The sequence below is a fragment of the Phyllobates terribilis genome, unplaced genomic scaffold (assembly GCF_046119375.1).
Source record: "Phyllobates terribilis strain yellow unplaced genomic scaffold, ASM4611937v1 Scaffold_2__4_contigs__length_985480577, whole genome shotgun sequence".
Taxonomy (NCBI): Eukaryota; Metazoa; Chordata; class Amphibia; order Anura; family Dendrobatidae; genus Phyllobates; species Phyllobates terribilis.
In genome coordinates, this window is record NW_027362762.1 from 407,797,006 (window position 1) to 407,941,184 (window position 144,179).

Genomic DNA, 144,179 nt, shown 5'->3' on the forward strand with positions numbered 1-144,179 from the left:
GCAACTTATGCTTCATGTCCATGTGCCGGTTCATGCATGAAGTACTCAAACTATGTATTTTTTGGCCTCTACTTAGCTTTTGCTGACAAATGTTACAGATAACACGAGTTGGGTCATCTTTATCGATCTGAAAAAATGCCCAGGCTATGCAAGGCTTAGCACCCATGCGACCTGAAGAGCCACCACGACTTGTGGTGAGAGGCAGAGTTGTGTTTGAGGATGCAGTTGTTGACGTGCTTCCAGTACTACGTCTCTGTCCAGGAAGGCGCAACCTGACCTCGTCGTCACTAGCATCTTCCTCCACCTCCTCTGCTGACCTCATCTCTTGGCTGACTGTGGGTTGACAGTAAGTGGGATCTCCGACCTCATCATCATCACCCTGTGCGTTATCACACCCGTCGTCCTCAGAGCCAACCTGTTCCTGCCCTGACAAAAAACTAAAGTTGTCGCTCCAATCAGGTATTTGAGTCTTATCATCGTCTTCCTCATTGTCTCCACCAACAGGAGTTACAGTTTGGGAATGAGGGTCTACATTATGGTCAGAACCTTCTGCGTCTGGTCCTGGATCCGACTCATAAGGATTCTGGGCATCAGTGCAGATCATTTCCTCGTCTGGATTCACAGAAGCGCTGGAGTCGACCTCTGATTCTCAGGCTATAGTATGAGTAAACAGCTCTGCAGACTCAACCATCTGTTCTACCTCATACTCAAACGGGCAGCTGGAGATTTGGGAGCTGTGAGGAAGCAAGTGGATTTGGGTGACACCTTTGAGGACTGGAGTATTTGTGATGTTGAAGTTGATGTGGAGGAGAGCCCACTTAAAGGAGCACTTGATATCCGTTGAAGCACCTGCTGTTTTTGTGCCTCATCTGGAATTTGTAGCGATTGGCGTGGCCGTAAGAAAGGGATCTTATCACATTGTCCGCTAAAAGAAGTAGACATTTTAGTTTGGCTGGAAGATGGTCTTTCTTCTGCAGATGTTACTGTTGCTTTAACACCTACCCCACGGACACAACCTTTTTTCCCCTTCCCAACACGCCTATTCCCCTTTCCACCAGCAGCAGGCCTTTTTCCACTCATTTTGGTGGTTAACTAATTCACAACTCTGGAGTTGTTTGCACAAAAAAACAATGGATGGTAACCGAGCAGAGCTGAGTGGCCAAACTGTGGTATTAGGCCAAAACTATTGGCTGGGATAGATGCAGAAAAAAATTATTTTGAATTTGCAACCTGATGGAGGTCAGTATAGATGGACTAATACAAATAGTCCCACACACAGCTAGAAGCCCAAATATTTTTTCAGAGGTACTGTAGATGCAGATAAAAATTAGTTTTAATTTGCAACCTGATGGAGGTCAGTATAGATGGACTAATAGAGAAAGTCCGACACACTACTAGAAGGCCAAATATTTTTTCAGAGGTAGATGCAGAAAAAAATTATTTTGAATTTGCAACCTGATGGAGGTCAGTATAGATGGACTAATACAAATAGTCCCACACACAGCTAGAAGCCCAAATATTTTTTCAGAGGTACTGTAGATGCAGATAAAAATTAGTTTTAATTTGCAACCTGATGGAGGTCAGTATAGAAGGACTAATAGAACAAGTCCCACACACTGCTAGAAGCCCAAATATTTTTTCAGAGCTAAATGAAGAAAAAAATTATTTTTAATTTGCAACCTGATGGAGGTCAGTATAGATGGACTAATAGACCAAGTCACACACACTGCTAGAAGCCCAAATATTTTTTCAGAGCTAGATGCAGAAAAAAAATATTTTTAATTTGCAACCTGATGGAGGTCAGTATAGATGGACTAATAGACCAAGTCCCACACACCGCTAGAAGCCCAAATATTTTTTCAGAGCTAGATGCAGAAAAAAATTATTTTTAATTTGCAACCTGATGGAGGTCAGTATAGATGGACTAATAGACCAAGTCCCACACACTGCTAGAAGCCCAAATATTTTTTCAGAGCTAGATGCAGAAAAAAATTATTTTTAATTTGCAACCTGATGGAGGTCAGTATAGATGGACTAATAGACCAAGTCCCACACACCGCTAGAAGCCCAACTATTTTTTCAGAGCTAGATGCAGAAAAAAATTATATTCAATTTGCAACCTGCTGGAGGTCAGTATAGAAGGACTAATAGAACAAGTCCCACACACTGCTAGAAGCCCAAATATTTTTTCAGAGCTAGATGCAGAAAAAAATTATTTTTAATTTGCAACCTGATGGAGGTCAGTATAGATGGACTAATAGACCAAGTCCCACACACCGCTAGAAGCCCAAATATTTTTTCAGAGCTAGATGCAGAAAAAAATTATTTTTAATTTGCAACCTGATGGAGGTCAGTATAGATGGACTAATAGACCAAGTCCCACACACTGCTAGAAGCCCAAATATTTTTTCAGAGCTAGATGCAGAAAAAAATTATTTTTAATTTGCAACCTGATGGAGGTCAGTATAGATGGACTAATAGACCAAGTCCCACACACCGCTAGAAGCCCAACTATTTTTTCAGAGCTAGATGCAGAAAAAAATTATATTCAATTTGCAACCTGCTGGAGGTCAGTATAGAAGGACTAATAGAACAAGTCCCACACACTGCTAGAAGCCCAAATATTTTTTCAGAGCTAAATGAAGAAAAAAATTATTTTTAATTTGCAACCTGATGGAGGTCAGTATAGATGGACTAATAGACCAAGTCCCACACACTGCTAGAAGCCCAAATATTTTTTCAGAGCTAGATGCAGAAAAAAATTATATTCATTTTGCAACCTGATGGAGGTCAGTATAGATGGACTAATAGAATGATGCTATGCCCAAAAGATTTTACTTCACTAGGTGCAGTAAAAAAATTGGTATTCTATACACAGGTGTTATATCTTGCAACACAGATAGGCTACTCCACTGACTAACACACTCTGCAATAGGCCAAAAAGGATTAGCTTTGCTAGATTCAGCCAAATGCTGTGAAAAAAACTTGCACAGCACTGGCACAGACCTGCCTGGCAAAAACTGATAGGAACTCATGCAACCTAGTCCTGAAAAGGACTCCAATTACAATTAGTCTTTACTCCCACAACCTATCTATTTAAGAGCACAGACCTCCCTGATAAAAGTCGTAGGAAATGCTGTAACCTAGTCCTTAAAAGGACTGCAATCACAACTATTCCCTACTCCCAAGCTATCTGTATATTTGTGCGAAAATTGGCTTGAAATTAACAAGGTATAGCGCACACAGCAACAGCGGTGCCGTCTAACACGCAGCTGCAGCAGTGAGAAAATGGTGGCGATGGGGAAAATGGCTTGGTCTTATAGGGCAAGGACATGTGACATACACTGCCAATGACACATGCCCTTGCTTGTGTGAAAAAAAGCACTTCGCTCCGTGTGTGAGCTGCTGATAGGCTGACAGATTGCACCTCCCCACTCCAAATGCGGGAAAGAGAAAAAAAAATGGAGATCTTCATTGTTCCTGCAGAGATCCATCCCCTGCCCCTCCCCCCACCCCGCTGTACACTCAAACTGCGTATTAACATTAATTTTCATCATTACTGAGAAAAAATCCAGTTATGATTTTGGTGCACGAACAGTTATCGAACATAACCTCGAACAGCCGAATTTTTCTCAAATTGTTCGTGTTCGCTGAATGGCTCGAACACCGCCCAAAACAGCTCGAATTTGAGATTGGCGAACAGTTCGAGTAGAACAACGCTCATCTCTACTGCTCTCATCAATTCGCCATAACCCCAATATTAGGTGGATTGAGGTGGGAGGCACCGAGTACAAGTGCTCTCTATTTGCTGATGATGTCCTAGTATATATCACTCAATCACATATATCCATCCATGCTGTTATGGCTGAAATAGATCACTTTGTTACATGGTCAAATTTTAAAATCAATGCAGCGAAGTCTGAGGCCCTCGATGTCTCCCTCCCCAAATCCATATAGGATTCCATCCAGTCCAACTTTCCCTTTGCCTGGCCCTCACAGGGTTTCAAATACTTAGGAATTCCTATTCATAGAGACCTCTCCCATCTATGTTATCTTAATTTTGGGCCCTTTATTGAACAACTCCATACAGACCACGGTTGGCAAGTTAGAACTGTAAGATTCACTACGTGAACCACTGGTGTTTTGTGGAAAAGCACATGTACACTGTGTTCCAAATTATTATGCAAAAAGTGTTTAGGAGTGATAAGGGAAGAATTTGTTTGTTTGTCAGTTAAACTCATTGATGGTGATGTGTGTCAGGGCTCTTTATATCACTGTAAGCAATTGCAGACACCTGTGCTAATTAGTTTGGCAGGTGTGTCCAATGAAAGGCAAGACTACTTAAGAAGGCTGTCTCACATTATTAAGCAGCCTACATTTTCTGCCAAAATGGGAAAGAAAAAGGATGTGTCGGCTGCTGAGAAGCAACAAATTGTGGAGTGTTTAGGTCAAGGCATGACTACAATCAACATTGTGCGATGATCAGGATGAAGTGTCTTGGCAATCAAGAAGTATGTAGCTGATTCACAGTACACACATGTGTGTGCTGATAAGGGCAAATTGAGGACTCTTTCCTACAAGCAATTACGTCAGGTTAAAAGAGCAGCGTCAAAAAAGCCTTGTCATAGCAGCAGACAAGTTTTTGAAGCTGATGGTGCCTCCAACGTCCCCTGAACAACAAGATGCAGGGTCCTTCAGAGGTTTGCAGCTGTGCATACGCCATCCTGTCGACCTCCTCTATCCACTTCACACAAGCAGAAACGGCTCCAGTGGGCCAAACATCACATGAAGAATGATTTCAAAACTGTTTTGTTCACGGATGAGTGCCGTGCAGCGCTCGATGGTCCAGATGAATGGAGTGGAGGATGGCTGGTTGATGGACACCCCACGCAAACACGGCTACAGCGCCAACAAGGAGGAGGTGGAGTAATGTTTTGGGCTGGAATCATGGGGAGAGAGATTGTCGGCCCCTTTAGGATCCCTGAAGGCGCTAAAGATGAACTCCATAATGTATGTGGATTTTCTCAAACAGCCCTTCCTGCCATGGTTCAAGAAGAAGAACCGTGTATTTCACAGCAAGATCATTTTTTTGCATGATAATGCACCATCTCATGCTGCACATAAAACATCTGCATCTCTGGCTGATATGGGCATAAAAGGGGACAAACTTATGGTGTGACCCCCATGCTCCCCTGACCTCTACCCCATTCAGAACCTCTGGAGCATCATCAAAAGGAGTGTCTATGATGGCGGGAGGCAGTTCACATCTAAGCAACAGCTCTGGGAGGGTATTCTGTCCTCATGCAAAACAATTGAAGCAGAAACCATCCAAAACCTGACAAATTCAATGGACGAGAGAGTTCAGAAGCTCCTTTCGAACAAGGGGTCCTATGTGAAAATGTAACATCACCTAGAATAAAGTTTTGAGTTGAAAACTGTTTGATTTCAGTTTCTAATAACCTGCTAATGCTTATAATTTCAAAAATGACCATTTTTTTGGTCTTTATTAAAATGAAAAGGTTGATCGAAAAGTTTGGCGGATCTAAGAGTGTGGCAACCCAGTAGTCATAATTACTTCGAATTCTGACAATATGAGGGTCATGTTGCAGGAAGTGCAGCAAGAAGGCACTTATGTGTCTTGCGCATCTCGGAGCCCCAAAATTATTTTCCGGGCTAGATGCAGCTAAAAATTATTATTAATTTTAAATCTGGTGGAGCTTAGTATAGATGGCCTAATAGGATCAGTGCTGCACACTGCTACAAAGCCCAAATTATTTTCCAGCCAAGATACAGATAAACATGATTAGTAATTTGAAAGCTTAAAACGGTTGGTAGGGTGATTTTAACCAATCATCCATCTTTTACTCTCCCCAGGATGACACAGGGGTAGAAAAGTCGTTTCGGATCCATGATTTGTTCATCTTTATGAACGTGAGTCTGTCTACATTATCAGTGGAGAGCCGCGTGCGTTTATCTGTCAGCACACCACCAGCAGCGCTGAACACACGTTCAGACAGAAGGCTGGCTGCGGGACATGACAAGATCTCCAAGGCGTAAGTGGCTAGCTCCGGCCATTTATCCAGATTGGAAGCCCAAAAAGAGCAAGGGTCCAGTGACACAGTCATGGCTTCAATGTTTACTTGGAGATACTCCTGTACAGTCGTCTCTAGGCGTTGACTATGTGTCAGACTTCTTGTCTCCTGTGGCCTTACAAAGGATGGGCTAAAAAAAGTGGTGAAATGATTGCGCAAAATTGATGTTACCAGCAGATACTGTGGTTCTGTTATGGTTTAAGTGCTGAACACTTGACGGTCCCACGGTTGGCAAGTTGGAACTGTGAGATTCACTACGTGCACCACTGGTGTTTTGTGGAAAAGCACATGTAAGATTCTGCAACAGTCTCTGCTGATACTCCTGCATGCGTGCATCCCTTTCTATGGCAGGAATAATTTCTGCAAATTTACTTTTGTACCGGGGATCTAACAGTGTGGCAACCCAGTAGTCAGGGTTATTTCTAATTCTCCCAATTCGAGGGTCATATTGCAGGTAGTGCAGCAAGAAGGCACTCATGTGTGTTGCGCATCCAGGAGCACCAAGTCCCTGTTGTGTTGGTGGCGAGGTAACAATCATGCTTCCTTCCTCTGTCCTCTCCCCCCAACCTCGCACAACAGAAATGTGATCAAGGTCTCCCTCATCTGATGAGTCTTCCATCAGTTCGTCCTCCACTTCTTCCTGGGCTCCTGCACCTTCCTCATTAGTTTGGCTGCTACCATGCGCCCTGGTAAAACCATCTCCCCCACCCTCACATGCCTGCCGCCTTGGTGCTACCGACCGTCTGGACCTTGCAGATGTTAGCCCTTCCGCATACAACTCCTCCTCCTCTACTTCCTCCAGCTCCTGTTGTGCCACCACCTGACTCCAAATTCTGTTTAACATGTGCTCCAGCATGTAAATCACCGGAACAGTCATGCTGATAATGGCATCGTCAGCACTAAACATCTTCGTCGCCATTTCAAAACTGTGCAGAAGGGTGCATAGGTCCCTGATCTGAGACCACTCCTCCAGCGTGATTTGCCCCACGTCTGGATCTCGTTGGCCCAGGCTATACGTCAGAACGTATTGCACCAGGGCTTGTCGGTGCTGCCACAGTCGCTGCAACATGTGCAGAGTTGAATTCCACCGGGTAGGCACATCGCATTTTAGTCGGTGAAGTGGCAGGCCCAACGACTTCTGTAGAGATGTAAGTCGCTGAGCTGCGGGATGCGAACGGCGGAAGTGAGCACACAGCGACCGTGCCCTCTGCAGAAGACCATCTAGTCTGGGATAGTGGGCTAAAAATTGCTGGACAACCAGGTTCAACACGTGAGCCATACAAGGCACGTGTGTGACATTGCCCCGGCGAAGGGCCGCACCCAGGTTTGCAGCATTGTCGCACACGGCCTTCCCTGGTTTCAGGTCCAGTGGAGACAACCATTCATGAAATTGGTTCTCCAGAGCTGACCACAACTCCTCAGCTGTGTGACTCACATTTCCCAGACATTTCAAAGTAAAAACCGCCTGATGACGTTGAGCCCTACTGCCAGCATAGTAAGGAGGTGTGCAGGATCCCTTCTGCGCAGTTAGAAAGCTTGTGGCATGACCAGACAGGCTTTGGGTGCAGGTGGAAGACCGAGAGGAGGTTGAGGAGGCAGAAGCAGTGGAGGAACTTTGACATAAAGAGGATTGACGCACGACTCGTGGGGACGGCAAGACTTGGACAGCAGCCCCTTGTGCTGCTGACACCATAGTTACCCAGTGCCCAGTCAGCGACATGTAACGCCCCTGTCCATGCCTACTCGTCCAAGTGTCTGTGGTGAAATGCACCCTGTCACACACAGAGTTTCTCAAAGAAGCGGTGATGTTGTGTGCGACATGCTGGTGGAGCGCAGGCACACCTTTCTTTGAGAAGTAGTGCCGACTGGGCATCTGGTACTGGGGCACTGCGACGGACATAAGGTCTCGAAAATCCTCTGTGTCCACCAGGCGGAAAGGCAGCATTTCTGTAGCCAAGAGCTTGCAGATGGTGAAATTCAACCTCTTAGCTTTCTCATAGCTAGGAGGAAATGGTCTTTTACTTGTCCACATCTGAGGGACCGAGGGCTGGCTATTGTGCTTAGACGGGGTTGATAAGGGTGTCCCCGGCAAACTGCCGGTCTGTGAGGAAGATGCAGGCGGACATGTTAGGTTGCCTTGATCCAAAGGTGGTGCTATCGATGTCGGACAGCGCTCAACACCAGCTGGTGTTACCACCTCCAAAGAAAATGATGACCTGCCAATCACGCTGGCTGTTGCGGGTAAAGAGGTGGCAGGTCTGCGCCCCAAAACAGGTGTGACTGCTGTCCCCCCAGTCACAGAGGATGAAGAGGCCGCGGATGCACAAGATATGGCAGACGGTGGTTGGCCCGGCCGGCTAGGCCGCATTGTAGCACACTGAGCTTCCCACTGCAACTTATGCTTCATGTCCATGTGCCGGTTCATGCATGAAGTACTCAAACTATGTATTTTTTGGCCTCTACTTAGCTTTTGCTGACAAATGTTACAGATAACACGAGTTGGGTCATCTTTATCGATCTGAAAAAATGCCCAGGCTATGCAAGGCTTAGCACCCATGCGACCTGAAGAGCCACCACGACTTGTGGTGAGAGGCAGAGTTGTGTTTGAGGATGCACTTGTTGATGTGCTTCCAGTACTACGTCTCTGTCCAGGAAGGCGCAACCTGACCTCGTCGTCACTAGCATCTTCCTCCACCTCCTCTGCTGACCTCATCTCTTGGCTGACTGTGGGTTGACAGTAAGTGGGATCTCCAACCTCATCATCATCACCCTGTGCGTTATCACACCCGTCGTCCTCAGAGCCAACCTGTTCCTGCCCTGACAAAAAACTAAAGTTGTCGCTCCAATCAGGTATTTGAGTCTCATCATCGTCTTCCTCATTGTCTCCACCAACAGGAGTTACAGTTTGGGAATGAGGGTCTACATTATGGTCAGAACCTTCTGCGTCTGGTCCTGGATCCGACTCTTAAAGATTCTGGGCATCAGTGCAGATCATTTCCTCGTCTGGATTCACAGAAGCGCTGGAGTCGACCTCTGATTCCCAGGCTATGGTATGAGTAAACAGCTCTGCAGATTCAACCATCTGTTCTACCTCATACTCAGACGGGCAGCTGGAGATTTGGGAGCTGTGAGGAAGCAAGTGCGATTGGGGTGACACCTTTGAGGACTGGAGTATTTGTGATGTTGAAGTTGATGTGGAGGAGAGCCCACTTAAAGGAGCACTTGATATCCATTGAAGCACCTGCTGTTTTTGTGCCTCATCTGAAAATTGTAGCGATTGGCGTGGCCGTAAGAAAGGGATCTTATCACATTGTCCGCTAAAAGAAGTAGACATTTTAGTTTGGCTGGAAGATGGTCTTTCTTCTGCAGATGTTACTGTTGCTTTAACACCTACCCCACGGACACAACCTTTTTTCCCCTTCCCAACATGCCTATTCCCCTTTCCACCAGCAGCAGGCCTTTTTCCACTCATTTTGGTGGTTAACTAATTCAAAACTCTGGAGTTGTTTGCACTAAAAAACAATGGATGGGAACCGAGCAGAGCTGAGTGGACAAACTGTGGTATTAGGCCAAAATTATTGGCTGGGTTAGATGCAGAAAAAAATTATATTCAATTTGCAACCTGATGGAGGTCAGTATAGATGGACTAATAGAACAAGTCCCACACACTGCTAGAAGGCCAAATATTTTTTCAGAGCTAGATGCAGAAAAAAATTATATTCAGTTTGCAACCTGATGGAGGTCAGTATAGATGGACTAATAGAGAAAGTCCCACACACTGCTAGAAGGCCAAATATTTTTTCAGAGCTAGATGCAGAAAAAAATTATATTCAGTTTGCAACCTGATGGAGGTCAGTATAGATGGACTAATAGAGAAAGTCCCACACACTGCTAGAAGGCCAAATATTTTTTCAGAGCTAGATGCAGAAAAAAATTATATTCAGTTTGCAACCTGATGGAGGTCTGTATAGATGGATTAATAGGACAAGTCCCACACACAGCTAGAAGCCCAATATTTTTTCAGAGGTAGATGCAGAAAAAAATATATTCAGTTTGCAACCTGATGGAGGTCAGTATAGATGGACTAATACAACAAGTCCCACACACAGCTAGAAGCCCAATATTTTTTCAGAGCTAGATGCAGAAAAAAATTATATTCAATTTGCAACCTGATGGAGGTCAGTATAGATGGAGTAATAGAACAAGTCCCACACACAGCTAGAAGCCCAAATATTTTTTCAGGGCTAGATGCAGATAAAAATTATTTTTATTTTGCAACCTGATGGAGGTCAGTATAGATGGACTAATAGAGAAAGTCCCACACACTGCTAGAAGGCCAAATATTTTTTCAGAGCTAGATGCAGAAAAAAATTATATTCAGTTTGCAACCTGATGGAGGTCAGTATAGATGGACTAATAGAGAAAGTCCCACACACTGCTAGAAGGCCAAATATTTTTTCAGAGCTATATGCAGAAAAAAATTATATTCAGTTTGCAACCTGATGGAGGTCAGTATAGATGGACTAATAGAGAAAGTCCCACACACTGCTAGAAGGCCAAATATTTTTTCAGAGCTAGATGCAGAAAAAAATTATATTCAGTTTGCAACCTGATGGAGGTCTGTATAGATGGATTAATAGAACAAGTCCCACACACAGCTAGAAGCCCAATATTTTTTCAGAGGTAGATGCAGAAAAAAATATATTCAGTTTGCAACCTGATGGAGGTCAGTATAAATGGACTAATACAACAAGTCACACACACAGCTAGAAGCCCAATATTTTTTCAGAGCTAGATGCAGAAAAAAATTATATTCAATTTGCAACCTGATGGAGGTCAGTATAGATCGAGTAATAGAACAAGTCCCACACACAGCTAGAAGCCCAAATATTTTTTCAGAGCTAGATGCAGATAAAAATTATTTTTAATTTGCAACCTGATGGAGGTCAGTATAGATGGACTAATAGAGAAAGTCCCACACACTACTAGAAGGCCAAATATTTTTTCAGAGCTAGATGCAGAAAAAAATTATATTCAGTTTGCAACCTGATGGAGGTCAGTATAGATGAACTAATAGAGAAAGTCCCACACACTGCTAGAAGGCCAAATATTTTTTCAGAGCTAGATGCAGAAAAAAATTATATTCAGTTTGCAACCTGATGGAGGTCAGTATAGATGGACTAATAGAGAAAGTCCCACACACTGCTAGAAGGCCAAATATTTTTTCAGAGCTAGATGCAGAAAAAAATTATATTCAGTTTGCAACCTGATGGAGGTCTGTATAGATGGATTAATAGAACAAGTCCCACACACAGCTAGAAGCTCAATATTTTTTCAGAGGTAGATGCAGAAAAAAATATATTCAGTTTGCAACCTGATGGAGGTCAGTATAGATGGACTAATACAACAAGTCCCACACACAGCTAGAAGCCCAATATTTTTTCAGAGCTAGATGCAGAAAAAAATTATATTCAATTTGCAACCTGATGGAGGTCAGTATAGATGGAGTAATAGAACAAGTCCCACACACAGCTAGAAGCCCAAATATTTTTTCAGAGCTAGATGCAGAAAAAAATTATATTCAGTTTGCAACCTGATGGAGGTCAGTATAGATGGACTAATAGAGAAAGTCCCACACACTGCTAGAAGGCCAAATATTTTTTCAGAGCTAGATGCAGAAAAAAATTATATTCAGTTTGCAACCTGATGGAGGTCTGTATAGATGGATTAATAGAACAAGTCCCACACACAGCTGGAAGCCCAATATTTTTTCAGAGGTAGATGCAGAAAAAAATATATTCAGTTTGCAACCTGATGGAGGTCAGTATAGATGGACTAATACAACAAGTCCCACACACAGCTAGAAGTTCAATATTTTTTCAGAGCTAGATGCAGAAAAAAATTATATTCAATTTGCAACCTGATGGAGGTCAGTATAGATGGAGTAATAGAACAAGTCCCACACACAACTAGAAGCCCAAATATTTTTTCAGAGCTAGATGCAGATAAAAATTATTTTTAATTTGCAACCTGATGGAGGTCAGTATAGATGGACTAATAGAGAAAGTCCCACACACTGCTAGAAGGCCAAATATTTTTTCAGAGCTAGATGCAGAAAAAAATTATATTCAGTTTGCAACCTGATGGAGGTCTGCATAGATGGATTAATAGAACAAGTCCCACACACAGCTAGAAGCCCAATATTTTTTCAGAGGTAGATGCAGAAAAAAATATATTCAGTTTGCAACCTGATGGAGGTCAGTATAGATGGACTAATAGAGAAAGTCCCACACACTGCTAGAAGGCCAAATATTTTTTCAGAGCTAGATGCAGAAAAAAATTATATTCAATTTGCAACCTGATGGAGGTCTGTATAGATGGAGTAATAGAACAAGTCCCACACACAGCTAGAAGCCCAAATATTTTTTCAGAGGTAGATGCAGAAAAAAAATATTTTCAGTTTGCAACCTGATGGAGGTCTGTATAGATGGATTAATAGAACAAGTCCCACACACAGCTACAAGCCCAATATTTTTCCGAGGTAGATGCAGAAAAAAATATATTCAGTTTGCAACCTGATGGAGGTCAGTATAGATGGACTAATAGAGAAAGTCCCACACACTGCTAGAAGGCCAAATATTTTTTCAGAGCTAGATGCAGAAAAAAATTATATTCAATTTGCAACCTGATGGAGGTCAGTATAGATGGACTAATAGAATGATGCTATGCCCAAAAGATTTTACTTCACTAGGTGCAATAAAAAAATTGGTATTCTATACACAGGTGGTATATCTTGAAACACAGATAGGCTACTCCACTGACTAACACACTCTGCAATAGGCCAAAAAGGATTAGCTTTGCTAGATTCAGCCAAATGCTGTGAAAAAAACTTGCACAGCACTGGCACAGACCTGCCTGGCAAAAACTGATAGGAGCTGATGTAACCTAGTCCTAAAAAGGACTCCAATTACAATTAGTCTTTACTCCCACAACCTATCTATTTAAGAGCACAGACCTGCCTGATAAAAGTCATAGGAAATGCTGTAACCTAGTCCTTAAAAGGACTGCAATCACAACTATTCCCTACTCCCAAGCTATCTGTAGATTTGTGAGAAAATTGGCTTGAAATTAACAAGGTAACACAGCAACAGCGGTGCCGTCTAACACGCAGCTGCAGCAGTGAGAAAATGGTGGCGACGGGGAAAATGGCTTGGTCTTATAGGGCAAGGACATGTGACATACACTGCCAATGACACATGCCCTTGCTTGTGTGAAAAAAAGCACTTCGCTCCGTGTGTGCGCTGCTGTTAGGCTGACAGATTGCACCTCCCCACTGTAAATGCGGGAAAGAAAAAAAAAATGGAGATCTTCATTATTCCTGCAGAGATCCATCCCCTGCCGCTCCCCCCACCCCGCTGTACACTCAAACTGCGTATTAACATTAATTTTCATCATTACTGAGAAAAAATCCAGTTATGATTTTGGTGCACGAACAGTTATCGAACATTACCTCGAACAGCCGAATTTTTCTCAAATCGTTCGTGTTCGCCGAACGGCTCGAACACCGCCCAAAACAGCTCGAATTTGAGATTGGCGAACAGTTCGAGTAGAACAACGCTCATCTCTAACTGCAACCACCACGTCTCTTCCAAGGGGCATTAAAACCGTCTTGTTATGCTACTGCAACCTCCACGTCTCTTCCAATGGGCATTAAAACCATCTTGTTAAGCTACTGCGACCTCCACCACTCTTCCAAGGGGCATTGATATTGTCTTTTTTTTCCACTGCGACCTCCACCACTCTTTCAAGGGGCATTGATATTGTCTTTTTATTCCACTGTGACCTCCACGTCTCTTCCAAGGGGCATGTAAACCATCTTTTTAAGCTACTGTGACCTCAACCACTCTTCTAAGTGGCATTAAACCGTCTTGTTAAGCTACTGCGACCTCCACCGCTCTTCCAAGGGGCATTAAAACCATCTTGTTAAGCTACTGCGACCTCCACCATTCTTCCAAGGGGCATTAAAACTGTCTTGTTATGCTACTGCAACCTCCACGTCTCTTCCAAGGGGCATTAAAACCATCTTGTTAATCTACTGCAACCTCCACCACTCTTCCAAGGGGCATTGATATTGTCTTTTTATTCCACTGCGACCTCCACCACTCTTCCAAGGGGCTTTGATATTGTCTTTTTATTCCACTGCGACCTCCACGTCTTTTCCAAGGGGCATTAAAAAAGTCTTGTTAAGCTACTGCGAACTCCACGTCTCTTCCAAGGGGCATTAAAATCGTCTTGCTAAGCTACAGCGACTTCCACGTCTCTTCCAAGGGGCATTAAAACCGTCTTGTTAAGCTACTGCGACCTCCACCACTTTTCCCAGGGGCATTGATATTGTCTTTTTATTCCACTGTAACCTCCACCATTCTTCCAAGGGGCATTAAAACCATCTTGTTAATCTACTGCAACCTCCACCACTCTTACAAGGGGCATTGATATTGTCTTTTTATTCCACTGCGACCTCCACCACTCTTTCAAGGGGCTTTGATATTGTCTTTTTATTCCACTGTGACCTCCACGTCTTTTCCAAGGTGCATTAAAAAAGTCTTGTTAAGCTACTGCAAACTCCACGTCTCTTCCAAGGGGCATTAAAACCATCTTGTTAAGCTACTGCAACCTCCACGTCTCTTCCAAGGGGCATTAAAACCATCTTGTTAAGCTACTGCAACCTCCGCCACTTTTCCCAGGGGCATTGATATTGTCTTTTTATTCCACTGCGACCTCCACCATTCTTCCAAGGGGCATTAAAATTGTCTTGTTAAGCTACTGCGACCTCCACCACTTTTCCCAGGGGGATTGATATTGTCTTTTTATTCCACTGCGACCTCCACCATTCTTCCAAGGGGTATTAAAACCATCTTGTTAAGCTACTGCGCCCTCCAACACTTTTCCAAGGGGCATTGATATTGTCTTTTTATTCCACTGCCACCTCTACGTCTTTTCAAAGGGGCAGTTAAAACCGTCTTGTTAAGCTACTGCAAACTCCACTTCTCTTCTAAGGGGCATTGAAACCATCTTGTTAAGCTACTGCAACCGCCACGTCTCTTCCAAGGGGCATTAAAACCGTCTTGTTAAGCTACTGCAACCTCCACATCTCTTCCAAGGGGCATTAAAACCGTCTTCTTAAGCTACTGCAACCTCCACGTCTCTTCCAAGGGGCATTAAAACCATCTTATTAAGCTACTGAGACCTCGACCACTTTCCCCTGTGGCATTAAAACTGTCTTGTTAAGCTACTGCGACCTCCACCATTCTTCCAAGGGGCATTAAAACCGTCTTGTTAAGCTACTGCAACCTCCACCACTTTTCCAAGGGAGATTGATATTGTCTTTTTATTCACTGTGACCTCCACCATTCTTCCAACGGGCATTGCATTTCCTCTTAATTTTAGTCAGCTTTTGCATTTCAATGCATAGGCAAACACTAAGAGAGACCCACTCCCCAATAATGGGTAGAAGGTTTTTAGTATGCTGTAATCCACGTCTGTTTCAAGGGGCATTGCTGTTCCTCATAATTTTTGGAAAGCCTTCCATTCACTGCTTAGGCCAACAGTGCACAGGAGACCCAGTTGCTATAAATGGAAAAAACGGTTTAGTTAAGACCCTCTGACCTCCATGTCACTTCCAAGGGGCATTGAAGTGCCTTGAAATTTTTATTAGGCATTGCACTCACTGCATGCCATTTAACTGTGTAGCCGAACCGCTCCTTTAGGTACAGAAACATATCTCACAAGACGTGTGTGGTTGACTGGCCTAATATTGATGTGAATGGTCCCTGTTCCTCCTGCTCTTTCTTCTTTGCTACCACCTCATCCATCATTCATCACGTGAAGCTATGTTTTAACGGGAGTCATAGAACTGGGATAGTAGCAGGAAAACATCCAGCAATCCTCGGAGGAGGTAGGATATGCGCCAAAACGCTGACCACCTCAGGCCTAGCCACTACTACATACATGCGCTTGTATTCCAAGAAAACAAAGAAGACTCTATCTTCTATCATCATCATCATGCTCCTCATCTTGGCACTCTCAACTCCCCTGATGGAGAAGCCAGGGCTCACTGGAGGAGTCTGGTTCTCTGCTGGGCTCGTAGAATGCTGCCCTAAAGCAGGCCAGGCTAAGTAAAGTGTGGGGGGAAGGTGACAGGAGAAATAGGGGCGGCTGGGGACCGTTTATGGACACTCGGCCGCGGGGCGGCTGGGGACCGAGTATGGATACCCAGTCGCCCCCTGGCGGCTGGGGACTAAGCGTGGACACCCGGCCGCCGGGCGGCTGGGGACTGAGTATGGATACCTCGCTGCCGAAGCAGCCATGAGGTAGTGGCCAGCTTCAGCCTCCTCCAAACTAAAAGGCCCCATTTCAAGTGCAAGCTAGCAGTATGGTATTGCAGCCTGGGGCTGGGTGGGTGTTTGGTTGCACACTTACGCTTGCATTCCAAGAAAACAAAGCAGATGCTAACTTCTATCATCATCATCATGCTCCTCACCTTGGCATTCTCAACTCCCCTGATGGAGAAACCAGGGCCCACCGGAGGAGTCTGGTTCTCTGGTGGGCTCGTCCAATGCTGCCCTAAAGTAGGCCAGGCTAAGAAAAGTGTGGGGGAAGTTGACAGGAGAAATAGGGGCGGCTGGGGACTGTTTATGGACACCCGGCCGCCCCCAAGCGGCTGGGGACCGTGTGTGGACACCCGGCCGCGGGGCGACTGGGGACCGAGTATGGACACCCGGCCGACCCCTAGCGGCTGGGGACCAAGTCTGGACACCCGGCCGCCAGGCGGCAGGGGACTGAGTATGGATACCTCGCTGCCGAAGCAGCCATGAGGTAGTGGCCAACTTCGGCCTTCTCCAAACTAAAAGGCCCCTTTTCAAGTGCAAGCAAGCTAGCAGTATGGTATTGCAGCCTGGGGGTGGGTGGGTGGCAGGCTGTATACTTGCGCTTGCATTGCAAGGAATGGGGGAGGTACAATTGAACACTGCCCTGGGACAAGAACTTGCACGGAGATAGTTGCAAGTCTGCATCTTCTGATGCAGAAAGGATCACTTCTGATGGGCACACTTTTAGGCAGTGACCTGGGTGTCAGAGATGCTTCCAGGGGTCTTCCCCATGCTGTTCCCATGTCTTTTCAGCACTGTATGCATGTGTCACACAGCACATGGCCAGATAAGATTGTAAAATGTCATTTCCCAGTGAATGCATTTGTCACGGTTGAAAGCAATACCAAAGTGCAAAAACGCATAAAAAATGCTACTTGTGAACATAGCCCAAGATGTGGAGGAGTATTTTTGTTTTTGGTTATTTATTTTACCTTAAACACAAGTCTTTATCCTGGAAAGGAAGTTCCTTAACATATTTCACAGGAAAACCGTTTCAGTTTCGTTTTTGAACGGTTTATTGTGAGTCAGTAAAATTGGCATAATACCTCTTACCACGTTGTTGACAGCAGTGACCTGGGGGTCAGAAATGCTTCCTGGGGCGATGCACATGCTGTCCCCATGTCTTTTGAGCACTGTCACTATCGTTTTGGGCACTTTTTAGGCTTTCTACAGACTGCCGGGGGTGCCGCCGCAAAAATGCTCGGATTTCCCATAGACGAACATTGGGCTCGTTGCTCGGGTCGAGCACCCAAGTATCATGGTGAGCTCGGCCCGAGCTTCGAGCACCCGAGCATTTTAGTGCTCGCTTGACACTATTAATTATGTTTTCTGAGTTACTAATATGATAATTAGATTTGATTTAAGTGCTAACCTTCGAGTTGGGATGGATTTTCCCTGAAATGTAACCTCTCTGTTAGTGTGTTTTTTATTAACTTTACATGTTTAACCCCTTTAAAGCCCATGATGTACTAATACGCGTCTGTGCCCTGGGACTTAAGAGCCTGACCCGTATTAGTACGTCATCGTGATCGCGCGCGCACACAGGCTGTGCAGGCGCGATCGCCGCCGGGTGTCATCTGATTGTCACAGCTGACACCCGGTGCTATGTGCAAGGAGCGGTCCCGCACCACTCACGGCACATTAACCCCCGCAATGCTGCGATCAAAGTCGATCGAAGCATTGCGGTGGCTAAGGGAAGGTGATCTCAATACTCACCTACTCTACCGGCCTCCAGTGCTGTCTGTCACGGCTTCCCCGGTGTTGACATGACGACCTGATGTCGTCATGACAACATCCGGGTCACCAGACAGCAGGAAGATTGTTTGGTCATGCGCAGTGCATGACCAAACAATCTTCTCACTGTGCAGCGCTGACTGCCTGCATGGCACAGGGATGGTGCTCCATCCCTATGCTGTGCAGGCGATCAGAATATAAAAAGTGAAAGTCCCAGAGTGGGACAAAGTAAAAAAGTAAACAAACTCTCAGAAAGTGAAAAAAAAAATTAAAAAGAAATTGTAAAAATATAAAAAAAAAATAATAATAATAATCCACCAAAAATAAAAATAAAATGTGCCCATCAATAAATATTATTATTAAAAAACAAACAAACAATAAAAGTACACATATTTGGTATTTCCGCGTCTGTAACGACCTGACTTATAAAACTGCCCCACTAGTTAACCCCTTCAGTGAACACGGTAAAAAAAAAAACGAAGCAAAAAGCAATGCATTATCATACCGCCAAACAAAAAATGGAATAACATGCGATAAAAAAGACGAATATAAATTAAAATGATACCGCTGAAAACGTCATCTTATCCCGCAAAAAACAAGCCACCATACAGCTCCATGATCCGAAAAATCAAAAAGTTATAGCTCTCATAATAAAGTGATGATAATTTTTTCTATGAAATAACTTTTATTATGTAAAAGCGCCAAAACAGAGAAAAACTATATAAATGTGGTACCGCTGTAAACGTACTGATCCGAAGAATAAAGCTACCTTATCAATTTTACCACACGCGGAGTAGAATAAAAAAATTAAAAAAAAAAACAATTCCTGAATTGTTTGTTTTTGTTTATTCTGCCTCCCAAAAGCTGTAATAGAAAGCGATCAAAAAATGTCACGTGCCTGAAAATGGCAACAATAAAAACGTCAACTCATCCTGCAAAAAACAAGCTGTCACATGACTCTGTCGGCCAAAATATGGAAATATTATAGCTCTCAAAATATGGCGATGCAAAGACTAGATTTTACAAAATATGTGTCTTTTAGTGTGTGACAGCTGTCAATCATAAAAACCTGATATCATTCTGGTATCTCTGTAGTTGCACTGACCCGAAGAATAAGGTCGTCTAATCATTTATACCTAACTAGGAACGGCGTAAAAAATAAACGCCAGGGCTGGTGTCGCGTCCAGCTGCGCTTGGTACCACAGATCCTAGAAGAGTGCATTAATGGAATCCTCCACAAGAGGCCCCCATAAACATTCACACATCTCCACCTTCCACCTCAGAACAGCAGAGGGAGCCCGTTAGGGATATAAATAGGGAAGGTGGAGCTAGGCAGTTCAGTCTAGCCAGAACAGAGTTCCTGTTCACAGCCAGAGAGGGACAGAGTTCTCAGTTCGATTCCTGCAGAAGTCTGTCTGCAGAGGTAGGCCAAGCTAGACTCAAGCAGCTCAAGTAAGTGAGCCCAAGGTGTGCCGACGCCTGAAAGAGCGGTGAAGAGCGACAAGCTGCCGTTAGTGTGAGTAGCCTAGTGAGGGCCCGAGCATGGCCGAAGGCGAGTGGAAAGTGAGTAGCAGTGGGGGCAGAGGAGCTTACCCAGCTCACCCCGAGACATATACCGGACACCGGGTCCGAGCTTACCGGGATCTCTATGACCCCGTAAGGCATAACCGGAATCCCTGGAGAACTACAGGTCCCAAGTTCACCAGAGAGCTGATAAGTAACAGAGCCAGGAGACACATAGGCCCCGTAAGCTGGGAGCGTGCACTCCAAGAGAAGGCCTTACCACAACGTCAGCCGGTGCAGGACAGAGATAAAGTTCGGCCTAGCTTCAGGCAGGTCAGAAACTTACTACGCAGAGGCAAGAAACAGGAGGCCCTACACCCGCTCATTGGGGAGGATCCTGATATGCACCCTTCACCCTACAGTGCTCCGGGATGTGCCTGAACTACCACCAGTAAAAGGTACTGAAGTGACTACCGTGTCCGTCCCCGTTCTTGCTCTGACCCGGCTGGGTCTCGCCTGTCCTGCATCCCCCTCTGTGTATGCTGCCTTGAGGCCTAGCTCCACCTGTGGGGAGCTACACCATCGAGCTGCCTTATCACCGGCCTCAGTGGACTGCCACTGCGCTGGTGATTCTGACAAGAAATCACAGGTGGCATCACGAATTTTCATAAAATTAACAAACAATCCCCTTTTAAAAAGCTGACCCCAGCTCAGGAGCCCACCACAGCGACATTCCCAAAGGCCAGGCAAAGGCCCGGGTACCAAGTCGTCCCCATCCCCCTGGGCGTGTCACTGGGGTTGGGGTTAGGGTTGTGCTAATGTTAGGGTTGGGGTTAGGGTTGTTTTTTTTTTCAAAACTAAAGAAAAAAAAAAAAAATGACGATATGGCAACTAGTGTTGAACGCAAGTGCTCACTACTTGAGTTTGCATCGGGTGCTCGGGTATGCATTGAGTATCGTGGGTGCTCGTGACTCCGCCCCAAATGCTTTGCGGCCAAAAAAAACCTCACGGGGATTGCCTGCCATGCACGAGCGATCATCGCATGTTTTTGGGGGGTGTCTAATAACCGTGAAACATGCGGGCGGGGACTCGAGCATTTTACTTGAGCACCCATGATACATGGTACATACCTGAGTACCCGATGCAAACTCAAGTAGTGAGCACTTGCGCTAAAGACTAATGACAACTTATTCAATATGATGACCTAATGTCATCAAATTCTGTGTCTTACCTCTGGGTTCAAAATGTTCACTATACCACTTGATAAAATCCTTGAGGGGTGTAGTTTCCAAAATGGGGTCGCTTGTGGGGGGTTTCAACTATTTAGGCACATCAGGGGCTCTCCAAACGTGACATGGCGTCCGCTCTCGATTCCAGACGATTTTGCGTTCAAAAAGTCACACAGTTCTCCTTCCATTCTGAACTCTGCCGTGCGCCCAAACACTGTATTTTCCCCACATATGGGGTATTGGCGTACTCAGGAGAAATTGCACAAAAGTTTTTGGGGTCCATTTTCTCCACTTACTCTTGTGAAAATAAAAAAATTGGGGCTAAAACATCATTTTTGTTAAAAAAAAGTTTGATTTTTTTATTTTCACGGCTCCATGTTATAAACTTCTGTAAAGGACTTGGGGGTTCAAGGTGCTCACCACACATCTGGATAAGTTCCCTGAGTGGTCTAGTTTCCAAAATGGTGTCACTTGTGGGGGGTTTCCACTGTTTAGGCACATCAGGGGCACATCCGCTAATTATTCAAGCAAATTTTACAATCAAAAAGTCAAATGGCCCTCCTTCCCTTCCGAACCCTGCCACGCGCCCAAACAGTGGTTTTACCCAACATATGGGGTATCTGCTTACTCAGGAGAAATTGCACAACAAACTGCATGGTGCAATTTCTCCTGTTACCCTTATGAAAATGCAAAAGTGGGGGCTGAAAAACATTTTTGTGGGAAAAATGTGAAAAATTTTTATTTACAGCTCAATGTTATAAACTTCTGTAAAGCACCTGGGGGTTCAAGGTGATCACCACACATCTAAATAAGTTCCCTGAGGGGTCTAGTTTCCAAAATGGTGTTACTTGTGGGGGGTTTCCACTGTTTAGGCACATCAGGGGCTCCCCAAATGCAACATGGCGTCCGCTAATTATTCAAGCAAATTTTACATTCAAAAAGTCAAATGGCGCTCCTTCCCTTCCGAACCCTGCCACACGCCCAAACAGTGGTTTTCCCCAACATATGGGGTATCTGCTTACTCAGGAGAAATTGCACAACAAACTGCATGGTGCAATTTCTACTGTTACCCTTATGAAAATGCAAAAGTGGGGGCTGAAAAACATTTTTGTGGGAAAAATGTGAAATTTTTTTTTTTACAGCTCAATGTTATAAACTTCTGTGAAGCACCTGGGGGTTCAAGGTGCTCACCACACATCTAAATAAGTTCCCTGAGGGGTCTAGTTTCCAAAATGGTGTTACTTGTGGGGGGTTTCCACTGTTTAGGCACATCAGGGGCTCCCCAAATGCAACATGGCGTCCGCTAATTATTCAAGCAAATTTTACATTCAAAAAGTCAAATGGCGCTCCTTCCCTTCCAAACCCTGCCGTGCGCCCAAACAGTGGTTTTCCCCAACATATGGGGTATCTGCTTACTCAGAAGAAATTGCACAACAAACTGAATGGTGAAATTTCTCATGTTTCCCTTATGAAAATGCAAAAGTGGGGGCTGAAAAACATTTTTGTGGGAAAAATGTGAACATTTTATTTTTACGGTTCAATGTTATAAACTTCTGTGAAGCACCTGGGTGTTCAAGGTGCTCACCACACATCTAAATAAGTTCCCTGAGGGGTCTAGTTTCCAAAATGGTGTCACTTGTGGGGGGTTTCCACTGTTTAGGCACATCAGGGGCTCCCCAAATGCAACATGGCGTCCGCTAATTATTCAAGCAAATTTTAGATTCAAAAAGTCAAATGGCGCTCCTTCCCTTCCGAACCCTGCCGTGCACCCAAACAGTGGTTTTCCCCCACATATGGGGTATCTGATTACTCAGGAGAAATTGCACAACAAATTTTGGGGTCCATTTTTTCCTGTTACCCCTGTGAAAATAAAAAAAATTGGGTCTAAAGTAACATTTTTGTGAAAAAAGTTAAATGTTCATTTTTTTCTTCCACATTCCAAAAATTCCTGTGAAGCACCTGAAAGGTTAATAAAATTCTTGAATGTGGTTTTGAGCACCTTGAGGGGTGCAGTTTTTAGAATGGTGTCACTTTGGGGTATTTTCTGTCATAAAGACCCCTCAAAGTGACTTTAAATATGATGTGGTTCCTAAAAAATGGTTTTGTAAATTTTGTTGGAAAAATGAGAAATCGCTGGTCAACTTTTAAACCTTATAGCTCCCCAATAAAAAAAAAAAATGGTTCCAAAATTGTGCTGATGTAAAGTAGACATGTGGGAAATGTTATTTATTGACTATTTTGTGTGACATATCTCTCTGATTTAAGGGCATAAAAATTCAAATTTTGAAAATTGCAAAATTTTCTACATTTTCGTTTTTTTCACAAATAAACGCAAGTGATATCGAAGAAATTTTACCACTATCATGAAGTACAATATGTCATGAAAAAACAGAATTAGGGGCTCCGTTGAAGCATTCCAGAGTAATTACCTCATAAAGTGACAGTGGTCAGAATTGTAAAAATTGGCCTGGTCATTAACGTGCAAACCACCTTGGGTTGTAAAGGGGTTAAAATAAAACACAAATTAGATTAAAAACGAATTGGAGCTCACAGTATAAATTCCCTATGTTCAAAATACACTAAGGCCAATTTCATAGAAAGACATATTGTATAACAATACATTTTCCGAGTCTAAGAGATAACCAGAATAAACTCCATGTATACTGTATGTCGTCATAGTGGATTATAGAGCATCATGACAGCAGTGCTAACAAGTAAGCTGTCATGACTAGTGTTGAGCATTCCGATACTGAAATATCGGGTATCGGCCGATATTCACTGTATCGGAATTCCGATACTTAATTCCGATACTTTTATAATATCGAATACCGGAATCGGAAGTTCCCATAATGCCTGCGCTCTGCAGTGTCTCTGAAGGATGACAAGCTGGATGGCAGCGCTCAGCTGCGATCCAGCTTGTCATCAGAATGCCATCCCAGCATGGGAGAATTCTCCTGATTGTTTAAAAGCCGGCGCGCGGTAAAAAGCCGCCGGCTTTTAAACAATCACGCAGCCCCATACTGCTTCCCCGCAGCCTCCCACCCCGATCCTCCGCTCCCCTCGCCACCTCCCATTCCGATCGTAAATTAGGACCGGGCGGGGAGCGCAGCACCAAGGAGCGAAGGACCCGGGCGGGGAAGCCGGCAGTGAAAAGACTTCACCGCCGGCTTTCCCGTTCTGTGCTGCGCTTTCCCGCCGGTTATTTCAAATGAACAGCTGAGGTATCAGGTGATGCCGATCAGCTGTTCATTTGAAGTAGCCGCGGTGCCCTTAGAGGGTTCATGTGAGTTCATGCTTGACTGCATGAACTCACATCAACTTTCCCACGGCCGCACAGGTCAGCCTCACCTCCCAGACCCGTCATGATTAGTGTGTGCGGGGTGTGTGTGTGTGCGGAGTGTGTGTGTGTGTGTGTGCGGGGTGTGTGTGTGTGCGGGGTGTGTGTGTGTGCGGGGTGTGTGTGTGTGCGGGGTGTGTGTGCGGGTGTGTGTGCGGGTGTGTGTGCGGGTGTGTGTGCGGGCAGACATAGGCCGATGTGACACTACTACTCCCATCGGCCTATGTCTGTCCCCCGTCCACTCCTGCCAGCAGGATCAGCTCAATGGGAGCAGTAGTTCCCATCAGACTGATCCTGCTATTTAAATTGCCCTACTGTGTCCCCAATAAATGTTAAATACACGTCATTGGTGGCCAGTGGTTACCTAAAAGAAATTAGTTCATACATTACCTGTCCCCGCCGATCGCCACCTAAAATAAAGTAAAAAATAAAAAACTACACCTATACTCACCTAGACACCTAATTCCCCGAAGCCATCGATCTCCTGTAATAAAATATAAAATAATAAACCACAACCTTATCCTTACCCCTCCGTAGTAGTCCACGAGTGTCCCACGAAGATCTCCAGTTCAGAGCAGCCACATAGAATGTGACCGCTCTGAACCGCTGCCGCCGCTAGAATGACGGGGCCGTAAGGGTTCACCGGAGTTCAGGCAGCGCTGCTCCGGTTAGCTCCTTTACGGCACTGCTGTATCGTGAGAAATTCCCACGGTACAGCACTGCCGTAAAGGAGGTCTCCGGAGCTGCGCTGCCTGAATGCACTCCGGTGACCTCAGTCAGTGGCTCCCGCTGCCGGGAGCGGACGTGTTCCCGGCAGCCTGAGCTTACAGCAGCCATGCACAGCTGTCACCATCTCCAGATGTGACAGCTGTGCATGGGAGATCAGCGCAGGAACGTGGACAGGTAACTATTTTTTTTTTAGTAAACTAAGAATTAAATAAAATGGTGTTTTATTTCAAATAAATTATTTTTTTCTGGGTGTAGTGTGTTTTTTCTTTTTAACACTTTGTAGGTTAGTAATGGGGGTGTCATATAGACGGCCATCATTACTAACCTGGGCTTCATGGCAGCTGGCGCTGACATGAACCCCACCACTATTACCCCCTGCCACCGCACCAGGGCAGCGTGGAAGAGCGAGGCTAAGTGCCAGAATTGGCGCATCCTATGGATGCGCCATTTCTGGGGCGGCTGACGGCTGGTGTTTCTAGCCTGGGAGGGGGCCAATATTCATGGCACCCTTCCTGAGCTATTAATATCAGCCCCCAGCTGTCTGCCTAGCCTTTGCTAGCTATTAAAATAGAGGGGACCCCACGTCATTTTTTTTTGGGGGGTCCCCCATTTTAATAGCTAGTAAAGGCTAGGTATTCAGCTGGGGGCTGATATTAGTAGCCTGGGAAGCTCCGTGGGTTTTACCCCCTTCCCAGGCTTCAAACATCTGCCCCAGCCGTCTGCTTAACCTCCGCTAGAGACTAAAATTATGGGGGATCCCACGCCATTTTTTTTTTAAATAAATCCTTTATTTTAACACTAAATGACATTTGAGGACTTAATAAAGATGCAGTCCCTAAATTATTATTTATTTTTTAATAAATTTTTCCCAAAACTTTTGACGTGGGCTTCGCCATATTTTTGTATGCCAGCCAGGTACAGCATCCAGCTTCTATGAACGCGCCATTTTCCGGGGCGGCCGCGGAATGCAATTTTCAGCGGGGGGGGGGAGGGCAAAAAGCTTGGGCCTCCCTGCGCTGCAGATTCCATCCCCCAGCTGCCTAGTTGTACCTGGCTGGACACAAAAATAGGGAGAAGCTCCACGTTTTTGTTTTTTTAATTATTTCATGAAATTCATGGAATAATTAAGAAAAAAAGGGCTTCCCTATATTGTTGTGTCCGGCTAGGTACAAATAGGCAGCTGGTGGTTGGGGGCAGCCCGTTCCTGCCTGCTGTACCTGGCTGGACACAAATATAGTGTGAAGCCCCACGTCAATTTTTTTTTAATTATTTCAGGAAATTCATGAAATAATTAAAAAAAAATTATGTGGGGCTTCGCCCTATAATTGTGTCCAGCCAGGTACAGCAGGCAGGAACGGGCTGCCCCCAACCACCAGCTGCCTATTTGTACCTAGCCGGACACAACAATATAGGGAAGCCCTTTTTTTCTTAATTATTCCATGAATTTCATGAAATAATTAAAAAAAAAAATGTGTGGCACTTCGCCCTATTTTTGTGTCCAGCCAGGTACAACTAGGCAGCTGGGGGCTGGAATCTGCAGCGCAGGGAGACCCAAGCTTTCTGGGTCCCACCCGCTGCAAATTGCAGTCCGCAGCCGCCCCGGAAAATGGCGCGTTCATAGAAGCGCCATCTTCTGGCGCTGTACCCAACTCATCCAGGGCCCTGGTGCGGTGGCTCACTGGGTAATAAAGGGGTTAAGGCCAGCTTGGCATTATCAGCTGGCCCTAAGCCCGAAATTCATGGGGTCACGCCAATATTAGACATGACCGCCATGAATTTCTAGTAAAGTATTTAAAAAAAACACAAACACCCAGAAAAAAGTCCTTTAATTGAAATAAAGACACAATTCTTTATTGTTCTAAATTAAACCATACTTACCGCCACACCCATTCCAGCTGAAGCCAACGATCTCCTGCAATAAAAGTAAAATAATAAAGCAACCTCATCCTTACCTTTCCATGGTTCCCAGGACAGCTTCAGCTCTGCTACATCGAGATGACAGGCTGGACCGCAGCAGAACGCTGCCATCCAGCCTGTCATCCCGCGGACACTGAGAAGCGCAGGCATGCTTGCGCTCCTCAGTGTCTTTCTGTGACGTCATCCAGATGAGCCGAGGTCATGTCCAATGAACTCAGCTCACCTCATGCACGTCACTGACAGCGTGGGAAAATTCTCCTGCACTCAGCGCTTCAGCGTGAGAATTCTCCCACGCTGTCAGTGACGTGCATGAGGTGCGCCGAGTTCATGGGACATGACCTCACCTCATGCACGTCACTGACAGCGTGGGAAAATTCTCACGCTGAAGCGCTGAGTGCAGGAGAATTCTCCCACGCTGTCAGTGACGTACATGAGGTGAGCCGAGTTCATTGTCGGCTCATCTGGATGCCGTCACAGCCAGACACTGAGGAGTGGAAGTATGCCTGCGCTTCTCAGTGTCTGCGGGATGACAGGCTGGATGGCAGCGTTCTGCTGCGGTCCAGCCTGTCATCTCGATGTAGCAGAGCTGGAGCCGTCGTGGGAGCCATGGAAAGGTAAGGATGAGGTTGCTTTATTATTTTTCTTTTATTGCAGGAGATCGTTGGCTTCAGCTGGAATGGGCGTGATGGTAAGTATGGTTTAATTTAGAACAATAAAGAATTGTGTGTTTATTTCAATTAAAGGACTTTTTTCTGGGTGTTTGTGTTTTTTTTAAATACTTTACTAGAAATTCATGGTGGTCATGTCTAATATTGGCGTGATCCCATGAATTTCGGGCTTAGGGCCAGCTGATAATGCCAAGCTGGCCTTAACCCCTTTATTACCCAGTGAGCCACCGCATCAGGGCCCTGGATGAGTTGGGTACAGCGCCAGAAGATGGCGCTTCTATGAACGCGCCATTTTCCGGGGCGGCTGCGGACTGCAATTTGCAGCGGGTGGGGCCCAGAAAGCTTGGGCCTCCCTGCGCTGCAGATTCCAGCCCCCAGCTGCCTAGTTGTACCTGGCTGGACACAAAAATAGGGCGAAGCTCCACGTTTTTTTTTTTTTAAATTCATGAAATTCATGGAATAATTCAGAAAAAAAGGGCTTCCCTATATTGTTGTGTCCGGCTAGGTACAAATAGGCTGCTGGTGGTTGGGGGCAGCCCGTTCCTGCCTGCTGTACCTGACTGGACACAAATATAGGGCGAAGCCCCACATCAATTTTTTTAAATTATTTCATGAATTTCCTGAAATGATTTAAAAAAAATTGACGTGGGGCTTCGCACTATATTTGTGTCCAGCCAGGTACAGCAGGCAGGAACGGGCTGCCCCCAACCACCAGCTGCCTATTTGTACCTGGTTGGACACAACAATATAGGGAAGCCCTTTTTTTCTTAATTATTTCATGAATTTCATGAAATAATTAAAAAAAAAAAATACGTGAAGCTTCTCCCTATTTTTGTGTCCAGCCAGGTACAACTAGGCAGCTGGGGGATGGAATCTGCAGCGCAGGGAGGCCCAAGCTTTCTGCCCCCCCCCCTCCCCCCGCTGAAAATTGCAGTGCGCAGCCACCCCGGAAAATGGCGCGTTCATAGAAGCTGGATGCTGTACCTGGCTGGCATACAAAAATATGGCGAAGCCCACGTCAAAAGTTTTGGGAAAAATTAATTAAAAAATAAATAATAATTTAGGGACTGCATCTTTATTAACTCCTCAAATGTCATTTAGTGTTAAAATAAAGGACTTATTTTAAAAAAAATTGACGTGGGGCTTCGCCCTATATTTGTGTCCAGCCAGGTACAGCAGGCAGGAACAGGCTGCCCCCAACCACCAGCTGCCTATTTGTACCTGGCCGGACACAACAATATAGGGAAGCCCTTTTTTTCTTAATTATTCCATGAATTTCATGAAATAATTTTAAAAAAAAATGCGTGGGGCTTCGCCCTATTTTTGTGCCCAGCCAGATACAACTAGGCAGCTGGGGGCTGGAATCCGCAGCGCAGGGAGACCCAAGCTTTCTGGGCCACCCCCGCTGCAAATTGCAGTCCGCAGCCGCCCCAGAAAATGGCGCGTTCATAGAAGCGCCATCTTCTGGCGCTGTACCCAACTCATCCAGGGCCCTGGTGCGGTGGCTCACTGGGTAATAAAGGGGTTAAGGCCAGCTTGGCATTATCAGCTGGCCCTAAGCCCAAAATTCATGGGGTCACGCCAATATTAGACATGACCACCATGAATTTCTAGTAAAGTATTTAAAAAAACACAACACCCAGAAAAAAGTCCTTTAATTGAAATAAAGACACAATTCTTTATTGTTCTAAATTAAACCATACTTACCACCACGCCCATTCCAGCTGAAGCCAACGATCTCCTGCAATAAAAGTAAAATAATAAAGCAACCTCATCCTTACCTTTCCATGGTTCCCATGACAGCTTCAGCTCTGCTACATCGAGATGACAGGCTGGACCGCAGCAGAACGCTGCCATCCATCCTGTCATCCCGCAGACACTGAGAAGCGCAGGCATACTTCCACTCCTCAGTGTCTGGCTGTGACGGCATCCAGATGAGCCGAGGTCATGTCCAATGAACTCCGCTCACTTCATGTACGTCACTGACAGCGTGGGAAAATTCTCCTGCACTCAGCACTTCAGCGTGAGAATTTTCCCACGCTGTCAGTGACGTGCATGAGGTGAGCTGAGTTCATTGGACATGACCTCACCTCATGTATGTCACTGACAGCGTGGGAGAATTCTCACGCTGAAGCGCTGAGTGCAGGAGAATTTTCCCACGCTGTCAGTGACGTGCATGAGGTGAGCTGAGTTCATTGGACATGAACTCGGCTCATCTGGATGACGTCACAGAGAGACACTGAGGAGCGCAAGCATGCCTGCGCTTCTCAGTGTCTGCGGGATGACAGGCTGGATGGCAGCTTTCTGCTGCGGTCCAGCCTGTCATCTCGATGTAGCAGAGCTGGAGCTGTCCTGGGAACCATCGAAAGGTAAGGATGAGGTTGCTTTATTATTTTTCTTTTATTGCAGGAGATCGTTGGCTTCAGCTGGAATGGGCGTGATGGTAAGTATGGTTTAATTTAGAACAATAAAGAATTGTGTCTTTATTTCAATTAAAGGACTTTACTCTGGGTGTTTGTGTTTTCTTTTAACTTTGACTATGGGGTTAGTAATGGGGGTGTCTTATAGACGCCTCTCCATTACTAACCTGGGCTTGATGTCAGCTGGCATTATAAGCTGACATCAACCCCAACCCTATTACCCCCTGCCACCGCACCAGGGCAGCGTGGAAGAGCGAGGCTAAGTGCCAGAATTGGCGCATCCTACGGATGCGCCATTTCTGGGGCGGCTGACGGCTGGTGTTTCTAGCCTGGGAGGGGGCCAATATTCATGGCACCCTTCCTGGGCTATTAATATCAGCCCCCAGCTGTCTGCCTAGCCTGTGCTAGCTATTAAATTAGGGGGGACCCCACGTCATTTTTTTGGGGGGGTCCCCCATTTTAATAGCTAGTAAAGGCTAGGTATTCAGCTGGGGGCTGATATTAGTAGCCTGGGAAGCTCCGTGGGTATTACCCCCTTCCCAGGCTTCAAACATTTGCCCCAGCTGTCTGCTTAACCTCCGCTAGAGCCTAAAATTAAGGGGAACCCCACGCCAATTTTTTTTTAAATAAATCCTTTATTTTAACACTAAATGACAAGTACAGTAATCAACACTGTCACTGTACTTCATATATATGTGACTGACATGTTTCTATCTATCTAATCTATGTGTGATTCTCTATTCCTTCTATTCTAAATTGTCGGGTACAGATGCTGAATTGCCGGCCGGCTTTCTTAAAGAGACGGTGCATGAAAACACTATTATTTTTTTAAATAAATCCTTTACACTAAATGACAAGTTCTGTAAGCAACACTGTCACTGTACTTCTTATATATGTGACTGACATGTTTCTATCTATCTAATCTATGTGTGAAGCTCTATTCTGTCTGTTATAAATTGTCGGGTACAGATGCTGAATTGCCGGCCGGCTTTTTTAAAGAGACGGTGCACGAAAACACTAATATTTTTTTTAATAAATCCTTTACACTAAATGACAAGTACAGTAAGCAACACTGTCACTGTACTTCATATATATGTGACTGACATGTTTCTATCTATCTAATCTATGTGTGAAGCTCTATTCTTTCTGTTGTAAATTGTCGGGTACCGGTGAATGCCGCTGATGAATTGCCGGCTTTTCATGTCATTCTACATTATTCTTAGTTGTTTTACTTCATGTAGAATTAACCTACAAGGAAAGAAAGGGTTTATTTTCATTCCGATATTTGTGTCCCATTGACTTGCATTGTTTTCCGGTATCGGAATCGGCGATATCCGATACTTTTTGGGTATCGGCCCGATCCAATCCGATACGATATTTCCTGATATCGGAAGGTATCGCTCAACACTAGTCATGACTTGCTCATATATCGAGAGAATATAGTTATCTATTCTAGTATTCTTACTTTTGTCAGTCAACATCCTATCTTTATTGTGTCATTCTGAAACATGTGATGTAATCTCTCCAGTAGTGGCAGGCAGGTATTTTCTATTATTTTTCCCACTAACACCATTTATGTAATAAAGAAAAATCAATTAAATAGAGTTATCTACAAATTATAGTTACGGTAATAGAGTTATACTTGCCAGAGTATGCCTGTGATTTACATATGTATGTTAATTGGATCACCGTGCACAAAGTAGTATTTACAGTTGTGAACTAATTGCATTAATATCCCATATTTTATCCTTCATAGAACTATGTGTGGAAAATCTTGGCAACATACTGTAATACAAAAAGAAAATAATTACTGTAACCATACCCTGTGCACAGCTTCAATTCACATCATTTACGCTCCATCTTTCCCCTGCTGTTTTGGGCCTTGGTATGCTGACAGTAGCAGCTACAGTGAATTTGTCCACAGGGTAAACCCGAATTCTTAAAACTGAAGCACTCCCTGCAAGCTTCCATCTCTTTCACATCCCATGCACATCACTTTTACACTCAGGAGATAAACTGCAGATGGCAAGGAACTCTTAGCTACATGACAGCTTATATAACACTGTGAGTCAAGTGGCAGAGCGCCAGCAGGGGTAGGGTGATTTCAAGACAAACACCACCATACTAGCCTATTTTATTTACCGTCTTCTCTAGTTCTGCGTCCAATCTCTAGGTACTTCTGGTGTCTCCCGTGATTCTCAATGGGGCATATCAGGCAATTCTAGATATATTCTACATAACCTTTCTCTGTTCATCCAAGTTTCTTAGAAGTCTCTGGGGACAAAGCATCTACACATCAATCTCTGAATGTGAACAGGCAGCAAGCACTTGCCCTTAGGTTTTCTTTTTTTGTCAGAGTTTCTAAACACATATGGATGAATATTGTATGTAAAAATGTGATTTGTGACTTGTTACATTAGTCCAAATAGAGTGGTCAGAAAGGTTTATTTGCAGGAGAAATTATTGCACCAACTGTAGGAAGCAGATTTTTCACAAAATTCAAAGTGCATGAAAAGCAGACCACCAGCCAGCAGCTCTATATCACAGACATGCATATCAGCTTTGTGTATAAAAGCAAGAAGCCTACAACTGAAATTACATATTTTAACACAAAATGACTAGTGGAAAATAAAGAGCATAATGCTGATGTAAATGTCAGAATGATGGCATTGCATGTTAATGCACACACTAAAGCTCACTTGGCTCTCATTTTTTCCTTATTATTGTCATGTTTTTGCCAATCAATGCAGTTTTTTGGGTACACATAATAGCTTATTAAATGCATTCACTTGCATATCAATGTGCAATATCCTGCCTGAGTACATTTCTCCCTTCTAGTTAAGTGTGGGCAGTGGTTGAATTTTAAAAGTCTCTGCATCTCCCTGTCAATAACCGAAAGGAATTCTGGGAGCACCAACTGCCCTAAAACTCCAAAAGAAAGCATGTGGACTGAAAAAAGTATGTTTATTAAAGGGGAATTTGTCAACAGGTTTTTTTGCATAATTGGAGGTCAACATGAGGTAGGGGCTGAGATGTAGATTTCAGCGGTGTCATTTGTTAGCCTGTGTACTGTTGTTTTCAGACAATGAAGGTTTTAACACCAGGACATTATCACTACTAGGACTGATGCCCACATAAGTAGTTGTCTGGCCACATCCCTTCTTTTGATAAGCAGCTCACTGTCAATAGACAATGTACACTGAAAGATGTGGTTTGGTGGGGTTAGCTTTCTGAGCTAATCTAAGAATTCTGATTGTGTCACAGCTGCTGTAGTCAGTAAATTAAGTGATACGTCATTGGAATCAGGGTCTCTTTTCCTATATTATGCTGCTCTTAGATGAAGTAGCAAAATCCTGGTGACTGATTCCCTTTAACCCACATTGAATGATACCTGGGTCTTTCTTCAACTGAAGAAAAAATTGAGTTTCCCGCTCTAACCCTGCAGCTTACACATAGGAGTGGGAGACCCCATATAAAAGGTCAAACGTTATGTAGATTTTTTCCAAACAGGGCAAAATAGCCTTGTTTTAACACTTGAGCCAATGCACAACTAACAAAGATGGTGGAGAGGGTAGTATAGATATAAATTGCCACCTTACAGCATGGGTTGCTTCTATGTACATTTGCTCTAAACATTGACAAATGCTTTCTGGCTTGTGAGCTCCCCCACTGGCCACTTTGACATTCTGTATTGTAAAAAAATGGAAATCTATTCCAACTTTAACTGCTGTTAACTGGACGATTGAGGGGTTACATTTACTTATCCCCTTTACTATGTCCAAAGGTCGTATCCCTGCACTCCATGCGGGCTGCGGCGCTGAGCAAGCTTGTTTTTTTCGGCAAATGATAGCTGATCTGTACAGCTGACATGTGCCCCTAACAGCTGCAGGTGGAATCGCAAACCACCCGTGGCATGTTAAACGCCGCTGTCAAACTCTAACTGTGGCATTTAACATGCACTCGCCGGAAGCGAGTCACTAATCCCATCCATTGGCCCCTGTGTCACATGACCCCAGGTCGCTGATGGGTGGGCATGACAACCCTGGGTCTGCCGGAGACCCTTGCAGTTGTCATTGCCGGAATGCTATGAGCGCCGCCCAGCGGTCTGCGCCCATAGCAAGTGAGAAATTTTACTGCACACAGCAGGGAGTAGTGCAGGTGATCAGTCTCCCATGCAGACTATTGAAGCCAAGAATTTTTTTTTTTTTAAAAAATATAAAAAAAATAAAATAAATAAAAGCTCAACTCACCCCCCCTTTGCCCCATTCAAAATAAAACAATAAAAAAAGCCAAATATATACATATTTGATATCGCAGCATTTAGAATCGCCTTATGTATCAATATAAAAAAAACAATCTGATCGGCAAACAGCGTAACTATAAAAGCAATCAAAATGCCAGAATTACTTTTTTGTTTTTGCCGCAACATTGAAATAAAATGCAATAACAGGCGATCAAAATATCATATCTTCCCCAAAATGGTATCAATAAAAATGTCAGCTAAAATATAAGCCCTCACCCAGCCCCAGATCCCGAAAAACTGAGAATTTTCTTTGCAAACTTTGGAAATTTTTCATCACTTAAATTAAAAAGAAGCTACGGTATACATGTTTGGCATGTACAAACATAATGGCGGGTCAGTTTTAGCATTTAGTGAACATGGTAAAAAAACAACAACAATTTTTGAATTGCATTTTTTTTGCAATTTCACCGCACTTTGAATTTTTTTCCATTTTTCAATACACAATACAGTAAAACCAATGGCGTCATTCAAAAGTACAACTCGTCCTGCAAAAAACAAGCCCTCACATGGCCATATCAACCAAAAAATAATAAAGTTATAGCTCTGGGAAGAAGGGGAGCAAAAAACAAAAAAATGCAAAAATGGAAAAACCCAAGGTGGTAAAGGGGTAAACATTCACTAGTATCATATGAGTTCAGAAAAATATAATTCAGCTAAAGTTAGAATATGTTAATGCCCTTCAAGGTAAGCCAAAATGTAAGCAGCCATTAATCTCCTGTTTTTATTTACTCCATTATTGTAGACATGCGCAAAAATGGTCTATACTATGTTGGTATGTGTATTGTGCACATGTAATTTTTTATATATCTTTATTAGCGTTGAGCGAGCATGCTCGACACTGCTCGGTACTCGCCCGAGCATCTCACTACTCGGGATGTTCGGCGAGCACCAAGCATTTCCGGGTTACTTGGGCGGGAGCTGGGGTCTCCGCCCTGCATGTTTGGCGCTCTTTACAGAGCCAATGAACATGCAGGGATTGCCAGCCAGTCACTGTAATGCCGCAGCCATGTTGATTGTGGGCATTACAGTGATTGGCTGGCCGCACAGCATCACCTCGAGTATTTAAAACCGGGCGCCACCATTTTGGACACAGTCGCTCCGGATCACACACTGTAGGGAGAGTGCTGCTGAGCTAGGGAGAGATTTATACTGAGAAATAGGTAGTGTAGGGTCTCTAAAGCCTGCAAAATCAAACAAACAGTCCTTCTTAGGACTAATATCCATCCCAGATATCAGGCAGGCAGGCTGTATAGGAGACGCAGTGGTTATACCAAAAAACACTGCATTACAGTCCTGTGTGCTACCGCTGCTCAAATTGCTAGACTTAGCCCCTGGTCTCAGGGGCCAGGAAAAATCCTTTTTTTTCATCTAAATCCTCTTTTTTTTTTTATCTTCCCCTCAGTCAGACTGTACAAATACCCGTCTTATTAACCTTTTGGTATTCCCCCCCCCCCCACCAAAAAAAAACAGAGTGTGTCTGTTACTGTTCAGACACAAATATATCTGTTTAAAAGAGTATGGTTTCGGCCAGATAATTAGAACTGTGGTTTTGCAGTTCCATGGTTCAAATCTCTGTAATATCCACTTTTTTGCCTTTTTTTCCATAAAAAAAAACCAGTTTGAGTCTCTCGCTGATTGCTCAGACACAAATATATCTATTTAAAAAAGTCTGGTATACGCCAGGAAATTAGAACTGTGGTTTTCCTCTTCCACGGTTCAAATCTGGGTGTTATCCACCTTTTTGCCTTTTTTACATTAAAAAAAACAGCTTGAGTGTCTCGCTGACTGTTCAGACACAAATATATCTGTTTAAAAGATTCTGGTGTAGGCCAGAGAACTAAAACTGTGGTTTTCCTCTTCCATGGTTCTAATCTCCTATTTATTACCCTTTTGCCATTGATAATGCGAGTGTAAGTTATTTTACTTCATTTACAATGGGTAAGGTGCGTGGCAAGGGATATGGAACTGGACGTTCTGGTGATGGTGCATGCTGAGGATGGGGCCGTGGCCAAGGTGAAAATGTGCCACAACCAACAGCCACATCTTCTCGCTCCCATTTCTTGACCGAATTACTAGGGATGCACACAACAACACCACTATTGCGAACTGATCAGTGTGAACAGGTTATTAATTGGATAGCAGATAATACTTCCAGTCACCTGGGCACCACCACCTCTGGTATGTCTTCCACACGGTCAAGTGTTAGTAGCCGTGAGTCTCGACCGCATACTCCTCCACACCCTGATGCTCCTTCCTCCCACAATGCCGAGTGTCGTCAGACAGCAACTGATCCCACAGTTGGACACTCTGAAGAGCTGTTCACTGGTCCATTTCCATATTTGTGCCCCTCGCCTGCTCCGCTTGAAGTGGTGGAAGAGGAGATCCCATGTAGCGATGGCCAAATATTTGAACAGCCACGGCCACAGGAAGTCGACGCTGGCAATTTGTCACAAGAGGTGGATGATGACGAGACACAATTGCCACGAAGTGAGGAGGAGGACCGTGGTGCAGAAGTGGAAGAGGAGGAGGTGGTGAATGATCTAGTAACTGACCCAATGTGGCAGGAGGACACACAGAGCGAGGCCAGCAGCACACAGGGGGAGGGAGGCAGAGTACCCCAACAGGCAGGAAGAAGCAGTGTGGTGGCCGCAGACAGAAGGCGGGCAACCGTTCCCCATAACACCAACCCGAGGGACGTTGACAGTACAACCGGTAGGTCTTCCAGAGTCTGGAATTTTTTTAAAGACTCTGCTGATAACCCCAAAAAGGTCATTTGTACCACCTGCCAGGCCAGCATCATCAGGGGTGACAAAACTACCAGCCTGACTACCACCAGCATGATCAGGCACATGTCAGTAAAGCACCCTACTTAGTGGGGAGAACCCCAGGGTCCACGACCAGAGTCAGCGGGTGTCACCACTTCTCCTTCCGCTGTTGTGCATGTAAGGGAACCCCCTGTTGTGCGTGTAAGGCAATCCCCTGTCCATACTGCATGCAATGATGCCCCCTCCTCTCAGTCTTCACTTGTTATGGCAGTTTCTCAAGAAACAGCACCAACGTCCACATCTATGTCCCACCGCAGTGTTCAATTGTCCATATGCCAGACCTTTGAACGAAAGTACAAATTCGCAGCCAACGCCCCACAGGCCACAGTCCTAAATTCACACATTTCATGACTGGTTGGTTTGGAAATGCTGCCTTTTAGGCTGGTGGAGATGGAATCATTCCGCAACCTTATGGCGGTGGCCGTCCCTCGGTACTCGGTTCCCAGCCGACACTATTTTGCCCGGTGTACCATCCCCGCACTACACAAGCACGTGTCCCTAAACATCTGCCATGCCCTCAACAACGCAGTTACTGGAGAGTCCACCTGAGAACGGACACGTGGACAAGTGCTTGTGGCCAGGGATGGTACATCTCCCTGACGGCACACTGGGTAAACATAGTGGAAGCCGGGACCCAGTCGGACCTTGGGACGGAACACATCCTCCCCACACCGAGGATTGCGGGCCCTATGTCTTTCAGAGTTGCCCCCACAGTGTACAGCTCCTGCGCATCATCCTCCTCCTTCTCCTCATGTTCAGCCTCCTGCTCAGATATCACATCAGTTACAAGCTGGAAGCACTGCAGTACTGCCTCAGCCAAGTGGCAGCAGGCTGTGCTGAAACTCATAAGCTTAGGTGATAAACCTCACACTGCTTGTGAATTATGGACAGCTGTGAAAGAGCAGGCAGATCTGTGGCTGAGACCGCTGAACCTACACCAAGGCATGGTCATGTGTGACAATGGCCGTAACCTGGTGGCGGCTCTGAGGCGAGGCGAGATCATACACGTACCATGCCTGGCTCATGTGCTTAACCTCGTGGTTCAGTGGTTTCTTAAATCGTACCCCAAGTTGTCAGATCTGCTCGTCAAAGTAAGCCGCCTGTCAGCTCATTTTCGGAAGTCGGCTACAGCTTCCGCCGCCCTTGCTGTGTTGCAGCAGCGTTTGCAGCTTCCAGCACACCGACTGGTGTGTGATGTCCTCACACGTTGGAACTCTACCCTCCACATGTTGCAAAGGATTTGTGAGCCGAAGAGAGCAGTTGTGGAGTACCAGCTGCAACAAGGCCGTCGATATTCAGGTCAGACTCCACACATAAGACCTCAGGAGTGGACCTGGATGTCTGACATATGTACCATCCTGACAAACTTTGAGGAGTCCACCAAGATGGTGAGTGGCGATGATGCCATCATTAGTGTCAGCATCCCACTTGTCTGTCTTTTGCAACGCTCTCTGCAGAGAATTAAAGAGGAGGCATTGCAGCCCGAGTATGATGAGATGGATCACGAAGCCGTAGCGGGCGATTACACACAGCCCAGCCTCATCTCATCCCAACGTGCATTGGGGGACAATGAGGGAGAGGAGGAGGAGGAAGAGGAGGAAGAACAGGAGCTGGTATCATGCGCTGTAGACGGTAGTACCTGTACAACTGTCATACCGTCGGGTAAGCATGGGTGGCCTGAGGACAGGGGGGGAGGAGGAGGAGAGCATGGTCAGTCATTATCTTGGTGAGGACACGGAAGTCTTGCCCGTTACCAGTCTGGCACGCATGGCTGACTTTATGTTACGCTGCCTTAACAGTGACCCTTGCGTTGTGAAAATTTTGGGTGAGAGTCATTACTGGTTGGTGACACTTTAGACCCCCCGCTACAAGGAAAACTTTCACTCTCTTATTCCTGAGGTGGAGAGGTCTACAAAAATGGGCCAGTACCAGAAGGCCCTTGCTGCAGAACTGTTAAAAAAATTCCCATCTGAAAATGCTAGCGGCAGAGGTCACAGTTCGTTGCCCAACCAAGGCGTACAGGCGAGAGAGACGCAACTCCAATCCAGCAGAGGCAGGGGAACACTGTCAATGTTCTGGGACAGTTTTCTCAGACTCGCCCAGCTTACAGGCGCGGGGTACTCTCACAAGGAGTGGAAAGTTTCAAAAGATGGTGAGGGAGTACCTTGCCGACCGTACCAGCGTCCTCCGTGATTCCTCTGTGCCTTTTAATTATTGGGTATCCAAGCTGTACACTTGGAATGAACTCGCTCTGTATGCCTTGGAGGTCCTGGCCTGCCCTGCCGCTAGTGTGTTAGCGGAGCGTGTTTTTAGTGCTGCTCGGGGAATTATAACTGATAAGCGCACTCGCCTGTCAACTGACAATGCTGACAAGCTGACCCTTATCAAAATGAACAAGGGCTGGATTGGGACAGACTTCTCATCACCACCAAATGACAGCAGAGTAACAAAGTCAAATTCACTGTGTTATTTCGGGAGGTGTGTTCCCATGCACCGCTTCACACCCACACATGGGTATACGCTTCCTCATTTCGGCTCTTTTTTGTTCTTCTCCTTATCCTCAGCCTCCACCACCACTATACCACTAGGGTGACCGTGGTCAGTGTTGTCAGCATTGTAAGTTCCTCCGTCCTAATTTTTGGCAGCTTTTGCTTGGAAGGCATAGGCAAAGACTATGGGAGACTCACTCTCCAATAATGGGAATAATGTTTTTAATATGCTGTACTGCATGGCTCTTGTAAGGGGCATTGCAAGTTCCTCCATCCTAATTTTTGGCAGCTTTTGCTTGGAAGGCATAGGCAAAGACTATGGGAGACCCACTCCCCAATAATGGGAATAATGATTTTAATATGCTGTACGGCATAGCTCTTGTAAGGGGTATTGCAAGTTCCTCCGTCCTAATTTTTGGCAGCTTTTGCTTGGAAGGCATAGGCAAAGACTATGGGAGACCCACTCCCCAATAAAGGGAATAATGTTTTTAATATGCTGTACTGCATGGCTCTTGTAAGTTGCATTAAAATCGCCTCCACGTCTCTTCCATGGGTCATTGATATTGTCTTTTTATTCAACTGGGACCTCCACCACTCTTCCAAGGGGCATTGATATTGTCTTTTTATTCCACTGTGACCTCCACCACTCTTCCAAGGGGCATTGATATTGTCTTTTTATTCCACTGTGACCTCCACCACTCTTCCAAGGGGCATTGATATTGTATTTTTATTCCTCTGGGAGCTCCACCACTCTTCCAAGTGGCATTGATATTGTCTTTTTATTCAACTGGGACCTCCACGTCTCTTCCAAAGGACATTAAAACCGTCTTGTTAAACCAGTCCGAACTCCACCTCTCTTCCAAGGGGCATTAAAACCGTCTTGGTAAGCTACTGTGACCTCCATGTCTCTTCCAAGGGGCATTAAAACCGTCTTCTTAAGCCACTCTGAACTCCACAGCTCTTCCAAGGGGCATTGAAATGTTGTTTTTAATTACCTCTAACCTCCACCACTCTTCCAACGGGCATTGCATTTCCTCCAAATTTTAGTCAGCTTTTGCTTTTCAATGCATAGGCAAACACTAAGAGAGACCCACTCCCCAATAATGGGTAGAAGGATTTTAGTACGCTGTAATCCACGTCTGTTTCAAGGGGCATTGCAGTTCCTCATAATTTTTGGAAAGCTTTCCATTCACTGCTTAGGCCAACAGTGTACAGGAGACCCAGTTGCTATAAATGGAAAAAACGGTTTAGTTAAGGCCCTCTGACCTCCATGTCACTTCCAAGGGGCATTGGAGTGCCTCGAAATTTTTGGTAGGCATTGCACTCACTGTATGCCCTATAACTGTGTAGCCGAACCGCTCCTTTTGGTACAGAAACATATCCTACAAGACATGTGTGGTTGACTGGTCTGATATTGATGTGAATGGTCCCTGTTCCTCCTGCTCTCTTTCTCCTTTGCCACCACCTCATCCATCATTCATCACCTGAAGCTTTGTTTTAACGGCAGTCATAGAACTGGTATAGTAGCAGGAAAACATCCAGCAATCCTCGGAGGAGGTGGGATATGCGCCAAAACGCTGACCACCTCAGGCCTAGCCGCTACTACATACATGTGCTTGCATTCCAAGGAACAGAATGCTAAGGAGATGGATGGCCCCATGATCATGAATAATTTACTCATTGTGTAGAAGGCCAACCACTGCTGCTGTCTACCTTCTGAACTTTGTGTTAAAGCCTGATTGACCCAGAACCCGCAATCCTCTATGTCTGGAGGAAGTGTTGCATCCCAGTGTCCAGCTGTGTCCCGGCTTCCACAATATTAACCCAGTGTGAAGGCGTCAGTGAAATGGACCATCCCTGGCCACATTCACTAGACCACTAAATGCGCTGGGGAGGGCACAGGTAATGTTTTGGTATGTGCGCTTGTGTATAAGGCGCACTGGGACAAACAGGGGCGGCTGGGAACCGTTTATGGACACCCGGCCGCCCCCAGGCAACTGAGGACCGTGTGTGGGCACCGGGTCGCGGGGCGGCTGGGGACCGAGCATGGACACCCGGCGGCCCCCTGGCGGCTGGGGACCAAGCGTGAACACCCGGCCGTCGGGCGGCTGGTGACCAAGCGTGAACACCCGGCGGCCGGGCGGCTGGGGACTGAGTATGGATACCAGGCCGCCGACGCAGCCATGTCGTGGTGGCCAGATTCTGCCTCCACATGCCTAAAAGGCCCAATTTAAAGTGCAAGCAAGCAATATGGTATTGCAACCTGGGGGTGGGTGGGTGGCAGACTGCATACTTGCGCTTGCATTGCAAGGAATGGGGGAGGTACAATTGAACACTGCCCTGGGACAAGGACTTGTACGGGGATAGTTGCAAGTCTGCATCTTCTGATGCGGCAAGGATCACTTCTGATGGGCACACTTTTAGGCAGTGACCTGGGTGTCAGAGATGCCTCCAGTGGTCTTCCCCTTGCTGTTCCCATGTCTTTTCAGCACTGTATGCTTCTGTCACACAGCACATGGCCAGATAAAGTTGTAAAATGTTAAAATGACATTTCCCGGTGAATGCATTTGTCACGGTTGAAAGCAATACAAAAGTGCAAAAACGCATAAAAAATGCTACTTGTGAACATAGCCCAAGGTGTGGAGGAGTATTTTTGGTTTTGGTTATTTCTTTTACCTTATACACATGTCTTTACCCTGGAAAGGATGTTCCTTAACATATTTCACAGGAAAACCGTTTCAGTTTTGTTTTTGAACGTTTTATTGTGAGCCCATAAAAGTGGCTTAATGCCTCTGACCACGTTGTTGACAGCAGTGACCTGGGGGTCATAAATGCTTCCAGGGGCGATCCCCATGCTGTCCCCATGTTATTTGAGGACTGTCACTATCGTTTTGGCCACTTTTTAGGCTTTCTACAGACTGTCGGGGGTGCCGCCACAAAAATGCTCGGGTCTCCCATAGACTAACATTGGGCTCGTTGCTCGGGTCGAGCACCCAAGTATCACGGTGAGCTCGGCCCGATATTCGAGCACTCGAGCATTTTAGTGCTCGCTCAACCCTAATCTTTATACATAATCTACATACATGATGATCTACATACACTGATCTGAGACAAAGAGCAGGCTCCCTGCTGGGAACGATGGGAGTCGGCACCCCAGTGAAAGTCACTAAATTCTATGAATGGCTCTCACTGGGAGTAAAATGATGATGTTCGATTGCTGAAAGAGCGCCCACCTGAACCAAACCTCCACCCATCTATTGATTTAATTGGCTGGTTTCAAGTAGGTGGGGTTTCAGCCCTGGTGGGCAGGGTTTTGGCCTTGTTAACGTAATATAAAATATGTGTTCACTAAGGGTGAAAACATATTTAATAGGAATCGATTTAGAAACCAAAAGAGATGGCTCTTTTTAGTGAGTGGAGCCAAGAGAGCCAGAACACCAAGAAGAGCTAGACTGCCCATCATTAGAGGAGAAGATAGAAGAGCTGCCAATACTACTGTATGGCCTGGGGAACACATGGTCGCAAGCACTCTCCACAGCATAACAGATCTTCTGAGTTCTAGCAGATGAAGATTAGCTCTGCCTGTGGCATTTATCACAATGGAAAGCTATTTTTCTCTGCAGTATCATAGTGACATAGTCTTCCTTCAAACTTAAAATCTAAGTCCATCTAGTTCAACCCATAGCCTAACATGTTGATCCAGAGGAAGGCAAAAAAAACCCATGTGGCAAACACTAAGCTTCACATTGGGGAAAAAAATTCCTTCCTGACTCCATACGACAATCAAACTAGTTCGCTGGATCAATGCCCTATCAAGGAATCTAATATATATAACCTGTAATATTATACTTTTCAAGAAAGGCATCCATACCCTTCTTAAATTTTAGTAGTGAATCACTCATTACAACATTACATTACCCTGTGGTAGTGCATTGAGCTGTAGGGTGGATTGTTGCTCAAAGGGAAAAAAAAACCTCTTTAAATCTTCTTCCTTAGTGAGTGTGAACGAGCTGAGTGTGACCGAAGTGTAAGTGCAAACAGAAGTAAGTGTGTGACTTGTTTTTCAGTGACTTGGATTCAGGAAGTTTGGAAGGGAGGAATTTGGACTGAATTGCTTTCTGTATTTTATTAATTCTTTACATTTCTTTTTACTTAACATTTCTGTCTAGTGCAATCCCCATTAGGAAATGAGCTCCATTATTGACAATGCTATCCAGTGTACTTCTTGCCACATGTATGCAATCCTTGAACAGCCGGTCATGGATACATACTGCTGTGCGAGATGTGTGCACATTGTGCGTTTGGAAGCCCAGGTACTGGTTCTAAATGAGCAGCTGGCAACGCTGAGATCCATTGACAATATGGAAAGGAGTCTGCTGCTCACTGAGCAGCAGCTCACTGGGGTAGATGTGGGGGAGGGTGGTAGTAGGGAGCATCAGGACAGTGAGGCAGCTAGCTGGGTGACAGAAGGGGGGGTAGAGGGAAGAGTGCCAGGGAGGCTAGTCCTGATCTGACACACCCCAATAAGTTTGCAAAGTTGGCAGATGAGGGGGGGTGTCGGTACAGAGGCAGCACTGCTGCAGCAAGGCATGTCCTCTGAAAGCCGGAGGAGTGTCAGCTCCAGTAAGGGGGGAAATAGAAGAGCAGCGCAGGCCAGGCAGGTGCTGGTAGTGGGGGACTCAATTACTAGGGGAACAGATAGGGCAATCTGTCACAAAGACAGGGATCGTCGAACAGTGTGCTGCCTACCTGGTGCTCGAGTCCGGCACATAGCTGATCGGGTTAACAGATTACTGGGAGGGGCTGGTGAGGACCCAGCGGTCATGGTGAACATTGTAACAAATGACAAAGTTAGAGGTAGGTGGAAGGTACTTAAAGATGATTTCAGGAAATTAGGCTGCAAGCTTAAAGTAAGGACCTCCAAGGTGGTATTCTCTGAAACACTACCTGTACCACGTGCCATGCCAGAGAGGCAACGGGAGATTAGGGAGATAAATAAGTGGCTTAGGAACTGGTGTAGGAAGGAGGGGTTTGGGTTCCTGGAGAACTGGGCCGACTTCTCAGTTGGCTACAGATTCTAGGCTAGGGATGGGCTGTACCTCAATAGGGAGGATGCAGCTGTGCTGGGGGAGAAAATGTATACAAGGTTATTAGAGGACTGGGGGTTCTGCAATACCAAGACAGGTTACTATACTTGGGGTTATTTACTTTGGAAAAACAAAGGCTTAGGGGTGATCTTATTACTATGTACAAGTATATGAGGGGACAGTACAAAGACCTTTCTACTGATCTTTTTTCTCTGAGGACTGAGAGGGGGACAAGGGGGCATCTTCTACGTCTGGAGGAAAGAAGGTTTAATCATAATCACAGACGCTGATTCTGTACTGTAAGAGCAGTGAGACTATGGAACTCTCTTCCGCATGATGTTGTAATGAGTGATTCACTACTAAAATTTAAGAAGGGCCTGGATGCCTTTCTTGTAAAGTATAATATTATTGGTTATATATACTAGACTCCTTGATAGGCCGTTGATCCAGGGAACTAGTCTGATTGTCGTATGGAGTCAGGAAGGAATTTTTTCCCCAATGTGGAGCTTGGTGTTTGCCACATGTTTTTTTTTGCCTTCCTGTGGATCAACATGTTAGGCTATGGGTTGAACTAGATGCAATTAGTCTTCCTTCAACCTTAAAAACTATGTTACTATGTAACATCATGCGGCAAAGAGTTCCATAGTCTGACTGCTCTTACAGTAAAGAATCCGCGTCTGTGATTATGATTAAACCTTCTTTCCTCCAAACATAGAAGATGCCCCCTAGTCCTCTAATAACCTTGGTCACTCTTCTCTGCACCCGCTCTATTTTAGCTATGTCTTTCTTATACACCTGAGACCAGAACTGTACACAGTATTCTAAGTGTGGTCACACTACTGACTTGTATATAGGTAAAATTATGTTCTCCTCGTGAGCATCTTTGCCTCTTTTAATTACATCCCATTATTTTATTTGCCTTTGCAGCAGCTGCCTGACACTGGCCACCAAACTTGAGCTTGTCGTTAACCAATACACCCAGGTCTTTTTCAGTTACAGTTTTGCCCAGTGTTTTACAATTAAGCATATTATTATACATTTTATTTCCTCTGCCCAAGTGCATTACCTTACATTTATCCCCATTAAAGCTCATTTGCCATTTATCAGCCCAAGCTTCTAGTTTACAGTGGTGGCCAAAAGTATTGGCACCCCTGCAATTCTGTCAGATAATACTCAGTTTCTTCCTGAAAATGATTGCAATCACAAATTCTTTGGTATTATTATCTTCATTTAATTTGCTTGCAAGGAAAAAACAAAAAAGAGAATGAAGCAAAAATCAAATCATTGATCATTTCACACAAAACTCCAAAAATGGGCCAGACAAAAGTATTGGCACCCTCATCCTAATACTTGGTTGCACAACCTTTAGCCAAAATAACTGCGAACAACCGCTTCCGGTAACCGTCAATGAGTTTCTTACAATGCTCTGCTGGAATTGTAGACCATTCTTCTTTGGCAAACTGCTCCAGGTCCCTGATATTTGAAGGTTGCCTTCTCCAAACTGCCATTTTGAGATCTCTCCACAGGTGTTCTATGGGATTCAGGTCTGAACTCATTGCTGGCCACTTTAGAAGTCTCCAGTGCTTTCTCTCAAACCATTTTATAGTGCTTTTGGAAGTGTGTTTTGGGTCATTGTCCTGCTGGAAGACCCATGACCTCTGAGGGAGACCCAGCTTTCTCACACTGGGCCCTACATTATGCTGCAAAATTTGTTGGTAATCTTCAGACTTCATAATGCCATGCACACGGTAAAGCAGTCCAGTGCCAGAGGCAGCAAAGCAACTCCAAAACATCAGGGAACCTCCGCCATGTTTGACTGTAGGGACCGTGTTCTGTTCTTTGTATGCCTCTATTTTTTTCCTGTACACTCTATGTTGATGCTTTTTCCCAAAAAGCTCTACTTTTGTCTCATCTGACCAGAGAACATTCTTCCAAAACGTTTTAGGCTTTCTCAGGTAAGTTTGGGGAAACTCCAGCCTGGCTTTTTTATGTCTCGGGGTAAGAAGTGGGGTCTTCCTGGGTATCCTACCATACAGTCCCTTTTCATTCAGACGCCGACGGATAGTACGGGTTGACACTGTTGTACCCTCGGACTGCAGGGCAGCTTGAACTTGTTTGGATGTTAGTCAAGGTTCTTTATCCACCATCCGCACAATCTTGCGTTGAAATCTCTCGTCAATTTTTCTTTTCCATCCACATCTAGGGAGGTTAGCCACAGTGCCATCGACTTTAAACTTCTTGATGACACTGCGCACGGAAGACACAGGAACATTCAGGTCTTTGGAGATGGACTTGTAGCCTTGAGATTGCTCATGCTTCCTCACAATTTGGTTTCTCAAGTCCTCAGACAGTTCTTTGGTCTTCTTTCTTTTCTCCATGCTCAATGTGGTACACACAAGGACACATGACAGAGGTTGAGTCAACTTTAATCCATGTTAACTGGCTGCAAGTGTGATTTAGTTATTGCCAACACCTGTTAGGTGCCACAGGTAAGTTACAGGTGCTGTTAATTACACGAATTAGGGAATCATCACATGATTTTTCAAACAGTGCCAATTCTTTTGTCCACCCACTTTTTTAGGTTTGGTGTGGAATTATATCCAATTTGGCTTTAGGACAATTCTTTTTGTGTTTTTCATTGAAGACAAATTAAATGAAGATAATAATACCAAAGAATTTGTGATTGCAGTCATTATCAGGAAGAAACTGAGTATTATCTGACAGAATTGCAGAGGTGCCAATACTTTTGGCCACCACTGTACATAGATCCTCCTGTAATATAAAATTGTCCTCCTCTGTATTGATTACCCTGCAGAGTTTAGTGTCATCTACAAATATTGAATGAAATACTACTTTGTATGCCCTTTACAAGGTCATTAATAAATATGTTATAAAGAAGCTGGCCCAATTCTGACCCCTGTGGTACCCCACTGTTAACTGAGACCCAGTCTGAGTGTGTTCCATTAATAATCACCCTTTGTTTCCTAATTTATATGTTCCCCAAAACAGAGCTGAAAAATAAAAATTTTCCTGCATAAAAGAAAGCCTAATGAAGTCACGTCAGTGAAAAAATAAAAATAAAATATGGTTGCTAAAAAAGAGGAGAGATGCAAAAAAAAATGATCAGTCGTTAAGACTCTTTCAAGCCTTGTTACTAGGAGGCTAAATAAAAGAAAAGTTCATTCACATGCTGCTGATCCCCCCTGATAAGCTAAAGATATGTACTTTCTTACACAATCACAGCCTACAGTGTATTTCCACTAAACTCTATGATGAGAAGAGCCACATTCAGCATTCCATGATGTGCAACGTAAATGAAACTTCATTATGTAATTTTTGTTAACCCAGCTATGATGTTACATAATAAATCTACCGAGTACACCACTTAATGTTGGAATACTAATGCATTGTGCATTGCTTTTAAAGACTGCAAAATGTAATTCACGAAAGCTCTGCTCATATTACATTATGTGAACACACTCGGAACAGGCACCAGAATAGCAATTAGTGCATATGCTAAATGTAGTCATTGGCTCCCATTTACCCAATAGAAGCCAAAAGAGTGTCATTTTGGCAACCATTGGTAATGGTATAAATTGAAATACATTTCTTTAGACCTCAGTCTAAATATCAGGGATTTTTCTAGAACGCAAAAAAAGGGTCTGATTTTCATCAGTGTTTTGAATCCGATTTTTATCAGTTTTTGGTCAGTGTGAGTTTTTACCAGTGTAACTTTCAACAATGATTTCCTCCTATAAAAATGAAAAAATAAATTGCAAAGCTTCTACTAGCCATTACAATGTTAAATACGGTGTGATTATCTGCCCACTTACTAAAGACTATAATACTATGAGACTTTTCCAGCACAGAGCTTAGTTTCCGTCTATATTATTATTGTGTTTTATTAGAGATTTGCTTGCTGTATTTTATTAATGTTCTGCTTGTTCGTCAGTTTGTGTACACTAATTTTACTTTTAAAGTGTCCAGCATTCCAGTAATCTCATCAATATCTCAGGAGCCTTAAGGCTATGTGCACACGATTCGTTTTTAATGTGTTTCCGCAGCAATTTTTCCGCCGCAGAAATGCTTCAAAGATGCTTGTTAATAGGTCTGCCATGTGTAGCAATGGTAATCCGGATGTGCTGTGCAGATAAAGCGGAAATTTCCGCTCCGGATTTGCATTGCGTCAAAAACCGCAGCAATACCATTGTTTGGGCATTTCCACCGCGAATTCGCGCCCATTGACTTGCATTGAATTGCAGCAATCCTGCAGGTATAATATCTATACCTGCAGATTTACTGCGTTTCCATGAAAGTCAATAGGCGCGAATTTGCTCCAGAAACGCGCTGCGGGTGGTACCTGGGTCGGGAGAGTAGGCTACTACTCCTCTCATCTATCGCCACTCCTGCTGATAACAGCGAGAGCGGGGTGGATGGGAGGAGCGGCAGTCTGCTCTGCCTATCCGGCATACCTGCGGTAAAAAAAGTAAAAATAAAAAAGTAAACCTCTATACTCACCTGTCCGGCGGCCCCCGTGTCCTCCTGGTCCCCGGCGGCGATGTCTTCAGCCCGGCGGCCAGCAGTATACTGCGGGGATCATGAGACCATCAGCTGATCGAGACATCAGCGATTAGCTGATGGTCACGTGACCATGAGCTGATCGCTGACGCCGGCAATCAGCTGATGCTCACCTGACCCTGGGAACATTCGCTCACCGGGGCTGATCAGCTGCTCTTTAGCTCATCAATCCCAGTGATTTCCTGAAGCTTGTATACTGACAGGACTGATTTTACACTCCTGTCAGTATACTGTGCTGTATTCTACAGCTGTGACATCAGTGATTGCTGAAGTCACAGCTGTAGAAGTGACCCAGATCACTGTGGGACACTCATTGGCGTTGCGTGGATTGCGTCGTTGACAGCGGACAGGTGAGGAATATGGTTGTTTGTTATTTTACATTTTTTTCAGAAGATCGATGGCTTCGCGGAGGCGTACAATAATTTTATTTTTAAAACCGTATGATTTTATTTCATTAAAATACTTTATTCTGGCCATGTTTTTATTGAAAAGGTGGTGACTATTTTACTACGCGGTTAGTAATGGGGGCGTCTTATAGATGCCCTCCATTACTAACCTGGGCTTCGCGTCAGCTGCCAATACAAGGCTGACGTGAGCCCCAACCCCATTACCCCACTCGCCACCTCTACAGGGCAGTGGGAATAGCGGAGGCTAAGCGCCAGATTTGGCTCATCTTATGGATGCGCCATTTCTGGGACTGCTGATGGGTGATATTAAAAGCTGTGGAGGGGGCTAGTATTCATGGCACCTTCCCTGGCTATTAATATCAGCCCGCAGCTCTCTAGTTTAGCCTTTGCTGGTTAGATTTTATAGGGGACCCCACGTCAATTTTTTTCTGGGGTCCCCCTGTAATCTAGCTACTAAAGGCTAAACGAACCGCTGTGGGCTGATATCAATAGCCAAGGAACATTGTTGGCTAATGGCCCCTTCCCCGGCTACTAATATCAGCCCCCAGCAGTCGGCTTTCCCTCTGCTGGTTATAAAAATGATTCGGGAACCCACGCCATTTTTGTTTTACATTTTAGGCTCTGTGCCCCTGATCCGGACATAGCAGCGCTTTGGACGCATATTTTTTGCTGCGTCCAAAATGTTGCATTCTATTGAATGCAGGTAAATCAACATGTGTTAACTGAACCATGCAGATTTATCGCATTCTATACTTTCTAGTGGTCAAATTTCTGTTGCGGAGACTAGCGACTCCGCAAGAGAATTTGACATGCTGCGGCGCATGTCAGTGTTCACAGATGATTCGCTGCCTCTGATGCACGCATAGTGAACATGGGAATTCTAGAGATCCCATCCATTATGCTGTAATATCTGGACATGTGGGATCATGGCCATGTGCCAAAACTCACCCGCAGCATGTCAATTTCTGTAGTGGACACGCTAGTCTCCGCTGCAGATTTTGACTGATTGAGGTGTCATTATATTTGATGGATTCACATGTACTGACAACAAATGTTCCGCATTAGAACACCACGTTTTGGACCCAACAAAAATATTCTGCTTCCAAAGCGCTGCTGAGTGCTGATCAGGGGGATGTAGCGGCTAACGAACCAGCTGTGAGATGTTATTACTGGCCAGGGAAAATGTTTGCAAATGGCATCTTCCCTGGCTAAGAATAGCAGCTCTCAGCAGCTGCATAAATTATATGAATAGAAATGCTAATGGAGATTGGGTGAACGGGACTTGCTGACACCCAGCTCTTTTGTTTGGTGATGACAAGGTGTCAATCAGACCTTTTCATGACCAAATCCAATTAAAGTAAAGAGTTAAATAAACACACAGAAACAGAGTAAACGCTTTATTTGAAATACAACAGGCACATTCTTTAATCATTCAAATTAACCAATATACTCACCCTAGTTCTGATGGTAATCCAAGGTTTAAGCAATGCCCCACCAAATAACTTTATTTAGCTCCAAAAAGCATTTATTGATGTACAAAAACGCTTCAAAAAAGCTTGAAAAAAACGTATAAAAAACCGCATCAAAAACACCCAGCATTTTTCCTACCATGGAGATGCAGAAACGCTCAGTAAATTTCTGCATCAAACCCTGATTGTGCGCACATACCCTAAGCCATTGTTCAAACAGTGACTAGGCCCATTGTTTGAGTGTTGAAAGTAGATCCGGCAGACCCATCACCACAAGGAGACCCAGGCGATGGGTTCAACCTGAGAAAAATACCTCCATTAATGTACACTTAGCTTTGGAGGGGAGAGTGAGAGCAGTTCTGCTAGTTAGGGGGCTGATCCCAGTGAAGGAGAAAAGAAGCCATATATTTTAGTGAGGAGATGGTGGAATGATGCCAAAGGGATAGGATCTAGCCTGAGGACCTGGACCATGAATGGCTCTATAGCATATGGAGTAGAGATCATCTGCCTAATGGGCTGGATAAATGTGCTACAGTTGTGAAATATGGCGTTTGGATTTAAGCTTGCTTAAAAGGACTGTTGCTACTGGATACATGTGCTACCATCATTTTATCTGTCGTTTTGATTAAAGTTTGCTTAAAGGACTGTTGCTACTGGATGCCTGTGCTTCCATCATTTTATCTGGAGGATCATGGACTGTGGCTAGAGACTAAACTGGCTGGAAATACGAAATCACTGGGCCAACCAAAAGTTGGGAGACAGTGAGTATCGCCTGATACAAAGTCAGTGGAAATATTGATCCCAGGTTGGGAAGATGGGGACTGAGAGAACTGTATTTTGGCCATTTACCTGGAGATGTTGTAAAACCTTGATGTAAGGAATAAAATTGCATCGTTAACCTGCCTAGGTGATTATTAAAACCCACAATCTCAGAGCTTCACATACGGACAGGACATGGACTATACAAGGAAGACAACCTTCAGTCAGTGATATTTGATATATGATAACAGCAGTCAGTGATATTTCACAGATCCTTAGACTTATAGCTATAATTTTAATCGAGTGTGGCTCAGATCAAAAACAGTCATGCTTACATTTTTTTTTCAGACAACTTGGTGTTAGTAAAAACAATGTGAACAGCTCCATAGACTATAATTGGTATGTGTTCTACAGTATCTGCGAAAAACACAGGTAGAACACATACATATTACACAGACATTTGACTGAAGTCTTACTGTATGGTAAAGCCCAACACACCGCAATTTCTTATGCAAAAAAGTATACCTTAGTACTTAGTAATTATTTGGCCACTGATGATGCACTGTTACCACCATTTAGTTACATAGTAGCATATGTCAGAACTTTCCATAGGAGGTAACTATCGTGGGATACTCCCTACCAAATCTTCCAATATAAAGCTTTGGCGAGATGTAAAGAGAAATTTAATTTACAATACACTTTAAGAAACGCAAATAGCATTATTGAATAAAAACTGATATAGCTCTTAAGTAGCTCCTCTAATAACTATACGGAAGCTATATCATCCATGCACAACTTTAATTCTAGCCTAGAGTGTTTAAATTAGAGGAACAGCACAGTATGCTTTATGCCTAAGTGGATTTCACCATTAGTTCTCCACATTCCCATGGTGACTTAACTGAGCAAATGTATGTTCCTAAAATATAAAATTATGTAGCAGATGTTATATACATCCGAATATAGAGAAATGAATTCAGCATAAGCACAGATTTTCAGTAATTTACAAGTATATTCATGTACTGGGAGTGCATAAGACAAAAAAATTTAATGGCAAACCTAACAGAAGAACTTTATAAAAAGTCATTAATTGTACATTAAAATATGTAACCATTATTTAATATCATCCTTCCAAACATCTAATATCTATAATTACTTGTATGTAAAGGTCCAATGTGACTGCATGAATTCAAATCACCATCCATATAAAATATACAAACTTCTACCCTCTTCTACTTTTTTCACTGTCTAGAAAACTTTATTCTACATGTCATGAGGATCTCTTGGTAGCCACAGGATTTGGGTCTATAATGCAATGCAGTCATATTTAATTTTTAATGTTAAAAACAATTTGAACATTTGCAATAAACACTAAATTTTCATTCTGGACTTCATTCTGTGTTTTGAAAGATCCTTTCAAAACACATACACACAAGTCATACAGAATTTTTCCCTTCAAACTTTTGCAGGCATGTACTCAGCTCTTACTGCTCAACACCATGATGATGGCAGATCAGTTAGCATGGTCAGTATGACAGGTTCCCTTGAAATTGCCCAATAAGTTAGACTTGAATTATGAGTCTCAGAGCATCTCTCACTTTGAATAGTGAACATATAATAGAATTTTTAAAGATTCACTTATGTCTTATTGTATTAATAAAGAAACATTGAACGTTACAGTGATAATAGAAATAGACTATCCTCATGGGAACACCTCAGATTCATAATTCATATTCTTCCTTATGACCTGTGAGTTAAGTGGAAGCAAGCATTAAGCCATGAATTGATTAGAGGAAATGAAAAACATAATAGTTAAGCAAACCTACAGGGCCCTGTGTGAAAAAAGTGATTGCCCCCCCACTTAAAACATAAATTACTGTGGTTTATCACATGTTTGGGAAACTGAGTTCAATATCCCTAGCCACACACAGGTCTCATTAGTGCTACACCTGTTCTCAATCAAGAAATCATTAAAATAGTATACCTACCTGACAAAGAGAAATAGACCAAAATATCCACTAAAGCTAGACATCATGCTGCCATCCAAAGAAATTCAGGATCCAATGAGAAACAAAGTAGTTGAGATCTATCAGTCTGGAAAAGGTTATAAAGCCATTACTAAACCGTTTAGACTCCAGCGAACCACAGTGAGAGCCATTGTTCACAAATGGCAAAAACATGAAACAGTGGTGAACCTTCCTTGTAGTGTCTGGCAGACCAAAATTATCCCAAGAGCACAGTGACCACTCATACAAGGGGGTCACAAAAGACCCCACAACAACATCCAAAAAACTTCAGGCCTCATTTGCCTCAGTTAAGGTCAGTGTTCATGACTCCACTGGGAAAAAATGGCATGCATGACAGAGTTCTAAGATGAAAACCACTGTTGAGCAAAAATAATATAAAGGCTTGTCTCAGTTTCTCCAAAAACATCTTGATGATCACCAAGACTTTTGGGAGAATACTCTGTGGACTGACGAGACAAAAGTTGAACTTTTTGGAAGGTGTATGTACCTCTACATATGGAGTAGAAGTAACACAGCATTTCAGAAAAGGAACATCATGGCAATAGTAAAATATTGTGGTGGTAGTGTGATGGTCTGGGGCTGTTTTGCTGCTACTAGGCCTGAAAGACTGCTGTGGTAAATGGAACCATGAATTCTGCTGTCTACCAAAAATTCCTGAAGGAGAATGTTCGGCCATTTGTTTGTGACCTCAAGCTGAAGCGCACTTGGGTTATACAGCAGGACAATGATTCAAAACTCACCAGCAAGTCCACCTCTTAATGTCTTAAGAAAAACAAAATTAAGACTTTGGAGTGGCCTAGTCAAAGTTCTGACTTAATCCAATTGAAATGCTGTGCTATGATTTTAAAAAGGCGGATTATGCTCTTAAACCTTCCAATGTGTCTGAATTGCAACAATTTTGCAAATATGAGTGGGCCAAAATTCCTTCAGAGCATTGTAAAAGACTCATTGGCAGTTACTGCAAACACTTGATTGCAGTTGTTGCTGCTAAGGATGTGTTACGATATTGGCATAGCGCTGGTGGAATCCAGTGGCCGAAGAAGCACAAGCAAGTACAGCAATTGAAAGTAGATGTAGAGGAGTTATAGGAAACAATTTGAAGACAGGTAAGAACTGTCTGGATAAGACAGTCCACGAGCTGGAGACTGGAACTAGACTAAAACAGCTAGACACAATACTCAAGCAATGAGTGAGAGATCCATGCAGCTTTAAGTAGGCCCAAACAGGATACCAGATGGATTCCACAGGCTCAGAATCTGCCATCTTAGTTCATGGCAATTGCAGAACACAGCAGCAGCCTCCAGTGGTTAGGAGTGGAACTGCAGCATAATTATTAAGGTGAACAATATCAGCCACTAGTAGTCAAACTGTAGAAGGACAACAGGAATACTGACATGGTGGCCCAACCCGTTATTAAGTTAAGGGGCAATCACTTTTTCACACTGGGTCCTGTAGGTTTGGATTTTTCTTTCCCTTAATAACAAAGACCTTCATTTAAAAACTGTATTTTTTGTTTACTTGTGTTATCTTTGTCTAATATTTAAATTTGTTTGTGATCTGAAACATTTAAATGTGACAAACATGCAATAGAATAAGAAATCAGGAAGGGGCAAACACTTTTTCACACCTCTCTACATGTCGACATGTACTTGCATATTTTGCATATTCACATTCACATAGTCATTCATTCATTCTAACAGCCATAACTTTTTTATTTTTGCATAAGGTTCAAATAATGAGATCTTAGTTTTTGCGGAATAAACTGTAGTGACATCTCGCCAAAATGTATTTAAGCATTACATTTGTGTTAAATTTCTTATGGGTTTAATAGAGAAAGCAAGAATTATGTCATTTATTTACCGGTATGTTATTTTTTTGATTACTATAAATAATGAGTTCACTGTATTTTACAGGTTTTTATGTTTACTTGGATGCTAAATATGTCCATGTTATTTGTTGATTTCTTACATATATTTAAAAAAAAAATGTATTAAAAATGTTATTATTCTACAGTATTTGTTTTTCATATTTTTTTAGTTATTTTAAAGGAGAAAAATCTTGATTTATATTTTATCCCTAATATTCAGGTATATAAAGATATACTTGTATATAGAAATATCTCACTTTTTACCAGAAAAATATTCCTGTAAAAAAGAAGAATATTAAGATCTTTAGGCAGAAAATCCTCCTATATCTAACAATGCAGTCTTTGGTGCACTGCTAGGCTTTCTGCCCACCTTCCTAGGTGTTCTGACTTTGAATCCCAGTAAGGACTATAACAAAATTAAATAGTTAATTAAATAAAAATCTGACTTTTAAGGACGCCTGTTTTAATATATTTACATTTACATTACATTTTAAACCAAACTTACAGTACTAGACTTGAGCTAAAAAATTCACATGACCCTGATCCATAGGCTAACTTGGCAGTCCATGGCCGCCAGACCATTGCACTATGAACCCTCTACTACGTGCAACATCCCTGGCTTCTTTTCTGATTACTAGGCTGCCACAACCTAATTGAATTGCACATCTTGCACGCATGAAATCAATGTGGCTTTCTAATCAGAAGAGGACTATGGGAAGTTGCAGGTAATAGGAGGTTGGCAATGCTCTAGTACAGCAGCCATGGACTTCTGAACCATTGGACAATGGACCTGCAAATCTTTTAACTCAACTCCAGTGCTTACACATTCACAATTATCTTAACATTCCATAAATGAATTTGTAAAGTGGCAGTTTTTCTAATTGTCTCCAATAACATGAACTTTTATGCATCCATAAGAAACATTTTTGTAGTCTGCAATCATTACTCCAGTAAATGAGCAACAAGCCCCACTTGATGAATGGGAAATCGGACCTGGCACTGTTTTCTGAAACGTTTCTAGCAATAATTTGAGTCACACACTGGGTAACATAAAAGACTTGCCCAGTTCTTTAAAAAGTGGTGCAGGGACTTTGGGACTTCATAAATATGTTTTTCAAACCATTTTTTGCTTGACATAAGCTTTTTAGTTTGCATTCATTTGCTTGTTTCCACTTTTACACTATCTGAACATTTTCTGCAAAAGAAAGCTGGCTGCCAATTTAAATGTTTTATTCTGCACATTTTAGATGAAAAGGAAAGTTCTAAAAATAATAAGTCACAAGTCTTTTATTCCTCTGGTCAAATCTATTCCCAGTAGGAGAAAATAGAAATGCTGCTCATCTCTATAAAGTATGTGCACCCATTCCATTCCCTGCTGTGAACATTATTTTTAGAGGCTCAGTTTTATTATGAAAAGGACCAATTTGAGACAAAACAATGACAGCTTGGTGCTTTCCAGCGGTCCTTGGTGGTATGGAGCTCAAAGAGGTAAAGTGCAAAGTTGTTTTTCTATGCAGCCCTAAAAGATTATGCAAACCTCCTATTAAAAGGTGATAGGAAAAAAAAAATCTAACAACTTACTGTACTTTTTATAATATAAACCGAAATAAAGTATATTTTAGATCTCCTCCTGTGTTTCGTCTCCGAAAATCAGGAGGATTGGGCATCCTACTTACCGCTGGCAGAATTTGACATCAATAATCATCGTCAAGAATCCACTGGCAGGTCACCGTTTTTCGGTGCATACGGTTATCATTCACAATTTGGTACTTTCAGTGGGGGAGGAGCTTCAGGAGTTCCTGAAGAGTAATGTTTGCTTCGTCGTTCTCCTCGGTGTGGCAGGGTGTTCTGTGTAATTTGAAGACCATGGGTCACAGGTATAAACGTATGGCTGACAGAAACCACATGCCAGGTCCGGACCTGAATGTGAATGACTTTGTGTGGTTGTCTACCAAGAATATAAGATTGAAAGTTCTTTCTTGGAAGCTGGGACCTAGGTTTATTGGTACCTACAAAATTACCACCGTCATTAACCCAGCAGCGTTTCGTCTTGAACTTCCTTGGGCCCTTAATGTTCACAATGTGTTCCACAGGTCCTTACTCAAAAGGTATGTAGAACCTCTTGAGCCCTCACCTCTACCACCACCCCCAGTAATGGTTGATGGTAATTTGGAGTTCGAGATTTCGAGGATAGTAGATTCTCGTCTCCAACGTTGTTCTCTGCAATACTTGGTGCACTGGTGCACTGGAAAGGCTATGGTCTGGAGGAGAGGACGTGGGTTTCAGCATCAGAGGTGAACGCTCCCAGATTGGTTTGCTCTTTTCACACCTCTTTTCCTGAGAAACCTGGTCCTGGGTGTCCGAAGGCCACACATAGAGGGGGGTGCACTGTCACGGGTGTGTCAGAGGTGACAGACAGTCGCCCTGCATTGGTTTGAAGGAGATCTCCACGTTTGGCAATGCAGACAGCTGCCTAGATAGGAGGCTGTGTTTAGGCCCCAGCGACTACCTCCCATTAGTCTGGGTGTATATATACCTGGTGTGTCTAGGTGGGCGTCGCCAGTTATACTCATTTCTACTTGGAAGTTGGCTGAAGCAGCATCACGTTCTCTCTGGAGTCTTGAGGCCGTGTGCCCTGTTGGAGTTCTTCTAAAGCTAAGTTTTTGTTCCCCTGTGTTGTCTTCCCCTATTGTCTTTAGAGTGCTAGAGGAGGTATTGGCACTACCAAGCCCTAACTAGCAGCGGAGGTTGGCAGCCTATATCCTGTGCAATGGCGCCCCCACTCCTCGACAACTCACTTTTCCTTTCCCTATATCCCCCTATAGTGACAATAAAAAATATTGCAAAAAATTGAGGTAGAGACGTATTCATTTTTTCATTAGCATATGGTAGACAAATTATTTTATCAGCAGCCCTGATCAGTGCAATTAGCTGCAAATATGCCAGTAAAAAAGAAAAAGAAAAATCTCTATCTTGAAGGTCTGAGTGTAATCTTACATATAGTTCAATAGTATAGAACATCAAAGTCCAGTGGCATAGATTTATATCATAATTATAGATATTCTTGATTACAATCAGAGTATTTCATATAGAATAACAAAGTACAATGGCATAGAATGTCAGATACTGTGTATACCATGATTCTAGATTTTCTGATTACAATCAGAGTATTTCATATACAATACCATACCCCAAGCATAGATAAATATATGGCCTAACCAACCCAAATGACAACTCGACACGTTTCTCCTTTAAAAGGTTCATTAGGAGTAGTTAATCAGGCAGAGTTTATGTACCGTATATATATACAAAAGCTACTTATCTGGATCCTATGCATGTTCTGACCCAGATTTAGAAGGACCCAGCCTATAATAGGGCATTTAAGGAGTCTGAGGAGAGTCCCCCGCAGTATCCCAATATCCTGATAAATGGGGTTTATCAACATATACTCAACATGTGCACATACCCATAGGTATGAAAAAGCAACTAATCTTGCCTCAGTGCTGCTACTTCTATTACTTCTATCACAGGCTGTAGCTTAGAGCTGAGGATGAACGAGGCACATGTAGCGTTTTAAAGAGACCTGGATTCAACATCGATTGGAGTAAAATGTCAGCTTCTTTTTGTACTTTGCTTGTGAGCATTTATTGCGCTTGTGCAATGCAAGCAGCGTGAAAGTAAAATAAAATCACAGCACATTTGTTTTTTTGCAGACTGTCCATATATTTATGGTCAGTGGAAAACCAAGTGTGTGAGTTATTTATTTTTAAGATTTTTTGTGAATTCAGGCATCTGGGAAACATTACAATTAGCATAGACAACCCTTTAAAACTAACCCCTACAAGTTCATATCCATGACAAGATGGGCTGATATTACCTTCTGCATAAGCAAGTGACTTCAGAAGGGTCTATTGTGACGTTTGTAGGCCACATGATGTATGTAGGTGCTGATATTTCAGTAGGCATTATTAAACATCCCGTACAGAAATCAAATCTTCCCTGGTCATATTAGCCCCTACTAGTGAAATCATATCAGCCTTACAGAAGCCTGGTGTAGGTAAAATATTGCAATAATCATCTGTCACCTCCAACCCCAGTAGTATAATCGTGAATTACTATCCCAGTTTGCAATCAGATATGTGTTCACCCCTTCCAATTATTTCATAAATAAATTATTAATATAATAAATGAATAAAACAATGATTTGTTTAGTAATAGAATAATTAATCGCACACTCCCATAACATTGGCATAGAAGAAATCAACACCATCTCTCTCACCACAAGATCCCAATGATGCTCATTGGTAGCAGCACTCAAATTTTTGTAATGTCAATCACATCAGTTCTTTTACCTATTCAGTCTCAGTAGCTGCACCACGGTCACATATATAAAATATTCACATGTTAATACTTTACATGTATTAACACATTATACATATACATAGTACACACATGCACAAAAGCCAATAGAAAATACACACATACTATACAAAAATAACAGAAATAAACAATGACATCTTTGTGATGCACTTGTTCAAACAACCAAACATTTTGTTTATTCATTCATAGTTGTTACAGCCATAACTTTTTTTTATTTTTTTGCAAAGTTTGCTATGTGAAATTTAGCTTTCTTGCATGAGCTATAGTATTTTAAGTGGAGTTTTGCCAAACATGCATGTGTTTCTGTAAAAAAATTTTTTTAGGCTTAATAAAGAAAAAAACAGAAAGGAATTTTTTTTTACAACAGTTACCAATAACCATTAGTGTTGAGCGAGCATTAAAATGCTCGGGTGCTCGAAGCTCGGGCCAAGCTCACCGTGATACTCGGGTGCTCAACCCAAGCAACGAGCCCAATGTTAGTCTATGGGAGACCCGAGCATTTTTGCGGCGGCACCCCCGGCAGTCTGTAGAAAGTCTAAAAAGTGCCCAAAACGATAGTGACAGTGCTCAAATGACATGGGGACAGCATGGGGATCGCCCCAGGAAGCATTTCTGACCCCTAGATCACTGCTGTCAACAACGTGGTCAGAGGTATTAAGTAGTGTTGAGCCACCCCCGTAGTGTTCGAGTTCGGTTCGGTTCGTCGAACACCCGTGTGTTCGCCGAACTGTTCGTCGAACTGTTCGTCGAACACCTTCGAACACCGTTAAAACCAATGGCAGGCAAACAAAAACACATAGAAAACACCTTCATAGGTGTCCAAAAGCTGACAAACTGCTCAGAAGACACAACTAACACATGGAAAAGTGACAAGTACATATAGTCATGCGAAAAGAAAAGAGGTGGAGGAGTAAAAGGAGGGGGAGACACAGATATAGGCATGTCATGCCCTTCTAAAATCCAAAAAGTGAGAAGCCGAGACGGCCAGTCCGCTCCTGCCCGTGCCACCTCCGTGTCGCCGGGTTTGTGCCAGAGCCGCGGTGAACCCTGACGGCCAGCCCCCCTCTCCCAATACTGGTGCCTGTCCGCTGGTGGGTCGAGAGAGCCCCCCTGTGGTGGAGGCAGCTCTAAGCTTTTTAATTTAAATTGTCCCTCTAATTTGAATGAATACACTTTAAATCCATTTACAAGGATCTATTGGAGGGCAAGTCTCATGCCAGCAGCCGCGTAATTCCAGCTCCAGTAGCGTCCACTAAAGCTGCTGCAGTTAAAAAGCTTTTATAAGGATCGAGCTCGGCTGTCCACCGCAAGGCATCCTAGTGCCAGTCCCAGCCCCTATGCCTTGGGGTGCCTCCTGATGCTCTTCACTAAGTATCCCGTGGTCCCGAAGCATTTCCTTTGAAAAAATTAAGTGTCCAAACTACAGGTGGTGTAGCTTGCTTAACAGCCGGGATAATCCGCTGACTAGCAGACACTGCTACTAGGCACAAAGTATTTCCTGGGCTAGATGCAGTTAAAAATTTGTAAGTAGATACTCTCGTTGGATGCTGAGAAAGCATTCCATAGAGTCTCCTGGCACGCCATATATGATTCTCTTAAAAAGCTTGGGGTAGGGGTCTAGGGGACCCTTTTATAGCCAAAATCACGGCCCTGTATCACAATACGTCACCTAGGCTGAAGATAAATGGAACTGTAGCACCGAGGGCTCGGTTGCTACAGACGTATTGCACCTCACCCAGAGGTGTGATATCTCACTCTCAGATAAGGATGGAGTGTGGATCAGGACCCGACACCTGCATGCATTACACCACATTGCCGTGGGGCAGGGCGACCAATATGCCCCTGAGATGGGCACGACAGTCCCTGTCCCTGGCTGGAGTGGGGGGAGGGAACACTGAGGAAGGGGAACCCTGCAGTGCAGGAGCAGGGAGGAAGCAGTTCCTGGGTGCATTGAGAAGGGAGTATAAAAGGTGGGCACCATCTTAGTTCAGTGCAGAGAAGTCTGAGCAGAAGTGGCAGGGAGCAGGGGCTCTGCATGAGCTCTGCTCCGGAGGCGGGCCTAGTAACAGAGGCCCAGGCCTGCAAGAGGGAGAAGGAAGGAAGAGGAGCGGAGAAGGCTCCAGGAACGAGGAATGAAGGGATCCCAGGGGTGCGGACGGGCGAGTCGCCACCGCACGCCCGAATCCACCTGCGTGGAGGGGTCAGGCCAAAGGGGGAGACCGGTCCCCGAACTAGTGGAGGCAGGAAACGACCCTCAGCTAGAAACCGGAGGCTCTGACATTTTATGTGGCGCAGCCCCTTGCTCCACCCGCTAGGAAGGCACCACATAGGGTCAGGGAAACTGGCGCCAAGTTTACCAAGAGGAGGCCCGAGGCAGCCGGACAGAAGTGTTGGTAAGAAAGGCCAGACAAAGGACACACAAAGGGGGTCCTGTGAAGCGCTCCAAAGTTATCTGGGAGTTGTCTGAGCCCCTCACCTGGTGAGCACAGTACGATGTGGGCAGCCGTTACCTGCAGACGTGGTCTGGATAATAAGAACTGTGAGTAAAGGCCCTGAACTGCATCACTGACTCCGTGTCATTACTGCTGCTGCCCTGCACCATCACCCCCATCCTCCGCATACACTGCCCTGAGGCTATACTCCTCCCGTGGGGAGTTATGCTACGCTCTGCTGCACCCACAACACCAGCCTTAGCGGTCTGCCCTGTAGCGGCGGTTCACTCTGACCGCAATCCACGGGTGGCGTAGTCGGACATTTAAACATCAAAACCACATAAATAGTTCCGCCACTGGTTTGACCGCCCTGAGCCACGGAACCGGATCGCCGCCACGAAGACTACAACCACCAGCATCCACCAAAAAGGGTCCGGCTCCGGGTGTCCCAAGGCCCAGGGGGTGCGTCAGAACATTTTCATCACCTTTCACAATCACCAATGGGACAAGGCAGGGATGTCCTCTGTCCCCTCTCTTATACATCCTAGTGACGGAGCACCTGCTCTCATCAATTCGCCATAACCCCAATATTAGGTGGATTGAGGTGGGAGGCACCGAGTACAAGTGCTCTCTATTTGCTGATGATGTCCTAGTATATATCACTCAATCACATATATCCATCCCTGCTGTTATGGCTGAAATAGATCACTTTGTTACATGGTAAAATTTTAAAATCAATGTAGCGAAGTCTGAGGCCCTCGATGTCTCCCTCCCTAAATCCATATAGGATTCCATCCAGTCCAACTTTCCCTTTGCCTGGCCCTCACAGGGTATCAAATACTTAGGAATTCCTATTCATAGAGACCTCTCCCATCTATGTTATCTTAATTTTGGGCCCTTTATTGAACAATTCCATACAGACCACGGTTGGCAAGTTAGAACTGTAAGATTCACTACGTGAACCACTGGTGTTTTGTGGAAAAGCACATGTACACCCCGTTCCAAATTATTATGCAAAAAGTGTTTAGGAGTGATAAGGGAAGAATTTGTTTGTTTGTCAGTTAAACTCATTGATGGTGATGTGTGTCAGGGCTCTTCATATCACTGTAAGCAATTGCAGACACCTGTGCTAATTAGTTTGGCAGGTGTGTCCAATGAAAGGCAAGACTACTTAAGAAGGCTCTCTCACATTATTAAGCAGCCTACATTTTCTGCCAAAATGGGAAAGAAAAAGGATGTGTCGGCTGCTGAGAAGCAACAAATTGTGGAGTGTTTAGGTCAAGGCATGACTACAATCAACATTGTGCGATGATCAGGATGAAGTGTCTTGGCAATCAAGAAGTATGTAGCTGATTCACAGTACACACGTGTGCGTGCTGATAAGGGCAAATTGAGGACTCTTTCCTACAGGCAATTACGTCAGGTTGAAAGAGCAGCGGCAAAAAAGCCTTGTCATAGCAGCAGACAAGTTTTTGAAGCTGCTTGTGCCTCCAACGTCCCCCGAACAACAAGATGCAGGGTCCTTCAGAGGTTTGCAGCTGTGCATATGCCATCCTGTCGACTTCCTCTATCCACTTCACACAAGCAGAAACGGCTCCAGTGGGCCAAACATTACATGAAGACTGATTTCAAAACTGTTTTGTTCACGGATGAGTGCCATGCAGCACTCGATGGTCCAGATGAATGGAGTGGAGGATGGCTGGTTGATGGACACCCCACGCAAACACGGCTACAGCGCCAACAAGGAGGAGGTGGAGTAATGTTTTGGGCTGGAATCATGGGGAGAGAGATTGTCGGCCCCTTTAGGATCCCTGAAGGCGCTAAAGATGAACTCCATAATGTATGTGGATTTTCTCAAACAGCACTTCCTGCCATGGTTCAAGAAGAAGAACCGTGTATTTCACAGCAAGATCATTTTTCTGCATGATAATGCACCATCTCATGCTGCACATAAAACATCTGCATCTCTGGCTGATATGGCCATAAAAGGGGACAAACTTATGGTGTGACCCCCATGCTCCCCTGACCTCTACCCCATTCAGAACCTTTGGAGCATCATTAAAAGGAGTGTCTATGATGGCGGGAGGCAGTTCACATCTAAGCAACAGCTCTGGGAGGGTATTCTGTCCTCATGCAAAACAATTGAAGCAGAAACCATCCAAAACCTGACAAATTCAATGGACGAGAGAGTTCAGAAGCTCCTTTCGAACAAGGGGTCCTATGTGAAAATGTAACATCACCTAGAATAAAGTTTTGAGTTGAAAACTGTTTGATTTCAGTTTCTAACAACCTGCTAATGCTTATAATTTCAAAAATGACCATTTTTTTGGTCTTTATTAAAATGAAAAGGTTGATCGAAAAGTTTGGGGGATCTAAGAGTGTGGCAACCCAGTAGTCATGATTACTTCGAATTCTGACAATATGAGGGTCATGCTGCAGGTAGTGCAGCAAGAAGGCACTTATGTGTCTTCCGCATCTCGGAGCCCCAAAATTATTTTCCGGGCTAGATGCAGCTAAAAATTATTTTTAATTTTAAATCTGGTGAAGCTTATTATAGATGGCCTAATAGGATCAGTGCTGCACACTGCTACAAAGCCCAAATTATTTTCCAGTCAAGATACAGATAAACATGATTAGTAATTTGAAAGCTTAAAACGGTTGGTAGGGTGATTTTAACCAATCATCAAGCTTTTACTCTCCCCAGGATGACACAGGGGTAGAAAAGTCGTTTCGGATCCATGATTTGTTCATCTTTATGAACGTGAGTCTGTCTACATTATCAGTGGAGAGCCGCGTGCGCTTATCTGTCAGCACACCACCAGCAGCGCTGAACACACGTTCAGACAGAACGCTGGCTGCGGGGCATGACAAGATCTCCAAGGCGTAAGTGGCTAGCTCCGGCCATTTATCCAGATTGGAAGCCCAAAAAGAGCAAGGGTCCAGTGACACAGTCGTGGCTTCAATGTTTACTTGGAGATACTCCTGTACCATCATCTCTAGGCGTTGACTATGTGTCAGACTTCTTGTCTCCTGTGGCCTTGCAAAGGATGGGCTAAAAAAGTGGTGAAATGATTCCGCAAAATTGATGTTACCAGCAGATACTGTGGTTCTGTTACGGTTTGAGTGCTGAACACTTGACGGTCCCACGGTTGGCAAGTTGGAACTGTGAGATTCACTACGTGCACCACTGGTATTTTGTGGAAAAGCACATGTAAGATTCTGCAACAGTCTCTGCTGATACTCCTGCATGCGTGCATCCCTTTCTATGGCAGGAATAATTTCTGCAAATTTACTTTTGTACCGGGGATCTAACAGTGTGGCAACCCAGTAGTCAGGATTATTTCTAATTCTCACAATTCGAGGGTCATGTTGCAGGTAGTGCAGCAAGAAGGCACTCATGTGTGTTGCGCATCCAGGAGCACCAAGTCCCTGTTGTGTTGGTGGCGAGGTAACAATCATGCTTCCTTCCTCTGTCCTCTCCCCCCAACCTCGCACAACAGAAATGTGATCAAGGTCTCCCTCATCTGATGAGTCTTCCATCAGTTCGTCCTCCACTTCTTCCTGGGCTCCTGCACCTTCCTCACTAGTTTGGCTGCTACCATGCGCCCTGGTAAAATCATCTCCCCCACCCTCACATGCCTGCCGCCCTGGTGCTGCCGACCGTCTGGACCTTGCAGATGTTAGCCCTTCCGCATACAACTCCTCCTCCTCTACTTCCTCCACCTCCTCTTGTGCCACCACCTGACTCCGAATTCTGTTTAACATGTGCTCCAGCATGTAAATCACCGGAATAGTCATGCTGATAATGGCATCGTCAGCACTAAACATCTTCGTCGCCATTTCAAAACTGTGCAGAAGGGTGCATAGGTCCCTGATCTGAGACCACTCCTCCAGCGTGATTTGCCCCACCTCTGAATCTCGTTGGCCCAAGCTATACGTCAGAACGTATTGCACCAGGGCTTGTCGGTGCTGCCACAGTCGCTGCAACATGTGCAGAGTTGAATTCCACCGGGTAGGCACATCGCATTTTAGCCGGTGAAGTGGCAGGCCCAACGATTTCTGTAGAGATGTAAGTCGCTGAGCTGCGGGATGCGAACGGCGGAAGTGAGCACACAGTGACCGTGCCCTCTGCAGAAGGCCATCTAGTCTGGGATAGTGGGCTAAAAATTGCTGGACAACCAGGTTCAACACGTGAGCCATACAAGGCACGTGTGTGACATTGCCCCGGCGAAGGGCCGCACCCAGGTTTGCAGCATTGTCGCACACGGCCTTCCCTGGTTTCAGGTCCAGTGGAGACAACCATTCATGAAATTGGTTCTCCAGAGCTGACCACAACTCCTCAGCTGTGTGACTCACATTTCCCAGACATTTCAATGTAAAAACCGCCTGATGACGTTGAGCCCTACTGCCAGCATAGTAAGGAGGTGTGCAGGATCCCTTCTGCGCAGTTAGAAAGCTTGTGGCATGACCAGACAGGCTTTGGGTGCAGGTGGAAGACCGAGAGGAGGTTGAGGAGGCAGAAGCAGTGGAGGAAAAATGACATAAAGAGGATTGACGCACAACTCGTGGGGACGGCAAGACTTGGACAGCAGCCCCTTGTCCTGCTGTCACCATAGTTACCCAGTGCCCAGTCAGCGACATGTAACGCCCCTGTCCATGCCTACTCGTCCAAGTGTCTGTGGTGAAATGCACCCTGTCACACACAGAGTTTCTCAAAGAAGCGGTGATGTTGTGTGCGACATGCTGGTGGAGCGCAGGCACACCTTTCTTTGAGAAGTAGTGCCGACTGGGCATCTGGTACTGGGGCACTGCGACGGACATAAGGTCTCGAAAATCCTCTGTGTCCACCAGGCGGAAAGGCAGCATTTCTGTAGCCAAGAGCTTGCAGATGGTGAAATTCAACCTCTTAGCTTTCTCATGGCTAGGAGGAAATGGTCTTTTACTTGTCCACATCTGAGGGACCGAGGGCTGGCTATTGTGCTTAGACGGGGTTGATAAGGGTGTCCCCGGCAAACTGCCAGTCTGTGAGGAAGATGCAGGCAGACATGTTAGGTTGCCTTGATCCAAAGGTGGTGCTATCGATGTCGGACAGCGCTCAAGACCAGCTGGTGTTACCACCTCCAAAGAAAATGATGACCTGCCAATCACGCTGGCTGTTGCGGGTAAAGAGGTGGCAGGTCTGCGCCCCAAAACAGGTGTGACTGCTGTCCCCCCAGTCACAGAGGATGAAGAGGCCGCGGATGCACAAGATATGGCAGACGGTGGTTGGCCCGGCCGGCTAGACCGCATTGTAGCACACTGAGCTTCCCACTGCAACTTATGCTTCATGTCCATGTGCCGGTTCATGCATGAAGTACTCAAACTATGTATTTTTTGGCCTCTACTTAGCTTTTGCTGACAAATGTTACAGATAACACGAGTTGGGTCATCTTTATCGATCTGAAAAAATGCCCAGGCTATGCAAGGCTTAGCACCCATGCGACCTGAAGAGCCACCACGACTTGTGGTGAGAGGCAGAGTTGTGTTTGAGGATGCAGTTGTTGACGTGCTTCCAGTACTACGTCTCTGTCCAGGAAGGCGCAACCTGACCTCGTCGTCACTAGCATCTTCCTCCACCTCCTCTGCTGACCTCATCTCTTGGCTGACTGTGGGTTGACAGTAAGTGGGATCTCCGACCTCATCATCATCACCCTGTGCGTTATCACACCCGTCGTCCTCAGAGCCAACCTGTTCCTGCCCTGACAAAAAACTAAAGTTGTCGCTCCAATCAGGTATTTGAGTCTTATCATCGTCTTCCTCATTGTCTCCACCAACAGGAGTTACAGTTTGGGAATGAGGGTCTACATTATGGTCAGAACCTTCTGCGTCTGGTCCTGGATCCGACTCATAAAGATTCTGGGCATCAGTGCAGATCATTTCCTCGTCTGGATTCACAGAAGCGCTGGAGTCGACCTCTGATTCCCAGGCTATAGTATGAGTAAACAGCTCTGCAGACTCAACCATCTGTTCTACCTCATACTCAGACGGGCAGCTGGAGATTTGGGAGCTGTGAGGAAGCAAGTGCGATTTGGGTGACACCTTTGAGGACTGGATTATTTGTGATGTTGAAGTTGATGTGGAGGAGAGCCCACTTAAAGGAGCACTTGATATCCGTTGAAGCACCTGCTGTTTTTGTGCCTCATCTGGAATTTGTAGCGATTGGCGTGGCCGTAAGAAAGGGATCTTATCACATTGTCCGCTAAAAGAAGTAGACATTTTATTTTGGCTGGAAGATGGTCTTTCTTCTGCACCTACCCCACGGACACAACCTTTTTTCCCCTTCCCAACACGCCTATTCCCCTTTCCACCAGCAGCAGGCCTTTTTCCACTCATTTTGGTGGTTAACTAATTCACAACTCTGGAGTTGTTTGCACAAAAAAACAATGGATGGTAACCGAGCAGAGCTGAGTGGCCAAACTGTGGTATTAGGCCAAAACTATTGGCTGGGTTAGATGCAGAAAAAAATTATTTTTAATTTGCAACCTGATGGAGGTCAGTATAGATGGACTAATAGATCAAGTCCCACACACCGCTAGAAGCCCAAATATTTTTTCAGAGCTAGATGCAGAAAATTTTTTTATTCAATTTGCAACCTGATGGAGGTCAGTATAGATGGACTAATAGACCAAGTCCCACACACTGCTAGAAGCCCAAATATTTTTTCAGAGCTAGATGCAGAAAAAAATTATTTTTAATTTGCAACCTGATGGAGGTCAGTATAGATGGACTAATAGACCAAGTCCCACACACTGCTAGAAGCCCAAATATTTTTTCAGAGCTAGATGCAGAAAAAAATTATTTTTAATTTGCAACCTGATGGAGGTCAGTATAGATGGACTAATAGACCAAGTCCCACACACCGCTAGAAGCCCAAATATTTTTTCAGAGCTAGATGCAGAAAAAAATTATTTTTAATTTGCAACCTGATGGAGGTCAGTATAGATGGACTAATAGACCAAGTCCCACACACTGCTAGAAGCCCAAATATTTTTTCAGAGCTAGATGCAGAAAAAAATTATTTTTAATTTGCAACCTGATGGAGGTCAGTATAGATGGACTAATAGAACAAGTCCCACACGCTGCTAGAAGCCCAAATATTTTTTCAGAGATAAATGAAGAAAAAAATTATTTTTAATTTGCAACCTGATGGAGGTCAGTATAGATGGACTAATAGACCAAGTCCCACACACTGCTAGAAGCCCAAATATTTTTTCAGAGCTAGATGCAGAAAAAAAATATTTTTAATTTGCAACCTGATGGAGGTCAGTATAGATGGACTAATAGACCAAGTCCCACACACCGCTAGAAGCCCAAATATTTTTTCAGAGCTAGATGCAGAAAAAAATTATATTCAATTTGCAACCTGCTGGAGGTCAGTATAGAAGGACTAATAGAACAAGTCCCACACACTGCTAGAAGCCCAAATATTTTTTCAGAGCTAGATGCAGAAAAAAATTATATTCAGTTTGCAACCTGATGGAGGTCAGTATAGATGGACTAATAGAATGATGCTATGCCCAAAAGATTTTACTTCACTAGGTGCAGTAAAAAAATTGGTATTCTATACACAGGTGGTATATCTTGCAACACAGATAGGCTACTCCACTGACTTACACACTCTGCAATAGGCCAAAAAGGATTAGCTTTGCTAGATTCAGCCAAATGCTGTGAAAAAAACTTGCACAGCACTGGCACAGACCTGCCTGGCAAAAACTGATAGGAACTGATGTAACCTAGTCCTGAAAAGGACTCCAATTACAATTAGTCTTTACTCCCACAATCTATCTATTTAAGAGCACAGACCTGCCTGATAAAAGTCGTAGGAAATGCTGTAACCTAGTCCTTAAAAGGACTGCAATCACAACTATTCCCTGCTCCCAAGCTATCTGTATATTTGTGCGAAAATTGGCTTGAAATTAACAAGGTATAGCGCACACAGCAACAGCGGTGCCGTCTAACACGCAGCTGCAGCAGTGAGAAAATGATGGCGACGGGGAAAATGGCTTGGTCTTATAGGGCAAGGACATGTGACATACACTGCCAATCACACATGCCCTTGCTTGTGTGAAAAAAAGCACTTCGCTCCGTGTGTGCGCTGCTGATAGGCTGACAGATTGCACCTCCCCACTACAAATGCGGGAAAGAGAAAAAAAAATGGAGATCTTCATTGTTCCTGCAGAGATCCATCCCCTGCCCCTCCCCCCGCCCCGCTGTACACTCAAACTGCGTATTAACATTAATTTTCATCATTACTGAGAAAAAATCCAGTTATGATTTTGGTGCACGAACAGTTATCGAACATATCCTCGAACAGCCGAATTTTTCTCAAATTGTTCGTGTTCGCCGACCGGCTCGAACACCGCCCAAAACAGCTCGAATTTGAGATTGGCGAACAGTTCGAGTAGAACAACGCTCATCTCTAGTATTAAGCCACTTTTACGGGCTCACAATAAAACTTTCAAAAACGAAACTGAAACTGCTTTCCTGTGAAACATGTTAAGGAACATCCTTTCCAGTGTAAATACTTGTGTATAAGGTAAAATAAATAACCAAAATCAAAAATACTCCTCCACACCTTGGGCTATGTTCACAAGTAGCATTTTTTATGCGTTTTTGCACTTTTGTATTGCTTCAACCGTGACAAATGCACTCACCGGGAAATGTAATTTTAACATTTTACAACCTTATCTGGCAATGTGCTGTGTGACACATGCATAAAGCGCTGAAAAGACATGGGAACAGCATGGGGACGACCCCTGGAAGCATCTCTGACACCCAGGTCACTGCCTTAATGTGTGCCCATCAGAAGTGATCCTTGCCGCATCAGAAGATGCAGACTTGCAACTATCCCCGTGCAAGTCCTTGTCCCAGGGCAGTGTTCAATTGTACCTCCCCCATTCCTTGCAATGCAAGCGCAAGTATGCAGCCTGCCACCCACCCACCCCCGGGCTGCAATACCATACTGCTTGCTTGCTTGAAATTGGGCCTTTTAGGCATGTGGAGACGGAATCTGGCCACCACGTCATGGCTGCATCGGCGGCCTGGTATCCATACTCAGTCCCAGCAGCCCGGCAGCCGGGTGTGCATGCTTGGTCCACAGCCGCCAGGGGGCGGCTAGGTGTCCATACTCGGTCCCCAGCCGCCTCTATTTGTCCCGGTGCGCCATATACACAAGCGCGCATACCAAAACATTAACTATTATGGCTGGCAGCTGTGCTGGTATTACTGGGATCTGCACATGCTGTATTGTGTAAGCACCTCACAGATCATGACTATTATAACTGGCAGCTATATTGATACTACCATGATCTGCACATACTGCATGGTGTAAGTACTTTACAAGTTACAATTTTATAGCCAGCAGCTGCACTGTTATTACTATGATCTGTACGTATTACTGCTACCTTAGGGTATTTTTTATAAATCTAGGCAGCAGTATTAGATCTGCCAATTACCCTGTGGCTCTATTTGAACCATTAGAATAGATCAGTATGCCATACCTTTCTTGTATACATCTTTTTAGATAGTTGGAAGCTTACTTACCCTAATGGATTTATCTTTCTGACTAGCCTGACAGAGGGGAGACCAGGGATGTCCCCAATACCACTGGACTGGCCACCCATCTGCTGTTGGGATGTATGTCCCGGATCTCCGCTTCTGTCAGACTTGCTTCCTCTAATTGGCACCTCCTCTAAGCATTTCATGCCTGCATACCTCTAACGTCTGGGACGGGCCTGGGTTGCCAGGGCAGCAGGATGAGTCATTCACTCTCTGCTATGCTCGGCTTGCCCAGAACACGCCTGGCTGCAGGAAGGGGCAGAGCATTTTAATGCAGGATGCTGATTGGCTGGACTGCATAGTTGGATCATATTTATACTCCCACCCACACACTCATAGCCACGCCTCCTGATGAAGCCACGCAGGTGAAACGCACGTCGAGGCGCGCTATCAGCCCCCTCCTGGCAGAGTGTGCATAGCACATAGAACATGTCACAAGGTAAAAATTATCACTATATCTATGTATTATATTAGAGTCATATGGTTCTAGTGCATGCATCTAAACGTGTATTGCATAATGATTGCCTCATGACTGTCTATCCCTGATAGCTCTTCCACTTCCTCTATATAGGAACTTAGCACATTTGCTTGCTTATTTGCAGACTGCACTTCAAATACTGATATACTCTGCATTAATGAGATCAGCGCTTGACTATACAGTATTATACTCCATGGTCGAATAGATCAGGATTTGACAGTATCCTACTACTAGATTATCATTCTGTTGGCAATCTGTCATTGGGTATATATAGATATCTCTATATATAATTATTTACTGATTTCTGTGACACTCTTCTATGGGGGGGATGGTCTCATTTTATTGGCTTCTTTCATCTGCCTATCTGGTTTTGCTTCTTTCACCAGTCACCACTAATATTATGTAAACTCTTTTATGGTTGTCTATTTATAAAATAATAAATATAAATTTTCATTAAGAGCTCTTTCTCTGGCTCCCTTCTTTGGAAATTTGTGTCAATATAGATGTGGCTGACATTTTGGATATAGATTCTCCTCCTCCCCCTTTTTTTGGATGCTATGTTTTAGTTAAGAGATAATTTAATAGGTGTCATACCAAAACATTACCTGTGCCCTCCCCAGTGCATTTAGTGGGAAGGAAAGCCTAAACACAAACACGTGGACAAGTGAATGTGGCCAGGGATGGTCCATCTCACTGACGCCTTCACACTGGGTTACTATTGTGGAAGCCGGGACACAGTTGGACACTGGGATGCAACACGTCCTCCAGACATAGAGGATTGCGGGTCCTGGGTCAATCAGGCTTCAGAAGGTAGACAGCAGCAGTGGTCAGCCTCCTACACAATGAGTAAATTATTCATGATCATGAGGCCATCCATCTCCTTAGCTTTCTGTTCCTTGGAATGCAAGCGCATGTATGCAGTAGCGGCTAGGCCTGAGGTGGTCAGCGTTTTGGCGCATATCGTACCTCCTCCGATGATTGCTGGATGTTTTCCTGCTACTATCCCAGTTCTATGACGCCCGTTAAAACAAAGCTTCAGCTGATGAATAATGGATGAAGTGGTGGCAAAGGAGAAAGAGCAGGAGGAACAGGGACCATTCACATCAATATCAGGCCAGTCAACCACACATGTCTTGTAGGATATGTTTCTGTTCCAAAAGGAGCGGTTCGGCTACACAGTTATAGGGCATACAGTGAGTGCAATGCCTACCAAAAATTTTGAGGCACTCCAATGCCCCTTGGAAGTGACATGGAGGTCAGAGGGCCTTAACTAAACCGTTTTTTCCATTTATAGCAACTGGGTCTCCTGTACACTGTTGGCCTAAGCAGTGAATGGAAGGCATTCCAAAAATTATGAGGAACTGCAATGCCCCTTGAAACAGACGTGGATTACAGCGTACTACAAACCTTCTACCCATTATTGGGGAGTGGGTCTCCCTTAGTGTTTGCCTAGGCATTGAAAAGCAAAAGCTGACTAAAATTAGGAGGAAATGCAATGCCTGTTGGAAGAGTCGTGGAGGTTAGAGGTAATTGGAAACAACATTTCAATGCCCCTTGGAAGAGCTGTGGAGTTCAGAGTGGTTTAACAAGACGGTTTTAATGCCTCTTGGAAAAGACGTGGAGGTCACAGTTGCTTAACAAGACGGTTTTAATGCCCCTTGGAAGAGACGTGGAGTTCAGAGTGGTTTAACAAGAAGGTTTTAATGCCCCTTGGAAGAGACATGGAGGTCCCAGTGGAATAAAAAGACAATATCAATGCCCCTTGGAAGAGTGGTGGAGGTCGCAGTGGAATAAAAATACAATATCAATGCCCCTTGGAAGAGTGGTGGAGTTCACAGTGGAATAAAAAGACAATATCAATGCCCCTTGGAAGAGTGGTGGAGGTCCCAGTGGAATAAAAAGACAATATCAATGACCCTTGGAAGAGACGAGGAGGTCACAGTAGCCTAACAAGACGATTTTAATGCCCTTTGGAAGAGATGTGGAGTTCAGAGTTGTTTAACAAGACGGTTTTAATGCCCCTTGGAAGAAACGTGGAGGTCACAGTAGCTTAATAAGACGGTTTTAATGCCCCTTGGAAGAGACATGGAGTTCAAAGTGGTTTAACAAGATGGTTTTAATGCCCCTTGGAAGAGACATGGAGGTCACAGTGGAATAAAAAGACAATTTCAATGCCCCTTGGAAGAGTGGTGGATGTCGCAGTGGAATAAAAAGACAATATCAATGCCCCATGGAAGACTGGTGGAGGTCGCAGTGGAATAAAAAGACAATATTAATGCCCCTTGGAAGAGTGGTGGAGGTCCCAGTGGAATAAAAAGACAATATCAATGACCCTTGGAAGAGACGTGGAGGTCACAGTAGCTTAACAAGACGATTTTAATGCCCCTTGGAAGAGACGTGCAGTTCAGACTGGTTTAAAAAGACGGTTTTATTGCCCCATGGAAGAGACGTGGAGTTCAGAGTGGTTTAACAAGATGGTTTTAATGCCTCTTGGAAGAGACGTGAAGATCACAGTGGAATAAAAAGACTATATCAATGCCCCTTGGAAGAGACGTGGAGGTCCCAGTGAAATAAAAAGACAATATCAAAGACTCTTGGAAGAGACGTGGAGGTCTCAGTAGCTTAACAAGACGATTTTAATGCCCCTTACAAGAGCCATGCAGTACAGCATATTAAAAACATTATTCCCATTATTAGGGAGTGGGTCTCCCATAGTCTTTGCCTATGCCTTCCAAGCAAAAGCTGTGAAAAATTAGGACAGAGGAACTTGCAATGCTGGCAACAAGGACCATGGTCATCCTGGTGGTATAGTGGTGGTGGAGGCTGAGGATAAGGAGAAGAGCAAAAAACAGCCAAAATGAGGAAACGTATACCCATGTGTGGGTGTGAAGCGGTGCATGGGAATACACCTCCTGAAATAACACAGTGGATTTGACTTTATGTTACTCTGCTGTCATTTGGTGGTGATGAGAAGACTGGCCCAAACCAGCCCTTGTGCATTTTGATAAGGGTCAGCTTGTCAGCATTGTCAGTTGACAGGCGAGTGCGCTAATCAGTTATAATTCCCCCAGCGGCACTAAAAACACGCTTCGATAACACGCTAGCGGCAGGGCAGGCCAGGACCTCCAAGGCGTACAGAGCGAGTTCATTCAAAGTGTCCAGCTTGGATACCCAATAATTAAAAGGCACAGAGGAATCACGGAGGACGCTGGTATGGTCTGCAAGGTACTCCCTCACCATCTTTTGAAACTTTCCACTCCTTGTGAGAGTACCCCGCGCTTCAGGGCCTGTAAGCTGGGCGGGTCTCTGAAAACTGTCCCAAAATGTTGACAGTGTTCCCCTGCCTCTGCTGGATTGGAGTTGCGTCTCTCTCGCCTGTACGCCTTGGTTGGGCAGCGAACTGTGACCTCTGCCGCTAGCGTGTTCAGATGGAAATTTTTTTAACAGTTCTGCAGCAAGTGCCTTCTGGTACTGCCCCATTTTTGTAGACCTCTCCACCTCAGGAATAAGAGAGTGAACGTTCTCCTTGTAGCCGGGGTCTAAAAGTGTCACCAACCAGTAATGACTGTCACCCAACATTTTGGCAACGTGAGGGTCACAGTTAAGGCAGCGTAACATAAAGTCAGCCATGCGTGCCAGACTGGTTATGGACAAGACTTCCGTGTCCTCACCAAGATGACGACTGACCATGCTCTCCTCCTCCTCCTCCCCCCTGTATTCAGGCCACCCACGCTGAACCGACGGTATGACAGTTGTTAAGGTACTACTGTCTACAGCGCATGATACCATCTCCTGTTCTTCCTCCTCCTCCTCCTCTCCCTCATTGTCCCCCAATGCACATTGGGATGAGATGAGGTTGGGCTGTGTGTAATCGCCCGCAACAGCTTCTTGATCCATCTCTTCATACTCTGGCTGCAATGCCTCCTCTTTAATTCTTTGCACAGAGCGTTGCAAAAGACAGACAAGTGGGATGCTGACGCTAATGATGGCGTCATCGCCACTCACCATCTTGGTGGACTCCTCAAAGTTTGTCAGGATGTTGCATATGTCAGACATCCAGGTCCACTCCTGAGGTCTTATGTGTGGAGTCTGACCTGAATATCGACAGCTTTGTTGCAGCTGGTACTCCACAACTGCTCTCTTCTGCTCACAAATCCTTTGCAACATGTGGATGGTAGAGTTCCAACGTGTGGGGACATCACACACCAGTCGGTGTGCCGGAAGCTGCAAACGCTGCTGCAACACAGCAATGGCAGCAGAAGCTGTAGCCGACTTCCGAAAATGAGCTGATAGGCGGCGTACTTTGACGAGCAGATCTGGCAACTCGGGGTACGATCTAAGAAACCGCTGAACCACGAGGTTAAGCACATGAGCCAGGCTTGGTACGTGTGTGATCTCGCCTCGAATCAGAGCAGCCACCAGGTTACGGCCATTGTCACACACGACCATGCCTGGATGTAGGTTCAGCGGTCTCAGCCATAGATCTGCCTGCACTTTCACAGCTGTCCTCAACTCACAAGCAGTGTGAGGTTTATCACCTAAGCTTATGAGTTTCAGCACAGCCTGTTGCCTCTTGGCTGAGGCAGTACTGCAGTGCTTCCAGCTTGTAACTGATGTGGTGATATCTGAGATGGAGGCTGAACATGAGGAGGAGGAGGATGATGCGCAGGAGCTGTACACTGTGGGGGCAACTCTGACTGACATAGGGCCCGCAATCATCGGTGTGGGGAGGATGTGTTCAGTCCCAAGGTCCGACTGGGTCCCGTCTTCCACTATGTTTACCCAGTGTGCCATCAGGGAGATGTACCAACTCTCGCCACAAGCACAAGCCACAAGTCAGGAGGACTCTCCCAGTAACTGCATTCTTGAGGGCACAGCAGATGTTTTGGGACACGTGCTTGTGTAGTGCGGGGATAGCACACCGGGCAAATAGTGTCAGTTGGGGACCGAGAACTGAGGGACGGCCACCGCCATAAGGTTGCGGAAGGATTCCGTCTCCACCAGCCTAAAATGCAGCATTTCCAACGTAAGCAGTCGTGAAATGTGTGAATTTAGGACTGTGGCCTGTGGGGCATTGGATGCGGAATTGCACTTTCGTTCAAATGTCTGGGATATGGACAATTGAACGTTACGGTGGGTCATGGACGTGGACATTGATGCTGTTTCTTGAGAAACTGCCATAACAAGTGAAGACTGAGAGCAGGGGGCATCTTTGCATGTAGTATGGACAGGGGATTGCCTTACACGCACAACAGCGGAAGAAGCAGTGGTGACACCCGCTGACACTGGACGTGGATCCTGGGGTCCGCCCCACAAAGTCGGGTGCTTTGCTGTCATGTGCCTGGTCATGCTGGTGGTGGTCAGGCTGGTAGTTTTGTCACCCCTGCTGATGCTGGCCTGGCAGGTGGTACAAATGGCATTTTTGGGGTTATCAGCAGAGTCTTTAAAAAAATTCCAGACTCTGGAAGACCTACCGGTTGTACTGGCAACGTCCCTCGTGTTGGTGTTACGGGGAACGGTTGCCCGCCTTCTTTCTGCGGCCACCACATTGCTTCTTCCTGCCTGTTGGGGTACTCTGCCTCCCTCCCCCTGTGTGCTGCTGGCCTCGCTCTGCGTGTCCTCCTGCCACGTTGGGTCATTTACTAGATCATCCACCACCTCCTCCTCTTCCACTTCCGCACCACGGTCCTCCTCCTCACTTCGTGGCAATTGTGTCTCGTCATCGTCCACCTCTTGTGACAAATTGACAGCATCGCCTTCCTGTGGCCGTGGCTGTTCAAATATTTGGCCATCGCTACATGGGATCTACTTTTCCACCACTTCAAGCGGAGCAGGCGAGGGGCCCAAATATGGAAATGGACTAGTGAACAGCTCTTCAAAGTGTTCAACTGTGGGATCAGTTGCTGTCTGACGACACTCGGCATGGTGGGAGGAAGGAGCATCATGGTGAGGAGGAGTATGCGGTCGAGACTCACGGCTACTAACACTTGACCGTGTGGAAGACAGACCAGAGGTGGTGGTGCCCAGGTGACTGGAAGTATTATCTGCTATCCAATTAATAACCTTTTCACACTGATCAGTTCACAATAGTGGTGTTGTGTGCTTCCCTAGTAATTCGATCAAAAATTGGGAGCGAGAAGATGTGGCTGTTGGTTGTGGCACATTTTCACCTTGACCACGGCCCCATCCTATGCATGCACCATCACCAGAACGTCCAGTTCCACATCCCTTGCCACGCGCCTTGCCCATTGTAAATGAAGTAAAATAGCTTACACTCGTACTATCAATGGCAAAAGAGTAATAAAAAGGAGATTAGAACCATGGAAGAGGAAAACCACAGTTCTATTTCTGTGGCCTACACCAGAATCTTTTAAACAGATATATTTGTGTCTGAACAGTCAGCGAGACACTCTGTTTTTTTTTATGTAAAAAGGTGGATTACACCCAGATTTGAACCGTGGAAGAGGAAAACCACAGTTCTAGTTCTCTGGCCTACACCAGAATCTTTTAAACAGATATATTTGTGTCTGAACAGTCAGCGAGAAACTGAAACAGTTTTTTTTTTTATGTAAAAAAGGCAAATAGGTGGATAACACCCAGATTTGAACCATGGAAGAGGAAAACCACAGTTTTAATTTCATGGCATATACCAGACTTTTTTGAATAGATATATTTGTGTCTGAACAGTCAGCGAGACACTCAAACAGTTTTTTTTATGGAAAAAAGGCAAAAAACTGGATAATACAGAGATTTGAACCGTGGAACTGCAAAATCACAGTTCTAGTTATATGACCGAAACCAGACTCTTTTAAACAGATATATTTGTGTCTGAACACTCGCAGATACACTCAATTTTTTTTTTTTTTGGGGGGGGGGGGGATACCAAAAGGTTAATAAGACGGGCATTTGTATAGTCTGACTGAGGAATAAAAAAAGTGGATTTAGATGAAAAAAAAAGGATTTTTCCTGGCCCCTGAGACCTGGGGCTAAGTCTAGCAATTTGAGCAGCGTTAGCACACAGGACTGTAATGCAGTGTTTGTTGGCATAACCACTGCGTCTCCTATACAGCCTGCCTGCCTGATGTCTGGGATGGATATTAGTCCTAAGAAGGGCTGTTTGTTTGATTTTGCAGGCTTTAGAGACCCTACACTACATATTTCGCAGTATAAATCTCTCCCTAGCTCAGCAGCACTCTCCCTACACTGTGTGATCCGGAGCGACTGTGTCCAAGATGGCGGCGCCCGGTTTTAAATACTCGAGGTGACGCTGTGCGGCCAGCCAATCACTGTAATGCCCACAACCAACATGGCTGCAGCATTACAGTGACTGGCTGGCAATCCCTGCATGTTCATTGGCTCTGTAAAGAGCGCCAAACATGCAGGGCAGAGACCCGAGCTCCCCCCCGAGTAACCCGGAAATGCTCGGTGCTCGCCGAACATCCCGAGTAGTGAGATGCTCGGGCGAGTACCGAGCAGAGTCGAGCATGCTCGCTCAACACTAATAACCATAAATCATTTCACTGTATTGCACCGGTTGTTGATTGTTTTAATTTTTTATTAGTAATTTTATAGAAAAAAAACCCTGACTTTTATTTTATTCCTAATATTCAGGTATATAGTAGAGATGAGCAAATCTTTTGAAATTTTAAATTGCTGACTAAGTGTAGATTTAAATACTGGAACTCTTGCAATTGCTCATAAAATACTCATGAAGGAAAGGAGAGAGAGAGAACTTCACTTGACCATAAAAACTTTTATTTTACAGGTGAGAAAGAGGACCCGCTGATCATAAGAGCTCTCACTTTACAGGCAAGAGACAGAGAGAGATGACACCAATGACTATAAGAGCCTTTTCTATAGAAGAGAAAGACTTACCAAGTGAAGCGAAAAATTACTCGGCTGTACAAACTTTGCTATGCTGGGAACCGCTGATCTATGATGGTCTAGATACTGACCATGACTATATAAAGTATGCAAATTGCCTCTTCAGAGATGAAGAGGAATTGAACTCTATAGCACCACCTATTGGAAGCAGCAATCCTACAAGTCACGATTGACCCTTTAACGAGTCATGTAATATGACTTAGGATAAAAGCCAAATCAGAATCTCAATTTGTAGACATGGTATTTAGGGGTTTCGGCCCTCGTCAGTGCAAAGTATGAGAACTGATTTGGCTAGGTGAGAGGCTCTGGACTGAGGTCTAAGGGGTAACAATTCACCTTGTGGAGAGTGACATACCGGCTCTGGCATGCCAAGGTAAGGAGGCTTATTCACCGTACAATACTCCTCTGGGAAATTTAATTTGCAAATTGCCTCTTGAGAGATGAAGAGAACTTGAATTCTATAGCGCCACCTATTGGAAGAAGCAATCCTATAAGTCACAATCGACCCTTTAATGAGTCTTCCAATATGACTTAGAATAATAGCCAAATCAGAATCTCAATTTGGGGACATGGTGCTTCAGGCTATTGGCCCTTGTCAGTGCAAATGATAATCCGTAAGAAAAACCATGGAAAACCATAGATAATGAAAAAAAAGTAAATTTAATACAGTAAAAAACAGTAATGGTATAAATGCCAATATATAGCAAAACTCCAGATTTGTTTTGTCAAAGTTCATTTGTATCCTATTCAGTACAAGAAAAAAAAAGTAAATTAGTTTGTAAAGATGTAACATTTCTAAAAGCAACAAGACTAATGAATTAATAATCAGACAAGCAAATATATATATGCTATTGCTTGCATAATGTCATTAAACAGCTGTTTAATTAATTAGTCATGATATTCATTAAAGAGTGAACATTTTATAGTAGCCATGTTCAACACTTACTGTTAACTTCAAATTCCAATGAACTAACAAGAAAAGTGTTTGTCGCTTTTCATTAGCAAAGCATCATCCCTTTCAACAGAAATCTATTTTTTTCACTCATTATTAGTGTTGAGCGAGCACTAAAATGGTCGGGTGCTCGAAGCTCGGGCCGAGCTCACTGTGATACTCGGGTGCTCGACCCGAGCAACGAGCCCAATGTTAGTCTATGGGAGACCCGAACATTTTTGCGGCAGCTCCCCCGGCAGTCTGTAGACAGAGTAAAAAGTGCCCAAAACGATAGTGACAGTGCTCAAATGACATGGGGACAGCATGGGGATCGCCCCTGGAAGCATTTCTGACCCCCAGGTCACTGCTGTCAACAACGTGGTCAGAGGTATTAAGCCACTTTTACGGGCTCACAATAAAACGTTCAAAAACGAAAGTGAAAGTGCTTTCCTGTGAAATATGTTAACCCCTTAACGACCATGGGTCTCTCTGTTTTTGTGTTTTCCTTTTTTGCTCCCCTTCTTCCCAGAACCAGAACTTTTTTAATTTTCGTTCAATATGGCCATGTGAGGGCTTATTTTTTGCGGGACGAGTTGTACTTTTAAACACCATCACTGGTTTCACCATATCGTGTGTTGGAAAATGGGAAAAAAATTCCAAGTGCAGTGAAACTGCAAAAAAAATGCAATTCCACAGTTGTTTTTTGGGTCCTTTTTTTACCACGTTCACAGATTGCTAAAACTGACCTGTCATCATTATTTTCCAGGTCGTTATGAGTTCATAGACACCAAACATGTATAGGTTCTTTTTTATTTAAGTGGTGAAAAAAAAATCCAAAGCTTGCTAAAAAAACAAAAAAAAATGACGCCATTTTCCGAGACCCTTAGCTTCTCCATTTTTCGGGATCTGGGGCCAGGTGAGGGCTTATTTTTTGCGTGCCGGGCTGACGTTTTTATTGATACCATTTTGGGGTACATCCGATGTTTTGATCGCCCGTTATTGCATTTTATTGCAAAGTTGTAGCGACCAAAAAAACTTAATTCTGGCGTTTAAAATTTTTTTCTCGTTACGCCGTTTACTGATTGTATTAATTCTTCTTTTATATTGATAGATCGGGCGATTCTAAACGCGGCGATACCAAATATGTGTATGTGGTTTTTTTTTTATATATATATTTTTTATTTTGAATGGGGCGAAAGGGGGGTGACTTAAACTTTTATATATTTTTTATTTTTTTTATTTTTTTAAAAACTTTTTTTTACACTTTCTGCTTGCTTCTATAGTCTCCAAAGGAGACTAGAAGCAGCAGTTGTCTGATTGCTTCTACTGCATACAAGCGATGAGCAGATCGCTTGTATGCAGGAGAAATGCTCACTTGCTATGAGCGCTGACCACTAGGTGGCGCTCATAGCAATTGAGACATGACAACCACAGGCGTCTGCTTCAGACCCTGAGTTGTCATGCCCACCCATTGGTGACTCGCGATCACGTGACGGGGTCACTGATGGGCGGGGCTTAGGACTCCCGGAAGCGCGAGTTAAATGCCACTGTCAGAGATTTAACATATTAACAGCCGCGGGTGGATTGCGATTCCAATAATCAGCTGACATGTGCTCGCTTCAGTGCGGGCTCACCGCCAGAGCCCCCGCTGAACTGGCCTTCCCGACCTGGTACGTACTATTACTGACTAGGCCGGAAAAGGGTTAAGGAACATCCTTTCCAGGGTAAAGACTTGTGTATAAGGTAAAATAAATAACCAAAAACAAAAATACTCCTCCACACCTTGGGCTATGTTCACAAGTAGCATTTTTTATGCGTTTTTGCACGTTTGTATTGCTTTCAACCGTGACAAATGCATTCACCGGGAAATGTCATTTTAACATTTTACAACCTTATCTGGCCATGTGCTGTGTGACACATGCATACAGTGCTAAAAACACATGGGAACAGCATGGGGAAGACCCCTGGAAGCATCTCTGACACCCAGGTCACTGCCTAAAAGTGTGCCCATCAGAAGTGATCCTTGCCGCATCAGAAGATGCAGACTTGCAACTATCCCCGTGCAAGTCCTTGTCGCAGGGCAGTGTTCAATTGTACCTCCCCCATAACTTGCAATACAAGCGCAAGTATGCAGCTTGCCACCCACCCACCCCCCAGGCTGCAATACCATACTGCTAGCTTGCTTGCACTTGAAATTGGGCCTTTTAGGCATGTGGAGGTGGAATCTGGCCACCACGTCATGGCTGCGTCGATAGCCTGGTATTCATACTCAGTCCCCAGCCGCCCGGTGGCCGGGTGTCCACGCTTGGTTCCCAGCCGCCAGGGGGCGGCCGGGTGTCCATACTCAGTCCCCAGCCGCCCCACGGCTGGGTGCCCACACACAGTCCCCAGCCGCGTGGGGGTGGCCGGGTGTCCTTAAACGGTCCCCAGCCGCCCCTACTTGTCCCGGTGCGACTTATACACAAGCGCGCATACCAAAACATTACCTGTGCCCTCCCCAGTGCATTTAGTGGGAAGGACAGCCTAACCACAAACACGTGGACAAGTGAATGTGGCCAGGAATGGTCCATCTCATTGACGCCTTCACACTGGGTTAATATTGTGGAAGCCGGGACACAGTTGGACACTGGGATATAACACGTCCTCCAGACATAGAGGATTGCGGGTCCTGGGTCAATCAGGCTTCAACACAAAGTTCAGAAGGTAGACAGCAGCAGTGGTCGGCCTCCTACACAATGAGTAAATTATTCATGATCATGAGGCCATCCACCTCCTTAGCTTTCTGTTCCTTGGAATGCAAGCGCATGTATGTAGTAGCAGCTAGGCCTGAGGTGGTCAGCGTTTTGGCGCATATTCTACCTCCTTCGAGGATTGCTGGATGTTTTCCTGCTACTATCCCAGTTCTATGACTCCCGTTAAAACAAAGCTTCAAGTGATGAATGATGGATGAAGTGGTGGCAAAGGAGAAAGAGCAGGAGGAACAGGGACCATTCACATCAATATCAGGCCAGCCAACCACACATGTCTTGTAGGCTATGTTTCCGTACCAAAAGGAGTGGTTCAGCTACACAGTTATAAGGCATACAGTGAATGCAATGCCTACCAAAAATTTCGAGGCACTCCAATGCCCCTTGGAAGTGACATGGAGGTCAGGGGACCTTAACTAAACTGTTTTTTCCATTTATAGCAACTTGGTCTCCTGTACACTGTTGGCCTAAGCAGGGAATGGAAGGCTTTCCAAAAATTATTAGGCACTGCAATGCCCCTTGAAACAGACGTGGATTACAGCGTATTAAAAACATTCTACCCATTATTGGGGAGTGGGTCTCCCTTAGTGTTCGCCTATGCATTAAAAAGCAAAAGCTGACAAAGATTAGGAGGAAATGCAATGCCCGTTGCAAGAGTCGTGGAGGTTAGAGGTAATTAAAAACAACATGTCAATGCCCCTTGGAAGAGCTGTGGAGTTCAGAGTGGTTTAACAAGACGGTTTTAATGCCCCCTAGAAGAGACGTGGAGTTCAGAGTGGTTTAACAAGACAGTTTGAATGCCCCTTGGAAGAGATGTGGAGGTCACAGTAGCTTAACAAGATGGTTTTAATGCCCCTTGGAAGAGACGTGGAGTTCAGAGTGGTTTAACAAGACAGTTTTAATGCCCCTTGGAAGAGTGGTGGAGGTTACAGTGGAATAAAAAGACAATATCAATGCCCCGAGGAAGAGACGTGGAGGTCACAGTAGCTTAACAAGATGGTTTTAATGCCCCTTGGAAGAGTGGTGGAGGTTACAGTGGAATAAAAAGACAATATCAACGCCCTGTGGAAGAGACGTGGAGGTCACAGTAGCTTAACAAGACGTATTTAATGCCCCTTAGAAGAGTGGTGGAGGTCGCAGTGGAATAAAAAGACAATATTAACGACCCATGGAAGAGACGTTGAGGTCACAGTAGCTTAACAAGACGATTTTAATGCCCCTTACAAGAGCCATGCAGTACAGCATATTAAAAATATTATTCCCATTATTGGAGAGTGGGTCTCCCATAGTCTTTGCCTATGCATTCCAAGCAAAAGCTGCTAAAAATTAGGAAGGGGGAACTTGCAATGTCCCTTACAAGAGCCATGCAGTACAGCATATTAAAAACATTATTCCCATTATTGGGGAGTGGGTCTCCCATAGTCTTTGCCTATGCCTTCCAAGCAAAAGCTGCCAAAAATTAGGACAGAGGAACTTGCAATGCTGGCAACATGGACCACGGTCACCCTGGTGGTATAGTGGTCATGGAGGCTGAGGATAAGGAGAAGAGCAAAAAACAGCCGAAAAGAGGAAGCGTATACCCATGTGTGGGTGTGAAGCGGTGCATGTGAATACACCTCCCGAAATAACACAGTGGATTTGACTTTATGTTACTCTGCTGTCATTTGGTGGTGATGAGAAGTCTGGCCCAATCCAGCCCTTGTTCATTTTGATAAGGGTCAGCTTGTCAGCATTGTCAGTTGACAGGCGAGTGCGCTTATCAGTTATAATTCCCCCCGCGGCACTAAAAACACGCTCCGATAACACGCTAGCGGCAGGGCAGGCCAGGACCTCCAAGGCATACAGAGTGAGTTCATTCCAAGTGTCCAGCTTGGATACCCAATAATTAAAAGGCACAGAGGAATCACGGAGGACGCTGGTACTCCCTCACCATCTTTTGAAACTTTCCACTCCTTGTGAGAGTACCCTGCGCCTCAGGGCCTGTAAGCTGGGCAGGTCTCAGAAAACTGTCCTAGAACATTGACAGTGTTCCCCTGCCTCTGCTGGATTGGAGTTGCGTCTCTCTCGCCTGTATGCCTTAGTTGGGCAGCGAACTGTGACCTCTGCCACTACCGTGTTCAGATGGGAATTTTTTTAATAGTTCTGCAGCAAGGGCCTTCTGGTACTGCCCGATTTTTGTAGACCTCTCCAACTCAGGAATAAGAGAGTGAAAGTTCTCCTTGTAGAGGGGGTCTAAAAGTGTCATCAACCAGTAATGACTGTCACCCAACATTTTGACAATGCGAGGGTCACAGTTAAGGCAGCGTAACATAAAGTCAGCCATGGGTGCCAGACTGGTAACGGGCAAGACTTCCGTGTCCTCACCAAAATGACGACTGACCATGCACTCCTGTTGAGCGATCACTAAAATGCTCGGGTGCTCGAAGCTCGGGCTGAGCTTACCGTGATACTCGGGTGCTCGACCCGAGCAACGAGCCCAATGTTAGTCCATGAGAGACCCGAGCATTTTTGCGGCAGCACCCACGGCAGTCTGTAGAAAGCCTAAAAAGTGCCCAAAACGATAGTGACAGTGCTCAAAAGACATGGGGGCAGCATGGGGATCGCCCCTGGAAGCATTTCTGACCCCCAGGTCACTGCTGTCAACAACGTGGTCAGATGTATTAAGCCACTTTTGCGGGCTCACAATAAAACGTTCAAAAACAAAACTGAAACGGTTTTCCTGTGAAATATGTTAAGGAATTTCCTTTCCAGGGTAAAAACCTGTGTATAAGGTAAAATAAATAACCAAAAACAAAAATACTCCTCCACACCTTGGGCTATGTTCACAAGTAGCATTTTTCATGCGTTTTTGCACTTTTGTATTGCTTTCAACCGTGACAAATGCGTTCACCGGGAAATGTAATTTTAACATTTTACAACCTTATCCGGCCATGTGGTGTGTGATACATGCATACAGTGCTGAAAATACAAAGGATCAGCATGGGGAAGACCCCTGGAAGCATCTCTGACCCCCAGGTCACTGTCTAAAAGTGTGCCCATCAGAAGTGATCCTTGCCGCATCAGAAGATGCAGACTTGCAACTATCCCCGTGCAAGTCCTTGTCCCAGGGCAGTGTTCAATTGTACCTCCCCCATTCCTTGCAATGCAAGCGAAAATATGCAGCCAACCACCCACCCACCCGCAGGCTGCAATACCATACTGCTAGCTTTCACTTGAAATGGGGCCTTTTAGTTTGGAGGAGGCCGAAGCTGGCCACCACCTCATGGCCGCTTCGTCAGCGAGGTATCCATACTCTCTCCCCAGCCGCCCGGCGGCCGGGTGTCCACGCTCGGTCCCCAGCCGCCAGGTGGCGGCCAGGTTTCCATACTCGGTCCCCAGCCGCCCTGATTTCTCCTGTCACCTTCCCCCACACTTTTCTTAGCCTGGCCTGCTTTAGGGCAGCATTGGACGAGCCCACCAGAGAACCAGACTCCTCCGGTGGGCCCTGGCTTCTCCATCAGGGGAGTTGAGAGTGCCTAGGTGAGGAGCATGATGATGATGATAGAAATTAGCATCTGCTTTGTTTTCTTGGAATGCAAGCGCATGTATGTAGTAGCGGCTAGGCCTGAGGTGGTCCGCGTTTTGGCGCATATCCTACCTCCTCCGAGGATTGCTGGATGTTTTCCTGCTACTATCCCAGTTCTATGACTCCCGTTAAAACAAAGCTTCAGGTGATAAATGATGGATGAGGTGGTGGCAAAGGAGAAAGAGCAGGAGGAACAGGGACCATTCACATCAATATCAGGCCAGTCAACCAGATATGTTTTGTAGGATATGTTTCTGTAACAAAAGGAGCGGTTCGGCTACACAGTTATAGGGCATACAGTGAGTGCAACGCCTACCAAAAATTTCGAGCCACTCCAATGCCCCTTGGAAATGACATGGAGGTCAGAGGGCGTTAACTAAACCTTTTTTTTGATTTATAGCAACTGGGTCTCCCATGCACTGTTGGCCTAAGCAGTGAATGGAAGGCTTTCCAAAAATTATGAGGAACTGCAATGCCCCTTACAAGAGCCATGTGTGGCACCCCAGGGGTCTGGTCACCACAGTAATAGAGATATTACGTCGGAGAGCAAGTGGGAGGTTTCCTGGTCAGGATCCCTTAAACATGCAACATCCTCCTGCCCCAGTCCTGGGAGGGGAGAATTCTGTCCTTATAAACTGGATCTGGGGCGGGGTTGAGTGAGTCAGAGAACAGTCAGAGTCAGAGTGAGAGCAAGGGAAAGTAACAGCAAGGAGCACTGTAGGAGCTAGGAGCTAAAGACCAGGGGCTGGAACTGAGCAGAACTCGCCCTGGCAGAAGACTATAGGAACCGGACACAGGAGTCCGAAGCTGTGAGGACTTATATATCCAGCAGCAGAAACCAGCCGGCAGGGGATTTCAGGTCCTCTGGCCATAGAAGCCCGGAGGCTCAGTCACAAGCAAGGGACCAGCACCGCCGTCGTGGAGCGGAGGCTAACAGAAGGCCCCAAGTCACCAGCCATACGGGTGAGCACTACACGGTACACTCAGGGACGTGGGCTACTTCTACCCGCTTACAGCAAGGTAGCCAGGAAGAGTGCAGACAGACGGGGAGGCCTACAAATCCACCTGGCCAGGGGAACTCCTGCTTGCTCACAGACTGACCAGGCCTCTTATGCTAGCCAGTACTCCCGGGAGGGTCTACCTTATAATCATCAGTAAAGACCCTGAACTGCACTGCAAAGACTCTGAGTGGTTCCTGCTGCGCTCGTGCACCATCACCCCCATCATCCACAGTCACTGCCCTGAGGCTATACTCCTCCCGAGGGGAGTTATCCCATTCTATGCTGCGCACACAACACCAGCCTCAGCGGTCTGCCTCGCAGCGGTGGTACTCCCTGACCGCAATCCACGGGTGGCGCAGTCGGACAATTAACCTCAAAACCTAAGAAAGACTGCCACTGGTTTGACCAGCCTGAGCCACGGGACCGGGTCACCGCCACGGAGACTACAGACCCCAGAGACCCGGCACCGGGTATCCCACACACGTGTACACACGGCCCAGGGGGCGCGTCACATGCAGTACAGCATATTACAAACATAAGTCCCATTATTGGGGAGTGGGTGTCCCATAGTATTTGCTTATGCCTTGCAAGCAAAAGTTGCGAAAAATTAGGACGGAGCAACTTGCAATGCCCCTTACAAGAGCCATGCAGTACAGCATATTACAAACATAAGTCCCATTATTGGGGAGTGGGTCTCCCATTGTATTTGCTTATGCTTTCCCAGCAAAAGCTGCCAAAAATTAGGACGGAGGAACTTGCAATGCTGGCACCCTGGTGGTATAGTGGTGGTGGAGGCTGAGGATAAGGAGAAGAAGATTAAACAGCCGAAAAGAGGAAGCGTATACCCATGTGTGGGTGTGAAGCGGTGCATGTGAATACACCTCCCGAAATAACACAGTGGATTTGACTTTATGTTACTCTGCTGTCATTTGGTGGTGATGAGAAGTCTGGCCCAATCCAGCCCTTGTTCATTTTGATAAGGGTCAGCTTGTCAGCATTGTCAGTTGACAGGCGAGTGCGCTTATCAGTTATAATTCCCCCAGCGGCACTAAAAACACGCTCCGATAGCACGCTAGCGGCAGGGCAGGCCAGGACCTCCAAAGCGTACAGAGCGAGTTCATTCCAAGTGTCCAGCTTGGATACCTAATATTTAAAAGACACAGAGGAATCACGGAGGACGCTGGTACGATCGGCAAGGTACTCCCTCACCATCTTTTGAAACTTTCCACTCCTTGTGAGAGTACCCCGCGCCTCAGGGCCTTTAAGCTGGGCAGGTGTCAGAAAACTGTCCCAGAACGTTGACAGTGTTCCCCTGCCTCTGCTGGTTTGGAGTTGCATCTCTCTCGCCTGTACGCCTTGGTTGGGCAACGAACTGTGACCTCTGCCGCTACCGTGTTCAGATGGGAATTTTTTTAAGAGTTCTGCAGCAAGGGCCTTCTGGTATTGCCCCATTTTTGTAGACCTCTCCACCTCAGGAATAAGAGAGTGAAAGTTCTCCTTGTAGCGGGGGTCTACAAGTGTCACCAACCAGTAATGACTGTCACCCAACATTTTGATAACGCGAGGGTCACGGTTAAGGCAGCGTAACATAAAGTCAGCCATGCGTGCCAGACTGGTAACGGGCAAGATTTCCGTGTCCTCACCAAGATAACGACTGACCATGCACTCCTCCTCCTCCTCCTCCTCCTCTTCCTCCTCCCCCCTGTCCTCAGGCCACCCACGCTGAACCAACGGTATGAAACTTGTACAGGTACTACCGTCTACAACGCATGATAGCAGATCCTGTTCTTCCTCCTCCTCCTCCTCCTCTCCCTCATTGTCCCCCAATGCACGTTGGGATGAGATGAGGCTGGGCTGTGTGTAATCGCCCGCTACTGCTTCTTGATCCATCTCATCATACTCTGGCTGCAATGCCTCCTCTTTAATTCTCTGCAGAGAGCGTTGCAAAAGACAGACAAGTGGGATGCTGACACTAATGATGGCGTCATCGCCACTCACCATCTTAGTGGCCTCCTCAAAGTTTGTCAGGATGGTACATATGTCAGACATCCAGGTCCACTCCTGAAGTCTTATGTGTGGAGTCTGACCTGAATATCAACGGCCTTGTTTCAGCTGGTACTCCACAACTGCTCTCTTCTGCTCACAAATCCTTTGCAACATGTGGAGGGTAGAGTTCCAACGTGTGGGGACATCACACACCAGTCGGTGTGCCGGAAGCTGCAAACGCTGCTGCAACACAGCAAGGGCGGCGGAAGCTGTAGCCGACTTGCGAAAATGAGCTGACAGGCGGCATACTTTCACGAGCAGATCTGGCAACTCGGGGTACGATTTAAGAAACCGCTGAACCACGAGGTTAAGCACATGAGCTAGGCATGGTATGTGTGTGATCTAACCTCGCCTCAGAGCCGCCACCAGGTTACGGCCATTGTCACACACGACCATGCCGGGATGTAGGTTCAGCGGTCTCAGCCACAGATCTGCCTGCTCTTTCACAGCTGTCCACAACTCACAAGCAGTGTGAGGTTTATCACCTAAGCTTATGAGTTTCAGCACAGCCTGTTGCCGCTTGGCGGAGGCAGTACTGCAATGCTTCCAGCTTGTAACTGATGTGGTGATATCTGAGATGGAGGCTGAACATGAGGAGGAGGAGGAGGAGGATGCGCAGGAGCTGTACACTGTGGGGGCAACTCTGACTGACATAGGGCCCGCAATCCTCGGTGTGGGGAGGATGTGTTCCGTCCCAAGGTCCGACTGGGTCCCGGCTTCCACTATGTTTACCCAGTGTGCCGTCAGAGAGATGTACCGTCCCTGGCCACAAGCACTTGTCCACGTGTCCGTTGTCAGGTAGACTCTCCCAGTAACTGCGTTGTTGAGGGCACGGCAGATGCTTTGGGACACGTGCTTGTGTAGTGCGGGGATGGCACACCGGGCAAAATAGTGTCGGCTGGGGACCGAGTACCGAAGGAAGGCCACCGCCATAAGATTGCGGAAGGATTCCGTCTTCACCAGCCTAAAAGGCAGCATTTCCAATGCAAGCAGTCGTGAAATGAGCGAATTTAGGATTGTGGCCTGTGGGGCGTTAGCTGCGAATTTCCGCTTTCGTTCAAAGGTCTGGGATATGGACAATTGAACGCTGCGGTGGGACGTGGACGTTGATGCTGTTTCTTGAGAAACTGCCATAACAAGTGAAGACTGAGAGGAGGGGACATCTTTACATGTAGTATGGACAGGGGATTGCCTTGCACACACAACAGGGGGTTCTATTGCACGCACAACAGTGGAAGAAGCAGTGGTGACACCCGCTGACACTGGTCGTGGACCCTGGGTTTCGCCCCACAAAGTCGGGTGCTTTGCTGCCATGTGCCTGATCATGCTGGTGGTGGTCAGGCTGGTAGTTTTGTCACCCCTGCTGATGCTGGCATGGCAGGTGGAACATATGGCCTTTTTGGGGTTATCAGCAGAGTCTTTAAAAAAATTCCAGACTCTGGAAGACCTACCGCTTGTACTGGCAACGTCCCTCGTGTTGGTGATACTGGGAACGGTTGCCTGCCTTCTGTCTGCGGCCATCACACTGCTTCTTCCTGCCTGTTGGGGTACTCTGCCTCCCTCCCCCTGTGTGCTGCTGGCCTCACTCTGCATGTCCTCCTTCCACGTTGGGTCAGTTACTAGATCATCCACCACCTCCTCCTCTTCCACTTGTGCACCACGATCCTCCTCCTCACTTCCTGGCAATTGTGTCTCGTCATCGTCCACCTCTTGTGACAGATTGCCAACGTCGACTTCCTGTGGCCGTGGCTGTTCAAATATTTGGGCATCGCAACATGGGATCTCCTCTTCCACCATTTAAAGCGTATCAGGCGAGGGGCCCAAATATGGAAATGGACCAGTGAACAGCTCTTCAAAGTGTCCAAGTGTGGGATCACTTGCTGTCTGACGACACTCGGCATGGTGGGAGGAAGGAGCATCAGGGTGAGGAGGAGTATGCGGTCGAGACTCACGGCTACTAAGAGTTGACCGTGTGGAAGACAGACCGGAGGTGGCGGTGCCCAGATAACTGGAAGTATTGTCTGCTATCCAATTAATAACCTGTTCACACTGATCAGTTCTCAATACTGGTGTTGTTCTGTGCTTCCCTAGTAATTCGGTCAAGAAGTGGGAGCGAGAAGATGTGGCTGTTGGTTGTGGCACATTTTCACCTTGGCCACGGCCCCGTCCTCTGCACGAACCATCACCAGAACGTCCACTTCCACGTCCCTTGCCACGCGCCTTGCCCATTGTAAATGAAGTAAAATAGCTTACACTTGCACTATCAATGGAAAAAGGGTAATAAAGAGTAGATTAGAACCGTGGAAGAGGAAAACCACAGTTATTGTTTACTGGGGCATACCACACTTTTTTAAATAGAGATATTTGCGGCTGAACAGTGAGCGACACACTCAAACTGCTTTTTTTTTAGATACCAAAGGCCCAAAACTGGATAGTACAGCGATTTGACCCGTGGAACTGCGAAACCACACTGGGATGTCAGGCCTACTCAAGACTATTTTCAACCGGTATATTTTTGTGTCACAACAGTCAGGAGACACTACTGTTTTTCTTTACGGAAAAAAATACCAAAACCTGAATAATAGAGATTTTTTACCGTGGAACAGCAAAACCACAGTTATAATTTACTGGTGTATACCAGGCTTTTTAAAATATATATATATATTTGCAGCTGAACAGTGAGCGACACACTCAAACTGTTTTTTTTAGATACAAATGGCCCAAAAGTGGATAATACAGAGGTTTGTACTGTGGAACTGCAAAACCACACTTGTATTTCTCAGCCTACACCAGACTATTTTCAACAGATATATTTGTGTCTGAAAAATCAGGGAGACACTATTTTTTTTTTTTTTACAGCAAAAAATGCAAAAAGCAGGATAATAGAGATTTTTTACCGTGGAACAGCAAAAGCACACTTCTGTCTCTCTGGCTTACACCAGACTATTTTCAACAGATATATTTGTGTCCGAAAAATCATGGAGACACTATTATTATTTTTATACAGCAAAAAATGCCAAAAACAGGATAATAGAGATGTTTTACCGTGGAACATCAAAACCACAGTAATAATTTACTGGTGTATACCAGGCTTTTTAAAATATATATATATTTGCGGCTGAACAGTGAGCAACACACTCAAACAGTTTTTTTTAGATACAAATGGCCCATAGAACTGCAAAACCACACTTCTATTTCTCTGGCCTACACCAGACTATTTTCAACAGATATATTTGTGTCTGAAAAATCAGAGGCACACTTTTTTTTTTGGGGGGGGGGGGGGCACCAAAAGGTTAATAAGATGGGTATTTGTACATTGTGAAGGAGGAAAGAAAAAAGAGGATTTAGATAAAAAAAAGGATTTTTCCTGGCCCCCGGGACCTGGAGCTAAGTCCAGCAATTTCAGCAACAGGAGCAGCACACAGGACTGTAATGCAGCGTTTGCTGGTATAACCACTGCGTCTCCTATACAGCCTGCCTGCCTGCCTGTCCTGAGAAGGACTGTTTGTTTGATCTGGCAGCCTTTACAGACCCTACACTAACAATTTTGCAGGATATATCTCTCCCTAAATCAGCAGCGCTGTCCCTACACTGTCTGATCCGGAGCGACTGTGTCCAAGATGGCGGCGCCCGGTTTTAAATACTCGAGGTGACGTTGTGCGGCCAGCCAATCACTGTAATGCCCACAAACAACATGGCTGTGGAATTACAGTGACTGGCTGGCAATCCCTGCATGTTCATTGGCTCTGTAAAGAGCGCCAAACATTCAGGGCGGAGACCCGAGCTCCCGCCCGAGTAACCCGGAAATGCTCGGTACTCGCCGAACATCCCGAGTAGCATGATGCTCGGGTGAGTACCGAGCAGTGTCGAGCATGTTCGCTCAACACTACTCATTATAAGCCAATTATTTTAATAAATGAAGTATACAGATGATTGAATGGATCCGTGGAAAACTGTATTAATTTGAATTTCCCAAAACTTGCAGTTCCTTGCGAATTTATATAGTTTTCAATTTTATTTGAGTGGATCGGCCAAAGTTAAAAAGGTCGTCGCTATTTAACCGCTTCCCGACCGCCCACTGTAGATAAACGTCCGCGCTGCCTGGGCTCTGTGCAGCGCGGACGTTTAAAAATGGTGGGTGGTCTCGCAGCGCTCAGGACCCCCAGGGTCCTGCAAGCGCTGTGGGAGCGGTGCAGAGCGATAGCTCTGACAGGGAACATCATCAGGACCTGATTAGATCAGGTCCCAGTGATGTTAACCCTTTGCTGTCTTCTATATACCGCGATCTATAGTGATCGCGGCATATAGAAGACAGCAGGAGGAGAGGGGGTCGTCCACTTACCTCTCCGACGACCCCTGATTCCTTTCAGGACCTGACGTTGCTATGGCAGCTGGAGTTCACATGACCGCCTCCAGCTCTGCCATATATGGTGTCCTGCCTGGCTCAGCCTGCAAGCTGAGCCAGACAGGAGACTCTGACTGAAACAGGGAAGATCTCATGTAATGTAATGTAATATATGTCTATTACATTACATGAGATCAGGGAACAGAAAAATAAAAATTAATGTCCCATACAGGGACTAAGTAAAAATGTAAAAAAAGTTAAAAAAAATGTTTTGAAACTGTTAAAAAAAAATACAAAATAAATTAAAATAAACAAATAAAATGTTATACCGATAAATCCATATATTTTTGCAAAAATAAAAAAAGTACACATATTTGGTATTGCCGCGTCCGAAACAACCCGAGCTATAAAACTGTCACACTAATTAACTCCTTCTGTGCACACCATAATAAAAATAAATAAAAAACGGAGCAAAAAACTATTCTTTTTCCTCATATCGCCAAACAAAAAGTGGAAAAAAATGCGATCAAAAAGCAAAATGGAAATAAAAATGGTACCACTGAAAACGTCATCTTGTTCCGCAAAAAACAAGCCACCATACAGCTCCATCAGCCGAAAAATAAAAAAATTATACCTCTCAGAATAAAGCAATGCAAAAAAAATATTTTTTCTATAAAATTGTTTTATTGTGTAAAAGCGCCAAAACATAAAAAAATATACAGTACGTGTAGTATCGCTGTAAACGTACTGACCCGAAGAATAATGCTGCCTGATCACTTTTACCACACGCAGAACGGCATAAAAAAAAAACTCAAAAAACAATTCCTGAATTGTTGGTTTTTTGTTAATTTTACCTCCCAAAAAACGGAATAGAAAGCGATCAAAAACTGTCACGTACCCAAAAATGGTACCAATAAAAATGTCAACTCGTCCCGCAAAAAACAAGCCATCACATGACTCTGTCGGTCGAAATATGGAAAAATTATAGCTCTCAAAATATGGCGATGCAAAAACTAGATTTTGCAAAAAAAAAGCGTCTCTTAGTGTGTGACAGCTGTCAGTCATAAAAACCCGATATAAATCTGGTATCTCTATAATCGCACCGACCCGAAGAATAAAGTAATCTAATCAGTTATATCACACGAGGAACGGCGTAAAAAAATAAATAAAACCAATTCTTCACCTGCTACTGATTTGTTTATTATGTCTACCAAAGATCGCAGTAAGGCTCTGCTCACATTTATCCTGCGCTCTGCGCTAAGCACTTACGCCAGAGTTTCCATGTAAATCTCTGAAATATGTGATTCAGCCGGAACCCATGACGGAAGATTCCCTGTAATGAGGCAGATATAGGCCACTGTGGATGCCATCTGGCCTGTGATCCCACGGTGTCATTTGTTTTAGGCGTGCATAAAAGTGCGGTTGGCCACAGCTTTGTGCACTTCTGAAAAAAAGGACACCGCTAAACAGAGGCCAGACGGAGTCCAGAGTAACTCTGCTGCCTCTTTATAGTGAATGGATCCTGCAGGGGTTTCATCTGAATTACATCATTTGGAAATTTAGATGGAAACCCCGATGTAAGTGCTCAGCCTAGAGCGCCGGATAAATGTTACGTAAAATGTTCCCAATAAAAGCTTCAACTCAGTCCTGAATAAAAGCTAGTCCCCACTCAGGTCCGTCATCTGTTAAAAATATAAGGGACTTCCAAGTTACTGGTAGCAGAAAGGCTCTGGAAAAGCGAAATGGCCCCTGCCCCCCAAAAGAAATTCAGAAAATTTTGTGCTCCCAGATCCAAATGCCTATTCTACAAAAATTTGTTCTCCAATTGTCAAATAGCGCTCCGTCCCCCCCAGATCTCGCTGTATGGCTGTGCGGTACGATACAGCCACATATGGGGTATTGCCACTTTTAGAAGAAATTGTGTGACACATTTCGGCACCATTTTTACCCATTGCCCTGTGTGAAAATGTAAAATCTGAGGGTAAAACATTTTTTTGTGGTAAAAATATAATTATGCTTTTTTCACTGCCCAATGGTATAAATTTAAAAATTAAAAAATACTCACTACTTCCCTAGATGAATTCCTTGAGAGGTGTAGTTTACAAAATGGGGTCACTTGTGGGGGTTTCGGCATGTCAGCGACTCTTCAAATGTGACATGGTGTCTGCTGCCTATCCCAGCCAACATAGCGCTCCTTTCTCTTCCGAACCCTGCCGTACACCAAAGCAGTGGTTTTCCCCCACATATGGGGTATCGGCGTGTTCAGGAGAAATTGCACAACAAATTTCATGGTGCAATTTATCCTGTTACCTTTATGATAATGCAAAATTAGGGAATGAAAAACATTTTTTGTGGGAAAAATGTGAAAATTTTATTTTTATGGCTCAATATTATAAACTTCTGTGAAGCAGCTAGGGGTGCAAGGTGCTCACCACACATCTAGATAAGTTCCCTAAGGGGTCTAGTTTCCAAAATGGTGTCACTTGTTAGGGGTTTCCACTGTTTAGGAACATCAGGGGCTCTCCAAACGCAACATGGCGTCTGCTAATTATTCAGACAAATTTTACATTCAAAAAGTCAAATGGCGCTCCTTCCCTTCCAAACCCTGCCGTGCACCCAAACAGTGGTTTTCCCCCACATATGGGGTATCGGCGTGTTCAGGAGAAATTGCACAACAAATTTCATGGTGCAATTTATCCAATTACCCTTATGATAATGCAAAATTAAGGGATGAAAAACGTTTTTGTGGGAAAAATGTGAAAATTTTATTTTTACAGCTGATTATTATAAACTTCTGTGAAGCACCTTGGGGTTCAAGGTGCTCACCACACATCTAGATAAGTTCCCTAATGGGTCTAGTTTCCAAAATGGTGTCACTTGTGGGGGGTTTCCACTGTTTAGGCACATTAGGGGCCCCCCAAATGCAACATGGCGTCCGCTATATATTTAAGCAAATTTTACATTCAAAAAGACAAATGGCACTCCTTCCCTTCCGAACCCTGCCGTGCGCCCAAACAGTGGTTCGCCTCCACATATGGGGTATCAGCGTGTTCAGGAGAAATTGCACAACAAACTTCATGGTGCAATTTATCCTATTACCCTTATGATAATGCAAAATTAAGGGATGAAAAACGTTTTTGTGGGAAAAATTTGAAAATTTTATTTTTACAGCTCAATATTATAAACTTCTGTGAAGCACCTTGGGGTTCAAGGTGCTCACTACACATCTAGATATGTTCCCTAAGGGGTCTAGTTTCCAAAATGGTGTCACTTGTGGGGGGGTTTCCACTGTTTAGGAACATCAGGGGCTCTCCAAACGCAACATGGCGTCTGCTAATTATTCAGACAAATTTTACATTCAAAAAGTCTAATGGCGCTCCTTCCCTTCCGAACCCTGCAGTGCGCCCAAACAGTGGTTTTCCCTCACATATGGGGTATCATCGCGCTCAAGCGAAATTGCACAAAAAATTTTGGGGTCCATTTTTTCCTGTTACCCCTGTGAAAATAAAAAAATTGGGTCTAAAGTAACATTTTTGTGAAAAAAGTTAAATGTTAATTTTCTTCTTCCACATTCCAAAAATTCCTGTGAAGCACCTGAAGGGTTAATAAAGTTCTTGAATGTGGTTTTGAGAACCTTGAGGGGTGCAGTTTTTAGAATGGTGTCACTTTTGGGTATTTTCTGTCATAAAGACCCCTCAAAGTGACTTCAAATATGATGTGGTCCCTAAAAAAAATGTTTTTGTAAATTTTGTTGGAAAAATGAGAAATCTCTGGTCAACTTTTAACCCTTATAGCTCCCTAACAAAAAAAAATTTGGGTTCCAAAATTGTGCTGATGTAAAGTAGACATGTGGGAAATGTTATTTATTAACTATTTTTTGTGATATATCTCTCTGATTTAAGGGCATGAAAATTCAAAGTTTGAAAATTCCAAAATTTTCAAAATTTTCGCCAAATTTCTGATTTTTTCACAAATAAACGCAAGTGATATCAAAGAAATTTTACCACTATCATGAAGTACAATATGTCACGAAAAAATAATCTCAGAATCAGGGGAATCCGTTGAAGCGTTCCAGAGTAATTGCTTCATAAATTGACAGTGGTCAGAATTGAAAAAATTGGCCCGGTCACGAAGGCAAAAACAGGCTCTGGCGCGAAGTGGTTAATGCACTCCTAAAAAGTAACAGAAAAGGCTATTGACTAGGGTTGAGTGAGTATGTTCTGTCCGAGTATGCTCGGGCCGAGCTCCGAGTATTTATAGCTGCTCGGTGATATGGTTGAATCGCTCCCGTGTGCATGATTTGCAACTGTTTGACAGCTTTATTGCATGTGAGGAATGTGTAAGAAATAGACATTCCTCACATGTAATAAAACTGTCAAACCGTTGCAAATCATGCACACGGGAGCGATTCAACCATATCACCGAGCAGCTGTAAATACTCGGAGCTCGGCCCGAGCATACTCAGCGAAAGGGTTAATAGAACATACTCGCTCAACACTACAGTCATGGCTAAAAGTATTGAGAATGAGACAAATAGTAATTTTTCCAAAGTTTACTGCTTCATTTTTTGTAATGGCAATTTGCATATACTCCTGAATGTCAAAGAGTGATCAGCTTAACAGCAATTACTGTACTTGCAAAGTCAATATTTGCCCAGAAAATGAACTTTAACCCCCAAAACACATTTCAACATCATTGCAGTCCTGCCTTAAAAGGAGCAGCTAACATCATTTTAGTAATTGATCCATTAACACAGGTGTGGGTATTGATGAGGACAGGGCTGGCGATCAATCAGTCATGATTAAGTAAGAATGACATCACTGGACACTTTAAAAGGAGGCTGGTTCTTGGTATCATTGTTTCTCTTCAGTTAACCATGGTTATCTCTAAAGAAACATGTGCAGCCATCATTGCACTGCAAAAAAATGGCCTAACAGGGAAGAGTATCACAGCTACAAAGATTGCACCTCAGTCAACAATCTATCGCATCATCAAGAACTTCAAGGAGAGAGCTTCCATTGTTGTCAAAAAGGCTCCAGGGTGCCCAAGAAAGACCAGCAAGCGTCAGGACCGTATCTTAAAACTGTTTCAGCTGCGGGTTCGGACTACCAGCAGTGCCGAGCTTGCTCAGGAATGGCAGCAGGCTGGTGTGAGTGCTTCTGCACGCACTGTGAGGCGGAGACTCTTTGAGCAAGGGCTGGTTTCAAGGAGGGCAGCAAAGAAGCCACTTCTCTCCAGAAAAAACATCAGGGACCGACTGATATTCTGCAAAAGGTACAGGGAGTGGACTGCTGAGTAGAGATGAGCGTTGTTCGACTTGAACTGTTCGCCAATCTCAAATTCGAGCTGTTTTGGGCGGTGTGCGAGCCATTCGGCGAACACGAACGATTTGAGAAAAATTCGGCTGTTCGAGGTTATGTTCGATAACTGTTCGTGCACCAAAATCATAACTGGATTTTTTCTCAGTAATGATGAAAATTAATGTTAATACGCAGTTTGAGTGTACAGCGGGGTGGGGGAGGGGCAGGGGATGGATCTCTGCAGGAATAATGAAGATCTCCATTTTTTTTTCTCTTTCCCGCATTTACAGTGGGGAGGTGCAATCTGTCAGCCTATCAGCAGCGCACACACGGAGCGAAGTGCTTTTTTTCACGTAAGCAAGGGCATGTGTCATTGGCAGTGTATGTCACATGTCCTTGCCCTATAAGACCAAGCCATTTTCCCCGTCGCCACCATTTTCTTACTGCTGCAGCTGCGTGTTAGATGGCACCGCTGTTGCTGTGTGCGCTATACCTTGTTAATTTCAAGCCAATTTTCGCACAAATCTACAGATAGCTTGGGAGTAGGGAATAGTTGTCATTGCAGTCCTTTTAAGGACTAGGTTACAGCATTTCCTACGACTTTTATCAGGCAGGTCTGTGCTCTTAAATAGATAGATTGTGGGAGTAAAGACTAATTGTAATTGCAGTCCTTTTCAGGACTAGGTTACATCAGTTCCTATCAGTTTTTGCCAGGCAGGTCTGTGCCAGTGCTGTGCAAGTTTTTTTCACAGCATTTGGCTGAATCTAGCAAAGCCAATCCTTTTTGGCCGATTGCAGAGTGTGTTAGTCAGTGGAGTAGCCTATCTGTGTTGCAAGATTTACCACCTGTGTATAGAATACCAATTTTTTTACTGCACCTAGTGAAGTAAAATCTTTTGGGCATAGCATCGTTCTATTAGTCCATCTATACTGACCTCCATCAGGTTGCAAATTGAATATAATTTTTTTCTGCATCTAGCTCTGAAAAAATATTTGGCCTTCTAGCAGTGTGTGGGACTTTCTCTATTAGTCCATCTATACTGACCTCTGTAGCGCCGGCGTCCCTGCCCTCTTCTAGGCAGGGACGCTGTTCCCCTCACCTCTCTGCTCCGTGCCCGGCGTCCTCCTCCCGCTCTGCTGGCAGCGCGCGCTCCTTCCCGGCCACCGTGCTTAGGGCGCACGCGCGCGCTCTCCCTCCCTCTTAAAGGGGCCGTGCGCGCCGTCCTAAGGAGTCCCCGGCCAATGGCTGGAGGACTTCACCATATTTAAGGCACCTCCTCCAAAATGGAGGTGCCCGAGCAATGTTGTTGCACTGTTCACTACTCTGCTTCAGCCCTCAGGTCCCGTTGCCAGTTACCTGCCAGATACCTGCCAGATTCCTGCCAGCTTGCTGTCTTATTCCTGCCTGATATTCTGCTACCTGCCTGCTAGCCTGAGGTCCGACGGTCTGCCTTACAACTCCTGTCAGTCTGTCTAAGGACCAGCTTGCCCGCTCACCTGGGAGCGCACATCAGCTACCTGCCTGCTTGCCTGAGGTCCGACGGTCTGCCTTCCAACTCCTGTCAGTCTGTCTATGGACCAGCTTGCCCGCTCACCTGGGAGCGCACATCTGCTACCTGCCTGCTAGCCTACCTGGAGGCTCCGCCGTCAAGTGCTGTGACCACCTGCCTGTCCAGTGACTCCTGCCCGCTCACCTGGGAGCGCTCATCTGCTGCCTGTCTGCTAGCCTACCTGGAGGCTCTGCCGTCACGTGCTGTGACCACCCGCCTGTCCAGAGACTTCTGCCCGCTCACCTGGGAGCGCTCATCTGCCGCCTGTCTGTTGGTCTTCCTGGAGGCTCCGCCGTCACATGCTGTGACCACCCGTTTATCCAGAGACTCTCGCCTGCTCACCTGGGAGCTCACGTCTACCATCAGCCGCCACAGGTCGTACCAACCCTTTACCCAGAGACTGCCCCGGTCACTTGCCGTGAACATCTACCCTTTACCCAGAGACTGCCCCGATCACTTGCCGTGACCATCTGCCCGTTCATCCAGAGACTGCCCCGGTCACTTACCGTGACTTCCTGCCCGTTCTTCCAGAGACTGTCCCGGTCACCTGCTGTGACTGCCTGCCTGGTCGCCACCCGCTCCCTTACAAGGACCGCCCCCTTGTATAGTAGCTCAGAGGTTCCGCCTCCCAGACCCGTTACAGTTTGCTCGGGCCATGGAACCCGGTGGCACCCAAGTTCCTCCCTCGCTCTCGGACCTGTGTCATGAACTGTCCCGTCAGAGGTCCCAACAGGAGTCCATCCTGGGTCACCTGCGGAATGTCAATTCTCGCCTGGACACTCTGACTGCTCCGCCAGCGACCTCCGCCAGTGCCATGACTCGCAATCCGGCAGCTCCACTGCCCACTAATACCATGGTATCCTACCCCGGACCCCGGCTTTCTGCACCTCCTCGCTTCGGAGGCGACTCCGCCCAGGCTCGGGGCTTCATAAATCAGTGCACCCTGCACTTTGAACTCCTGTCCCACCAGTTTAACTCCGACCGGGCCAAAATTGCATTCATCATGTCCCATCTCACCGGGGAGGCCCTGGCCTGGCTAAATCCTCTATGGGAGAGAGGAGACCCCCTGGTGTCCGACTTGCCTGCCTTTCTCACGGCTTTCCGGAAAGTCTTCGACGAACCCGGACGGAGGACCTCATCCGCATCATCACTGCTACGCCTCCGTCAGGGAAGTCTCACCGTGGGCCAATATGCCATACGGTTCCGTACCCTTGCCTCGGAGCTGGCCTGGGATAACGACGCTCTGGTATCCGTCTTCTGGGAGGGTCTGTCCGGCCGTATTAAAGATGAACTTGCCGGTCGGGACATTCCTACCACTCTCGATGACCTAATAACTCTTGCCACCCGGATTGACCTACGGTTCCAGGAGCGTGCCAAAGAGGTCACCCGTGAGAGGAGGTTTCCACGTCTAGCTCCTACTTTTCAGAAACCCGTAACTCCCTCCGTCTCTCCCCAGGTACACTCTCCTGAGCCTATGCAGGTCGACCAGACCAAGATGGTCAAAACCCGTCAGGACTTACGCCGTGCCGAGGGGAGCTGCTTCTACTGTGGCAGTAAGGAGCACCGGATCCGTGCCTGCCCGGAGAGGTCGGGAAACGCCTGTGTCTAGGTACGCTCAGAGAGGTCGACCTAGACAAGAATAAATCCTCTCCATCTCTGCTGCTGTCAGTCTCAATCGTCTGCGGGGAGAACCGTTATTTCGAACTAGCCCAACTTGACTCTGGAGCAGCCGGGAATCTTATTTCACAGTCCCTGGTAGAGAAATACCGCATCCCCACCAAACCTCTGGCTGTACCCTTGTCTGTTGCTGCCGTGGATGGGGGTCTCTTACCACGCCCCATCCAACTCATCACCGAATCCATTACTCTGCAGGTGGGAATGCTGCATTCTGAGAGTATCTCCTTTCATGTTCTGCCTGGACTCTCTCACGCCCTCTTGCTAGGTCTACCTTGGCTCCAGAGACATGCACCCGTGCTTGACTGGCAGACCGGAGAAGTCCTTCGCTGGGGACAGGACTGCCATAAGACCTGTCTGGTTCCCGTCCATCCCGTCCGTCCTTCTCCTACCCCAGCTAATCTACCTGGACTTCCGATTCCTTATTGGTCTTATGCTGATGTCTTTAATAAAAAGGAGGCAGAGACACTACCCCCTCATAGACCATACGACTGCCCTATCGACCTGTTACCCGGTACTACTCCTCCCCGTGGGCGTATTTATCCATTATCCGCTGCTGAGACCCGGTCTATGTCCGAGTATATTGAGGAGAATCTGGCCAGGGGATTCATCCGGAAATCTACCTCCACGGCGGGAGCAGGCTTCTTTTTCGTCAAAAAGAAGGACGGCTCTCTCCGTCCCTGTATAGACTATAGAGGCCTTAACCAGATCACGGTGAAGAATAAGTACCCCCTTCCGCTCATTCCGGAGTTATTTGATCGTCTGAGGGGGGCTAGAATCTTCACCAAACTGGACCTCCGTGGGGCATACAACCTGGTTCGTATCCGTCAGGGGGATGAATGGAAGACGGCATTCAACACCCGGGACGGCCACTATGAATATCTGGTAATGCCCTTTGGTCTCTGTAACGCTCCTGCCATCTTTCAAGAGTTGGTCAATGACCTCTTCCGGGACCTTCTCTACTCCTGTGTAGTGGTGTACCTGGACGACATCTTGGTCTTCTCTCCGGATCTCCAGACTCACCGGAGGGACGTTCGTCAGGTCCTGCTCAGGCTCAGGCAGAATCACCTCTTCGCTAAATATGAGAAGTGCCTCTTTGAGCAGACCTCGCTTCCGTTTTTGGGCTACATTATTTCTCAGACCGGCCTACGAATGGATCCAGAGAAACTGTCTGCCATCGAGAAATGGCCTCGACCAGAGGGGTTGAAGGCCATTCAGCGGTTCCTGGGCTTCGCCAATTACTACCGCCTCTTCATACCACACTTCTCTTCCTGGACTGCCCCAATTTCCGCGCTCACCCGTAAGGGTACTATTCCCAAAGAGTGGCCGCCCGAAGCAGAGGAGGCCTTTCTTTCCTTAAAACAGGCCTTCTCTTCCGCCCCGGTGCTGCATCGCCCGGACGGCAACAAGCAGTTCTTCCTGGAAGTTGACGCCTCCTCCTCTGGAGCCAGAGCAGTACTTACTCAAAAATCATCTTCCGGGAGGATTGTAACTTGCGGCTTCTTCTCTAAACTCTTCTCCTCCTCAGAGCGCAATTATTCCATAGGAGACCGAGAGTTATTGGCCATCAAACTGGCCTTGGAGGAGTGGCGTTACCTGCTCGAGGGGGCTCTTCACCCGGTAATAATTTACACTGACCACAAGAACTTGGCTTACCTCCAGCATGCCCAGAGACTTAACCCGCGCCAAGCCCGGTGGTCCTTGTTTTTTGCTCGCTTTGATTTTGTTCTTCATTTTCGCCCGGCTGACAAAAACGTCAAGGCGGACGCCTTGTCTCGATCCTTTCTGGTGTCTGAACTCGAGGAAGATCCGAAACACATCATCGATCCCGCCAGAGTAATGCAGGTGGCTCCCGTGAGTCTAAATCGTCTCCCTCCCGGAAAGACGTTCGTATCAGTACCTGATTGGGAGAAGATCCTTCACTGGGGTCACTCGTCTAAACTGGCTGGCCACGCCGGTCAGAAAAAGACCCTCCAGCTTATTACCCGGCACTACTGGTGGCCTACCCTGCACAAGGACGTAATAGACTTTGTTTCTGCCTGTGTGTCCTGCGCCCGCAACAAGGTTCCGAGACATCTGCCAGGCGGTCGCCTCCTTCCGCTTTCTGTACCTGCTGCCCCCTGGCAGCATATAGCAATGGACTTTATAACTGACCTCCCAGTCTCTGCCGGTTGTACGGTCATTTGGGTGGTCGCTGACCGCTTCTCCAAGATGGCTCATTTCGTTCCCCTGCCAGGCCTCCCGTCTGCACCCGAGCTAGCTAAAGACTTTATTCGTCACATCTTTCGTCTTCATGGCCTGCCCCTCCACATCGTGTCGGATCGTGGGGTACAGTTCACCTCACGCTTCTGGAGAGCCACTTGTAAACTGCTAGACGTCACCCTGGACTTCTCTTCCGCTTACCACCCACAGTCCAATGGTCAAGTGGAGCGGATCAATCAGAACCTGACCAGTTACCTCCGGCACTTCGTTAATGCCCATCATTCAGACTGGGTGGATCTCCTACCATGGGCCGAGTTCTCTTATAACAATCACGAGAGCGAATCCTCCTCCAAATCCCCGTTTTTTGTAGTCTTCGGTCAGCATCCTCGGATTCCTTTTCCTGTCTCCACCTCTGTGGACAACCCGGCTGCGGAATCTCTCGTTAGCAAATTTTCCTCCATTTGGGAGAGTACCCGATCCGCACTCCTTCAGTCGTCCGAACGGATGAAAAGACACGCTGACAAAAAACGCCTGGATCCTCCACAATTTCGTCCTGGAGATAAAGTCTGGCTCTCATCTAAATATGTCCGACTCAAGATACCTTCTTACAAGTTAGGGCCTCGGTTCATCGGTCCCCTGGAGGTCATCAGTCAGATCAACCCGGTGGCCTATAAATTGAAACTTCCGGCCAACTTACGGATCCCTAACTCCTTCCATGTATCTCTCCTCAAACCTGTGGTACTTAACTCTTTTTCCAAGTCTACAGGTACGCCTCCTGCTCCGGTTTCTGCTGAGGACGAGTTTGAGGTAGAGAACATTCTTGCCACCAAAAGGGTAAGAGGAAAGACCTTTTTTCTAGTAGATTGGAAGGGGTTTGGTCCTGAGGAGAGAACGTGGGAGCCCCGGGAGAACATCCATGCCCCTCTTATCCTTGCTAAATTTCTGTCTGGCCTAAAAAAGGGGGGGCCTAAAGGGGGGGTACTGTAGCGCCGGCGTCCCTGCCCTCTGCGAGGCAGGGACGCTGTTCCCCTCACCTCTCTGCTCTGTGCCCGGCGTCCTCCTCCCGCTCTGCTGGCAGCGCGCGCTCCTTCCCGGCCACTGTGCTTAGGGCGCGCACGCGCGCTCTCCCTCCCTCTTAAAGGGGCCGTGCGCGCCGTCCTAAGGAGTCCCCGGCCAATGGCTGGAGGACTTCACCATATTTAAGGCACCTCCTCCAAAATGGAGGTGCCCGAGCAATGTTGTTGCACTGTTCACTACTCTGCTTCAGCCCTCAGGTCCCGTTGCCAGTTACCTGCCAGATACCTGCCAGATTCCTGCCAGCTTGCTGTCTTATTCCTGCCTGATATTCTGCTACCTGCCTGCTAGCCTGAGGTCCGATGGTCTGCCTTACAACTCCTGTCAGTCTGTCTAAGGACCAGCTTGCCCGCTCACCTGGGAGCGCACATCAGCTACCTGCCTGCTTGCCTGAGGTCCGACGGTCTGCCTTCTAACTCCTGTCAGTCTGTCTATGGACCAGCTTGCCCGCTCACCTGGGAGCGCACATCTGCTACCTGCCTGCTAGCCTACCTGGAGGCTCCGCCGTCAAGTGCTGTGACCACCTGCCTGTCCAGTGACTCCTGCCCGCTCACCTGGGAGCGCTCATCTGCTGCCTGTCTGCTAGCCTACCTGGAGGCTCTGCCGTCACGTGCTGTGACCACCCGCCTGTCCAGAGACTTCTGCCCGCTCACCTCGGAGCGCTCATCTGCCGCCTGTCTGTTGGTCTTCCTGGAGGCTCCGCCGTCACATGCTGTGACCACCCGTTTATCCAGAGACTCTCGCCTGCTCACCTGGGAGCTCACGTCTACCATCAGCCGCCACAGGTCGTACCAACCCTTTACCCAGAGACTGCCCCGGTCACTTGCCGTGAACATCTACCCTTTACCCAGAGACTGCCCCGATCACTTGCCGTGACCATCTGCCCGTTCATCCAGAGACTGCCCCGGTCACTTACCGTGACTTCCTGCCCGTTCTTCCAGAGACTGTCCCGGTCACCTGCTGTGACTGCCTGCCTGGTCGCCACCCGCTCCCTTACAAGGACCGCTCCCTTGTATAGTAGCTCAGAGGTTCCGCCTCCCAGACCCGTTACAGTTTGCTCGGGCCATGGAACCCGGTGGCACCCAAGTTCCTCCCTCGCTCTCGGACCTGTGTCATGAACTGTCCCGTCAGAGGTCCCAACAGGAGTCCATCCTGGGTCACCTGCGGAATGTCAATTCTCGCCTGGACACTCTGACTGCTCCGCCAGCAACCTCCGCCAGTGCCATGACTCGCAATCCGGCAGCTCCACTGCCCACTAATACCATGGTATCCTACCCCGGACCCCGGCTTTCTGCACCTCCTCGCTTCGAAGGCGACTCCGCCCAGGCTCGGGGCTTCATAAATCAGTGCACCCTGCACTTTGAACTCCTGTCCCACCAGTTTAACTCCGACCGGGCCAAAATTGCATTCATCATGTCCCATCTCACCGGGGAGGCCCTGGCCTGGCTAAATCCTCTATGGGAGAGAGGAGACCCCCTGGTGTCCGACTTGCCTGCCTTTCTCACGGCTTTCCGGAAAGTCTTCGACGAACCCGGACGGAGGACCTCATCCGCATCATCACTGCTACGCCTCCGTCAGGGAAGTCTCACCGTGGGCCAATATGCCATACGGTTCCGTACCCTTGCCTCGGAGCTGGCCTGGGATAACGACGCTCTGGTATCCGTCTTCTGGGAGGGTCTGTCCGGCCGTATTAAAGATGAACTTGCCGGTCGGGACATTCCTACCACTCTCGATGACCTAATAACTCTTGCCACCCGGATTGACCTACGGTTCCAGGAGCGTGCCAAAGAGGTCACCCGTGAGAGGAGGTTTCCACGTCTAGCTCCTACTTTTCAGAAACCCGTCACTCCCTCCGTCTCTCCCCAGGTACACTCTCCTGAGCCTATGCAGGTCGACCAGACCAAGATGGTCAAAACCCGTCAGGACTTACGCCGTGCCGAGGGGAGCTGCTTCTACTGTGGCAGTAAGGAGCACCGGATCCGTGCCTGCCCGGAGAGGTCGGGAAACGCCTGTGTCTAGGTACGCTCAGAGAGGTCGACCTAGACAAGAATAAATCCTCTCCATCTCTGCTGCTGTCAGTCTCAATCGTCTGCGGGGAGAACCGTTATTTCGAACTAGCCCAACTTGACTCTGGAGCAGCCGGGAATCTTATTTCACAGTCCCTGGTAGAGAAATACCGCATCCCCACCAAACCTCTGGCTGTACCCTTGTCTGTTGCTGCCGTGGATGGGAGTCTCTTACCACGCCCCATCCAACTCATCACCGAATCCATTACTCTGCAGGTGGGAATGCTGCATTCTGAGAGTATCTCCTTTCATGTTCTGCCTGGACTCTCTCACGCCCTCTTGCTAGGTCTACCTTGGCTCCAGAGACATGCACCCGTGCTTGACTGGCAGACCGGAGAAGTCCTTCGCTGGGGACAGGACTGCCATAAGACCTGTCTGGTTCCCGTCCATCCCGTCCGTCCTTCTCCTACCCCAGCTAATCTACCTGGACTTCCGATTCCTTATTGGTCTTATGCTGATGTCTTTAATAAAAAGGAGGCAGAGACACTACCCCCTCATAGACCATACGACTGCCCTATCGACCTGTTACCCGGTACTACTCCTCCCCGTGGGCGTATTTATCCATTATCCGCTGCTGAGACCCGGTCTATGTCCGAGTATATTGAGGAGAATCTGGCCAGGGGATTCATCCGGAAATCTACCTCCACGGCGGGAGCAGGCTTCTTTTTCGTCAAAAAGAAGGACGGCTCTCTCCGTCCCTGTATAGACTATAGAGGCCTTAACCAGATCACGGTGAAGAATAAGTACCCCCTTCCGCTCATTCCGGAGTTATTTGATCGTCTGAGGGGGGCTAGAATCTTCACCAAACTGGACCTCCGTGGGGCATACAACCTGGTTCGTATCCGTCAGGGGGATGAATGGAAGACGGCATTCAACACCCGGGACGGCCACTATGAATATCTGGTAATGCCCTTTGGTCTCTGTAACGCTCCTGCCGTCTTTCAAGAGTTGGTCAATGACCTCTTCCGGGACCTTCTCTACTCCTGTGTAGTGGTGTACCTGGACGACATCTTGGTCTTCTCTCCGGATCTCCAGACTCACCGGAGGGACGTTCGTCAGGTCCTGCTCAGGCTCAGGCAGAATCACCTCTTCGCTAAATATGAGAAGTGCCTCTTTGAGCAGACCTCGCTTCCGTTTTTGGGCTACATTATTTCTCAGACCGGCCTACGAATGGATCCAGAGAAACTGTCTGCCATCGAGAAATGGCCTCGACCAGAGGGGTTGAAGGCCATTCAGCGGTTCCTGGGCTTCGCCAATTACTACCGCCTCTTCATACCACACTTCTCTTCCTGGACTGCCCCAATTTCCGCGCTCACCCGTAAGGGTACTAATCCCAAAGAGTGGCCGCCCGAAGCAGAGGAGGCCTTTCTTTCCTTAAAACAGGCCTTCTCTTCCGCCCCGGTGCTGCATCGCCCGGACGGCAACAAGCAGTTCTTCCTGGAAGTTGACGCCTCCTCCTCTGGAGCCAGAGCGGTACTTACTCAAAAATCATCTTCCGGGAGGATTGTAACTTGCGGCTTCTTCTCTAAACTCTTCTCCTCCTCAGAGCGCAATTATTCCATAGGAGACCGAGAGTTATTGGCCATCAAACTGGCCTTGGAGGAGTGGCGTTACCTGCTCGAGGGGGCTCTTCACCCGGTAATAATTTACACTGACCACAAGAACTTGGCTTACCTCCAGCATGCCCAGAGACTTAACCCGCGCCAAGCCCGGTGGTCCTTGTTTTTTGCTCGCTTTGATTTTGTTCTTCATTTTCGCCCGGCTGACAAAAACGTCAAGGCGGACGCCTTGTCTCGATCCTTTCTGGTGTCTGAACTCGAGGAAGATCCGAAACACATCATCGATCCCGCCAGAGTAATGCAAGTGGCTCCCGTGAGTCTAAATCGTCTCCCTCCCGGAAAGACGTTCGTATCAGTACCTGATTGGGAGAAGATCCTTCACTGGGGTCACTCGTCTAAACTGGCTGGCCACGCCGGTCAGAAAAAGACCCTCCAGCTTATTACCCGGCACTACTGGTGGCCTACCCTGCACAAGGACGTAATAGACTTTGTTTCTGCCTGTGTGTCCTGCGCCCGCAACAAGGTTCCGAGACATCTGCCAGGCGGTCGCCTCCTTCCGCTTTCTGTACCTGCTGCCCCCTGGCAGCATATAGCAATGGACTTTATAACTGACCTCCCAGTCTCTGCCGGTTGTACGGTCATTTGGGTGGTCGCTGACCGCTTCTCCAAGATGGCTCATTTCGTTCCCCTGCCAGGCCTCCCGTCTGCACCCGAGCTAGCTAAAGACTTTATTCGTCACATCTTTCGTCTTCATGGCCTGCCCCTCCACATCGTGTCGGATCGTGGGGTACAGTTCACCTCACGCTTCTGGAGAGCCACTTGTAAACTGCTAGACGTCACCCTGGACTTCTCTTCCGCTTACCACCCACAGTCCAATGGTCAAGTGGAGCGGATCAATCAGAACCTGACCAGTTACCTCCGGCACTTCGTTAATGCCCATCATTCAGACTGGGTGGATCTCCTACCATGGGCCGAGTTCTCTTATAACAATCACGAGAGCGAATCCTCCTCCAAATCCCCGTTTTTTGTAGTCTTCGGTCAGCATCCTCGGATTCCTTTTCCTGTCTCCACCTCTGTGGACAACCCGGCTGCGGAATCTCTCGTTAGCAAATTTTCCTCCATTTGGGAGAGTACCCGATCCGCACTCCTTCAGTCGTCCGAACGGATGAAAAGACACGCTGACAAAAAACGCCTGGATCCTCCACAATTTCGTCCTGGAGATAAAGTCTGGCTCTCATCTAAATATGTCCGACTCAAGATACCTTCTTACAAGTTAGGGCCTCGGTTCATCGGTCCCCTGGAGGTCATCAGTCAGATCAACCCGGTGGCCTATAAATTGAAACTTCCGGCCAACTTACGGATCCCTAACTCCTTCCATGTATCTCTCCTCAAACCTGTGGTACTTAACTCTTTTTCCAAGTCTACAGGTACGCCTCCTGCTCCGGTTTCTGCTGAGGACGAGTTTGAGGTAGAGAACATTCTTGCCACCAAAAGGGTAAGAGGAAAGACCTTTTTTCTAGTAGATTGGAAGGGGTTTGGTCCTGAGGAGAGAACGTGGGAGCCCCGGGAGAACATCCATGCCCCTCTTATCCTTGCTAAATTTCTGTCTGGCCTAAAAAAGGGGGGGCCTAAAGGGGGGGTACTGTAGCGCCGGCGTCCCTGCCCTCTGCGAGGCAGGGACGCTGTTCCCCTCACCTCTCTGCTCTGTGCCCGGCGTCCTCCTCCCGCTCTGCTGGCAGCGCGCGCTCCTTCCCGGCCACTATGCTTAGGGCGCACACGCGCGCTCTCCCTCCCTCTTAAAGGGGCCGCGCGCGCCGTCCTAAGGAGTCCCCGGCCAATGGCTGGAGGACTTCACCATATTTAAGGCACCTCCTCCAAAATGGAGGTGCCCGAGCAATGTTGTTGCACTGTTCACTACTCTGCTTCAGCCCTCAGGTCCCGTTGCCAGTTACCTGCCAGATACCTGCCAGATTCCTGCCAGCTTGCTGTCTTATTCCTGCCTGATATTCTGCTACCTGCCTGCTAGCCTGAGGTCCGATGGTCTGCCTTACAACTCCTGTCAGTCTGTCTAAGGACCAGCTTGCCCGCTCACCTGGGAGCGCACATCAGCTACCTGCCTGCTTGCCTGAGGTCCGACGGTCTGCCTTCCAACTCCTGTCAGTCTGTCTATGGACCAGCTTGCCCGCTCACCTGGGAGCGCACATCTGCTACCTGCCTGCTAGCCTACCTGGAGGCTCCGCCGTCAAGTGCTGTGACCACCTGCCTGTCCAGTGACTCCTGCCCGCTCACCTGGGAGCGCTCATCTGCTGCCTGTCTGCTAGCCTACCTGGAGGCTCTGCCATCACGTGCTGTGACCACCCGCCTGTCCAGAGACTTCTGCCCGCTCACCTGGGAGCGCTCATCTGCCGCCTGTCTGTTGGTCTTCCTGGAGGCTCCGCCGTCACATGCTGTGACCACCCGTTTATCCAGAGACTCTCGCCTGCTCACCTGGGAGCTCACGTCTACCATCAGCCGCCACAGGTCGTACCAACCCTTTACCCAGAGACTGCCCCGGTCACTTGCCGTGAACATCTACCCTTTACCCAGAGACTGCCCCGATCACTTGCCGTGACCATCTGCCCGTTCATCCAGAGACTGCCCCGGTCACTTACCGTGACTTCCTGCCCGTTCTTCCAGAGACTGTCCCGGTCACCTGCTGTGACTGCCTGCCTGGTCGCCACCCGCTCCCTTACAAGGACCGCCCCCTTGTATAGTAGCTCAGAGGTTCCGCCTCCCAGACCCGTTACAGTTTGCTCGGGCCATGGAACCCGGTGGCACCCAAGTTCCTCCCTCGCTCTCGGACCTGTGTCATGAACTGTCCCGTCAGAGGTCCCAACAGGAGTCCATCCTGGGTCACCTGCGGAATGTCAATTCTCGCCTGGACACTCTGACTGCTCCGCCAGCAACCTCCGCCAGTGCCATGACTCGCAATCCGGCAGCTCCACTGCCCACTAATACCATGGTATCCTACCCCGGACCCCGGCTTTCTGCACCTCCTCGCTTCGGAGGCGACTCCGCCCAGGCTCGGGGCTTCATAAATCAGTGCACCCTGCACTTTGAACTCCTGTCCCACCAGTTTAACTCCGACCGGGCCAAAATTGCATTCATCATGTCCCATCTCACCGGGGAGGCCCTGGCCTGGCTAAATCCTCTATGGGAGAGAGGAGACCCCCTGGTGTCCGACTTGCCTGCCTTTCTCACGGCTTTCCGGAAAGTCTTCGACGAACCCGGACGGAGGACCTCATTCGCATCATCACTGCTACGCCTCCGTCAGGGAAGTCTCACCGTGGGCCAATATGCCATACGGTTCCGTACCCTTGCCTCGGAGCTGGCCTGGGATAACGACGCTCTGGTATCCGTCTTCTGGGAGGGTCTGTCCGGCCGTATTAAAGATGAACTTGCCGGTCGGGACATTCCTACCACTCTCGATGACCTAATAACTCTTGCCACCCGGATTGACCTACGGTTCCAGGAGCGTGCCAAAGAGGTCACCCGTGAGAGGAGGTTTCCACGTCTAGCTCCTACTTTTCAGAAACCCGTCACTCCCTCCGTCTCTCCCCAGGTACACTCTCCTGAGCCTATGCAGGTCGACCAGACCAAGATGGTCAAAACCCGTCAGGACTTACGCCGTGCCGAGGGGAGCTGCTTCTACTGTGGCAGTAAGGAGCACCGGATCCGTGCCTGCCCGGAGAGGTCGGGAAACGCCTGTGTCTAGGTACGCTCAGAGAGGTCGACCTAGACAAGAATAAATCCTCTCCATCTCTGCTGCTGTCAGTCTCAATCGTCTGCGGGGAGAACCGTTATTTCGAACTAGCCCAACTTGACTCTGGAGCAGCCGGGAATCTTATTTCACAGTCCCTGGTAGAGAAATACCGCATCCCCACCAAACCTCTGGCTGTACCCTTGTCTGTTGCTGCCGTGGATGGGGGTCTCTTACCACGCCCCATCCAACTCATCACCGAATCCATTACTCTGCAGGTGGGAATGCTGCATTCTGAGAGTATCTCCTTTCATGTTCTGCCTGGACTCTCTCACGCCCTCTTGCTAGGTCTACCTTGGCTCCAGAGACATGCACCCGTGCTTGACTGGCAGACCGGAGAAGTCCTTCGCTGGGGACAGGACTGCCATAAGACCTGTCTGGTTCCCGTCCATCCCGTCCGTCCTTCTCCTACCCCAGCTAATCTACCTGGACTTCCGATTCCTTATTGGTCTTATGCTGATGTCTTTAATAAAAAGGAGGCAGAGACACTACCCCCTCATAGACCATACGACTGCCCTATCGACCTGTTACCCGGTACTACTCCTCCCCGTGGGCGTATTTATCCATTATCCGCTGCTGAGACCCGGTCTATGTCCGAATATATTGAGGAGAATCTGGCCAGGGGATTCATCCGGAAATCTACCTCCACGGCGGGAGCAGGCTTCTTTTTCGTCAAAAAGAAGGACGGCTCTCTCCGTCCCTGTATAGACTATAGAGGCCTTAACCAGATCACGGTGAAGAATAAGTACCCCCTTCCGCTCATTCCGGAGTTATTTGATCGTCTGAGGGGGGCTAGAATCTTCACCAAACTGGACCTCCGTGGGGCATACAACCTGGTTCGTATCCGTCAGGGGGATGAATGGAAGACGGCATTCAACACCCGGGACGGCCACTATGAATATCTGGTAATGCCCTTTGGTCTCTGTAACGCTCCTGCCGTCTTTCAAGAGTTGGTCAATGACATCTTCCGGGACCTTCTCTACTCCTGTGTAGTGGTGTACCTGGACGACATCTTGGTCTTCTCTCCGGATCTCCAGACTCACCGGAGGGACGTTCGTCAGGTCCTGCTCAGGCTCAGGCAGAATCACCTCTTCGCTAAATATGAGAAGTGCCTCTTTGAGCAGACCTCGCTTCCGTTTTTGGGCTACATTATTTCTCAGACCGGCCTACGAATGGATCCAGAGAAACTGTCTGCCATCGAGAAATGGCCTCGACCAGAGGGGTTGAAGGCCATTCAGCGGTTCCTGGGCTTCGCCAATTACTACCGCCTCTTCATACCACACTTCTCTTCCTGGACTGCCCCAATTTCCGCGCTCACCCGTAAGGGTACTAATCCCAAAGAGTGGCCGCCCGAAGCAGAGGAGGCCTTTCTTTCCTTAAAACAGGCCTTCTCTTCCGCCCCGGTGCTGCATCGCCCGGACGGCAACAAGCAGTTCTTCCTGGAAGTTGACGCCTCCTCCTCTGGAGCCAGAGCGGTACTTACTCAAAAATCATCTTCCGGGAGGATTGTAACTTGCGGCTTCTTCTCTAAACTCTTCTCCTCCTCAGAGCGCAATTATTCCATAGGAGACCGAGAGTTATTGGCCATCAAACTGGCCTTGGAGGAGTGGCGTTACCTGCTCGAGGGGGCTCTTCACCCGGTAATAATTTACACTGACCACAAGAACTTGGCTTACCTCCAGCATGCCCAGAGACTTAACCCGCGCCAAGCCCGGTGGTCCTTGTTTTTTGCTCGCTTTGATTTTGTTCTTCATTTTCGCCCGGCTGACAAAAACGTCAAGGCGGACGCCTTGTCTCGATCCTTTCTGGTGTCTGAACTCGAGGAAGATCCGAAACACATCATCGATCCCGCCAGAGTAATGCAAGTGGCTCCCGTGAGTCTAAATCGTCTCCCTCCCGGAAAGACGTTCGTATCAGTACCTGATTGGGAGAAGATCCTTCACTGGGGTCACTCGTCTAAACTGGCTGGCCACGCCGGTCAGAAAAAGACCCTCCAGCTTATTACCCGGCACTACTGGTGGCCTACCCTGCACAAGGACGTAATAGACTTTGTTTCTGCCTGTGTGTCCTGCGCCCGCAACAAGGTTCCGAGACATCTGCCAGGCGGTCGCCTCCTTCCGCTTTCTGTACCTGCTGCCCCCTGGCAGCATATAGCAATGGACTTTATAACTGACCTCCCAGTCTCTGCCGGTTGTACGGTCATTTGGGTGGTCGCTGACCGCTTCTCCAAGATGGCTCATTTCGTTCCCCTGCCAGGCCTCCCGTCTGCACCCGAGCTAGCTAAAGACTTTATTCGTCACATCTTTCGTCTTCATGGCCTGCCCCTCCACATCGTGTCGGATCGTGGGGTACAGTTCACCTCACGCTTCTGGAGAGCCACTTGTAAACTGCTAGACGTCACCCTGGACTTCTCTTCCGCTTACCACCCACAGTCCAATGGTCAAGTGGAGCGGATCAATCAGAACCTGACCAGTTACCTCCGGCACTTCGTTAATGCCCATCATTCAGACTGGGTGGATCTCCTACCATGGGCCGAGTTCTCTTATAACAATCACGAGAGCGAATCCTCCTCCAAATCCCCGTTTTTTGTAGTCTTCGGTCAGCATCCTCGGATTCCTTTTCCTGTCTCCACCTCTGTGGACAACCCGGCTGCGGAATCTCTCGTTAGCAAATTTTCCTCCATTTGGGAGAGTACCCGATCCGCACTCCTTCAGTCGTCCGAACGGATGAAAAGACACGCTGACAAAAAACGCCTGGATCCTCCACAATTTCGTCCTGGAGATAAAGTCTGGCTCTCATCTAAATATGTCCGACTCAAGATACCTTCTTACAAGTTAGGGCCTCGGTTCATCGGTCCCCTGGAGGTCATCAGTCAGATCAACCCGGTGGCCTATAAATTGAAACTTCCGGCCAACTTACGGATCCCTAACTCCTTCCATGTATCTCTCCTCAAACCTGTGGTACTTAACTCTTTTTCCAAGTCTACAGGTACGCCTCCTGCTCCGGTTTCTGCTGAGGACGAGTTTGAGGTAGAGAACATTCTTGCCACCAAAAGGGTAAGAGGAAAGACCTTTTTTCTAGTAGATTGGAAGGGGTTTTGTCCTGAGGAGAGAACGTGGGAGCCCCGGGAGAACATCCATGCCCCTCTTATCCTTGCTAAATTTCTGTCTGGCCTAAAAAAGGGGGGGCCTAAAGGGGGGGTACTGTAGCGCCGGCGTCCCTGCCCTCTGCGAGGCAGGGACGCTGTTCCCCTCACCTCTCTGCTCTGTGCCCGGCGTCCTCCTCCCGCTCTGCTGGCAGCGCGCGCTCCTTCCCGGCCACTGTGCTTAGGGCGCGCACGCGCGCTCTCCCTCCCTCTTAAAGGGGCCGCGCGCGCCGTCCTAAGGAGTCCCCGGCCAATGGCTGGAGGACTTCACCATATTTAAGGCACCTCCTCCAAAATGGAGGTGCCCGAGCAATGTTGTTGCACTGTTCACTACTCTGCTTCAGCCCTCAGGTCCCGTTGCCAGTTACCTGCCAGATACCTGCCAGATTCCTGCCAGCTTGCTGTCTTATTCCTGCCTGATATTCTGCTACCTGCCTGCTAGCCTGAGGTCCGACGGTCTGCCTTACAACTCCTGTCAGTCTGTCTAAGGACCAGCTTGCCCGCTCACCTGGGAGCGCACATCAGCTACCTGCCTGCTTGCCGGAGGTCCGACGGTCTGCCTTCCAACTCCTGTCAGTCTGTCTATGGACCAGCTTGCCCGCTCACCTGGGAGCGCACATCTGCTACCTGCCTGCTAGCCTACCTGGAGGCTCCGCCGTCACGTGCTGTGACCACCTGCCTGTCCAGTGACTCCTGCCCGCTCACCTGGGAGCGCTCATCTGCTGCCTGTCTGCTAGCCTACCTGGAGGCTCTGCCGTCACGTGCTGTGACCACCCGCCTGTCCAGAGACTTCTGCCCGCTCACCTGGGAGCGCTCATCTGCCGCCTGTCTGTTGGTCTTCCTGGAGGCTCCGCTGTCACATGCTGTGACCACCCGTTTATCCAGAGACTCTCGCCTGCTCACCTGGGAGCTCACGTCTACCATCAGCCGCCACAGGTCGTACCAACCCTTTACCCAGAGACTGCCCCGGTCACTTGCCGTGACCATCTACCCTTTACCCAGAGACTGCCCCGATCACTTGCCGTGACCATCTGCCCTTTCATCCAGAGACTGCCCCGGTCACTTGCCGTGACTTCCTGCCCGTTCTTCCAGAGACTGTCCCGGTCACCTGCTGTGACTGCCTGCCTGGTCGCCACCCGCTCCCTTACAAGGACCGCCCCCTTGTATAGTAGCTCAGAGGTTCCGCCTCCCAGACCCGTTACAACCTCCATCAGGTTGCAAATTAAAAATAATTTTTTTGTCTGCATCTAGCTCTGAAAAAATATTTGGCCTTCTAGCAGTGTGTGGGACTTTCTCTATTAGTCCATCTATACTGACCTCCATCAGGCTGCAAATTAAAAATAATTTTTATCTGCATCTACGTCTGAAAAAATATTTGGCCTTCTAGCTGTGTGTGGGACTTGTTCTATTAGTCCATCTATACTGACCTCCATCAGGTTGCAAACTGAATATAATTTTTTTCTGCATCAAGTTCTGAAAAAATATTTGGCCTTCTAGCAGTGTGTGGGACTTTCTCTATTAGTCCATCTATACTGACCTCCATCAGGTTGCAAATTAAAAATAATTTATATCTGCATCTAGCTCTGAAAAAATATTTGGCCTTCTAGCAGTGTGTGGGACTTTCTCTATTAGTCCATCTATACTGACCTCCATCAGGTTGCAAATTAAAAATAATTTTTTGTCTGCATCTAGCTCTGAAAAAATATTTGGCCTTCTAGCAGTGTGTGGGACTTTCTCTATTAGTCCATCTATACTGACCTCCATCAGGTTGCAAATTAAAAATAAATTATATCTGCATCTAGCTCTGAAAAAATATTTGGCCTTCTAGCAGTGTGTGGGACTTTCTCTATTAGTCCATCTATACTGACCTCCATCAGGTTGCAAATTAAAAATAATTTTTTGTCTGCATCTAGCTCTGAAAAAATATTTGGCCTTCTAGCAGTGTGTGGGACTTGGTCTATTAGTCCATCTATACTGACCTCCATCAGGTTGCAAACTGAATATATTTTTTTTCTGCATCTACCTCTGAAAAAATATTGGGCTTCTAGCTGTGTGTGGGACTTGTTCTATTAATCCATCTATACAGACCTCCATCAGGTTGCAAACTGAATATAATTTTTTTTTGCTTCTACCTCTGAAAAAATATTTGGGCTTCTAGCTGTGTGTGGGACTTGTTCTATTAATCCATCTATACAGACCTCCATCAGGTTGCAAACTGAATATAATTTTTTTCTGCATCTACCTCTGAAAAAATATTTGGGCTTCTAGCTGTGTGTGGGACTTGTTCTATTAGTCCATCTATACTGACCTCCATCAGGTTGCAAACTGAATATAATTTTTTTCTGCATCTAGCTCTGAAAAAATATTTGGCCTTCTAGCAGTGTGTGGGACTTTCTCTATTAGTCCATCTATACTGACCTCCATCAGGTTGCAAATTAAAAATAATTTATATCTGCATCTAGCTCTGAAAAAATATTTGGCCTTCTAGCAGTGTGTGGGACTTTCTCTATTAGTCCATCTATACTGACCTCCATCAGGTTGCAAACTGAATACAATTTTTTGTCTGCATCTAGCTCTGAAAAAATATTTGGCCTTCTAACAGTGTGTGGGACTTTCTCTATTAGTCCATCTATACTGACCTCCATCAGGTTCCAAACTGAATATATTTTTTTTTCTGCATCTACCTCTGAAAAAATATTGGGCTTCTAGCTGTGTGTGGGACTTGTTCTATTAATCCATCTATACAGACCTCCATCAGGTTGCAAACTGAATATAATTTTTTTCTGCATCTACCTCTGAAAAAATATTTGGCCTTCTAGCAGTGTGTGGGACTTTCTCTATTAGTCCATCTATACTGACCTCCATCAGGTTGCAAACTGAATATATTTTTTTTCTGCATCTACCTCTGAAAAAATATTTGGGCTTCTAGCTGTGTGTAGGACTTGTTCTATTAGTCCATCTATACTGACCTCCATCAGGTTGCAAACTGAATATAATTTTTTTCTGCATCTAGCTCTGAAAAAATATTTGGCCTTCTAGCAGTGTGTGGGACTTTCTCTATTAGTCCATCTATACTGACCTCCATCAGGTTGCAAACTGAATATAATTTTTTTCTGCATCTAGCTCTGAAAAAATATTTGGCCTTCTAGCAGTGTGTGGGACTTTCTCTATTAGTCCATCTATACTGACCTCAATCAGGTTGCAAATTAAAAATAATTTATATCTGCATCTAGCTCTGAAAAAATATTTGGCCTTCTAGCAGTGTGTGGGACTTTCTCTATTAGTCCATCTATACTGACCTCCATCAGGTTGCAAACTGAATACAATTTTTTTCTGCATCTACCTCTGAAAAAATGTTTGGGCTTCTAGCTGTGTGTGGGACTTGTTCTATTAGTCCATCTATACTGACCTCCATCAGGTTGCAAATTGAATATAATTTTTTTCTGCATCTAACCCAGCCAATAGTTTTGGCCTAATACCACAGTTTGTCCACTCAGCTCTGCTCGGTTCCCATCCATTGTTTTTTTGTGCAAACAACTCCAGAGTTGTGAATTAGTTAACCACCAAAATGAGTGGAAAAAGGCCTGCTGCTGGTGGAAAGGGGAATAGGTGTGTTGGGAAGGGGAAAAAAGGTTGTGTCCATGGGGTAGGTGTTAAAGCAACAGTAACATCTGCAGAAGAAAGACCATCTTCCAGCCAAACTAAAATGTCTACTTCTTTTAGTGGACAATGTGATAAGATCCCTTTCTTACGGCCACGCCAATCGCTACAAATTCCAGATGAGGCACAAAAACAGCAGGTGCTTCAACGGATATCAAGTGCTCCTTTAAGTGGGCTCTCCTCCACATCAACTTCAACATCACAAATACTCCAGTCCTCAAAGGTGTCACCCCAATCGCACTTGCTTCCTCACAGCTCCCAAATCTCCAGCTGCCCGTCTGAGTATGAGGTAGAACAGATGGTTGAGTCTGCAGAGCTGTTTACTCATACTATAGCCTGGGAATCAGAGGTCGACTCCAGCGCTTCTGTGAATCCAGACGAGGAAATGATCTGCACTGATGCCCAGAATCTTTATGAGTCGGATCCAGGACCAGACGCAGAAGGTTCTGACCATAATGTAGACCCTCATTCCCAAACTGTAACTCCTGTTGGTGGAGACAATGAGGAAGACGATGATGAGACTCAAATACCTGATTGGAGCGACAACTTTAGTTTTTTGTCAGGGCAGGAACAGGTTGGCTCTGAGGACGACGGGTGTGATTACGCACAGGGTGATGATGATGAGGTTGGAGATCCCACTTACTGTCAACCCACAGTCAGCCAAGAGATGAGGTCAGCAGAGGAGGTGGAGGAAGATGCTAGTGACGACGAGGTCAGGTTGCGCCTTCCTGGACAGAGACGTAGTACTGGAAGCACGTCAACAACTGCATCCTCAAACACAACTCTGCCTCTCACCACAAGTCGTGGTGGCTCTTCAGGTCGCATGGGTGCTAAGCCTTGCATAGCCTGGGCATTTTTTCAGATCGATAAAGATGACCCAACTCGTGTTATCTGTAACATTTGTCAGCAAAAGCTAAGTAGAGGCCAAAAAATACATAGTTTGAGTACTTCATGCATGAACCGGCACATGGACATGAAGCATAAGTTGCAGTGGGAAGCTCAGTGTGCTACAATGCGGCCTAGCCGGCCGGGCCAACCACCGTCTGCCATATCTTGTGCATCCGCGGCCTCTTCATCCTCTGTGACTGGGGGGACAGCAGTCACACCTGTTTTGGGGCGCAGACCTGCCACCTCTTTACCCGCAACAGCCAGCGTGATTGGCAGGTCATCATTTTCTTTGGAGGTGGTAACACCAGCTGGTGTTGAGCGCTGTCCGACATCGATAGCACCACCTTTGAATCAAGGCAACCTAACATGTCCGCCTGCATCTTCCTCAAAGACCGGCAGTTTGCCGGGGACACCCTTATCAACCCCGTCTAAGCACAATAGCCAGCCCTCGGTCCCTCAAATGTGGACAAGTAAAAGACCATTTCCTCCTAGCCATGAGAAAGCTAAGAGGTTGAATTTCACCATCTGCAAGCTCTTGGCTACAGAAATGCTGCCTTTCTGCCTGGTGGACACAGAGGATTTTCGAGACCTTATGTCCGTCGCAGTGCCCCAGTACCAGATGCCCAGTCGGCACTACTTCTCAAAGAAAGGTGTGCCTGCTCTCCACCAGCATGTCGCACACAACATCACCGCTTCTTTGAGAAACTCTGTGTGTGACAGGGTGCATTTCACCACAGACACTTGGACGAGTAGGCATGGACACGGGCGTTACATGTCGCTGACTGGGCACTGGGTAACTATGGTGACAGCAGGACAAGGGGATGCTGTCCAAGTCTTGCCGTCCCCACGAGTTGTGCGTCAATCCTCTTTATGTCAAAGTTCCTACACTGCTTCTGCCTCCTCAACCTCCTCTCGGTCTTCCACCTGCACCCAAAGCCTGTCTGGTCATGCCACAAGCTTTCTAACTGTGCAGAAGGGATCCTGCACACCTCTTTACTATGCTGGCAGTAGGGCTCAACGTCATCAGGCGGTTTTTACTTTGAAATGTCTGGGAAATGTGAGTCACACAGCTGAGGAGTTGTGGTCAGCTCTGGAGAACCAATTTCATGAATGGTTGTCTCCACTGGACCTGAAACCAGGGAAGGCCGTGTGCGACAATGCTGCAAACCTGGGTGCGGCCCTTCGCCGGGGCAATGTCACACACGTGCCTTGTATGGCTCACGTGTTGAACCTGGTTGTCCAGCAATTTTTAGCCCACTATCCCAGACTAGATGGCCTTCTGCAGAGGGCACGGTCACTATGTGCTCACTTCCGCCGTTCGCATCCCGCAGCTCAGCGACTTACATCTCTACAGAAGTCGTTGGGCCTGCCACTTCACCAGCTAAAATGCGATGTGCCTACCCGGTGGAATTCAACTCTGCACATGTTGCAGCGACTGTGGCAGCACCGACAAGCCCTGGTGCAATACGTTCTGACGTATAGCCTGGGCCAACGAGATCCAGAGGTGGGGCAAATCACGCTGGAGAAGTGGTCTCAGATCAGGGACCTATGCACCCTTCTGCACAGTTTTGAAATGGCGACGAAGATGTTTAGTGCTGACGATGCCATTATCAGCATGACTATTCCGGTGATTTACATGCTGGAGCACATGTTAAACAGAATTCGGAGTCAGGTGGTGGCACAAGAGGAGGTGGAGGAAGTAGAGGAGGAGGAGTTGTATGCGGAAGGGCTAACATCTGCAAGGTCCAGACGTCGGCAGCACCAAGGCGGCAGGCATGTGAGGGTGGGGGAGATGGTTTTACCAGGGCGCATGGTAGCAGCCAAACTAGTGAGGAAGGTGCAGGAGCCCAGGAAGAAGTGGAGGACGAACTGATGGAAGACTCATCAGATGAGGGAGACCTTGATCACATTTCTGTTGTGCGAGGTTGGGGGGAGAGGACAGAGGAAGGAAGCATGATTGTTACCTCGCCACCAACACAACAGGGACTTGGTGCTCCTGGATGCGCAACACACATGAGTACCTTCTTGCTGCACTACCTGCAACATGACCCTTGAATTGTGAGAATTAGAAATAATCCTGACTACTGGGTTGCCACACTGTTAGATCCCCGGTACAAAAGTAAATTTGCAGAAATTATTCCTGCCATAGAAAGGGATGCACGCATGCAGGAGTATCAGCAGAGACTGTTGCAGAATCTTACATGTGCTTTTCCACAAAACACTAGTGGTGCACGTAGTGAATCTCACAGTTCCAACTTGCCAACCGTGGGACCGTCAAGTGTTCAGCACTCAAACCGTAACAGAACCACAGTATCTGCTGGTAACATCAATTTTGCGGAATCATTTCACCACTTTTTTAGCCCATCCTTTGCAAGGCCACAGGAGACAAGAAGTCTGACACATAGTCAACGCCTAGAGACGATGGTACAGGAGTATCTCCAAGTAAACATTGAAGCCATGACTGTGTCACTGGACCCTTGCTCTTTTTGGGCTTCCAATCTGGATAAATGGCCGGAGCTAGCCACTTACGCCTTGGAGATCTTGTCATGCCCCGCAGCCAGCGTTCTGTCTGAACGTGTGTTCAGCGCTGCTGGTGGTGTGCTGACAGATAAGCGCACGCGGCTCTCCACTGATAATGTAGACAGACTCACGTTCATAAAGATGAACAAATCATGGATCCGAAACGACTTTTCTACCCCTGTGTCATCCTGGGGAGAGTAAAAGCTTGATGATTGGTTAAAATCACCCTACCAACCGTTTTAAGCATTCAAATTACTAATCATGTTTATCTGTATCTTGGCTGGAAAATAATTTGGGCTTTGTAGCAGTGTGCAGCACTGATTCTATTAGGCCATCTATAATAAGCTCCACCAGATTTAAAATTACTAATCATGTTTATCTGTATCTTGACTGGAAAATAATTTGGGCTTTGTAGCAGTGTGCAGCACTGATCCTATTAGGCCATCTATACTAAGCTCCACCAGATTTAAAATTAATAATAATTTTTAGCTGCATCTAGCCCGGAAAATAATTTTGGGGCTCCGAGATGCGCAAGACACATAAGTGCCTTCTTGCTGCAATACCTGCAACATGACCCTCATATTGTCAGAATTCGAAGTAATCATGACTACTGGGTTGCCACACTCTTAGATCCCCCAAACTTTTCGATCAACCTTTTCATTTTAATAAAGACCAAAAAAATGGTCATTTTTGAAATTATAAGCATTAGCAGGTTATTAGAAACTGAAATCAAACAGTTTTCAACTCAAAACTTTATTCTAGGTGATGTTACATTTTCACATAGGACCCCTTGTTCGAAAGGAGCTTCTGAACTCTCTCGTCCATTGAATTTGTCAGGTTTTGGATGGTTTCTGCTTCAATTGTTTTGCATGAGGACAGAATACCCTCCCAGAGCTGTTGCTTAGATGTGAACTGCCTCCCGCCATCATAGACACTCCTTTTGATGATGCTCCAGAGGTTCTGAATGGGGTAGAGGTCAGGGGAGCATGGGGGTCACACCATAAGTTTGTCCCCTTTTATGCCCATATCAGCCAGAGATGCAGATGTTTTATGTGCAGCATGAGATGGTGCATTATCATGCAAAAAAAATGATCTTGCTGTGAAATACACGGTTCTTCTTCTTGAACCATGGCAGGAAGTGCTGTTTGAGAAAATCCACATACATTATGGAGTTCATCTTTAGCGCCTTCAGGGATCCTAAAGGGGCCGACAATCTCTCTCCCCATGATTCCAGCCCAAAACATTACTCCACCTCCTCCTTGTTGGCACTGTAGCCGTGTTTGCGTGGGGTGTCCATCAACCAGCCATCCTCCACTCCATCCATCTGGACCATCGAGCGCTGCACGGCACTCATCCGTGAACAAAACAGTTTTGAAATCAGTCTTCATGTAATGTTTGGCCCACTAGAGCCGTTTCTGCTTGTGTGAAGTGGATAAAGGAGGTCGACAGGATGGCGTATGCACAGCTGCAAACCTCTGAAGGACCCTGCATCTTGTTGTTCGGGGGACGTTGGAGGCACCAACAGCTTCAAAAACTTGTCTGCTGCTATGACAAGGCTTTTTTGCCGCTGCTCTTTTAACCTCACGTAATTGCCTGTAGGAAAGAGTCCTCAATTTGCCCTTATCAGCACGCACACGTGTGTACTGTGAATCAGCTGCATACTTCTTGATTGCCAAGACACTTCATCCTGATCATCGCACAATGTTGATTGTAGTCATGCCTTGACCTAAACACTCCACAATTTGTTGCTTCTCAGCAGCCGACACATCCTTTTTCTTTCCCATTTTGGCAGAAAATGTAGGCTGCTTAATAATGTGAGACAGCCTTCTTAAGTAGTCTTGCCTTTCATTGGACACACCTGCCAAACTAATTAGCACAGGTGTCTGCAATTGCTTACAGTGATATAAAGAGCCCTGACACACATCACCATCAATGAGTTTAACTGACAAACAAACAAATTCTTCCCTTATCACTCCTAAACACTTTTTGCATAATAATTTGGAACACAGTGTACATGTGCTTTTCCACAAAACACCAGTGGTTCACGTAGTGAATCTTACAGTTCTAACTTGCCAACCGTGGTCTGTATGGAGTTGTTCAATAAAAGGCCCAAAATTAAGATAACATAGATGGGAGAGGTCTCTATGAATAGGAATTCCTAAGTATTTGATACCCTGTGAGGGCCAGGCAAAGGGAAAGTTGGACTGGATGGAATCCTATATGGATTTGGGGAGGGAGACATCGAGGGCCTCAGACTTCGCTGCATTGATTTTAAAATTTGACCATGTAACAAAGTGATCTATTTCAGCCATAACAGCATGGATGGATATATGTGATTGAGTGATATATACTAGGACATCATCAGCAAATAGAGAGCACTTGTACTCGGTGCCTCCCACCTCAATCCACCTAATATTGGGGTTATGGCGAATTGATGAGAGCAGGTGCTCCGTCACTAGGATGTATAAGAGAGGGGACAGAGGACATCCCTGCCTTGTCCCATTGGTGATTGTGAAAGGTGATGAAAATGTTCTGACGCACCCCCTGGGCCTTGGGACACCCGGAGCCGGACCCTTTCTGGTGGATGCTGGTGGTTGTAGTCTTCGTGGCGGCGACCCGGTTCCGTGGCTCAGGGTGGTCAAACCAGTGGCGGAACTATTTATGTGGTTTTGATGTTTAAATGTCCGACTACGCCACCCGTGGATTGCGGTCAGAGTGAACCGCCGCTGCAGGGCAGACCGCTGAGGCTGGTGTTGTGGGTGCAGCAGAGCGTAGCATAACTCCCCACGGGAGGAGTATAGCCTCAGGGCAGTGTATGCGGAGGATGGGGGTGATGGTGCAGGGCAGCAGCAGTAACGACACGGAGTCAGTGATGCAGTCCAGGGCCTTTACTCACAGTTCTTATTATCCAGACCACGTCTGCAGGTAACGGCTGCCCACGTCGTACTGTGCTCACCAGGTGAGGGGCTCAGACAACTCCCAGATAACTTTGGAGCGCTTCACAGGACCCCCTTTGTGTGTCCTTTGTCTGGCCTTTCTTACCAACGCTTCTGTCCGGCTGCCTCGGGCCTCCTCTTGGTAAACTTGGCACCAGTTTCCCTGACCCTATGTGGTGGCTTCCTAGCGGGTGTAGCGAGGGGCTGCGCCACATAAAATGTCACAGCCTCCGGTTTCTATCTGAGGGTCATTTCCCGCCTCCACTAGTTTCAGGGACCGGTCTCCCCCTTTGGCCTGACCCCTCTACGCAGGTGGATTCGGGCGTGCGGTGGCGACTCGCCCGTCCGCAACCCTGGGATCCCTTCGTTCCTCGTTCCTGGAGCCTTCTCCGCTCCTCTTCCAGGCTTGGGCCTGTGTTACTAGGCCCGCCTCCGGAGCAGAGCTCATGCAGAGCCCCTGCTCCCTGTCACTTCTGCTCAGACTTCTCTGCACTGAACTAATATGGTGCCCACCTTTTATACTCCCTTATCAATGCACCCAGGAACTGCTTCCTCCCTGCTCCTGCACTACAGGGTTCCCCTTCCTCAGTGTTCCCTCCCCCCACTCCAGCCAGGGTCAGTGACTGTCGTGCCCATCTCAGGGGCATATTGGTCGCCCTGCCCCACGGCAATGTGGTGTAATGCATGCAGGTGTCGGGGTCCTGATCCACACTCCATCCTTACCTGAGAGTGAGATATCACACCTCTGGGTGAGGTGCAATACCTCTGTAGCAACCGAGCCCTCAGGGTGCTACAGTTCCATTTATCTTCAGCCTAGGTGACGTATTGTGATACAGGGCCGTGATTTTGACTATAAAAGGGTCCCCTAGACCCCTACCCCAAGCTTTTTAAGAGAATGATATATGGCGTGCCAGGAGACTCTATGGAATGCTTTCTCAGCATCCAACGAAAGTATCTAATTACAAATTTTTAATTGCATCTAGCCCAGGAAATACTTTGTGCCTAGTAGCAGTGTCTGCTAGTCAGCGGATTATCCCGGCTGTTAAGCAAGCTACACCACCTGTAGTTTGGACACTTAATTTTTTCAAAGGAAAGGCTTCGGGACCACGGGATACTCAGTGAAGAGCATCAGGAGGCACCCCAAGGCATAGGGGCTGGGACTGGCAGTAGGATGCCTTGCGGTGGACAGTCGAGCTCGATCCTTATAAAAGCTTTTTAACTGCAGCAGCTTTAGTGGACGCTACTGGAGCTGGAATTACGCGGCTGCTGGCATGAGACTTGCCCTCCAATAGATCCTTGTAAATGGATTTAAAGTGTATTCATTCAAATTAGAGAGACAGTTTAAATTAAAAAGCTTAGAGCTGCCTCCACCACAGGGGGGGCTCGCTCGACCCACCAGCGGACAGGCACCAGTATTGGGAGAGGGGGGCTGGCCATCAGGGTTCACCGCGGGTCTGGCACAAACCCGGCGACACGGAGGTGGCACGAGCAGGAGCGGACTGAACGTGTCGGCTTCTCACTTTTTGGATTTTAGAAGGGCATGACATGCCTATATCTGTGTCTCCCTCTCCTTTTACTCCTCCACCTCTTTTCTTTTCGCATGACTATATGTACTTGTCACTTTTCCATGTGTTAGTTGTGTCTTCTGAGCAGTTTGTCAGCTTTTGGACACCTTTGAAGGTGTTTTCTATGTGTTTCTATGTGTTTTTGTTTGCCTGCCATTGGTTTTAACGGTGTTCGAAGGTGTTCGACGAACAGTTCGACGAACAGTTCGGCGAACACACGGGTGTTCGACGAACCGAACCGAACTCGAACACTACGGGGGTGGCTCAACACTACTGCTGAGGACTGGGGCAAAGTCATTTTCTCTGATGAATCCCCTTTTCGATTGTTTGGGACATCTGGAAAACAGCTTCTTCTGAGAAGAAGAGGTGAGCGCTACCACCAGTCTTGTCTCATGCAAACTGTAAAGCATCCTGAAACCATTCATGTGTGGGGTTGCTTCTCAAGCAAGGGAATCGGCTCACTCACAGTCTTGCCTAAAAACACAGCCATGAATAAAGAATGGTACCAGAATGTCCTCCAAGAGCAACTTCTCCCAACCGTCCAAGAGCAGTTTGACGCCCAACAATGCCTTTTCCAGCATGATGGAGCACCTTGCCATAAAGCAAAGGTGATAACTAAATGGCTCATGGAACAAAACATAGAGATTTTGGGTCCATGGCCTGGAAACTCCCCAGATCTTAATCCCATTGAGAACTTGTGGTCAATCATCAAGAGATGAGTGGACAAACAAAAACCAACAAATTCTGGCAAAATGCAAGCATTGATTATGCAAGAATGGACTGCTATCAGTCAACATTTGGTCCAAAAGTTGATTGAGAGCATACCAGGGAGAATTACAGAGGTCTTGAAGAAGGGGCAACACTGCAAATATTGACTTGCTGCTTTAACTCATTCTAACTGTCAATATAACCTATTGGTACTCATAATATGATTGCAATTATATTTCTGCATGTGATATAAACATCAGACAAACACTAATAAAAACCAGAGGCCAGCAGATCATGTGAAAATATAATTTTGGTGTCATTCTCAAAACTTTTGGCCATGACTGTACTATTGACGTCAAGAGTGGTCATATGGTCTAACACAGCTAATCAGGACAAAATATCACAGCCAGATTAGAAAATGAGGACCAGTCAAGCAGTAACAGCACCTTAATGTAGATATATTTTTTATTATTCAACCAGTGCAAAAATAAGCCAGGATTGTCCTAATATTGATAGTAAATTAGAATCCTGAAACCTAGCCTACAGGGAAGCCATATATATTTTTTTAAAAAAACAAACTACAAATCTCTAGAATCCAGAATTTTAAAATCAACTGTCTACCTCACAAAGCGTGTGTGTAGTTCAAAAAAATGTCTTTCTTTACACACTTTTTTGATGTAGAAGTCCAATATTAAAACATGTCTATGCCACCCTAATACAATGGCCTGTTGGAGATGCTCACCTTCGAAACATTCATTTTTTGGAAAATCCATTTCATCAGAAAAACGTAACTTATTTATAAAGTGATGGACGCAACCCTTAAAAAAGCTGTGTGTATGTACTATGTAATACCTTTATATTGTGAAAAGTATGTATATAAAGTATATACTGTTCATTAGTGATGAGCGAGCACTAAAATGCTCGGGTACTCATTGCTCGGGTCTAGCAAATTGGAATATTCGGGTGTTCGACCCGAGCAACGAGCCCAATGTAAGTCTTTGCGAAACTCGAGCATTTTTCAGGCGGCTCCCCCCCCGGCGGTCTGCAGAGGGCCTAAAAATTGCCCAAATCGATGGGAACAGTGCTCAAATGACATGGGAACAGCATGGGGAAGACTCCTGGGAGCATCTCTGACTCCCAAATCACTGCTGTCAGCAACGTGGTCAGAGTATTACGCCACTTTGACGGACTCCCAATAAAACATACAAAAACTAAACCAAAATGGATTTTCCTGGGAAATATGTTAAGGAACATCCTTTCCAGGGTAATGACTTGTATATAAGGCAAAATAAATAGCCAAAAACAAAAATACTCCTCCACACCTTGGGCTATGTTCACACGTAGAGTTTTTGATGCGTTTTTTGCACTTTGAATTGCTTTCAACCAAGACAAATGCATTCACCAGGAAATGTCATTTTAACATTTTACAACCTTATCTGGCCATGTGGTGTGTGACACATCACCAGACACATGCATACAGTGCTGAAAAGACATGGGAACAGCATGGGGAAGACCTATGGAAGCATCTCTGATTCCCAGGTCACTGCCTAAAAGTGTACCCATCATAAGTGATCCATGGCGCATGCGAAGATGCCTCCCGCCATGCACCTGTCATTGCAGACTTGCAACAATCACCGTCCACATCCTTGTCCCACTGGAGCATTCAGTTGTCCCTACCCCATTCCTTGGCGCAAGTATGCAGGTAGCCACCCTCCCACCCACAGGCTGCGATACTATACTGCCAAATTTTTGACAGCTGCTTGCACTTGAAATATGGCATTTTAGGCTCATGGAGGCGGAAGCTTTTCACAGCCTCATGCCAGCGGCGGCCGGGTGTCCATACTCGGTCCCCAGCCACCACTATATTTCCCGGTATCACCTCCGCCTTCCACAAGCATGGGTCCCACAACATTACCCGTGCCCTCCCTACGCACTTACTGGGAAGGACTGCCTAACCACAAACACGTGGACAGGTGAATGTGGCCAGGGACGGTACGGAGCCAGTCCACAACTTTTTTGCTAAGAGTTGTATTTAGCTCAGTGAAAGGACTGCCATAGAGGGAAACCCTGCGTGTCATTTCTCCCAGGAAGTCCTGTAATTGAGCTTGTTGCAGAAGCAATGTCAGCCTGTCCAACATCAACTCGCTCTTGTCGGTGGTGCTTTGACACACACAACTTTCTTTGTGCATTTAATTTCTTGAATACAGAGTTGGACAATGGCCTGATCTGTAATGTGTTTTGAGAAATAACATGCATAAACATGGCCAATCCACATTAAAAAAGCAGCCAAAGAGTGTCCAGGAACCTTCCCCCACACTTTTCTTAGCCAGGGCTGCTTTTCGGCAGAGTTGGATGGGCCCACCAGAGAACCGGAGACTCCTCCGGCGGGCCCTGGCTTCTCCTTCAGAAGAGTTCACAGTGCTGAGGTGAGGCCATGATGATGATAGAGGCCACCATCTGCTTAGTTTTCTGTTACTTTGAATGCAAGTGCGAGTATGCAGCCAGCCACCCACAGGCCGCAACACTAAACTGCCAGATTTCTGGGCAGCTCTTTGCACTTGAAATATGGCCTTTTAAGTGCATGGAGGCGGAAGCTTTTCACAACCTCATGCCGGCGGCGGCCGGGTGTCCATACTCGGTCCCCAGCCACCACTATATTTCCCAGTATCGCCTCCACTTTCCACAAGCACGGGTCCCACAGCATTACCCGTGCCCTCCCCAGTTCACTTACTGGGAAGGACCGCCTAACCACAAACACGTGGACAGGTGAATGTGACCAGGGACGGTACGGAGCCAGTCCACAACTTTTTTAACTGAGAGTTGTATTTAGCTAGGTAAAAGGACTGGCATAGAGGGAAACCATATGTACCCTGCATGTCATTTCTCGCAGGAAGTCCTGTAATTGAGCTTGTTGCAGAAGCAATGGCAGCCCGTCCAACATCATCTCGCACTTTGACACACACATATTTTTCTTTGCGCATTTAATTTCTTGAATACAGAGTTGGACCATGGCTTGATCTGTAATGCGTTTTGAGTAGTGTTGAGCGAGCACTAAAATGCTCGGGTGCTCGAAGCTCGGCCGAGCTCACTGTGATACTCGGGTGCTCGACCCAAGCAACGAGCCCAATGTTAGTCTATGGGAGACCCGAACATTTTTGCGGCGGCTCCCCCGGCAGTCTATAGAAAGCCTAAAAAGTGCCCAAAACGATAGTAACAGTGCTCAAATGACATGGGGACAGCATGGGGATCGCCCCTGGAAGCATTTCTGACCCCCAGGTCACTGCTGTCAACAACGTGGTCAGAGGTATTAAGCCACTTTTACAGGCTCGCAATAAAACGTTCAAAAACGAAAGTGAAAGTGCTTTCCTGTGAAATATGTTAACCCCTTAACGACCATGGGTCTTTCTGTTTTCGTGTTTTCCTTTTTTGCTCCCCTTCTTCCCAGTGCCAGAACTTTTTTAATTTTCGTTCAATATGGCCATGTGAGGGCTTATTTTTTGCGAGACGAGTTGTACTTTTAAACAACATCATTGGTTTTACCATATCGTGTGCTGGAAAATGGGAAAAAAATTCCAAGTGCAGTGAAACTGCAAAAAAAATGCAATTCCACAGTTGTTTTTTGGGTCCTTTTTTTACCACGTTCACAGATTGCTAAAACTGACCAGCCATCATTATTTTCCAGGTCGTTACGAGTTCATAGACACCAAACATGTATAGGTTCTTTTTTATTTAAGTGGTGAAAAAAAAATCCAAAGCTTGCTTAAAAAAACAAAAAAAAATGACGCCATTTTCCGAGACCCTTAGCTTCTCCATTTTTCGGGATCTGGGGCCAGGTGAGGGCTTATTTTTTGCGTGCCGGGCTGACGTTTTTATTGATACCATTTTGGGGTAGATCCGATGTTTTGATCGCCCGTTATTGCATTTTATTGCAAAGTTGTAGCGACCAAAAAAACTTAATTCTGGCGTTTAAAATTTTTTTCTCGTTACGCCGTTTACTGATTGTATTAATTCTTCTTTTATATTGATAGATCGGGCGATTCTGAACGCGGCGATACCAAATATGTGTATGTGTTTTTTTTTTATATATATATATATTTTATTTTGAATGGGGCGAAAGGGGGGTGACTTAAACTTTTATATATTTTTTATTTTTTTTATTTTTTTAAAAACTTTTTTTTTACACTTTCTGCTTGCTTCTATAGTCTCCAGAGGAGACTAGAAGCAGCAGTTGTCTGATTGCTTCTACTGCATACAAGCGATGAGCAGATCGCTTGTATGCAGGAGAAATGCTCACTTGCTATGAGCGCTGACCACTAGGTGGCGCTCATAGCAATTGAGACATGACAACCACAGGCGTCTGCTGCAGACCCTGAGTTGTCATGCCCACCCATTGGTGACCCGCGATCACGTGACGGGGTCACTGATGGGCGAGGCTTAGGACTCCCGGAAGCGCGAGTTAAATGCCACTGTCAGAGATTTAACATGTTAACAGCCGCGGGTGGATTGCGATTCCAATAATCAGCTGACATGTGCTCGCTTCAGTGCGGGCTCACCGCCGGAGCCCCCGCTGAACCGGCCTTCCCGACCTGGTGCGTACTATTACTGACCAGGTCGGAAAGGGGTTAAGGAACATCCTTTCCAGGGTAAAGACTTGTGTATAAGGTAAAATAAATAACCAAAAACAAAAATACTCCTCCACACCTTGGGCTATGTTCACAAGTAGCATTTTTTATGCGTTTTTGCACGTTTGTATTGCTTTCAACCGTGACAAATGCATTCACCGGGAAATGTCATTTTAACATTTTACAACCTTATCTGGCCATGTGCTGTGTGACACATGCATACAGTGCTAAAAAGACATGGGAACAGCATGGGGAAGACCCCTGGAAGCATCTCTGATACCCAGGTCACTGCCTAAAAGTGTGCCCATCAGAAGTGATCCTTGCCGCATCAGAAGATGCAGACTTGCAACTATCCCCGTGCAAGTCCTTGTCCCAGGGTAGTGTTCAATTGTACCTCCCCCATAACTTGCAATACAAGCGCAAGTATGCAGCCTGCCAGCCTCCCACCTCCAGGCTGCAATACCATACTGCTAGCTTGCTTGCACTTGAAATTGGGCCTTTTAGGCATGTGGAGGTGGAATCTGGTCACCACGTCATGGCTGCGTCGGTAGCCTGGTATTCATACTCAGTCCCCAGCCGCCCGGCGGCCGGGTGTCCACGCTTGGTCCCCAGCCGCCAGGGGGCGGCCGGGTGTCCATACTCAGTCCCCAGCCGCCCCGCGGCCGGGTGCCCACACACAGTCTCCAGCCGCGTGGGGGTGGCCGGGTGTCCATAAACGGTCTCCAGCCGCCCCTAATTGTCCCGGTGCGCCTTATACACAAGCGCGCATACCAAAACATTACCTGTGCCCTCCCCAGTGCATTTAGTGGGAAGGACAGCCTAACCACAAACACGTGGACAAGTGAATGTTGCCAGGAATGGTCCATCTCACTGACGCCTTCACACTGGGTTAATATTGTGGAAGCCGGGACACAGTTGGACACTGGGATGCAACACGTCCTCCAGACATAGAGGATTGCGGGTCCTGGGTCAATCAGGCTTCAACACAAAGTTCAGAAGGTAGACAGCAGCAGTGGTCGGCCTCCTACACAACGAGTAAATTATTCATGATCATGAGGCCATCCACCTCCTTAGCTTTCTGTTCCTTGGAATGCAAGCGCATGTATGTAGTAGCAGCTAGGCCTGAGGTGGTCAGCGTTTTGGCGCATATTCTACCTCCTTCAAGGATTGCTGCATGTTTTCCTGCTACTCTCCCAGTTCTATGACTCCCGTTAAAACAAAGCTTCAGGTGATGAATGATGGATGAGGTGGTGGCAAAGGAGAAAGAGCAGGAGGAACAGGGACCATTCACATCAATATCAGGCCAGCCAACCACACATGTCTTGTAGGATATGTTTCTGTACCAAAAGGAGCGGTTCAGGTACACAGTTATAAGGCATACAGTGAATGCAATGCCTACCAAAAATTTCGAGGCACTCCAATGCCCCTTGGAAGTAGCATGGAGGTCAGAGGGCCTTAACTAAACCGTTTTTTCCATTTATAGCAACTTGGTCTCCTGTACACTGTTGGCCTAAGCAGGGAATGGAAGGCTTTCCAAAAATTATTAGGCACTGCAATGCCCCTTGAAACCGACGTGGATTACAGCGTATTAAAAACCTTCTACCCATTATTGGGGAGTGGGTCTCCCTTAGTGTTTGCCTATGCATTGAAAAGCAAAAGCTGACAAAAATTAGGAGGAAATGCAATGCCCGTTGCAAGAGTCGTGGAGGTTAGAGGTAATTAAAAACAACATGTCAATGCCCCTTGGAAGAGCTGTGGAGTTTAGAGTGGTTTAACAAGACGGTTTTAATGCCCCTTAGAAGAGACATGGAGTTCAGAGTGGTTTAACAAGACAGTTTTAATGCCCCTTGGAAGAGATGTGGAGGTCACAGTAGCTTAACAAGATGGTTTTAATGCCCCTTGGAAGAGACGTGGAGTTCAGAGTGGTTTAACAAGACAGTTTTAATGCCCCTTGGAAGAGTGGTGGAGGTCGCAGTGGAATAAAAAGACAATATCAATGCCCCTTGGAAGAGTGGTGGAGGTTACAGTGGAATAAAAAGACAATATCAATGCCCCGTGGAAGAGACGTGGAGGTCACAGTATCTTAACAAGACGGCTTTAATGCCCCTTGGAAGAGTGGTGGAGGTCGTAGTGGAATAAAAAGACAATATCAATGCCCCTTGGAAGAGTGGTGGAGGTTACAGTGGAATAAAAAGACAATATCAACTCCCTGTGGAAGAGACGTGGAGGTCACAGTAGCTTAACAAGACGCTTTTAATGCCCCTTGGAAGAGTGGTGGAGGTCGCAGTGGAATAAAAAGACAATATTAACGACCCCTGTAAGAGACGTGGAGGTCACAGTAGCTTAGCAAGACGATTTTAATGCCCCTTACAAGAGCCATGCAGTACAGCATATTAAAAACATTGTTCCCATTATTGGGGAGTGCGTCTCCCATAGTCTTTGCCTATGCCTTTCAAGCAAAAGCTGTGAAAAATTAGGACAGAGGAACTTGCAATGCTGGCAACATGGACCACGGTCACCCTGGTGGTATAGTGGTCGTGGAGGCTGAGGATACGGAGAAGAGCAAAAAACAGCCGAAATGAGGAAGCGTATACCCATGGATGTGACGCGATGCATGGGAATACACCTTCCGAAATAACACAGTGGATTTGACTTTATGTTACTCTGCTGTCATTTGGTGGTGATGAGAAGTCTGGCCCAATCCAGCCCTTGTTCATTTTTATAAGGGTCAGCTTGTCAGCGTTGTCAGTTGACAGGCGAGTGCGCTTATCAGTTATAATTCCCCCAGCGGCACTAAAAACACGCTCCGATAACACGCTAGCGGCATTGCAGGCCAGGACCTCCAAGGCATACAGAGTGAGTTCATTCCAAGTGTCCAGCTTGGATACCCAATAATTAAAAGGCACAGAGGAATCACGGAGGATGCTGGTATGATCGGCAAGGTACTCCCTCACCATCTTTTGAAACTTTCCACTCCTTGTGAGAGTACCCTGCGCCTCAGGGCCTGTAAGCTGGGCAGGTCTCAGAAAACTGTCCTAGAACATTGACAGTGTTCCCCTGCCTCTGCTGGATTGGAGTTGCGTCTCTCTCGCCTGTATGCCTTAGTTGGGCAGCGAACTGTGACCTCTGCTGCTACCGTGTTCAGATGGGAATTTTTTTAATAGTTCTGCAGCAAGGGCCTTCTGGTACTGCCCCATTTTTGTAGACCTCTCCAACTCAGGAATAAGAGAGTGAAAGTTCTCCTTGTAGAGGGGGTCTAAAAGTGTCATCAACCAGTAATGACTGTCACCCAACATTTTGACAATGCGAGGGTCACGGTTAAGGGAGCGTAACATAAAGTCAGCCATGGGTGCCAGACGGGTAACGGGCAAGACTTCCGTGTCCTCACCAAGATGACGACTGATAGTGTTGAGCGATCACTAAAATGCTCGCGTGCTCGAAGCTCGGGCCGAGCTTACCGTGATACTCGGGTGCTCGACCCGAGCAACGAGCCCAATGTTAGTCCATGAGAGACCTGAGCATTTTTGCGGCAGCACCCCCGGCAGTCTGTAGAAAGCCTAACAAGTGCCCAAAACGATTGTGACAGTGCTCAAAAGACATGGGGACAGCATGGGGATCGCCCCTGGAAGCATTTCTGACCCCCAGGTCACTGCTGTCAACAACGTGGTCAGAGATATTAAGCCACTTTTGCGGGCTCACAATAAAACGTTCAAAAACAAAACTGAAACGGTTTTCCTGTGAAATATGTTAAGGAATTTCCTTTCCAGGGTAAAAACTTATAAGGTAAAATAAATAACCAAAAACAAAAATTATTCTCCACACCTTGGGCTACGTTCACAAGTAGCATTTTTCATGCGTTTTTGCACTTTTGTATTGCTTTCAACCGTGACAAATGCGTTCACCGGGAAATGTCATTTTAACATTTTACAACCTTATCTGGCCATGTGCTGTGTGACACATGCATACAGTGCTGAAAAGACAAGGGATCAGCATGGGGAAGACCCCTGGAAGCATCTCTGACCCCCAGGTCACTGTCTAAAAGTGTGCCAATCAGAAGTGATCCTTGCCGCATCAGAAGATGCAGACTTGCAACTATCCCCGTGCAAGTCCTTGTCCCAGGGCAGTGTTCAATTGTACCTCCCCCATTCCTTGCAATGCAAGCGAAAATATGCAGCCAACCACCCACCCACCCGCAGGCTGCAATACCATACTGCTAGCTTTCTCTTGAAATGGGGCCTTTTAGTTTGGAGGAGGCCGAAGCTGGCCACTACCTCATGGCCGCTTCGGCAGCGAGGTATCCATACTCTGTCCCCAGCCGCCCGGCAGCCGTGTGTCCACGCTCGGTCCACAGCCGCCAGGTGGCGGCCAGGTGTCCATACTCGGTCCCCAGCCACCCTGATTTCTCCTGTCACCTTCCCCCACACTTTTCTTAGCCTGGCCTGCTTTAGGGCAGCATTGGACGAGCCCACCAGAGAACCAGACTCCTCCGGTGGGCCCTGGCTTCTCCATCAGGGGAGTTGAGAGTGCATAGGTGAGGAGCATGATGATGATGATAGAAGTTAGCATCTGCGTTGTTTTCTTGGAATGCAAGCGCATGTATGTAGTAGCTGATGAGCCTGAGGTGGTCCGCGTTTTGGCGCATATCCTACCTCCTCCGAGGATTGCTGGATGTTTTCCTGCTACTATCCCAGTTCTATGACTACCCTTAAAACAAAGCTTCAGGTGATAAATGATGGATGAGGTGGTGGCAAAGGAGAAAGAGCAGGAGGAACAGGGACCATTCACATCAATATCAGGCCAGTCAACCAGATATGTCTTGTAGGATATGTTTCTGGAACAAAAGGAGCGGTTCGGCTACACAGTTATAGGGCATACAGTGAGTGCAATGCCTACCAAAAATTTCGAGCCACTCCAATGCCCATTGGAAATGACATGGAGGTCAGAGGGCGTTAACTAAACCTTTTTTTCGATTTATAGCAACTGGGTCTCCCGTGCACTGTTGGCCTAAGCAGTGAATGGAAGGCTTTCCAAAAATTATGAGGAACTGCAATGCCCCTTACAAGAGCCTTGTGTGGCACCCCAGGGGTCTGGTCACCACAGTAATAGAGATATTATGTCGGAGAGCAAGTGGGAGGTTTCCTGGTCAGGATCCCTTAAACATGCAACATCCTCCTGCCCCAGTCCTGGGAGGGGAGAATTCTGCCCTTTTGAACTGGATCTGGGGCGGGGTTGAGTGAGTCAGAGAACAGTCAGAGTCAGAGTGAGAGCAAGGGAAAGTAACAGCAAGGAGCTCTGTAGGAGCTAGGAGCTAAAGATCAGGGGCTGGAAGCTGAGCAGAGTTCGCCCTGGCAGAAGACAATAGGAACCGGACACAGGAGTCCGAAGCTGTGAGGACTTATATATCCAGCAGCAGAAACCAGCCGGCAGGGGATTTCAGGTCCTCTGGCCATAGAAGTCCGGAGGCTCAGTCACAAGCAAGGGACCAGCACCGCCGTCGTGGAGCGGAGGCTAACAGAAGGCCCCAAGTCACCAGCCATATGGGTGAGCACTACACGGTACACTCAGGGACGTGGGCTACTTCTACCTGCTTACAGCAAGGTAGCCAGGAAGAGTGCAGACAGACGGGGAGGCCTACAACTCCACCTGGCCAGGGGAACTCCTGCTTGCTCACAGACTGACCAGGCCTCTTATGCTAGCCAGTACTCCCGGGAGGGTCTACCTTATAATCATCAGTAAAGACCCTGAACTGCACTGCAAAGACTCTGAGTCGTTCCTGCTGCGCTCGTGCACCATAACCCCCATCATCCACACTCACTGCCCTGAGGCTATACTCCTCCCGATGGGAGTTATCCCATTCTATGCTGCGCACACAACACCAGCCTCAGCGGTCTGCCTCGCAGCGGTGGTACTCCCTGACCGCAATCCACGGGTGGCACAGTCGGACAATTAACCTCAAAACCTAAGAAAGACTGCCACTGGTTTGACCAGCCTGAGCCACGGGACCGGGTCACCGCCACGGAGACAACAGACCCCAGAGACCTGGCAACGGGGTATCCCACACACGTGTACACATGGCCCAGGGGGCGCGTCACATGCAGTACAGCATATTACAAACATAAGTCCCATTATTGGGGAGTGGGTGTCCCATAGTATTTGCTTATGCCTTGCAAGCAAATTCTGCCAAAAATTAGGACGGAGCAACTTGCAATGCCCCTTACAAGAGCCATGCAGTACAGCATGTTACAAACATAAGTCCTATTATTGGGGAGTGGGTCTCCCATAGTATTTGTTTATGCTTTCCCAGCAAAAGCTGCCAAAAATTAGTACGGAGCAACTTGCAATGCCCCTTACAAGAGCCATGCAGTACAGCATATTACAAACATAAGTCCCATTATTGGGGAGTGGGTCTCCCATATTATTTGCTTATGCTTTCCCAGCAAAAGCTGCCAAAAATTAGGATGGAGAAACTTGCAATGCCCCTTACAAGAGCCATGCAGTACAGCATATTACAAACATAAGTCCCATTATTGGGGAGTGGGTGTCCCATGTTATTTGCTTATGCTTTCCCAGCAAAAGCTGCCAAAAATTAGGACGGAGCAACTTGCAATGCCCCTTACAAGAGCCATGCAGTACAGCATATTACAAACATAAGTCCCATTATTGGGGAGTGGGTGTCCCATAGTATTTGCTTATGCCGTGCAAGCAAAAGCTGCCAAAAATTAGGACGGAGCAACTTGCAATGCCCCTTACAAGAGCCATGCAGTACAGCATATTACAAACATAAGTCCCATTATTGGGGAGTGGGTCTCCCATAGAATTTGCTTATGCTTTCCCAGCAAAAGCTGCCAAAAATTAGGACGGAGCAACTTGCAATGCCCCTTACAAGAGCCATGCAGTTCAGCATATTACAAACATAAGTCCCATTATTGGGGAGTGGGTGTCCCATAGTATTTGCTTATGCCTTGCAAGCAAAAGCTGCCAAAAATTAGGACGGAGCAACTTGCAATGCCCCTTACAAGAGCCATGCAGTACAGCATATTACAAACATAAGTCCCATTATTGGGCAGTGGGTCTCCCATAGTATTTGCTTATGCTTTCCCAGCAAAAGCTGCCAAAAATTAGTACGGAGCAACTTGCAATGCCCCTTACAAGAGCCATGCAGTACAGCATATTACAAACGTAAGTCCCATTATTGGGCAGTGGGTCTCCCATAGTATTTGCTTATGCTTTCCCAGCAAAAGCTGCCAAAAATTAGGACGGAGCTACTTGCAATGCCCCTTACTAGAGCCATGCAGTACAGCATATTACAAACATAAGTCCCATTATTGGGGAGTGGGTCTCCCATAGTATTTGCTTATGCTTTCTCAGCAAAAGCTGCCAAAAATTAGGAAGGAGCAACTTGCAATGCCCCTTACAAGAGCCATGCAGTACAGCATATTACAAACATAAGTCTCATTGTTGGGTAGGGGGGGGGCCATGGTATTTGCTTATGCTTTCCCAGCAAAAGCTGCCAAAAATTAGGATGGAGCAACTTGCAATGCCCCTTACAAGAGCCATGCAGTACAGCATATTACAAACATAAGTCCCATTATTGGGGAGTGGGTGTCCCATGGTATTTGCTTATGCTTTCCAAGCAAAAGCTGCCAAAAATTAGGACGGAGCAACTTGCAATGCCCCTTACAAGAGCCATACAGTACACCATATTACAAACATAAGTCCCATTATTGGGGAATGGGTGTCCCATAGTATTTGCTTATGCCTTGCAAGCAAAAGCTGCCAAAAATAAGGACGGAGGAACTTGCAATGCTGGCACCCTGGTGGTATAGTGGTGGTGGAGGCTCAGGATAAGGAGAAGAAGATTAAACAGCCGAAACGAGGAAGCGTATACCCATGTGTGGGTGTGAAGTGGTGCATGTGAATACACCTCCCGAAATAACACAGTGGATTTGACTTTATGTTACTCTGCTGTCATTTGGTGGTGATGAGAAGTCTGGCCCAATCCAGCCCTTGTTCATTTTGATAAGGGTCAGCTTGTCAGCATTGTCAGTTGACAGGCGAGTGCGCTTATCAGTTATAATTCCCCCAGCGGCTCTAAAAACACGCTCCAATAACACGCTAGCGGCAGGGCAGGCCAGGACCTCCAAGGCGTACAGAGCAAGTTCATTCCAAGTGTCCAGCTTGGATACCCAATAATTAAAAGGCACAGAGGAATCACGGAGGACGCTGGTACGATCGGCAAGGTACTCCCTCACCATCTTTTGAAACTTTCCACTCCTTGTGAGAGTACCCCGCGCCTCAGGGCCTGTAAGCTGGGCGGGTGTCAGAAAACTGTCCCAGAACGTTGACAGTGTTCCCCTGCCTTTGCTGGATTGGAGTTGCATCTCTCTCGCCTGTACGCCTTGGTTGGGCAACGAACTGTGACCTCTGCCACTAGCGTGTTCAGATGGGAATTTTTTTAAGAGTTCTGCAGCAAGGGCCTTCTGGTATTGCCCCATTTTTGTAGACCTCTCCACCTCAGGAATAAGAGAGTGAAAGTTCTCCTTGTAGCGGGGGTCTACAAGAGTCACCAACCAGTAATGACTGTCACCCAACATTTTGACAACGCGAGGGTCACGGTTAAGGCAGCGTAACATAAAGTCAGTCATGCGTGCCAGACTGGTAACGGGCAAGATTTCCGTGTCCTCACCAAGATGACGACTGACCATGCTCTCCTCCTCCTCTTCTTCTTCCTCCTCCCCCCTGTCCTCAGGCCACCCACGCTGAACCGACGTTATGACACTTGTACAGGTACTACCGTCTACAACGCATGATAGCAGCTCCTGTTCTTCCTCCTCCTCCTCCTCCTCCTCCTCTCCCTCATTGTCCCCCAATGCACGTTGGGATGAGATGAGGCTGGGCTGTGTGTAATCACCCGCTACGGCTTCTTGATCCATCTCATCATACTCTGGCTGCAATGCCTCCTCTTTAATTCTCTGCAGAGAGCGTTGCAAAAGACAGACAAGTGGGATGCTGATGCTAATGATGGCGTCATCGCCACTCACCATCTTGGTGGCCTCCTCAAAGTTTGTCAGGATGGTACATATGTCAGACATCCAGGTCCACTCCTGAGGTCTTATGTGTGGAGTCTGACCTGAATATCGATGGCCTTGTTGCAGCTGGTACTCCACAACTGCTCTCTTCTGCTCACAAATCCTTTGCAACATGTGGAGGCTAGAGTTCCAACGTGTGGGGACATCACACACCAGTCGGTGTGCCGGAAGCTGCAAACGCTGCTGCAACACAGCAAGGGCGGTGGAAGCTGTAGCCGACTTGCGAAAATGAGCTGACAGGCGGCGTACTTTTACGAGCAGATCTGGGAACTCGGGGCACGATTTAAGAAACCGCTGAACCACGAGGTTAAGCACATGAGCCAGGCATGATACGTGTGTGATCTCACCTCGCCTCAGAGCCGCCACCAGGTTACGGCCATTGTCACACACGACCATACCGGGATGTAGGTTCAGCGGTCTCAGCCACAGATCTGCCTGCTCTTTCACAGCTGTCCACAACTCACAAGCAGTGTGAGGTTTATCACCTAAGTTTATGAGTTTCAGCACAGCCTGTTGCCACTTGGCGGAGGCAGTACTGCAATGCTTCCAGCT